At 39.5% G+C, this 144,179-nt stretch overlaps 4 protein-coding genes across 32 annotated transcripts; 3 read left to right on the top strand and 1 right to left on the bottom strand.

Annotated features, from left to right (window-relative positions):
• The first annotated feature begins 33,316 nt into the window (after positions 1-33,316).
• On the top strand, positions 33,317-37,295 carry PRXL2C (peroxiredoxin like 2C). Of its 4 annotated transcripts, XM_010725832.4 has the most exons (6): positions 33,321-33,733; positions 34,155-34,223; positions 35,358-35,411; positions 35,891-35,996; positions 36,223-36,354; positions 36,947-37,295. In XM_010725832.4, exons 1-6 carry the CDS (start codon positions 33,554-33,556, stop codon positions 37,072-37,074), a joined length of 669 nt encoding a protein of 222 aa, XP_010724134.2. In that variant the 5' UTR covers positions 33,321-33,553; the 3' UTR covers positions 37,075-37,295. The 4 variants fall into 4 exon arrangements, with proteins under 4 accessions (XP_085069978.1, XP_085069977.1, XP_085069979.1 ...); XM_085213852.1 differs by lacking the exon at positions 34,155-34,223 and having other exon boundaries at positions 33,317-33,733; XM_085213851.1 differs by lacking the exon at positions 35,358-35,411 and having other exon boundaries at positions 33,317-33,733.
• Positions 37,296-40,351: 3,056 nt separating this feature from the next.
• Positions 40,352-93,619, top strand: CDC14B (cell division cycle 14B). 12 transcript variants are annotated; one of them, XR_014880581.1, is made up of 14 exons: positions 40,353-40,695; positions 47,342-47,435; positions 48,585-48,660; positions 50,955-51,047; positions 63,273-63,349; positions 65,624-65,690; positions 67,121-67,183; positions 68,094-68,181; positions 68,523-68,753; positions 70,412-70,550; positions 70,676-70,829; positions 71,560-71,660; positions 91,814-92,321; positions 93,044-93,619. XR_014880581.1 is itself a non-coding variant. In XM_085213845.1 (14 exons), exons 1-13 carry the CDS (start codon positions 40,530-40,532, stop codon positions 91,845-91,847), a joined length of 1,383 nt encoding a protein of 460 aa, XP_085069971.1. In that variant the 5' UTR covers positions 40,353-40,529; the 3' UTR covers positions 91,848-91,896; positions 93,044-93,619. The 12 variants fall into 12 exon arrangements, 11 of the variants coding, with proteins under 11 accessions (XP_085069965.1, XP_085069971.1, XP_085069970.1 ...); XM_085213845.1 differs by having other exon boundaries at positions 91,814-91,896; XM_085213844.1 differs by having other exon boundaries at positions 91,814-91,896; positions 92,224-93,619.
• HABP4 (hyaluronan binding protein 4) lies at positions 63,688-121,930 on the bottom strand. Of its 14 annotated transcripts, XR_014880587.1 has the most exons (11): positions 121,451-121,929; positions 114,269-114,413; positions 113,299-113,466; positions 110,367-110,450; positions 104,504-104,672; positions 102,646-102,825; positions 83,166-83,262; positions 81,066-81,203; positions 64,685-80,820; positions 64,484-64,587; positions 63,688-64,394 (listed from the first exon to the last, which is right to left on the bottom strand). XR_014880587.1 is itself a non-coding variant. In XM_085213847.1 (7 exons), the coding sequence occupies exons 1-7, from the start codon at positions 121,719-121,721 to the stop codon at positions 88,033-88,035; spliced, it is 1,110 nt and encodes a 369-aa protein (XP_085069973.1). In that variant the 5' UTR covers positions 121,722-121,930; the 3' UTR covers positions 87,948-88,032. The 14 variants fall into 14 exon arrangements, 4 of the variants coding, with proteins under 4 accessions (XP_085069973.1, XP_085069974.1, XP_085069975.1 ...); XR_014880584.1 differs by having other exon boundaries at positions 64,484-80,820; XR_014880586.1 differs by having other exon boundaries at positions 63,688-64,391; positions 64,484-80,820.
• Positions 121,931-130,511: 8,581 nt separating this feature from the next.
• ZNF367 (zinc finger protein 367) lies at positions 130,512-137,004 on the top strand. 2 transcript variants are annotated; one of them, XR_014880426.1, is made up of 6 exons: positions 130,512-131,016; positions 131,584-131,734; positions 133,174-133,293; positions 133,710-133,848; positions 134,439-135,270; positions 136,004-137,004. XR_014880426.1 is itself a non-coding variant. In XM_010726635.4 (5 exons), exons 1-5 carry the CDS (start codon positions 130,666-130,668, stop codon positions 134,674-134,676), a joined length of 999 nt encoding a protein of 332 aa, XP_010724937.1. In that variant the 5' UTR covers positions 130,512-130,665; the 3' UTR covers positions 134,677-137,004. The 2 variants fall into 2 exon arrangements, 1 of the variants encoding a protein (XP_010724937.1); XM_010726635.4 differs by having other exon boundaries at positions 134,439-137,004.
• Positions 137,005-144,179: the final 7,175 nt, after the last annotated feature.

Raw genomic sequence — 144,179 nt, 5'->3', positions numbered from 1 at the left:
CCTCCAAGATCATTCTGTCCAACTACCCACCTATCACCAACAGTTCTCATTAAGCCATGTCCCTCAAAACAGCAGCTATATGGTCCTTGAACGCCTCCAGGGGTGGTGACTCCACCACCACCCGGGACAGCCCATTCCAGTGCCAGATAACTCTTTTGGAAAAGTAGTATCTCCTAATATCCAGCCTAAATCTGCCCTGGTGTAACTTGAAGCCATTGCCTCTAGTCCTATCACCAGTTACACGAGAGATGAGGCTGACTCCCAGCTCACTACAGCCTCCTTTCAGGTATTCACAGAGAGCGATCAGATCTCCTCCTGAGCCCAGCTCCCTCAGCCATTCCTCATAAGGCCTGCACTCCAGATCTCTCACCAGCTTAGTTGTCCTTCTCTGGACATGCTCCAGGGTCTTGGTGTCTCTCTTGCAGTGAGGGGCCCAAAACTTAACACAGTTCTCAAGGTGTGGCCTCACCAGAGCTGAGTACAGAAGGACAGTTACTTTCCTGCTCCTGTTGGCAACACTATTTCTGATACAAGTCAGGATGCCATTGGCCTTCTTGACCTGGACACACTTCTGGACCATGTTCAGCTGAGCATAGACCAATACCCCCATGTCCGTTTCCACTACACAGCCTTCTAGCCACTCTGCCTCAAGTCTGTAGTGTTGCCTGGGGTTGTCGCGGCCCAAGTGTAGGACCTGGCATTTGCCCTTGTTAAAGCCATCTTACTGGCTTCAGACCAGCAATCCAGCCTGTCCAGATCCCTGTGTAGAGCCTTCCTACCCTCAGGCAGAACAACACTTCCTGCCAATTAGGTATCACCTGTAAACTTACTGAGGGTGCACTCAGTGCCCTCATCCAGGTCATCAATAAAGATACAGAAGAGGACAAGCCCCAGCACCAACCCCTGAGGAATCCCACACGTGACCAATTGCCAGCTGGATTTAGCTCCTTTAACCACCACTGCCTGACCCAGCCCTCCAGCCACCTCCTTACCCAGGCAATAGTGTACCTTTCCAAGCCACAGGCTGCCAGCTTCTGCAGGAGAATACTGTGGGAGACACTGTCAAAGGCTTTGCTGAAGTATAGGTAGACTACATCGACAGCCTTTCCCTCATCTACCAGGCGTGTCACTAGATCATAGAAGGAGATCAAGGTTGGTGAAGCAGGACCTGCCCTTCATGAACTCATGCTGTCTAGGCCTGATCCCCTGGTTGTCCCACACATGCCATGTGATCTCTATCAAGACAATCTGCTCCATAGCCTCCTCTGGCACAAAGGCTGACACGCCTTATGACCCTTCTTGTAGATGGGAGTCATGCTGGCAAGTCTCCAGTCTTCTGGGACCTCTCCAGTTGACCAGGAATGCCAACAGAAGATGGAAAGTGACTTGGCTATCACCTCTGCCAGTTCCCTCAGCACTCTTGGATGGATCTCATCTGGTCCCGTGGACTTGTGGCAGTCGAGGTGGAATAGTAGGTCTCTGACTGTTTCCTCCTGACCTGTGAAGGGTTTATTCTGCACCTGATCTGAGATTTCCAGGTCAGAGAGTAGAATATCCTGAGGATAACTGGTCTGACTTTTAAAGACAAACTTAAAGAAGGCATTGGAATCCTCAGCCTTTTCCTTATCTTCAGTGGTCACATTCACAATGACGTCCAGTAAATAATGGAGATTCTCCTTTTTCCTCCTCTTACTGTTAATATATTTGTAAAAGAGTTTCTTGTTCCCTTTTATCCCAGTGGCCAAGGAGTTCAAGCAGGGTTTTTGCCTTTCTAATTTTCTCCCTGCAAATCCTAACAACTTCTTTATACTCTCTCCAAGTTGCCCATCCCTTCTTCCACAGGAAGTAGATTCTCTTTTTCTCCTGGAGTCTTATGAAGAGCTCCCTGTTCATTCACACTGGTCTCTTCCTGCTGGCTCACTTTGTGGCTTAGGAAGACAGCCTATTCCTGCACCTTTAAGACTTCCTTCTTGAGAAGCAATCAGCCTTCCTGGACTCCTTTATCCTCCAAGACTGAATCCCAAGGGACCTTACCTACTAGTCTCATGAACAATTCAAAGTCCACCCCCCACAGTCCAAGGTAGCAGTTTTGATGTCCCCTCTTCTGGCTCCACCAAGAATAGAGTACTTTACCATTTCATTGTCACTCTGTCCAAGATAGCCCCTCACCTCCACATCTCCCACCAGACTTTCTCTGTTTGTAAACAGCAGATCTAGAAGTGCACCTCTCCTGGTAGGGCCTCTCACCAGCTGCAGAAAAAAATTATCTTCCATACACTCTAGAAACCTCCCACATTGCTTCTTCTGTGTTGTATTCCCAGCATACATCAGGAAAGTTGAAGTCCCCCGTGAGGACAAAGGCTGGCTATCACACAACTTCTGCCAGCTGCTCACAGAACATCTGTCTCTTTATCCCAGTTAAGCCTCTTTAACAGACTCCCCACAAGGATGTCTGCCTGTCTGCCTTGTCAGCTCTTCCACTGACCCTTACCCATAGAGATTCAACCTTATCATCCCTGCCCGCAAATTCAATAACATCATACTCTCTAACACAGAGAGCTACACGACTATCCCACCTTCTTTACCCATCCTTTCTGATGAGCTTGTAGCCATCCACTGCAGCACTCCAGTCATGGAAGCAATCCCACTATGTTTCTGTAATGGCAACTAAGTCACAGTTTGCCTGCTGTAGAATGTCTTCCAGCTCCTCCTGTCTGTTCCTCATGCTGCCTGCACTTCAGCTGAGCTCCTTGCCTCACTTCTAATCCCATTATTGCTCCCCTAAGCTCATCTCTAGCAGGCCTGAGTTTTATTCCCTTCATATATAGTTTAAAGCCCTCTCTACAAGCCCTGCCAGCTCCTGGGCAAGGATCTGTTTCCCTCTTCGAGACAGGTGATACCCATCAGACCAGGTGCTGAGTAAACAATCCCATGATCAAGGAATGCAAAATTCTTGAATTTGCACCAGCCTCTCAGCCATGTGTTTATAAGTTTTTATGCTTCTCTCAATGTTCTTCCCTGACACTGAAGGAATAGAGGAAAACATGACCTGTACACCTACTCCATCAACTAATTGCCCCAGTCCCCTGAAATCATTTTCAATAATCCTCAGGCTTCTTTCAGTGACTTCATCACTGCCTCCTGAACTATCAATAAAGGATAATAATCAGAAGGGCAGATCAGACTGGGGAGTTTCATAGAAACATCCCTGACCCAGGCCCCAGGGAGGCAGCACACCTCCTTACAGGTAGGGTCAGGCCAACATATAGAACCCTCCATTCCTCTCAGTAGGGAGTCAACTGCAACAATCACCCATCTTTCCTTCCTGGCAGAGGTAGTCTTGAGGTGTGGAATTGACCCTAGACAGCTTTGCAGGTAGACCTCCCACCTCTTCCTTGCCTCTCACTCCTTCAGGTTCCAGGGCCTCCAAGTTATTGCACAGAGGCACCTGGGGACCTGAGGTAGGCCGGAATGGGGGTTGCCTGTGTTGCTGAGCTAGGATCTGTTTCCACTCTTCTCTCAAATTGGCTCCCTCTCTCGGCTGTAGCAGGGAGAGGGCCCACCGGTATTTAGAGGGGTGTCATCCCAGTGTCTTTCTGACAGAGAGTTACTCCACCAATCTATCTCCTACTCACACTCCTTAATGGTCCTTAGACTCTCCACCTCCTCCTTGAGCTCCACCACCATACTGAGCAGCTCATCCACCTGCTCGCAGCTCATGCAGGTGGAATCCCTGCTGCCCTCCCCCATCAACAGCAGGCTCAGGCACTCCCTGCAGCCAGACACCTGAACAGCCACATTTCTGGGCAGGCTCTCTGTCTGGGTTGCCACAGCCTTCTTGCAGCAAGCCTGCTGTCAAGTGGAGACCACGTTTATACCTGTGCTCTCAGAGACTGTCAGTAGGAGAACTGGTCTCCTGAGCAAAGAGGAGCAGCACTTACATGCCCAGCTGCTCAACCACCTTCCACACCTGCTGCTGCAGTGCAGGCCATGCTCACGCATTGATTTCACCTCTCTGTTCTCAGTGGCAGGCCAGCCTAGCAGCCTGGTCAAGGTCAAGAGTGGGCAGTGTTGACTCCACCCTTGCTAGCTCAGTAGCCTACCCACAAACTGCCAGCCCCCCGTACAGACACAGCAATTTTGCTGCCTTCAAAAAACCCTAAAAAGAGCTTTTCTCTCACCCTTTTTGCTTCAGATCCCTTGCCCAGTGCAGTCTTATCTGCCCTGAAGCCAGTCTCCGCAGCAATGCAAATAATTGATACTGCAGTTTTTTATGCACTCTGTGGGAGCTGTGTCACATAGGAGGCTAATAGGAGGTGTTTACAAAAAGAGAAACAGAGAGATGATTTCAAAAACAGGACTATTTTTCCTGATTAGACAACATTCCACATATTGCCACATAACCAAAGAACCTACATGCAAGAATTAGCGTGAGTCACTTATTCACTGATATAAAAAACAATCTAAACCTGTGGGTAGGGCTTTTATGTTATTAGGCTTGAGGTATATATATATATATTATATATATATATATTTGCAGTGTTTTTTTCTTATCTTTGCTTTGCAAGCTGAAAGTATGCATATACAGAAAGCAGTACATACAGTTTACAGATTTGCCTTTTATTTTTTTGCTGTTGTAAATCATATTGTTATTTTAGAAAGGATATGTATTATGTCAAGTGCTGAAAAGGATACTGTCAGATTCAATATATACTCCCCTTCATCACTATAGTAACTAGACTGTAATCTATATCTCAGCTCTTACTCCTGTGTCAGACTTGTCTCACAAGGCTCCACACTCCCGTCTCCCAGAATCTCATTTACTATGTCTTCTGCATTGTTAAGCCTCATAAGCAGAGCTGTTGCCAGGAAACCAAGAAGGGCTACCACCACCAGTGTTAACTTTGTGTGGACAGATTTCAAATGAGGGTACATATACCTGTGTCCTCACTAACTGCTGCAGCCTAAGAGATAAGTTGAGCAAGTCCTGCAAAAAATGAAGAAACAACTGGTGAGAGCTGTGTGCCATGCAGGATGCATGCTGACCCACCTCCATAGCTGCAAGTAGTGGAAAAGTGAAGTGCTATGGAAGGATGACATCATACGTTGACAGCACACAAATCGCTCTGAAAAAATGATCAGCTGTTGCCCACTGCTTGTTTCCTGAGATACTCAAAGACTTCTTACTGAAAGTTATCTTGACTTCTATCTTAAAATTTTTTCTAGTTATGTCAGTTTTACACCCAAATGTATAAAAGAGGTTGATCTGATAAACCTCAGCCTCTCTTAAAATTTTAAGCCATCTCTTCTACTTTTTATTTCAGATAATTTAAATTATTATAATATGTTTGTGCATATTGTATTATTATAATATGTTTGTGTATCGTATGTAAATTTTCCTGTTCAAATTATAACTTCTACCTTGTATTTTTATTAGAATGAAGTTCAGACTTGCAAGGTATTTGGAAAACTGGTGGATGACACAAAACTGGAGGGAGTTACTGATTCACCAGAAGGCAGTGCAGCCATCCACAGGAACTTGGACAGGCCAGAGAAGTGGTTTGGCAAGACCTTTCTGAGGCTCAACTGGGAGCCACCTAGCTGGAAAGCAGCTCTGCAGAAAAGAACCTAGGACTTCGGGAGGATGCTAAGTTGTATATGAGCAAACAATGTGCCCTTGTCACTGAGAAGACCAGTGATATTCTTGGCTGCACAGTGCAAAGTACTACCAGCAGGTCCTGAGAGGTGATCCTTCCCCTCTTCTCAGCACTGGTAAGACTGCACCTGGAGATTTGTGTTCAGTTCAGGGTCACCCAGTTCAAGAGAGCTGGAGATACTGGAGTCAGTTCAGTGAAGGGCCACCAAGATGATGAAGGGACTAGAGCACATCTCCTATAAGAAAAGACTTAGAGAGCTGGGACTGCTCAGCTGGAGAACAGGAAGCTCAGCAGGGATCTCATTAATGTATGTAAATAAATGAAGGGAGGATGCAAAGAGAGTGGGACCAGGCCCATTCTATAACTCTGCTTGAGGAGGTTTTGGATAACTTAATCCAGGTCACTATGTGCAAGAAATTGATTGGAACAGATAATCTGCAGCAATAAACTTTTGGTAAAGAAAAAAAATTACTTTCACCTCAAGGTGTTTAACATGTGGAAGCATCTTTTTCTGGTACCAATTCCCACATATTCCATTACCACAGATACAATCCTGGTACTTGTTTGTCCTCTTTGATTACTGGTGTTTTATTTCTTTCCTAGCTGAAGACTTTCCTTCATGTAATGACTGTCTCTACATGTCATTCATCTTCTATTGCTCAACTGCAGTCTGAGGAATACTCACAAGAAATCACCATTCTCACACAGTGTTGCACAAGGAATTTGAAAACAGTTTTGTTGCTGCCCATTCAGCTTACTTTCTGTCATTTCTGCAATCACATCCAGATAAAATCTCTCACATATTTGTTTCCATAATTTTGCTATTTATCACATTTCCTGTTAAGTTTTGATAAACCCATATTAAACATTATTTGCTAAGAATAACAACAACTTCAAATATGCCACTGATGCACACAGTTTGTTCCATCATTCTAACTATGCCATAGATCAAGCAATCTACCTGCTATGGTGAGCATATTAAATCACTTGCAGTTCCATTTGCATGATCATCTTTCCAAACACTCCTGTGCTGCTGACTCAAGCACTTTGAAGGACTGATTTGAAATTACTTTTTTAAAATGTGAATACTGACTCACTGAGTATGCAGGAAATTAAAGATGTTAGCTCTAATCCATTTTAAATTAGATCCAGCATACCACTATCTAATGTGAGTGCACCAAGCAATAGTTTACATTTGTCTCTCCAATAAGCTTTTTAAACAAAAATAATTTAGTGTTAAGAGTATCAAAAAGCTTTTCATTAGCAGTGGATGGGGTTTGATTTATTCATATGCCATGCAACATTTGTTGCTGATGTTGTAGTCTACCACATCCCAATTTTAAGTAAGTGTTTCAGTTCTGGGTTGATATCTTGCAAAGAACCCATTTGCAGATTTCCATTTTGCATGGCAGGAACATTCAGTGTGCTCAAGGTGGCTGGTTTGTGTTGGTGAATAAATCACAGAACAAGTCAAGGGGCACCAGGTGGCAGATTAGAGGGATCATGCTGTTTCCTGGGATCATGCTGGGTTCTGTTTTTCCCAAAGTCTTTTCAGGGTATGATTTTAATTTACATATTCTTCTTTGCAGCAATTGCAGTTATCTTCTTGTAGGGCCTCTGCAGAAAGGATATGTCATTCATATCTTTTCAAATAACCAGGATCACAAGGTCATATTTTGCATAAAGTATCTATCCTGAGTAAGATATTTCATTGTACAATTGCAATGCATGGGAAAATGAAGGTACTGTCGCTGGTACTGTCAAGACCCATATATGGAAAGCAGTTCAACATCTGCATCATACAAGGTGCCATGAAACAATTCAAATAGGACTCGAGTTATTGAAGGTACATATGTAGGAAGTATAGGCAGGCTTTCGAGAATCCTGTTTAGTCTAACACGATAATCAGACATTTTTTTTTATAACTGCAAGTTACCTCTCCATATCAGCCACTGCTTTTTGAAAAGCTTTGCTTACCTATTTTGCATTGCAGATACACACCTCTAGACTCATAAATAATTAAACATAGCTTTATAATATGTCTACTTCTGTTTGAACAGTTTTCAGTCAATTTTGCCACAGGTCAAACAGAAGCATGCATAAAGAGGTATTTTTCTCTGGTTCCTCATATATATTAAGGCCACATGCCAGTTTTCACATTTATGTTACCAAAAAGCAGACAATTGAAACGCTGTTGTAAAAGTGCTTAGTGTTTTTAAGAAACTGAAAACTGAGATGTTCTAACTTATTGCAAAATTCCTAGATAATCTCAACAGACAACTACTGGGTAGACAAACAACACTGCTCGAAAAGTTTCTTGCCCTGATAGAGATATTAAAACAAACCCTAAGACATGACAGAATGAAATATTTCAAGATGCTTGCTCACAGTTTACAGATTCAGTTCTTCCAAATTCCCTCAGCAATGTGCATTTCTACACAGTTGCCTTTGCTACTGGAAAGCTGCTGAATGTGTTTGGTAAGAAGAATTAAAATGCTCCAGTGGTGAAAACGAGCAGAATCTTGTCAGTTCAGGAGTCCTGAAGAAGGGTAAAAGGAGAGACAAGCAGCCCATCAGCGCATTAAATAAAATTCTTTTCCATTTATCCCAAGTAATCCAGTTCAGATGATTATCTATCACCCAAGATATTTGCATCTTTGTTAAAATACATTCATATCGTGTGTGGAAGGAGATACATTTCAGACTCCGTTCCTCAGTGCTGACCCCATGTCTCCTGGAGCGTTAAAGATGTGGAGCAGAAACTGGAAGTTTATTATGTTCTTTCCCACTCAACAATGAGGGATAAAAACTTGCTTTTACATACTTATGCTATGTACTCATACCTGAAGCTGTTCTTTCCAGTCTCTTTCTCTTTGAAAATATTTGAACCTGACATTCAATTTCAGAACAAAAAAAAAAAGAAAAAAAAAAGAAAAAGAAAAAATAGACAAAGGGATCTCAAAGAAAGTAGCTTGAGAGTAGGCAAGTAATGAAATGAGAGATTACATAAGTGCAGCAGAGATGAAGGGACAAAGCATGCATTCAGACATTATCAGACACTTGAGGTACTCTGTGAAATGGAAACTTGATGTTTCTCAACAATCTCTGAATATTCTAGAAAAATTAGTTGGGAGCTCATACTTACTATGGGCTATAATGTACAGACTTCCACTAGGAATCAGGTCTTAATGCTTCTGATTCATAGAGCAAGTTTTTTCTTTCTCCCACAGCACTGCTTCATTTTCTGTGCATGATGATCAGCTAAAATAGCCTCCATTAGTAACACCCTGGTTCTGTTTTGCTTATGTGATGAAATGCAGCATCGTGAGCACCTTTGTTCCCCATGTATTAATTCATCCAGGCCCTAAGGCCTCTAGTTTCCAACACCGTCATTCAAAATCCGGGAAGAAAACTGTCAGCACCAGAGCCTAACGATAAAAAAAGTGTAAGGTGTATCTTCTACAGGCTCAAGAGGAGACTTATTCCAATCTTTCATCACTGGAAAAATAATTCCTATCTATCTCTTTTGACAAGAGAACTTTCAGCCTGCTCATCTTGCTGTCCCACAAAGACCTCCATCATCTGTGGAATCCGACTGGTGGTTTACAGGCTATGTGTATGAGCCAGGATGTTCTCAAAACCAATCTTCAGCCAAGCTAGAACAGAGCTGAGAAGCAATACAAAAACAGACAATTAACTTGCAATATTTTCTTTGCTAAAACATGAATCATGTGAATGATACATTATCACTTGTATTTGCAATGCAGAGTAATGAGTCTCAATAACAAAATACTGTATGAACAAAGATGTATTTTATGCTATGGAACAGAGGAGGAAAAGAAAATAACTTGTACGATAAAATATTATGCATTGATCTGGCCACATTAAAGCAAAGTGTGATTGTTTTAACTTAAACAACAGAAAAATATCAACACTATTTAATTAAATAAGGCTGTTGAGATTTTTGTGGCTTTTGTTTTGTTTTGTTTTTGTGTCACACGGTACTTCTAAAACTTTTATTCCACTGGCAAAATCTAATGCATTTTAAAGATATTCCATCACTGACAGAAATAGAATCTGGATAAACACTGCCATCTAGTGGAGCCCTGTGATTTCACAATTTTTGCTAGCTGGGTCTTGGTTGGAATATCTTAATTGGAGGCCTTTTAACCTTGAAGAAGTGCTTTGAATCAGAAGTAAAACGAATAAAATTCTTTATTCTCTTTTTATGAGACTTGTATGACTACTAAAGTATTTGTTTCGCATTATAGAACCCACTCCACAAGCAGACAGACTCCTCATGCCCAGAGAGAATGTACGCTTTAGAGCAGATTTGAAGAATAGTGGGCAGTGTTGGAAAATCTGAGACATTCCCATAGATCCAGCAGTTCACAGACATAGATCTTGTATAATTTAGTTAGGCTGGCAACTCCCCAGACATGAAAATGACTTGAAACATTTAGCCTCAAGCTCAGATGAGTCAGGAAGTTATTTGAGGATTCATTAATGAATGACAGATAAAGAAAGGCCACAGAGAGATGAGTCATATCACCACAATACCAAAGAAATAACAGAGATAGACCTTCCAGTTCTTATTTCTTATGGCTTTTTGTTTACTTGCTCTGTTTTTCCTTATTTGTTTGTTTCTTCATCATTCAGAGTAATTTCCAGCTATTACACTTCAATTTTAGTTTCTTTAATGTCAATTTTCTATAGAGCTGACTCATAGATGAAGGATTTGTCCTCCTGATATGGTAATAAACAACCTCTAAATTCCAATTTCCTAATGTTTTTTTCTCCTGAGTCATCTAGTGTTAGTTCTAAAGCCTTTTCACTATGAAGTAACAGAATTTTAGACCACTCTAGCATTATAACTCCTCAAGTGTGTCAGCCAGGATAGCAGGTATAGCAGAGCTGTGTCAGTGATAGCAGTAGCATCAGAGATTACATCTTCTGCAATTTTTTTACAAGAAAAAGGCTGCTCTCACACAAGCTTCATAGTACTTGACTTAAATCTACACTTAGATGAAGAGCTGGCAGAAGTAGAACCCCAGCAAGAATAAATCTGTTGAGCAGTTGGGGTGTGGTCAAGAAGACTAATGAGAAAGGATGAAAGTCACTGCATGGAAATGAGGCAAATGGCTTCTCAGCAGACAATGTAGTCATGTGGCTGAGCAAACATGGCTGCAGAAAGGAACAAAGATAAATCTATCGCACTTGAAGTTGGCTTCAAGGTCACTCAGTGACACCTTAATGTTTCAGTAAAGATAAAGATCCACCCAAAATCAGTGCAAAGAAAAATTTATGTGCTACTCAGCCTACAGTATTAAACAGATTCACTGGTGGAACTGATCTCCTTTATAGATTACCAACAGAGCAGAGGATGACAGTCACTCTGCGCTGCAAGGGCTTGTCAGAGGCATCAGGAAGGAACATCACAGATATGTACAACAGTATGATGGCAGAAATAACATTACTATTGCTGTTCATCTAGCAGAAGCAGGACCACAGATTTGCAGTCACATGGAGTTTTATTTGAGCAATGGCTGGAAGGGGAGATTGCAGATTGCATTCCATGCCAGAAATAGCCAAATAAATTTTTGCTGAGTACTTACTTATTCAGCTGCTTTCATGTAAATAAAAGGAATAAGATCAAAAATTGAAACAACAGAAATACATGCTAACGGTGACATTTCTAGTGAAAAACATGAAAAACGTATCTAAATTTCATCAAACTCAGACTAAACTACGCCCACTGATTGCAATTCTGCACAAATCAATAACATCTTTCCTTACACATCTTCATAAGTCTAATGTTTTGCATTCAAACTTGTACTACAGTCCTTTCCCTAAACCTCTGATCCAAGGAGAGAGCTGTATAAAATTTTTGTCTCAAGCACTTTCACTAAAATTATCATTCCTACCAAACAGAAATACAATGAATGAATGAAGTTAGGAAAGAATGCTCAGGATTCAGATCTCAAGTAGGGCTGGCAGCCAGAGGAAAAAGAAAAAAGAAAGGGAGGGGGAAGGGGAGAGAGGGGAAGGGAAAGAAATAACATAATTATGGAGCAAATTTTTAACCAGCAGTGCTGAAAGAATAAATATCCTATCACTTAAAGTCAGTGACTCAGAATGAAGTGCTATAAATGCCAATTCTTATAAACTGTGATGGCAGAGGATAAAAAAAATATCTTAGATAATTTTCTCAGTCACTGTGTAAAGGTGATTCAATATATTCCTCTAATTCCAAAAGTGGCATCTAAAAATAATGCATCTGACCCATACTCGCAGAGCATCTTTTACAGCCATCATACATTACACTAAGACAGTGAAATAGTTATTGATGACAGTTGGCATAAAAGATTTTTCTTATTTACAGCCAGATCAGAAATGTTCTGTCTCTAAATAACAAAGACCATGAAGTCAAGAATCTTATCTCATATGTGCTTTACTGCATCTTTTCTATTGGCAGGACATACAATAACAAACAGAAATCACTTATCCTAGTAATACGCTCACATGTCTGTTTCCCTTAAGTGCAGCTCTGTTCAGTGTTAACCCTACTTCTGTGGGTGCAGCAAGAATTGTGTGAAGGGCTGGTGCCATATACTGAGCAAACTAGAGGAGAGTGAATAGAATCACGTAACTCAGAACAAATTAAGAGCATAATCAGTGTACTGGACTGCTTGGCACATGTCTTTCTGCTGGCAGTGGCGTGTCCTGATGCATGAGACTAGTGCTCAGCTCTCGCACCCAGCACAGCACCAAACACTTGGTAACAGGAGATAAAAGATGAATTTATCTAAGGATAGTGAGGCACTTCCATGCATTTGGCTAGAAAGACAGCACTACAGCCCAGAAAATCCACAAAGTCATAATCCTATGACTCCAAGGAGGAGAAGCTCTCTGGGGAGCAGCTGCCTGAAGAGGAGTAGGGAAGGTTCAAGAACATCAGGCAACACCAAAATACCTTTCTGAAATCTGAGGATGCTGGCATGCCTCCTTTTTCCTATTTTATTTCTTTCTAACAAGGGTTGCAGTGCAGTGTGTTTATTTAAAACCCGCAAACTGAATTGTGTCTGCAATACAAACACCCCTGTAGGATATCAGGCAACCACGGCAGCCAGGGGCAAGCAGCAGGCTTAATCTGCCTTCTCCACAGTGGAGTAAATAGGGTGTCTCCATTTTTAAAAGAATCGCATTCATCCACATTTTTATCCACACAGCTGAAGGCAGATTTGGCCCAGCTTGTTCAATGGCCACGAGGGCCTACAATACACATGCAAGGATGCACAGATGTGCAACAAAGTCTGAAAAACATGCTCTGCCTTTTTCTAAATTGTGCACAATGAATATTAAACAACCCCCTGAAGTTCCTGTTGCCACTTGCCTGGAATCAGCAGTGCTATCTCTATTATATGAGCTCTCTTTGGAATGCTAATGACTATTTAAACTAATTCAGAGCAGATGTGTAAAGAGACAGGGCAGTGACAGGGATATGGCACAAAATAAATACAAGATTTTTCTGCGCTTTTTCTTTCTTCTTTGTTTCAAGCAGGCCAGACATTTTTTTTCCAAATTGGATGATTTCTGAAACATTCAGAAGACATAAAAAGTTATTTCCACATCTGAGTGGCTAATGCACCCACAGGCATTGTTAGAAAGATTTAAAAAAATGAATAAGCTGCCACATACCAGAACATCATGTCAGAGGCTGAACTGGCCAGATGACTCACAGAGGAAATGGATGCAGATCCTTTTGAAAAGTGGAATCTCCCTTTAAGCCACAGTGCTTCTGTATTTGGCTAAATATATTTGCACTAGATTTCAAAGAATTACAGTGCTAAAGAAGCAGGAAGATTAAATGCATGTGTTTAATCGGAAGATAGCAAGCAGGTGATGTGACAGCCAATTATTTACATAACCAGAAAGCATTTATGCACAACATACAATCCTGTGTTACTTAGAAGTTACCGTATCTTACTTTCTTCCATTTTCTGAAACGTAACACTGCTAATGCCTCAGCCAGCAATATGATAGGAGGACTTTGCTTTCTGGAGTTCACTGCAGCTTCCGTTTATTAACTTGAAAGTAGCTGTCTTTTTTCTTTTTTTTTTTTTTTTTTTTTTTTTTTTTTTTTTTTTTTTTTTTGGTGTGTGTGTGTGTGTGTGTGCGGCATGGAGGAAACAGCATCCAAATAGTATATGCCTTAGGCTATGGCAAAGCTAATAGGATCTGCTGTGTTCTGCTTTTGTGCATGTGTGCTCTCACAGGGTACCCTCCCTCCCCATCCCAGATCAACACTTCAGTAAGTCCTCATCTAAATTTAGCATGTTACCAGATGAATGTATCTTCTGAGGAGTGCTTCTTTGGAAAGACAATCGCAACTGGAATTTCATTTCTGATGCTAAGAGAACTTGCACATACTGAAGTGAACTGGAACATTAATAGTGGATTCTCTGATGAACATCCTGGCAGAAAAGCATGAGCACCTGAATTGCAATTAGACAGGGGAGCAGGCAGCAACTGGTTATCAGATTGAGTTCTGTGCTATCTGAACGAGAAGACAGGAGTTCTAAGAAACTGTAACAGTTCAAAGAGAACACAAATTGTAAAGCCTAGGGGTGAGCCTAGATTTTGAGCACTCTAAAATACTTTGACACCATGCCTTTAGATACGAGACTTGTGAGAAGTAGATTGTGTTTTTCAGTGGAAGTTTCCAGTAGTTTCTGTGTATAGCACAGAATAAGTAACCTTAGTTACAGAATAAGTAACCTTTTACAAAGAAAACTCCTGAACAGAGTGAAGTTGAGACTGAGGCATTCCAACCTAGGTAGAATTGGCACAGGCACTAGGGCAAAGGAGAGACAGATTGAGTGAAAATATTGTCCTCCTATCGCTATAAAAAGTCCAGAGTATACCCAAAGACAATGGGTTGGTAATAGACATTGTATGAAAGTGTAAACATAGCTGTGGAAGTGTAACGTAGCAATAGTTTCAGAAGATTGTAAGCCTGAGATGCTCAACCAATGAGTGCCAGGAGAGGCTTTACCTGTGTCAGACCAGGGTTTATAGTGGGATGGATTTTACTGACTATTTGCACAATTTCTCCCTTGTCAGTAGGGGGTATGTGCCCCTTATTGCAATAATGAATAAACTACTCTTTACAGAGATCTTTGCCTGATTGGAAATTTTTGATTTTGAGCGTGTTTCTCACACGCGTACTTCTCAAGGTATATGAAATACAGCACCCTATATTTGTCCTCAGAGGAAGATCTTTGATGGAATTATGTCTACTGCTCCATACTCCTATATTACACTCCCTGCTTAGCAGATCAGGGTTGTTCCTTAATCTTTTTTTCATTCTTCTGTGTTCAGCATGTCCCAGAGAAGTACAGTGACAGGGAAGCTGTGGCTGCACCATGAACATCTTTTTCCACTACAGAACCAGCAAAGCTGCTGCTACTGCTGCTTTGCAAAATGTTCATAAAGCATGAAGGATGGAAATACACAGTTTGCTATCCTGCTGCATGCTCATGAAAAGGTTAGGAAGAATCTAGTATAGAATAAAAAAAAAAAAAATCATTAAAATCTTTATTGGGAGCATCAGACTGTCCTTGTTCTCTCTGCTCACGTTGTTGCATCCTTTCACCTAATTAGAACAGTGGGGAGTTTTGTCAATTTTTTAGTAGATGACAAGCTATTTCTAAACTTCTCTGTAAAAACAATTTTAAAGTCAAAAATCTTCTTCTAAAGGCACATTATTTCAAGATGCAATACTGGAATCAAATTCTGAGCAGAGAAAACAACCCCAGGAAAGGCTGACATCTCTAGTATACAACTTCTGCCAGTTTTCCAGGAGGATTTGTTCTTACTAGCATCTTAGCAAACAAAAATTTGTGGCTAAAGAGTAAGATTGAGGGGGAAAAAAAGCTTTTTTTAAAAAAAGGACAAAATAAAAGCACTAATGATCTGTATGTAACAAGTGAAATCGATGAAATAAAATTAATAATAATACATAATAATAACAAAAAGAAGAGACAGCATTTTGCTGAAGCCACATCTTAAAAACAAACCGTATTTGCATCACAAAGTCTGAGCAATGCTAGGCTGTGCTTTCCTGACACCAAGTGGTTAAACCGCAAAGGTGCACTCTGTTGCTCCCAAATGCTCCACATCCAAAAGGCTGTTAGAAGGGGGGTTATAATTAAAGGTTCTTATAAAGATAATTCTCCTTACCCCACTCTTGATTAAGTTACAGGTCCTAAGATGGTATTTCATAAGAATGTCACATGTTAACTAATTTTTTTTGTTTCACTCTGTCATCTTCATTTTTCTAAGAAATTTCCATTTATTCATACTAAAAATATTGCTGAATCTAGAAGCCGGATAAAGTATTTTAAAATAACCCAGCTTCTGTTATTCTGTAGTAGAAACCAAATCCATATTCTGTGGAAGTCGATAAATACCTATACAGTATATTTTAAAAGGAACTCACAGACAACAGAAGCTGAAACTGAGCCTGAAACTGTACAGACATCCCCTCCCATACTGCTATTACAGAAGTCAGAAAATAAAACGTGTTAGCAAAGAAAAATAATTTTAATAAGTGTACCAACAAAATTTTCATTTGGTTCAGAACAATTGCCATTCAAAGTTAATGATTATTGACACTCAAATGTCTTCGGACTCTCTCAAAATCTGTAAAAAATCTGGTCCTGTTCACTAAGCGTAACCAGCATTCAGAATGGGGAAAATCCCATTCTCTGCTTTTAAGCTGTTTTTGTGTACAATGAGGAATCTTGGAAGAAGAACCATTTTTGAAAGAGATTTGACATTTTTTGCTGATTCACGTTTCAATGTTAAGCTTTTCATGGACACAAAGTTACAACACACGACCACATAATAAACAAATCAAAAGGCAATGTAACAGAAGTTGCTATTTAGGAAGGCTCTGAACTACCTTGAGATGTTTTGGGAGACCATTTAATTACAGTTTGGTTTGCAGGGATCCAGTATGTTATGTCAAGAGGTTGCATTCTGCTAAACTGGGCACAGATGGCATCTTTACTGGGCCCACAAGAATGCCCTGCATAGGAGAAATTAACTTGCTGCCTTGTGATAGCCACAGGAGAGGAGGAACAGAGGGGACATATGGAAGGGGACATGGCTGAAGACACAGCTGGAGATGACAGCACTCATATCTCCCAGAACACATTCAGAAAGACAAGACTTTAGGGAGGAGACTGATTTATTCTGCACAGTGTGGAGAGTGGAATATTCCTACAACTCAAGTGTGCCAAGTCCTTACACCTGCTTCTATTTATAGTCAAATTTTTCACTATTTATCTACCTAAGTTACACCTACCTCTTACATGTGCATAGGATTATGTAAGTACAAGGTTACATAACATGTTCGGAACTTCTGTGCTTGCATGGGTACCTTTTATGATCTTTGCTCGTTGTTTGGAGAGATATCCTACTCCTCACTTTATCCACACTCGGGCACAAGGACACTTAATCTATTCTGATTGGCCACTGCTTTGGACTTTGTCCCTCATCTCAAGGCTGTCTGTCCTTGTTTCTTAGTTATAGCAGCCTTGGATCTTTAAAGAGAAACATCCCATCCTGGGAGGGTTGTTTATCCTACATAAGCAGGACACCTGGAACTTAAAGCAGAGCTTCAGCCTTGAGCAAATACTTCAGCCAGACATGTCTCAGTCATGGCTCTAGTGTTTTACTAATTGTTTTCTCTGCAGTTCTAATCCTTCAAAAAACAATTAACTCTGAAAGACTACTAACTTATGTAGAATATATGCTGAATAGTTTACTCTTTTTAAGGCAGCACATAGCTGCCAAATAGCACCCTCTTCAAGGTAGATAGCACTTATTATTACTAGTGACTCTATAGCTAGTGTCCATAGCCCCATGTTTGCATTACATTAATGTGACAGCACAGGGTCTTGAGTGAGCTGAACTACTGGCAGCACAATTTTTAATATGCGGCATGAAGCCTGTATCTGAAGTATTTGCAGACCTCACAGCCTCCACTGCAGTGTGAGCAGTTATCCATGAGCTTTCAACTGAATTACATTTCGTATTTGCATTATCTCCAAATTGTCACTGCACTTCTGATTAAGTACTATGTACTCCTTTTCCTCTTGTCTTGAATTGCCATGTACTATTTGTGCATACTGCAAGAAGCCCACAGGTTGATCAGTGTTTGGAGTATAAAATGTAAGGTCGTGTACTATCTTAAAAATCAAAGGTGCTTTTGTTCCTTTTATTTCACCTCAGAGTGGAAAAGAATGTGTAGACCACATTTCCCCATTCAAGTCCTTAGTTAATCTGAAGGGAAGCATGCCAAGCATCGCAGTATTTGCAAAAATCATTAGAAAGAGGTGATCAGCAGTAACTTCAACACTGCCAGCTCCAAATAAAGATGGCTCTTGACCCAGAATCTTTTCAAGGATGGCATATCTGGGGTTCTTTTTTTTAAGCCAACCTTGAATTTGTATGTACCTGGGTTCAATATTCAAGCTTTCTTTGATTAAAAACAAAAGCTAACAATTCTCTAGTAAAAGCTTAGGAGTTAAAGCTGACACTTGTCACCCATTATATGCTACCTTCCCATTCCCTTCATCCTTCAGAAATATCTCAGAGCAATTTTAGCATATGCTGTGAAAATCATAGAATCATAGAATTGCTCAGGTTGGAAAAGACCTTAAAGATCATAAAGTACAACCTCGACTAAACCATACTACTCTAACTTTAACAACCCACAACTAATTCATGTCCCTGAGCACCACATCCAGATGTTTTTTAAACACATTCAGGTATGGTGACTCAACCACCTCCCTGGGCAGCCTATTCCAGTGCTTAACGGCCCTTCCTATGAAGAAGTTTTTCCTGATATCCAACCTAAGACCTCACCAGGTGCAACTTGAGGACGCTTCCCCTCGTCTGGTCACTTGTAACCAGTGAGAAGAGACCAGCCCTGCTCTCACTGCAATCACCTTTCAGGTATTTGAAGAGAGCAATAAGGTCTCCCCTCAGCTTTCTCTTCCCCAGACTAAACAGCCCCACTTCCTTCGGTCTCTTCTCATAGGGCACATTCTCCAAGCCTTTCACCAGCCTTGTTGTCCTTCTTTGGACCTGCTCCAGCACCTCAATGTCCCTTCTATATTGAGGTGCCCGAAACTGAACACAGTACTCGAGGTGGGGCCTCACCTGTGCCGAGTACAGGGGCAGGATAACTTCCCTAATTCTGCTCACCACACCATTTCTGATACAAGCAAGGAGGTCACTGGCCTTCGTGGCCTCCTGGGCACACTGCTGGCTCATATTCAGCTGACTGTCCATCAGAACACCAAGGTCCCTTTCCGTCAGGCAGCTTTCCAGCCACTCCTCCCCAAGCCTGCAGGGTTGCCTGGAGTTGTTGTGACCAAAATGCAGGACCTGACACTTTGCTCTATTGAAACTCATGCAGTTTGCCTTGGCCCATTGATCCAGTCTATCCAGGTCCCTCTGTAATGCCGTTCTCCCCTCAGGCAGATCAACACTCCCTCCCAGCTTGATGTAATCTGCAAACTTACTGAGGATGCAAGACTAAATTTTTTGGCATAAGAAACCAACTGCTGACATTTTGTTCTTCATGGAGGTCTTCATGCACTTTCTTTCCAGAGCTGGACTCCAGTAAATAACTTACTCCAGAAGATTACCATCAATTTTATTTAAATTGAGTAGTCCATTTAGTTCAATTATAAATTTATGAGAGAACAATTAAAATATATTTTTATTATCTGAAATTCCTGTATTAAGCCAAAATAGTGCAACACTAGAACTCCCACAGCTTGTCCTACAGTACCAGGTCTAAGTACTCTGAACAACTTCACATTTTACATGCCTGAGTGATTATCCCTTATTCTTATTCAGCCTCATTATTTGGAAGTTATTTCAGATAAGCAGAATTCAAATAAGCACATCCATAAGTGGAGTTATTCGACAATAGCCACAGAAATTGAATTTATGTCTACTTCAATGATAATTAATTTTCAAGTGTGAATAATCCTATTTGGTCTGCTAGCCAGATTTCATCTCTGATCTGAATACCAGCAGGAAATGACTGTTGTTTTTTTAAAGAATTTTCCTTTGTAAAGTTAGGAGTAACAACATAAAAATAAATAAGTTTTACTGATTTATCAGTAAAACAGCTAATTTATCTGTATGATCAAAATGATACTGAAGTCATTAGAGTTATGTGTCAGAACATAGGAGATCATGGCAGAGCCACATGATGAATGTCTGAGTACCTAATGAGACTTTTTAAGCAATGACTGTTGATCACTCTTTCTTAAATCAAGAGAATAGGTCATTTCAATCTGAGAAATTAATCTGAGAATAATGCACTGTCATGCAGAAATGTCAAAAGCAGCTTTTTACAAATTGATGATGCATGAGAATATACTAAGAGCAGATTATTTTAGACATTTTATAGAAGAACAATGTGGAAATTGAAAAAAAGTTAATCAGGTATTAAGGACAGGAACTGATGGAAAATATAATGTAATCCCTTAGCATTTTCTTTTCTTTTTTATTATTCGTATTTTATTCTTCAGCTCTTCTACGTGAAATCTTTGGTTGCAGACAGAAGTGTTGCATATGCTAACTCAGAACATGAAGGACAATGGTGTAATAGAACAATACCACATTAATTGGAACTAATTTAAGTGACCTTTCAGCAATTTGCAAAAAAACAAGATAGCAGTATAAGATTTGCGGATGTTTTTGTTAGAACTGATATCTTAATATGTTTTTATTCACAGTCCTCCATAACTAAAGCAAATTGAACGTACTTGTATTCCTTTCATTCTGCTCTTCATTTCTACTTTGGTGTTATTTTCTACTTTTCATTTCTATTTTTGTCCATAAACAAATAACCACAATAGAAATGCAAGTATATAGAGAAGAAAGTTACACATGCAAATGAAAAATAAGGAAAGACAATAGATAGCATCATGAAGAAGTAAAATTATTCTGAAGCAAATTAAGCAGTTTCTTTGTTGAAGCAAGTAATTGTGATGAAAACAGCAGAAAGAAAAACAGTTTTCTTGTTTAAACACAGTTCCATATGTTGGAAATATCCAAATAATTTTGTCAGGACGGTATCTCTGATAAAAGCAGATTTTATTCGCGATTGCAATGGCGGGCGTCCCGCAAGCAGGAGCGCCCCTATGGACACAACATGACAGCCTTTATACCCTGTTTTCTCCCCCTTGCCTCCCCCTCTCCCCTGTTTCCCCACTGGCTGGGTACTCCAGGTTCACAATCTTATCAGAGGATTTACATTTGTTATTTAGTTGTTAATTTGTTTGTTATCTGGTGTCGCCATCCTGTCGTTTCCAAGATGTCTCAGTGCTCTTCTTGTCGTATTGATATGGTGATTTGCTTCCAAGTCTTCGTTAAACAAGGATCACCGTGGTGAGGGATGATGTCGGGCCTTCCGATGTCTCTTCAGGCGCTTCCTCGGGCATGCCATGACTTGTTCTCTGTTTTGATCTGGTGCTGGATATTCTTGCAGTGTGTATGACATAATATACATATATACACCTATATACAGAGCATGCGTCCCTGGGACGGGTTATCTAGACGATAAGTGATGTAAACTATCAGAGATCTTCCCCAAGTTAAGCAGAAAGACTCCCAGAAAGAACTATGACAGCAGAGATCATGAAATAAAAAAAACATATATTATCCAATTCTAATGCGGAAACAACATTTGATTCCCACAATTCCCCCCTTTTCTTTTTTTTCATAGATTGTTGATTTCTGCAATTCCTTTTGTTGTCTTTTTTTCTTTTTTTTTTTTTTTTAAGGTTCACTTTTATAGACATCTCCTCCTTCATTTTCTTTATCTCCCATCTCCTCTAATACAATCATTTTTTCCAAATGTGGTGGCTGCATTGGTGTTCACTTCAATAATGCTGTCTCGATCAATCACTCTACCAGTCCCCTCATACAGGGGATAACTCAGCAACCAGTGACCATCAGGGCTCCTTTTACTGCTATCAAAGAAGTACATGTGGATACAATCACTCCTTTCCATTCACCAAACCAGGACTCCAACCATCCAGTGATGCAAGTATCTATTCCTGATTTTTCTGACAATTTATTAGCAAGGGTGGTAGCCCTTGCAATGCCTTAGTTATTTTGTCATCCGGAGCTGTGTTATTGGGATGAAGGTGCAACAAAAAGTACCCAGCATTACACATACACCCCTTTCTTCAGCTTGCATCATATCTTTGGAGATCCTATTTTCCCAGGCCATCCTACTTGTGGCATCTAACTTTCTGCAATCCCCTTTATTGCACTCATTGTATAATTTGTAAATTTCCATTGATTATAACAGATGTAGTTAATCCAATCTACATTCTTATTGATCATCACCCACGAGGACGGTCACTCAAATCCTGCAACAGTTTGATTTCTCACCTTAAAATTATCAGGGACAACAAGAAGTGAAAAGTTTAAATCCTTAGCTTGCTCACATACCAAACAATTACTGATATAAGTATACTTTGCAATGATGATTTTTTTTTTTTTTTCAAGAGATGCATAAGCATTTACATCAAATGTTGCACTTAACTAAATGAACATTTCTAACAATTATAAGAGCCCGTATTACTGTCCTTGGATTTACAATTTTAAGGATCCAGCTGACTTCAGTTCCCATTGTGTTCGAGGGACCTTCTTAACTCTAGTATGATGTATCCACAAAGTTTGTTCTTTAATTTTTACTGTTGTGTGGGGCATTAGCAGCACCTGGAACAGACCTACCCACCTTGGTTCCAGGGGCAAATCTGAAAGAGATCTGCAATATACATATAATCTCCTTGTAAAATATTATGTGTCAGGCCGCCAAGGCCTTGGGTTCTAGTTCCTAGAACCAGTTTCTCTATTTCCCAAAGTTATTCCTGTAGACTTATCACATGCTCAGTTAGTGTTTCACTCCCTAGTTGGGTAGAGATCCCCTTTTGTACAACATAAGGCCCTTTGTACAGTATTTTGAAAGGACTTAACCCTTCTTTGGCTCTAAGTTTCATTCTGGTCCTAAGGAGAGCCAAAGGCAACAACTGTGGCCAGGATAGTCCAGATTCCTGGCCCAGTTTTACAATCTGTGATTTAATTAGATGGTTCATCTTTTTCACCTGACCACTCGCCTGTGTTCTGTGTGGTAAGCGCAATTGCCAATTTATTCCCAATGCTTGCTAACCTGTTGGACAATCTCTGCAATAAACTGAGTTCCCTGGTTGAAGGGTATTGTTGCAGGACACCCAAACCTTGAAATAATCTCCTGCAACAATACCTTGGTTATTTCTTTGGCTTTATTGATCCTGCAAGGGAATGCTTCTGGTCACCCTCAAAGGGTATTGGTTAAAACTAGCATATACTGAAACCCTTCTTTTCCTGGCAGTTCTGAAAAAAAATCAATTTGCAATTGTTGCCCTGAAAGGTTTCCCTTTCCCAACAAGCCCCACTTGTACCCTGTTCCTGGTACTAGGATTGTACAGTTACTTTCTGGTGTCTGTACCCCCCCCAAATGTTTTATTATGTTCTCTTAGAACTAAATTCTATAAAATACTACCGGGCACAACAATGTGTCCATCTGGGCATGCACCCATCTGTCAGTTTGCTCTCTCCCCTTCTAAATTATTAATTAGATTCCTATCCTCTCTAGGATACCTTATAGGTTCTGACTAAGGTTCAGATATTTTAAGTTTACCGTCTGGAATTAAAGCTAGTTCACCAATTTCTTTTCCTTCAGCTGCCTGTTTTGCCACCTGATCCTGATCCGCCATCAATTCCCAGTTTCCTGTACAGTGTCACTCTTCTGATGTCCTTTACAGTGCATAACAGTCACGCTGGTCTTTGGTAGATTTACATCATGCTGAATGTTTCCTTTTGTGTAAGCAACTCTCGCTCTTTCCAGATGGTACCATGAGCAGGTACCACCCCAAAAGCTTATTTAGCATCTGTCCATATATTTAAGCTTCTTGTCAAGGCAGTTATTTCAGCCTCCTGAGTGGAGGTCCCCACAAGAAAAGGTCTTGTTTCAGTTACCTTGTCAGTAGGAGTTACTGCATATCCTGCCTTACAGTTTCCTTGTCTACACAAAACTCCTTCCATCGATGAATGCAGGAATCCTCAGCATCGTCCAGCAGTTCCTTCTGTAGGTCTGACCAGCTGGCACAGACAGTCTCCGTGCAAGTCACACTGCTGGCTTGGAGGTAGCTCTTCGTTGTTGTTCTGGGTGTTCAGCAAATTGCTTCCTTCTCTTTGATCAGTTGTGCTTTCTGTTGAGAAACTTGATAGCCATTTAAATCAAGAAATTCAGCAAACTCACAGTCCATTCTACACAGTCCTCCTTTGTTACTGTGGCATCCACATACTGCAGTAAAGTTCCACCGTGGAATAGAGGAACCCAAATCTCAGGCTCACAAGCTGACCAGTTTTCAAAAATCATTGGGCTGTTCTCACAACCCTGGGTAACACTGTCCAGGTTAACTGAATTTTCATTACTATTATTTTTTTCCTACACCCCATATTGGAGTTTTCTTATTCAGAGGCATTTTAGACTTTCTTTGGCAAAACCAGGCAGAAAAAGGTGTACTTCAAATCCAGAACGGTAAACCTCACCTACTTATTCCTTAACTTGATTAATAAAGATATACACCATGGGTTGTATATATTCAACATTTTTATTATTTGCCCTCAAATCTTCTACCTAACTATAGCTCTTGCCATCCAATTTCTCATATGCAAGATTAGGGTGCTGTATTTGAATTCCTATCCAATTAATAATCCAAAATTCAAAAAGTTATTTCTTTTATTCTCCTACAATCTTGTATCCTCAAAGGGCATTGCTTTACCCTGGTTGGGCTGGCTCCCATCTTTAACTTAACTTTTATTGGGCTGCATTTTTGGCTCTGCCAGGCATTCCTGATGCCTGCAATCCTGTGTATACCTGACTTAGGATTTACGTAACTTCTGGGGGTACCAACATTGCTTTTCCCAGTTTATGTTAAAGCCAAACTTTTTCAAAAATTTTCAGTCAATTGGTCTTGCTTGACACTTAGCTCCAATTTTCTCTACTGAATTTAATCTCTACATTCAACTGTTCTAATATGTCATGCCCAAGTAATGGTTTTGGAGAACTTGGCATGTACAAGAATTTATATATTCCTACTTCTTCTCCTAGATTGTATTTAATTGATCCCCTAAAAAAAAGTAAACTTCTCTTGCCAATAACTCCTACAACTACAGAAAAAATCATCTAAAGGTAATAATTCTTGATGTAGCACAGAGTAAGAGGCATCCATATCAGAAAATAAACCTCTTTACCCTGCTTCCCCAAGCTGCTTTTGGTCCAGTGGCGGGGGGGAACTCTCCCTGAGCCCTTCCAGGCTCCCCCTTACCTCTTCTTCTTGGTAAGGACATCCCTGTTACGCCTTGCTCAACTTTGCCTTCCTCAGCCTGTGGGTTTTTTTGTTTTTGTTTTTGTTTTTTTTCCAAACCCTTTTCACTTTCTAGACTTTCATCATCACATACATTACTAACATTATATTTCAGTTTCACCCCCTCCCCTCCCCAGGCTTCCAGTGCTCACACTGGGATATCGGGTTTCCGAGATCTCTGCAGATGACGGCTATTCTCACTTTCAATGTCCCGTCCCATCCCCATTCACAAGCAATGCACCCTTTACAGTCACAGCGGGAGGCTCCGGCCCACACCTCTTTCTCCTACTCCGAGTTGTTCTTACAAGCCGCGGTGTGGGGGGGTAGTATGGGGGATGTGTTCTCGTGCCGGCCCAAACTCTAATATCCCAAACTCACTGTTTCCTTAACCTTTTTGCCATTTTTGTTTTTTGTTTGTTTGTTTTTCCACAATTCCACTCTTTATACCTCAACTACATTTCCACATACCGTTAACAACTCCTTTTCCACATACCATTAAAAATTGCATTTCCACATACCATTAAGACAGTTTGTCCCAGTGCCTTCAAAATCCACAAATCAAACAATACAGTTCCTCAACTTCCACAAATACCCAGCACTTGGTCTCATGATTAGAGTAGTTAACTATAAAACTGACCCCGTTACTCCATTTATGTTCCCGGTTTCTTATTCAATATTCTCCCTGGCTCACCAGCAATGTTTTCTCCACTGAGCCAAAATACAACCCAGGGGGTCTTCTCAGTATCACTTTAGACCTCCTTGTATCACAACAGCCTCGTACATGACATATCATAACACAACATAACACTTTCACAACATAAACATTTAACAATCACAAAGACAGTGACAATAATCAATACAATTTATCCTCAGGATCCTTTCTCTCTCTGCCTCCCTCCAGAGCCCAATCTTCCCTCTGTATTCCTTTCCCATACTTGCATAGGTGCCCACCTCCTTCTCCAATAAACAACATATCAGTGATAACATCATTTCCATCCATGAGTAGAAATTAGGCCCTAGAAATTGATCTAATTGTTCTGCTACACTTACAGAATCTTCAATTAAGGAATTCTTCTTGAAACTCCTAACTTTTCTTCTCATAAAAACAACAGACATTACCATACCCTATTTCCCTTTGACCTAAGGAGACTGCCCTAAGAGGATAAAGTGAAGTATTAGTAAGGTTAGTGTTAGAGAAAGGAAAATTCTCCAGGTCCCATTCACATTGCTCCAACTCCCTCAGTAACAGAATGTGCATCTTCTCTCCAGGACCCTGCACAGATCAGCAGCACGGCCGCTCTCTTAGTCTGTAGAGATCACTGCCACTTGCAGTGCTTTTGAAATTGAAGGGGGGAAGAAGTTGTCTAAGGGGTCCCATTTATGATCTTTCTGGTTCTCTTTCCTATTTCCTCCCCTTCTGGTCCGGACCTTTTCTTACTAATAACAGACTGGCTTCTTGAATCCAGCAAGCAGCGTAGTCTGATTCCTCCTTTGAAAAGAGGGTTTTATTCTTTACATACGAATTCAGAATCTGACACACCCAATCTTTGTCAGATCCATATTCTGGCCAGAATATTTATTTTCCCTGTATTGGCTCTCTAGGCCATGTCTGTATACAATATTTAAGCATCTTTTTCTTATCCTTGTCCCTGGTCTTGGGACCGTCTTTCCAATTCTGAAACATTTTCGTAAGGGGCTTCTTTAGGCACAAACCAGGGGACCTTTTTTCCCCTGCTCTCGGGAGCTCCTATTCCCCATCCCTCCGGAGTGCTACTGTGAACTACCCAGCCCACAGGTCATCACACTCCGACTCTCGGATTTAGGGCCAATCCCTCCGGAGTACCTTACTCCGATTCTCGGATTCAAATAGGGGTGTACTGCTGCCACTTCGTCAAGTGCACAGGGTACCGTACACCAACAGCTCCCTCCCGAGACTCTTCCTTCCACCAACACAGCCGCTTCGTCCGTCCCTGGCCGTGCCCCTCGCGGGACAACGGAACCGCAGGTCGGGACTCCGCAGTCGCTTCGCACTGAAGTGCGTCTCACACATACACACACTCAAGAGTCTCAACCGACCCCCAAGGCAAGAATTAAACTCTCTTGCCTTGGTCCGTGCACGAAGTTACCGGGTCACAATGGCCAACACCCGTGCCTACCTGCCCCTTGGCTTTTACAGAATCCGTCCTTTATCTAACAGTCTCGGTTTCTTATCGGCGTCCCAAGGAGTCACCTCACCACCCAGACAGGACAGCTGAAATCAGCGGGGTGCACCTATCCTGTCCAGGGCAGTAGGGAGACACCCAAAGAGGCAATAATAATCCCGGACGAGCCCCCAAATTGTTGGAAATATCCAAATAATTTTGTCAGGACGGTATCTCTGATAAAAGCAGATTTTATTCGCGATTGCAATGGCGGGCGTCCCGCAAGCAGGAGCGCCCCTATGGACACAACATGACAGCCTTTATACCCTGTTTTCTCCCCCTTGCCTCCCCCCTCTCCCCTGTTTCCCCACTGGCTGGGTACTCCAGGTTCACAATCTTATCAGAGGATTTACATTTGTTATTTAGTTGTTAATTTGTTTGTTATCTGGTGTCGCCATCCTGTCGTTTCCAAGATGTCTCAGTGCTCTTCTTGTCGTATTGATATGGTGATTTGCTTCCAAGTCTTCGTTAAACAAGGATCACCGTGGTGAGGGATGATGTCAGGCCTTCCGATGTCTCTTCAGGCGCTTCCTCGGGCATGCCATGACTTGTTCTCTGTTTTGATCTGGTGCTGGATATTCTTGCAGTGTGTATGACATAATATACATATATACACCTATATACACCTATTTACAGAGCATGCGTCCCTGGGACGGGTTATCTAGACGATAAGTGATGTAAACTATCAGAGATCTTCCCCAAGTTAAGCAGAAAGACTCCCAGAAAGAACTATGACAGTGGAGATTATGAAATAAAAATATATATATTATCCAATTCTAATGCAGAAACAACATTTGATTCCCACACATACAAGAGGAACATATTTCTCAGCCAAGAATCAGTCTCCAGGGCACCAAGCACAGGACTCTCACTGATGTCAGCTTGAAAGCTAGGCCCCAGATGTTCAAGGCTGGACCTCAGTCCCAGCTTTGGCATGCACTGATCTGCCTATGGTGGGTGTTTCACCAAACACAAGATTTCCACTAGAGACATTTTTAAAGGCCCTCTGAAGAGATCCAGCTGAAAAGCTGTGATCTTTTGAATTCCTTACAGAGGATGCATATGATTTGACATTTTGACCCTGAACTGCTTTTCCTTGTTTAAACCATTTCTCTAGGGGGCCTTTCTAAGCAAAACTTGCTTACTTTCTCCAGGTCTGGTGCACGAATCATCCCAGTCAGGCACACAACAACCAGAGACAGGCAACAAATCTTAGTCATTTTGAAAGGAAGGAGGGTAAGCGCAGGCCATGGATTTGTAGTCTGCAGGATGCAGGCAGACAATCAAGCTCAAATGTTAGCAAAATAAAAGTAAGTAGATAAAAATCTGGTGCTATAGGAGAATAGGCTTGAGTTTCTAACTAATCCTTAAAGCACAGATGAGATATCGGAAGTTGTTACTTATGATTATGTATGAAAAATGACAGAGATCTGTTTCAAGTCTGTTAAAATTAGACTAAGCTGTTAGCCTTCAACAAATACATTATACTATTAAGTTTCCTCAAGAAGAAAATTCCTCACTTTAGCAAAATATCAAACTTATCATATGTAAGAGTCTTGTGAACTGAATATATGCTGAGGTAGACACCCAGCTCTCCATGAACACAGAAAACAGAAACAGGACCTGAGAAATACAGCCTTCTTGTGGTACACTTACTCTGCATAAGCAAAAAAAGACTGTGGGCAAAAGAGAAAAAGAAAAGGGAGAGGAGGAGAAGCAAGGATAAAAGTAACAATTTTAGACTTCTCTGCTGAAAACAAATGTTTTCTGGATTAAAAAACAAAAACTATATAGGGTTTTCAGGAAAATTTTTGTTTACCTTGTAAGACATGTGTAAGTCTCAAATAACAAGGTTTAATCTGGCATAAATACCGCATGTGATCCACTTTTGATTCTTTGCCCCACAATCCTCTCATCTAACTTACACCGTAATTTAAACACTAAAAATAATTAGCTTACTTTCTAAGAACCTTATTGCTAACAAGATATAAGGTAAGCGTATTTGGCTAGCTTTGATTGTAACATATCTTTTACTTGTTTTTTTTTTTTTTTTTTTTTGCCTGTAATTAACCTATTTAAGTAATGACTTCTTCAGGTGAGAGACTTGCTCCCTCTCAATTCTTTAAAGAAGAGTTTAAACTCATAGCACTGAGCCACAAAACAACTTCTCTATAATATAATTTACATTCTTGACATGCAGTTGGTCATCTCTGGTTTTCATCTACAGCACACTAAGTAGATAGATGCAAAACTGGAAAAGATCAAATATGAAAAGCTCTGAATAAATGCATCAAAGGCTTTTTATGCCTTGAAGCTGTATTAATCAAAGTATCATGCATTTCACTTAAAATTTTTACACTTTGTTTTGTAGTAAAGTTACCTGTTGCAGCACTCCTTTTAGGATTAGTGCTACCAAACTAAATCTGCCCAACTTAACAGCAAAAAATTTTTCTCTCCATAGGTACATATTATTGCTAAGATACTACAGTAGATTTTTTAGAGTGTTTAAGCTATTTGTTTTATGAGGCAGCAGTTAATCAGTACACACTGACACTTAAAGCAGACTTAAGATATGCTTAGTCTTGTAAATAATTTTGAACAGCTTCAAAAAGGAGTCAAAAATCAATGTGAAAAACTTTATCAAGTTCTGAAACGATAATATGTCCTCCCATAGGGGGAAGATAGGGGAAAGAAAACCATGCACACACACACACACCCAAAAAAAAAAAAAAAAAAAAAAAAAAAAAAAAAAAAGGGGGGAAGGAAAAAAATATGAGGGAAGGAAAGAAAAATAAAGAGAAATGGAGAAATGACATCATGAGATAGTGAATACACTCCAAGTAGGGGAAAAAAAAAAAAAAAAAAAAAAGAGATGATAGAGATGAAGCTAATATTTGAAATACAACTTCAAAATTGCAAGTGATTTTCCTGGCTGATTTAAATAAACATTTCCACAACTCTATGACATGAAGTCTAGTATAACCTAGTCAAAATTACACTATCAGAACAGTGAAAAACAGCCATAAGGGAAAAATCCTCTTATCTACAGGACAGTATACATTTTATTGCTTTTAAATTACAACAGTATAAAAACAACTCAGTTAACACTTAACAAAATACTTTTACTCTAGAATTATAAACATTTATTTCAGTTGATAATTAATAACCACAATACCTTTAGCTAAATAATACTTAGATAAATGAACAAAACAAAAAAAAAGTACATCTTGCAGTAAATAGATAATAATATGGTGTTTTACAAGCACACACTACATACTCCAAACATTGTGGCATACTACTTATATAAGCCATATCACTCTTGTCAGATATTTTATTCATTTCTTCTAAATATAAGGCTTCAGGTTGCATAATTACAACTGGCATTTTGTTTCACTGGCCAATACAGAGGAAATAAATTATTTCACATCTGTGTTTGTTTTCTTTCCCTTGAAATGGTAGGAATCCAAATTTCCTACCCACAACAAAAAGTAAACTAACTTTTAGTTGTTTAAATATTTGGCTAAGTTTCCCTTTGCAACTGTAAACTGCACTGCTGTGAAGAAAGTAACTTGCATCCTGAATGCTACATCGTGATTAATATGACAATATATTAATTCTCCTTAAGTCACTGAAACAAAGGCAATGCTCTGATGACTACATTGTTCATGTTATCAATATCTCTCAGCAGGGGAAAAAAAAAACAACAAAAACAACACCAAAAAAAAAACAGACAAGGGATGATCTCCCCTCATGAACTCACATGAATGGACCTTATGGTTTTGATGCTTGTAGAAAGTTTGTATTAACTAGAATATCTGAAGTCAGCAGGTGTGGAGTCTTTCTTTCCATCTAAATATGTGGAATTTGCAAATGCATTTCTGTTAAGTGTACCTAAGTGAATTAATTTAAATTTCCACTTTCAAAAGTGTCTCCTAATTTTGAGTGCCTCCTATTTCAGGGAACATGGCAGTGCTTCACTGTAAGTAGCATCTGTGTGCTACTTACAATTCCACAGACCATTACCAAAAATGGGGACCATACTGTTTGAGGAGCTTCTGAGAATGTTTTGGAAAATACACTTGGGAAAAGATGCTACTTACTAGGATACATTGTTGACACCAGCTAAGGCATTCTGAACAGCATAGAAGAGCTAAGTCTGTAGGCAGACTTTTAGGCAGGAATATCTATCAGTTCTAACAGATGTGGTGGGCTTCTCAGAAACTTCACTTCCAATCAAGAGATACTGACTTCTCTGTAGTCTAGGCACAAGAGGCTATACTGAGCTGGGACACTGTCCTGCAAATTTATGACAACCCCCTGTCCAATACCTCATCAGCAGGCCCAACCATACCTGCATCCCAAAGAGGACCTGGCTGCACATCCACTGCAGGAACACCACAGTTCAGCTGTAGGCTCTGATTTCCAGCTGCAGAGATGATGGCCTTCTCCCAGTTCTGCTATGCCCTTGTGCCCTGCATACTGAGGCCTGTGCTACCCAGAGGCTTTGCTACAGCCGTAGCATGGATAGGTTATGTTACCAGTCTGCCAACTTCGACCTCATAAAGAGTAAAGCATATCAAAGGTCACCAGTTCTCCCTGCTTTTCTGCATCTTGTGGTAGCTCAGGGTAGGCAGGCCATTTCCTCTCTGTTGCACAAACCAAATTTTGCTCCTGGGCTGCTAGTTGAAGGGATCCAGCTGACCACAGAAACTATGTGTAACTGTTACCTGTACAAAGAAGTCTGACAATTGCAACAGGGAATTTATACTGCCCAAACTCTTATCTAACAGAGAGCAAGTCTCACAATTTTCAGAAATCCTGTATAAATTTGAGGTCACTGGGGGGGCATACTGGACTACAGGATAAGTCTTTCAAGCAAACAGCTATAAGCAAATATACAACTTCTTTACTAACGTTTGAAGACTGATTTGCTCTCTTAGCAAACTATTATGATGATGACCACATTTAATCTGACAAAGCCAAAAGATGGATTCATATAATGAAATAAAATTTTATTGCTGAAACAAGAGGGTTACACCAGTTCCACCTCCAAGTATGTCCTGGAAATCTGATTCCCCATAAGCACTTTATCAGCCAGGGTTCACCTTCCCTCATGTTGTTGTTTACTATGTAGAGCTGACTTGCCTTTATTGTTAACCTCGCATACAGCACTTGATGTGCCCTGAAAACTATTTAACAAGTTTTTAGGAAATTAGTTAGGGAATATCTCAGCAGGGGTGTAAACTATGTTGAGGGGGGAAAGGAATGGTTAAAAAAAAAAAAAGAGAGAGATTGCTTAAATGAGAAAACAATATTGAGCACACATAGTCCATATCTAGTCAAAAAGACAAAATAGTGGATGAGGGGTTTAACCTGTTCTATGCAGTCTTTCACAGAAGTATGAAACCAATGGGTTTAACCTAAATTTCAGGAGCTGATGTGACATTAACACTGTAGAAACTAAGTTTACCAAGAGTATCTAGAATTAACTTCATGAGAGGTCTTCATGAAGGAGAATAACTCCAGTCCTGTTCCCAGATGTATTCCTTCTGGTACCTCTTCTTCACAGCCCCCTGTGAGAAGGAAGGTGCTATTCTCGTAAACTATCAGCTAACAACAGACTAAAATTCTGCTCGTGTCTGGTGCTCCTATTTTCAGGGGATCTATTGAGCTCCTCTACTGCTGTGTGCACTCCCTACAATCACACACTTCTGCACTGCTCAGCATCCACTGCTTGTCACCTGTCCAAGTCCTGTGTAGTTCTTTTACTCCTTTGAGGGGATGGGTTATGCTTTTTCTGGTGCAGCAACTCAGCACTTCCTAGCAAACAGCACTTTCTGGCTCAGTCACCGCACACTGCAAAGGCAGCCCTGACCGGGGGCTGGGTGATGGTACCGCTGCTTCTGCTCACACATCATTTCTGGCTACAAGTAAATGCACTCTGGTTCCGGATGATAGACAGTGCTTTTGGCAGGACATCTTCCTCCCTGCTTTTTCAGAGGCCTTCACAGGCCTATACCCTGTACAGCGCCACTGGCTGCGAACTAACTCCAGGAGCCGCCACAGGACGCTGCCCTCCCACCCTGCCTCGGCGCTTCCTCGCAGGCCTCGCGCTTCACTGACCGGCTCCGCCTTACTCTCTCTCGGGAAGGTCGGGCGGAACGGCAGAGCCGCAGCCATGTCCGGAGCGCCTCTGTGCCCCGTCGTGCAGCAGGTCCGTCCCGTGTCCGCTGCGCCGCGCCCTGAGCCCGCGGAGATACGGGAGGCCGCCCACTGCTTCGTAGTGGACGCTGACGGGAGGAGGATCCCCTTTGGGGCCTTGTACAGGCGGCAGAAGGCCGTCGTTGTATTCGTACGGGTGAGGAGGGCGGCAAGGGGCTGGGCGGGCTGCCACGGGCTGAGCAGAGTCATGCTCGTACTTGAGCTGTAAAGGTGGGAGCGGGGGGATCTTCGGCTGGGTGAGCAAAGACAAATGCATAGCAGATAAAACAAGTCTTCAGCTATGTGTTTAGGGAATCAAGTGTACTGCTGCCCTGTGTCCCAGCTGACAAGCCAGCTCTTGTAGATAGATGACTAGCATGGCCCCCGACCCGGTGTCTGTGCTCAGGATCGGAGTAATTAAACCAGGTTCCTAACCCAAATTTTGTGACTGCAGTGAACTTCAGTCTTTCCTATGCCCATTTCCCAGACACCTCCAAGCTAGTTCGTGCCTGAAGTCAAAATCTGCTTCTTCACTGCTGTGCAATAATGTCTGTTTCTTACACGTCCATCTGTCGCAGAATTTCTTGTGTTACACCTGTAAGGAGTATGTAGAAGACCTGGCAAAAGTCCCCAGGAGTTACTTACAAGTAGGTGCCACACCCCTGCATGTGTTTTACAGTCAGCTCAATTATCTCCTGCTGCAGGCTTAAACCTTCCGGGAATCAAAGGAAGGCTCACAGTAAAGTTAATGCTTGCTTGGTTGCTACAGTTGCCATAATGAATCTGCCGAGGAGACACACAAAGGGAGTTATTGGATGGCATACCTTGTAGCAGCAGCACTATTTCTCCTAGCACTTTTAGCTTGATGCCATTCTTTCTACGTATTCCAACTGTTAAGACAACATTTGACATGAATTTCTCTTGGGTTTAGTGATGCCCTGGGCAGCTGTCTGCTCAGACTACTGCTGCCCTTCCGCCATGCCAGTGCAGCTAGCTGCTGGGCATGCATGGGACTAAATCAGAATAGTGCTCTGAATTAAAAATAGTCTCTGTTCACCGGGTTGTTTTTGGCTGCTTAAATTAATAGATACAGAGAGTCAAATCCTTCCTTTTTTATTTTTTTATTTTTTTAATGACTTTTATTTTTAGGATGGCTTATTTTCCTAACAAGACAAATGATTCTGTTTGGGATAGGCAAGTGTTATATGCTAACATAAAAAAAAAAAACCCACACCCTGATACTTCACTAACTGTGCTACTGACATTTAAACAAACAAGGCCTGTGTTTTATTCTCAGGCCTAATGGTGCAACTGCAAAAGACAGCACAACACATTGATTGAAGGCATATGTACTAAGGGCCATCAGTATATGGAAATCACAGATAAACCTGCTTGTGTGCCAATATTTGCATGCTCCCTCCATAGATGCAGGTGCAACTGTGGTGAAATTTTGCCTTTCCAAAATCATAAACAGGTTGCATTCAGTAGGAAAGATGATGTTATTAATGCTATCAGAGGTGTATAGTTCATATACTTGTAACTTAAGTTACTTAAGTTACCTTTTAAAAGTAATTTACTGCTTAATAAGTTAATGTAGCTACTAACTGTGGGTGACAGATAAAAGCATTTTGCTCCAAGTATGTCAGTGACATTAATTTTGAATAATTTTAATGCTGTACACCGTGATTGTTATCTCAGAACATCAAAATTCTAATGCTTCGCAGCTATGCAGAAGCACAGAGTTCCTCTTTTTCAGTTTCAATACCTGTGATTTGTTCTAGGAAGCAAATGTGAGACTTATAGTTATTGGACAGTCGTCTTATCATCACATAAAGGTAAATAAGGTAGTCATTAAATAAATTGTATGCTTTATAGTGTCTTAGGGGGTTGGTCACGATGATCTCTAGAGGTCCCTTCCAACCCCTACAATTCTGTGATTCTGTGATTAATGATCTGCATTGAGAGATTTTCCTCAGAGTGAAAAGAAAGTCGTTAGCAGCCATAGAAAACCAGGCCAGTATTCTTTCTGATGAAGCAAATCTAATAGTAATGCTTGAATAAGGCAAATAAAAATTAAATCTTTCAGATTAAAATCCATTGAGACTTGTTAAGGGAAGATCTTTTCCTGATTTCAATGGAAGCTTTGTTTTAGTAAAAGCTGTAGGGATAAAATTTTTTTGCCTTTACTTTCATTTAGCATTACAAAGTCACAGTTTTAAAATTGGGGTGCATTTCCTTTTTTTTTTTTTTTTTCATTAACTAAATTACTTTCTTAACCTTAATATCACCTTTCTTTTATGTACATATTTTGCAGCCCTTTTGCAGTTTAACTGGGTATACACATGAAATGTATGTAGATCCACAAAGGGAAATTTATAAAATACTTGGCATGAAAAGAGGTGAAGGTAATGACATATCAGGTAAGAATAATTTTCTCACTGATATGACCTTAAAGAACAAGAATGCTTAGAAAATAATAGCATGACCACAATGGGCATAGGGAGCTTAACCATCAGACTATCTCTGATAGGCTGCACCTTGTCAAAGCACTGGTTTCTTCAATAATCATAGCAACCATTTGATTTTGTTGTTCTTGTTATGTACTTTTGTATGTCTACATGACAAGTTCTTTGCTGTTTTGTTCAGTGCAGAGCCCTCATGTAAAATCAAGCATGGTCTTGGGCAGTATTAAAAGTATGTGGAGAGCAATGACTAGCCCAGCTTTTGACTTCCAAGGAGACCCTGCTCAACAGGGAGGAACTCTGATTTTAGGCCCAGGTAATCTCACTCTTTTTGTCTGAAAGTGACAGGCTACTCCTTATGTTGTTTGCTTTAGTGCTGCCATCTCTACTGCTGTCCTTGTGGATGTTTAAGGAGAATAATCCTGTGCTGTCTCTGCAGTTCTGCTAGCAGAGTGAACCCACGGACTTGTCATTGTGCAGCCTTACCTTTGGCAGGGTCAGCACAAAGCTGATCTCTGTCCTATAGAAATCAATAGTGCTGCTGATGGCTTGAAGTTCAGAAGGTATTTTTGAGTGATATTAACTCATATATTCTGCTTTCAATTTGCTTTGAGGCACTTAGTGTGTTTGTAATAGAGGGGGACTACCACATGACAAAGCCATCTCATGTCATTAGGACTTGCTATTCTTCAACAGATTTAATTTATTTAGATGCTTCAATGCCCCTTGTTTCTATAGCTTAATTAAAAAAAAAAAAAAATCATGTCATAATTTAAAATAGGATTTACTGTGCAGTCTACAAGATACGTAAGAGCTTGTAGGAAATCACAGTGCTTCTTTGATTCCCTTATACTTTTTAATAAGTACTGTATTCAACTAATTGCCTGCTTATTCTCATTCCCTTTCAGGTAATGAAGTTCATTTTTTGCATCACGATAGAAACAGATTGGATCATGTTCCCATTAATTCAGCTTTGCAGCTGGCAGGAATTAAAACGGTAAATTTCACAAACAAACCCCAGATTACTGACATATGACACTGAGGCAGTGTGTCATTTTTTTTGATGCTCCACAAGAATGACACTCCAGTGAATTCCCAACAGCTTCAGTACTCTTCATCTTTATAGCATAGCTGAAATCACATCTGGAAAACCAGAGCCCAGAATAAACTACCTGGCACTGAAGATGGACTAAAATGCTGTTTCCGTTGTGTATAAGATAATAAAAACTAAAATACAACTGAGACCTACTGCAAAAATTTCTGTATTTTACTGCTTTCTCATATAACAATCTTGCTAACACATTTTAAATCTTTGTTCAGAATGCACTGAACTAAACTGTCTTTGCTCAGGAAGAACTTGTGTTTCTTGCCTTTCAGTAAACCAAATTGCATTTAAATCCAAAACTTTTCAGAGGCTTTAAAACCTCCAACATTATGTGGCAATGTTGTATAAAAAAATAAACTTCAAAAAATCACAGTTCTAAACAATGGAACTTAAGCTGTCATGTACTTTTGCATCTGGCAAGAGTAGATGTTTATTTTCTATTTTTGAATAAGATATTTTAAAATTGCCAGCTGCTGTTTGAAATTATGTCATACAGAAGTCATTAGAAAAAGGTGGATCTGTTAAAACACGGAGGGGTGTGTCTGAAATGTATTTGTGATCAGATAGTTGGTTTTGGAATAGGCCACAACTGCTTACCTGTTTTCCTATTAATTTTTGCAGCAGAAAATACTTTATGTATATCTGAAAAAACATCCTTAGTTGTTTCTGTCATAGACAGCTGAGGTGAAGACATTGCAGATTGTGGTTCAGCTAGATTTTGTAGTAACTATAAGAGTTTATGTTCAGAGTCTATTGCTTTCAATAAAGCAGAATTTGCCCTCTTTTGAGGCATGAGCCATATTCTAGCACTTTCAAAATTAGATTTTCCAAGATTTATTGAGGAACGTAGCCTCTAAAGCTGCTGATCTTTGACCATTCCTGTAAGTTGTCGTTATTAATGCACAACTCTTCTGCAGAATCTGACCAGTCTTCAGCCTGAGGAGTACCACGAGGATAAAACCTATGTAAAATTAAAAGGCTTGTCTCTGTGCTCATTAGGGCCATTGGCATGTCCAGCACAAATTTCTGGGAGCTCTACACCATTAAGCTCAAGTGAAATTGACACAGTGCTCTGTCTCGCTCCAATGTTTAAGAGAGAGATGAGGTTCTTTTAACATCTGTATACCCGGCGTGAGATTAAGAAACAACAGCTCATATGTCAGTCCAACCAGTTCGTTATAAATCCTAATCAGGGAGACGGGGAAGGGAAGGAGGGCGATAGAAAAGATAGGAAAGAAGCAAGAATTGCATAAAGCGGGGATAGTCACCACCAGGATCCAGCAGCGGTCCCATTGCACGACGTTTCGAAGGTCCGAGGCAGAAGCAGCGGGGAGAGTAGCAGCAGCGTGGCGGGCCTTGGGCAGCAAGCAGGTGGCAGGAGGAAGTCGCGGAGCCAATCCGGGAGGAAATAGCAGGATGCAGGTAGCAGGACCAGGAGAGTCTGTCAGCACGCAGGAATTCCGTAGTGAGTAATCTGATGGCAGACACCTCCGTTCTTCTTCATTGTGGCATCGTGGTAGAGCGCAGAGCAAGTCCAGGAGGAAGAGAGGCAGGTCGTGAGGCTTCTCATGGTAGAAACTCTGTTCTTCATAAGGAATCTGTTGCCAGAAAACCTAAACCTCATGATTGTAGGTCCCCATTTTATCCTTCTTCTTTTCCCACCTACGTGACATCCCTGGGCGCTTGAGCAAAGTCATGTGAGTACTCCCTGAGATGGCCATCATCCTGAGATAAGTCCACACAAAAGACCGCTTCACAGCTATTAACGTGCAGCTTATCTCTCTCCCCTTGCCCAGTACTTGTCCATCAAAGTTCTCCAGAGAAAGAATTTCACCTTTGCCCAGGACTTGCCTGGACTTGTTCATCGATGTCCCCAGCAAACTTTGAGAAAATGAAAATTAAATAATCTCTTACATGCTCCTTAATGAAAAATAAAAGTTTTAAGAAAAATAATGACATTGAGTAACGTAATTACATGAGGATGTACTATCCAATAGCACCTTGTTAATTACCCACACATTTTGGTAGCACGTGTTTAAGAGAAGGATGCTATTCATGTAAAAGTACCATGTGACCCTCAGCCCAAGCCAGCAGCACCCAACCTGAGCTCAAGCAGCTTCCCACAGACCCAGCACTGCCACAGTGAGGGGGCAGTGGGACAGAGTGGAAACTTGGAAGTGAAGGAATGCAGGGTACCCAAGAGCACTGTAGCACTTCCATGCTGATACATGCAGAGTCATGATGCTACTTCCAGTTCCACTTTGGTTTTCCAGTCATTTCACATTCATGTGTCCAGTGCTTTCTGTTCTAAAGGAAGTGTTTGTCTTGAACTGTTTTGCTTTCAGCAGAACTTAAAAAGTACATGGTGAAACAGTTCTGTTGTGGTGTTTTAACTCAATAGAGGAACTGGACACAGCTGTGCACTCCTAAGGGGCTCAGAACAATTGAAGCTGCCGTTTGTCAGTGCTCATGAAGCCACTCATCCCTGGCACTTCAGTGCTAATAGACCATGTGATTTTGGATTAACCCAGCAAAATCTTCAGATAGAATCACTGAATGAGGGCCAAGGAGAGGAAGAACGTCACAGGAGGCTCAGCAGAAACACGGCTTTAAGGAAAACATCAGCCCTGCATATATCAAGCACCCACTGCATGCCAGAGCCCATGTGAGTCTAACCCCAAGTGCACAGTGAATGACCACGGGCAGCTACAGGCCCTTAGTGTTATTTAAAAACTATGTTTTTAAAAAGTTATGCAGCAAAACATGGGCGACATCCGCTGATTGCTCACCCTGCACAAGGCAAGATCTGGGCTGCAGATCGTAGTGGAGGACTGGCAGTGCTCCACTTATTTCGGTGTATTGAAACGTGCTGTACTGGAACAGACTGCTGTGCGTTAGATACAAACGCAACTCTTCAAACTTTCCAAATCCTGAGCAGACCGGTGCAAACAGCGAGATTCCGCCGAGGACACCTCTCCCATTCGGAGCTCTGGGGTCGGGCAGCGGAACGTCACCAGACTCGCCGCATATGAACCAATGGTGGCGGTTGTCGGCGGCCCCGCGTAGCGCCCCGCGGCAAGCCCGGCCCAGCCCACCTGTTACCGCGGCTGCTATGACATCACTGTCTCCACAGCTCCGCGCCGGTGACGCCACACTGCCCCAACCCAATCAGAGGCGGCAGAGGGGGGGGCGGGGGTGCCGGGAGCCGCCGGGTCTGGACGGGGGGGCAAAGGTGCATGGGGTGGCGGGAGTGGGCGGTGTCCACGGAGACGCGTCAGCCGCCTCTGCCGGTCCCTCCCCTGGCAGCCCGAGGTCCGCGGGGAGCGACGCGGCGGGGATGAAGCGGGTCGTTTTGCACCCACGGTAGCGGCGCAGCCGCCTCCGCCATGAAGCGGAAGAGCTGGGCCGAAGCCCGGCGCCGCGCCAGCCCGCCACCGGCTCTGAAGAGAACTCGGAGCGCAGCGTCGAGGGCGGCGCGGCTTGAGGAGCAGGACGAGGAGCGGCGGAAGACGCCCTCCGCCGTCGCGCCGGGGACCTGCGTGCAGATCACCGGTGAGGGGGGCGTGCCGGGGCTGGGCGGGCTGCCCTGCGGGGCGCCGTAAGTCGGGGCCGGGACAGTGAGGCGGGGCGACGCCCCCCTTCCCGCCGCCTCCTGCAGCGCCGCGCCGGGGTTCCCGCCAGGCGATCTCGGCCGGGAGAAAGTTGGTGGCGGCGGGGAATGGGGCGCGACGTCCGCGGGTGGATGGCGATGGAGCGGGGTGTGCCGCGTTCGGCGGTGCTGGGCGCGTTTCGGAACAATTAACGTAATGTGCGCTGAGTAACTTTGTTTGGCAGCGCCGAGCAGTGCCTCACGCTGGGTTTTGGCTTGGAACAGAGCAGAGAGAAAAGAGTATTTAAACTGAAAAAATGCGTATCTGCGAAACAGCCCAGCAGTCTAGTTTGTGCGTGCGTGAGGGCTGGTGTCCCTCCGTGCTGGTTGGTGGAAGTAATACTCGTACCGGCCGTCTTGATCTGTCCTGTCTTGGCCCCGCGTGGTGCCCCTGCGTTGCCCGTGGTGGCACTGTGACAGCAGCCGATGTTCCCTGTGGCAGCCGCGGAGGTGCGACTGAAGCAATTCCCTCAGTTCCACGTCTAAGAGACGTGCCTGGGTTTAGTTTGTGTAGGGACTTTTTGTGTGCTGTATCACATTTGGGAATGGCATTATTTACAACTTCTCTTAAAACAAAACAAAAAACAAAACACATACACACACAAAAACAAAAACAAAAACAAGAAATGAGCCTCACCTCTTTTCTACAAAAGACAAATGGGAAACTGCGTGTAAAGAGAGCAGCAAGAATACTGAAAGCAATCATGGACAAAAGCACAGATCTCATCCTTGCTGAAAAGCAAGAGTATTTAGATAAACTGCCATGTCTCCTAAATAGCAGTATATTTAGAAAATCCTAAGATTCTGTCAGTGTTTTGGAAACCTGGCATAGTGATGTAGGAAGAATGTAAATTCCCAAAGTGTAACAGAGTCCTCTTTTTAAAAAGCTCTAATAGAGCCATGGAATAAAACTGAAATACTCCAGCCTAAAATTTATTTTTTGGGGGTCTAGTCTACACAGGGACATAATGTTATGCTTATACGCAGAGCTGTAATTCTGTAAGTATTTTTCTATAGTTTCTTAGCTGTAACTATTTGTACAGGTACATCACAATTTTAGGGTTCAGTGTAGAAACCTCTGATTAGGCAGGTGTTGCTCTTTGATATCAAAGTACATCCCTACACTGGAATGCTGTGTAGACCCGCCCAGCCCCACAGACAGCATTATGACCAGCCATGGGCAGCATCTATCTGGGGCCAGGGCACTCGTCCAGCACTGAACAGGCCCCTCACATTACTGTGTTTTCCCTTCCAAGAAAATGCTCGCTTGTTCAAATAGTGCAGCACATCACCTAGAATTTGACTTGTGTTTTTCAGTGGGAGTTCAGCATGCACATCAGTACACAGCATAACAAACTCAATTAAAATGCACTAAGTTCTTGTATTTAACAATAATTCATGCTCCCTTAATATTTTCATACTGCTCATCATGGCTGCTGTTTACGAGCTTCTAATAATGGAAATGTTACAGCCTAATCTTCATTGCACTGGTATGACACGTTTATTTATTTTTTTTCCAATAGAGAAACCCTGTGAGAGTCTGAGCCCACAGGCTTACCTTTTCCTTTGGCTGCTTTAGAAGTTATTTCAGGTTTTGGACTATCAGTTCTGCCTTCTCATAATGCAGTTCTGAGAAGTGAATTAATAGTTCTGGACTGGAAGCAGATTAAAGCATCAGGCCTCACTCTTGCACTTGGACATACTGGAAAATATTCTAGCGACCATGGAGACTGAATACTAGCATTACCTTCCCTGCTTACAAAACAGCCCCAAACTCATTAAGAACATTGCAGGCTACTCTCATTTTCATTTTTGTGGAAGACAACAGCACAAACCATCCCAAATAGCTATAAAGATGTATAGATTTTGTCTTGCCTGACATTACACTGATACGTGACAGAGATGGTAATGCTTTATTATGCATAGATATTACGATCAACACAATTATTGTGTTTCTTTATTTCCTATTGAATTGCACTTATCAATCTAAATATTTTTGTTTGCTATTAAGTGTAGTTCAGGGAATCAGTGCTTCTGGAAAAGGTTTATTTTGGTCTATTAAGCTGCACGGTAAATCTTACCATTTTGTCTTTGTCAACTAATGTATGAGTCTGGCTGGTATGAATTCAATTTGCTGGTATTGAATACATTTCTTCTGTTTACTGGAAGCATATTCCCATATTCTTCTGATCTCTGAAAGAAATAATTTATATGTCTAAAGGAAATGTAACCATTTTGTGTGAGAAGCTTAAAAACTCATTACTTCCCTTCATTTCCAGGTTGTCATTGTTCTGATTTTATAAATAACATTTTAAAGAAAGTGTACAATAATAAGGTGTAAACTTTGCACTAAAAGATGCATGTTTTTCTCTCACCTCCCTCCAGCAGTTAATTCCAAAATGAAGTAACTACAGTAAAGAAACAAGGTATTAAATCTTAAGTGATAGAACACCATGGGGAATCTTCACAGATGTTTGTTTGTCTTCCTGTTCAGTGGGTATCCAGTTGATTGCAGTGTGGAACTAACTCCAGAAAGAATGTCCTAAGTCACTTGGAGATTTTAAAAAAGAGCATCTGGTTCAATATGCTAACTGATAAATAGGTTGAGGGCTTTTTTGTTCTCTTGTTTGTGTGTTTTTGTTGGAGACTATGGAGACTAAGTGTTTTGCTTTGTTTTTCCTGTATAGTTGGTTAGACATTACACATTTTGTATGTTATGAAGAAACCAAATTTGTACTTTTTTTTTTATTATGGAAACAAATTTTGGGGAAATTTTGACTGACTCTCAATTAGTTCTATTATACAGCTACATCTCAGTACAAAAGTTGTATTTAATGTTTTATCAATTGACTTCACCAGTGAGCGTGTCTCAAAATAAAGATTTTTAAAGCCAAGTTTAATGCTTTTAATATCTAAACCAGTGCTGACAGCATGTGAGCACTTGTAATGTAGTCTTATAAACTGGACAAGAGCAGCTGAGATAAAGGACTATGTTTAAGTAAAGTAACACATTAATCATCAATTATCAATCATGATGTGTCCTGAAAATATTTTTTTCATGGTAAATAAAAATTTCCTTTAGCTTTTTAGTGTGTCTTCATTTTTTCTTTCAGAAGGCCAAGCTATTGTTGTTATTGCTGACTGTGTAATCACTTAAATAGGAATTGTATTGTAAAGATGAGTGAATGAATGTCTTCAAGGATAAGATGACTAACAGGAAAATACCATAGAATTTTACTTCTTATCTTAATATTGCAACAGAATTTGTCTTTTTGTTTTCTCTTGTGTCTTCCTCTTATTTTGGAGTTCCTAATGTAACAAAATACTGTGCACTAACTCTGATTTTTAGAAATGCAGTTCTGTTGGAATAGAAAATAACTCTCTACTTTCATTCCTTATAATTCAAAACAGACTGACATTGTATTTTGTAATACTGTCATCTCCTCTGAATTTCTCATCTGAGGCATCTGTTTAACAATAGCACTGCTGAGTTTTTCTTTTGGTGAAATAATCTTTGCTGCTTGTATGCAGACTTGTCCTACCTGTAGTGAGTGCCTGTTTGGTATTTAGATGCTTTCTGAGTTACTGAAATTGCTTTCTTCAAGGCCTTCACAGTGGACCCATGGAAGCATCAGGCTCACTGAAGGTAAAGCAAGAAGATTTTGCTGTCTCTGTTTTCCAGTGAACACAGTTGTGGAATGATAGCTCTTAGTGTTGTATACCTGTGCTTCCATGGAACACTGTAGAGCAGAAAAATAAGCAAAATATTTTTCTTTCTGTATGGACATCAAAATCAGATGTGTGATTATTATGGCTTGTGTACACAAACATGCTGCTTGTAGCTTTAATCTCACTAGTTCAGTACTTGTAGTAGCAAAGCTGTGAGATCACAGCTCTTAGGTAGGGGTCTGCTGATTTATTTTGTTGAACATCGGTAGCTTACTAAAATTAATTGCCAGCAATTGTCCATGTTTCTGTATTTTAACTGTTTTGTTATTTGAGGCAAACAAAATTAAGCATAACTGAAGTACATCTAATGTACTGCAGTCATATCTTCTAATTGCAGTGCAGATGCAGCCTGCAAGGCAGTAAGCTCTGCTCTTATTCTTCTGAGAGACGAGTAGAAGGATTTGCTCTAGTTTGTAATTTTATTATTACCTTTTATCAGAAATTTGTGAGAATCTGGAAGTACTAAATTAGATTATATGTAAATGAGGTACTAAAAAGCTAAAATTAACAAAGAGTGCATAAAAAATATTAAAGTGGAAGTTTTGCTTCTGTAGCCCAAGCTGTTGTGGAGTCCTACTGAAATGCATTTATCAGTGTTCCAGTGTATTTCATGTGTAGACCCCAGTCCTGCAGCTGGATCTGTAGCAGAGGAATCTTGTTTCACAGCGTTGGTTACTCATATTCGAAAATTAACACTAATCTTTGGTAACACTCTAGCTGTAAGCAGAACTGGAAATACGTTTGCAAAATATATATAAAAATAGATGTAGTGAGCAGTTTACCATTCGTATCCTATCAGGCTGGTTAGCTAGAAAGGCAGATAGGCTTTTGGGAAAAGACTATTCTGCACAGCTTATTACTAAAATCTCCTCGTAGGAAACATTTACAAAAAGATGGAGCCTGCTGTTCGCATAATGGAGAGCAATTGTTAGTAGGGTGCTGGAAAGGACAGCTTGTCAGGATGTTGGCATTTGACATATGCAGCTCTTATTGTGAGGTGGTTCTACAGTCATTAAGCCTTGAGCTCCTTGCTACATTCTTTCAGGTGTTTTAGAATGCCATCAATTAATGCAATCCAAAGATACCAATGTGGAATTGAATGCCAACAGCTATTCAAAAGGCCATGTGCTCTCTATTCACTCAGGAGATGAATTCTTATTTTTGTTGGACTTTTTTGCAAAGCTGCAGAAAATTTTCAGTTAAAGCTGGAACACTGAGGAAGCAAGTGATTAATATACTCCCAAGTTGTTTTTTTTGTTTTTTTTTTTTTTAATTTATAAAATGCTACTTATTTTAGTCTTTGGACCTATGTAAATAGATCTTTGCTTTTTTTTGTGTGTGTGTGTTCCTTCTCTAGTATTCAAGGATTTGGGATTACTTCTTCTGTAGAGCTTTTATATTTTCAAAAGTGATGTACAGCTTATGTGAACAAGTTGGCATGCAAGAAGGTGGCACTGCAGACATTCTGACCAGATCTCGGTGTGCGTGTTGTTTGAGTGTACCGACGGCTCAGTCCTAGTCAAAAACGAGTGAGTGTAAAGAGTAGGTGCCACTGGGGTGTGAATACTGGCTGTGTTTTGACTGCTAGCCCACTGTGGGCGTGTCCAGCCATCTAACCCAACAATAAACTTCGTGGTAGCTAGCTGTTACATCAGTTTAAAAGCAGTGTGAAATCACAGCTCAGGGCTGTAATTTGAAATGGATTTCATCTAGCAACACCAGTTTAAACACAATCCCTAGATATTATATCTTATCCATTCTCAGTTTTGCTTTCTTGTGTGTGCTCAGTCCTTTTCTGTATGGACATTTGTGCTCATTTTCAGGGAAGAGGGGAGTAAACTAGCAAAGCAGCCTTTCCCCTCCCCCTCCTTTTTTTCCCTTTTTTCTTCCTTCTTCTCCTTTAAATGAGCCATGGCTCGCTCCTCCGTAATGTTTTGTCCCGAATGCTTTTCTGGGGCTCCCTGTCTTTTCCTCTGTGCCGTATAAGTAATGACTTCTAAGTGCTAATCATTTTGGTTTGAAACAAAAGTGATTTTTTTCTGCTCTCAGGAAGAGGAGATATTGCTCTTTGCATATGCTTCAGTGCTTATGTATAGGTGATGTTCAGATATTTAAGTAAACGTATTAATTCTAGGCAACTAGTGGAAAACAATCTTTTAGGCTTTGAATTTTGCTTCCTGTGTGTGTGTGTGTATGTATGTATGTATGTATATATGTATGTGTATATATATATATATAATTATTATTCCTCCCCTTCCTCCTCCCCCCAGCAGCAAAAACAGAATATGGCTGTGCTGCTGCAAGGCCTCTCTTTTTATTGATCAGTAACTAGAGGTGCAGCAATTTACTGCCACAGCACATTCCGTGTTTAAAGTTCTGCAGCTGCAGCTGCCCTTCGAGAGAGTTTTGTTTTGTTTTAATGTGAATACCGAGGGTGGCCTTAACTCTTTAAGCAAGGGGCGCCAAAACAGCGTAGGCACCGGGTGTCCCCACCAGGATGGATGGCGGGGGCCGGCTGGGCTCTGGCGCTCTGCTGGGGAACGCCGCGCCCCAGCTCAGTTCGAGACATTTTGCGGCTCTGTTTAACGTCGATGCCATGCGCTTAAGCTGTAGCTGGGGGATACCATGTTCGGAGGGCCGCGGTGCGGTCTGGCCTGCATTACCTGGAGGAGTACTGGCAGCCTGTGGAGGGTTGTGAGCTCGGAGCCGTGTCGCTGCCACCTGAAGAGGCAGGAGGAAGCTGTTTGGAGTTGTGCTGCCGGCGGGCCTGCTGCGGAAAAAATAGGGTGTTTGTGAAAGCTGTGTTTCCCTGCCTTTCAGATCGCCTTTATTTCGCAATTCTCTGCCAAAAACCAAAGAGTGGAGGTGCAGATACCCATTATTTCTGCATAGACAATGAACTTGTGTATGCAAAGTAAGTATAGACTCTCTTTCCCTTTTCCCTTTCCTTTTCCCCTTCCTTTTCCCCTTCCTTTTCCCCTTCCTTTTCCCCTTCCTTTTCCCCTTCCTTTTCCCCTTCCTTTTCCCCTTCCTTTTCCCCTTCCTTTTCCCTTTCCTTTTCCCTTTCCTTTTCCTTTTCCTATTCCTTTTTCCTATTCCTTTTTCCTATTCCTTTTTCCTATTCCTTTTCCTTTTCTTTTTACAATTATTGGAATAAATCAGTAAGAATGACAGTAATGAGAAACCAATCTAATTGATGGTCTGTGTTCGAATGTAGCTGAGAGAAACATACTATTCCCATTATAGAGTTAATAATATGTGTCTGTCCTCTCAAACTTACTTGCTATAATGATTTATAAGGCTTAGAATGGTTTGTTTGATTCCCATCAGGATTTCTTAAAAATTTTTTCAGAGCTTTCATTATACCCCAACTTGTTAGGAGACACTGGAGCATGTCACAGCAACGTGTACTCCGAAATCTACATTCAACCATTGAGCAGAAAGGGATGTTTTTAGTCACCAAAGTATTAAGTGGAGTGTCTGAACTTCCTGGAATTAGTGAAAAAGCTGACAAAACTAACTCAAACTTTTATGAGCCGGGTAGTGAACAGCATATGTCTTTGTATGCAGTCTGGAATGCTACTAATTCTTGAAATGTTTTTAACCAAAAATATACTGGTTTTAGAAGGACTGATGAATATTTATTCTCTGCCTTTGTTTTTCTTTAGCAGTAATGCATATTGTATCTCCAATTAATTGAGGTAATTTACCATAGAATGTACAAGAACAGTAGGTATATGTAGACAAACATGTTCCCAAAATATTTGAATTACTTTCCATTGCCTTCTTTTAAAGCCAGGCATTTTGGTTGCTTTTGAAACATGGTTTCTAAACCGGTGTCACAGAGTGATGGAATTTTTCAGATCTTTAGTATTCTACTTTGTGTGATGGTTGTGGAAAACAGGAAACAGCTGTTGTTCCAGTTAAAATAGTACATATGTAAGAAGACATTTATGTGCTCAGAATAAATCATATGTATATTACTACTTCTTTCTTGTGCATCTAGCTTAAACTATCTAAATTAAAAAAAATAAATAAATGTTTTTACTCTTTCTCTTACTAGCTTCTATGGAGATTTTGGACCGCTAAATCTGGCAATGGTCTACAAATACTGCTGCAAACTAAATAAAAAATTAAAGGTAATGCTTGTTTTAGTATTCAATACTTATGTCTTTGTAAAGAACAAAAGCAAATGGGCCTGAAGTTTCTTTTGTTAAGGTGCTTTCATGTATTCCTAATAAAGCCACGTTTTGAAAATGTATGCAAAGTTCCATTACTTGCATTTTAGGGAGGAGAAAAGCTGCTTGCTTTTAAAGTCCACTCTCTTGTGGTAGTGATTAATATTGAGCTCCTAGAAGATGAGTTGCTAAATGGGTACAGACTCAGTTAGATTTGTAATGGCGGATTTTTTTTTTAAACTTATATTTCTCTTCTGGTACTTACACCTATTCTGTAAGAAGCAATATTTGATTTTTGATATTTGATTTTTGGCATGGTCCTAAAGAAGACTTGTCATGCATCCTCTTTTCTCATGGGGTGCTTAGTAATTGAAGTTTTTATAGAACATAGTGTCTTTAAAATAGAGAGTTCTTGTATTGATGAAATCAATGTCTTCAAGTTAGTTGACCTCTAACTCCAGAAGTTGGACTGTAAAACCTGTTAGGCGGATAAAAAGCTCATTAGCATTAATGTGAACACAGTTTGCCTCTTCAAAACTGCTTAGATCTTAAAAGCTATGACTAGTGAGCTATGAAAATTGGAAAGCATGTGGAACATAGTAGTTTAGCAAAGTTGAAGTGTTTTTTTTTTTTTTTTTTTTTTTTCCAGAGGGTATTAATGTCTGTCACTGGCATCAATTTTCATAAATCCATTTCTCATTGTCACTATAGAGCTAAGAACAGGTTTACCTGAGACAAGATTCTCTTCTGTTTACAGCATGGTTGTCATACCTTTTGGCTTGCCTGGGCTGCATTAAGTACAGAGAAATTGACTTGGGCTGCATATAAATAAGTTGCTATGAAAGTAATGCCTACAATATTGTTAGTTTATAAGTAACAAAAATTTTAATTTTTTTTTTCTTAAAACATTAAAAAAGCAGTGGAACAAAATCATAAAACCGATGAGATATGTGACCCTTGTCGTGAAACTAATGCATCAGTCTGTTTTGATGACAGTGGTTGCAATTCTTAGTGAGCTCACAAGGTATTCATCAGAGATTTTTGATAAAATTTTGCTGTTTTGGTACATAATCCTTGACAGTTGTTCATAAATATGTGCACTGCCAAAAAGTGATTATATGAAGAAGGTAGGGTTGTGAAGCAAAGGATATTCCTCTTCTAAGAGAGGGCGTATAAAAGTCTGGCAAAGAGATGTGATCAGGTTTTTTAGTTGAATATCTGATTGCAACTCTATGCATTCAATTTGAAAATTTGCAGGCAATGTGATTATATCAGCTGAAAATGATGTTGCAAACATAAATCAATTTTTTTTTCTTTTTTCTTTTTTTTCCAATCTTGAAACGTATTTCAAATTCCTGTATCAAACCGGAAAGCACAACTGCGTGTTACTCGCTGTTCGGAGCACCGTGTTCAGCCAGTGTGTCAAAATACATACAGTCATTTGCTATCACTTAAGTCAACACTGTGCTCCTTATGCTTTGCTTTCAGCCGACACAATGTTAACAGCGCTCTGATAGTTTGGTTGTTGCTGAGGACTGGGTGTTGCCTGGGGCCGCTGCTGTGAAGAGCTGCTGCCTTTATAGTGCAGGGGGTAGTTTTTGGTGCCATTATAGAGATAAGTGTCCTTCCTATTGGCAGTGCTATTCCACCTTCTTCCTAAGATAATGAGATAAACAATATGCCAAGCACTTAGATGAAACTTTAAGACATTATTACTAATAAGATTTAAAAATGTTTTCAAAATATTTTTATTTAAACCTGCGTTTTCCAGATCCAGAGATATTTTAGAAGCAACTGTTAGTAGAAACCTTAGTATCAAGATTTTTTTTCAAAAAACATCTAAACTATGTTTTTAGTGCTGTTGAGACTTTAACTTATCTATGATGGTTTTGAGAATGTAATGTATTTACTACCATGTTATGTATTTACTTCACATAGATGGATATCTATTGCATGGGACTTGATGTCAAAAATATTAAGCACATTCAAGGAGAAAAAGAAAAATTTGTGTAATCTGTGTAAGTTAGTGTAATTTTGTAAAATTATTTAGGCTGAATACTGTGAAAAATCCTGGAATAATCTAGATGGGGATACAGTATTCTGAAGCTTTTGAGGGATTTGTCTAATATATTCTGTCTTCTCGATACAAATAGTTGAAAGTAAATGAACTGAGACTTGCATTCTTCTAATTTTAGAAGAGGAAACATGAAACATTTAAATGGCAGAATTATAATCTTGTTCATTTTTTGATACAGTCGTTTTCATTGATAAAGAAGAAAATAGTTCATTATACTGGCTTTGATCGAAAAAAGCAAGCAAATGCTGCATTTCTCATAGGCTCCTACGCAGTAAGTATTAAAATTTTTACTATTGCATCAGAAGGTTAAACGTGTTCATTCTTTCATACTCGCTTTTTAAAACAGCAAGATAAAAACACTTGTTTTCTCTTGGCTAATATTGTTACTAATGTATCTTACAGTAAAGTGCTGCCTTCTATTAGAATTTTTAAAGTCCAGGAGGCGTATGGATGGATTTGTTTTTTTTTTTTTTCTTTTTTTCTTTTTTTCTTGCAATTCAATCTGTGCTCCTATAAGGAAAAGAGAACAAAAAGTCACCTCTGAAAAAAAATTTTGAGTTTGTCATAACTTTCTGAGTTTCAAAAAATGTATGCATCTTTTCATTTAGAAAAAAAAAGACTGCTTCATTTTTTTTTTCTTTTTTCCTTTTTTCCACAAATATTGTCTTGGACAAAGTACAGTATATATTTCCTTTTGCAGACACATTTAATTATGTCTTTTCTTCCCACTATCTTCTTTGTTACCATCAGATGATCTCTTCAGTTAACCTATGAGAAAGCATAAGATTGTGTACTAGAGCCAGTATAAAGATTGGGAATGTAAGAGGTGGCTGCAGATGTGCTGAGTCACGTCCTTGGCTGCAAAAATGGGAGAATATTGCTGGCTTTCCATTGCAGCTACATCTATCAAAAGAATCAGTATTTGCTGCACAAAACTGTTGCTGAGGAATAAAGCACAAACAGCTTAATTATGAAATGTGTGATGAACTGTGTTCAGTTCTGTTTTGACTTGTAACGTGGTTTGATTGTAACGCTCTCTCTGTCTTGTTCATTTGCTTTTGAGACGAATAGGTGAATGTGTTTTTGATGTTGAAAATTTGAAGAATCAGAGTTCATCTAGCCTTAGGTCATTCTGGTTTACCAGCTGTGCAGCTATACAGTATTAACCGTGCTGACAATCTTCTTGCTGCTTCCCTACTTTATTGCTAAGTCCTTTTTGTTGCTTCCCAGGTTTTCTTTGTTATCTGTTTTCTACAGTAATCATTATGAATAAAGAACTTAACTTGAAAGTCTGCCACTTCTGCTATCTGAAAAACAGGAGCCTTACGAGTGTTACTGCCGATCTTTGTATTCTTAAGAAACTGGCAACGTGAGTTACTGAACTTGTTTGCTGTTAAGATGTTACACTAGGTAAAGAGCTGCAGCTTTTAGGAAAACTTCTTCCAATTGTATTACAGGTCTACAAAGCATGAGTGGAGTGATTTCATCCATCAGCTGTTATTTGGAAGGTTTTTGTTTTTCCCTAAAATTTCATTGTGAATATGTGTGATATTACTGTGCAGCCCAGCATCTTACATTTTGAGCAGAATCTGCTATATAGAAAATTCATTGACTATTTAGAAGTTTACCAAAAAAATCAAAACAGTCCTAACAAATATCTTGTGTGGGATCATCATCCATTAGCCTTGCCATGTCACATTAACAATGTGCAGTAAGAAGGAATCCTCTCCTTGGGGGTAGGAAGGGTTGTTTTTCGGATAATTATGAATCATAGATGGTGAGGTAGCTCTAGCTGGATCCTGTTTTTCTTTCCACTGCAGTAGTTTTTGGCTTCTGTACCACCTTTTCTATAAAGTGAGATATAATCTCTACCCAGATTGATGTGGGAGGGATTCCCATGAAGGAAAATCACAGACTGTGCCCCTGAGGGCACGTTTTTTCCCTGATGCACTTTGATGATCTTTCATGAAGAGGCAGGTTTAATTACAACAAACAGTGTTGAAGTGTTCAGATATACATATCCCATGTTCCTGCTTTCTGTGAAGCATGCAGTGGCTTAGGATCTGCACAGAATGTCTGATAAATGTATGTGTATAATCATAATTCCTGACTGGAAGGAAGTATATTAAGGTCATATTTATTTTAAACATATATAGGCTTAAGCACCCAGCTACTTCTTCCATTCAGAGTGCATAGCTTTTTGATGAAGAAGGATCTACCACTGTGGCAATGCTGAATTGGATCATTTTATTTCTTATACCATACTGTAGAAGTGATAGATTGATAGATAGATTGTCATTCTAGATTTTGTCTTCTATGGGTTGAATATTTTTTCAAGTTCAATCTCTTTTTTTTTTTTTTTTTTTTTTTTTTTTTTTTTTTTTTTTTTAAGCTTCATGGTGGGTTCTGCTTCAGCTGCTCTCCTTAGATCAAGGAGTTGTGTGGCCTTGCATCATACTGGGGGAGTCTGGGTGGGAAGAGCAAGGAAATAGAATGGGGAAATAGTGTCCACAGAGCGAGTCATGAAAACAGTGCTTATATGTGTGTGTTATTAGGCCTTTGATAGCCTTTGCATAGTTTTGGATACAAGTTCTTCAGGAATTCCTACTTGTTTGGAATAACAGTATGCCAGCACTTAAGAATAGCACAGATACAGTAAGTTTGTTTGCCTTTTATACTTCTTTTTTTTTTTTTTAAACACATAAATGCATTAAAACTGTAATTAACTGTATGTAACTGTGTCTACTTGCATGTCTTCATAAGCTTTCAGTATTTTTATACTAGCAACTTAAAAGTCTATCTTTTAAAGGCTCATCAACCTGAAGTTAGAATTCTTAAACAGAGTTATTTAACTCCTACAAACTCGGTTTATAGGCATTGCAGTATGTTGGCATGATTTACCATTCAGCATCTTTTGTTTAAATACATATGTATGTGTATATTAACTGTGCGGAGATGTGCTCATTTTTACAAATATTGCAATTACAAACATCTTCATTAACTGTGGTGAAGTGAAAGGGCAGTTGTTAGTGTTCTAGTTTACAAGCAAAGTCTGTTCCCAGTCTCTTCCTCACAGTTGGTGTTTTATAATGTTCCCACATCTTCCATCTTCATCTAACTTGTCTTTCTTTTCTCTTTAGTGGAGATAGTTTCTGAAGGGGTCATCCAGCCTACACGCTTATTTCTTTCCCCTCCTGTATCTGCTGCTTCTTTCCAGGTGTACTTTGATGTGATAGTCCAGCCTAACTCAAGCTACAGGGCTCTTCAATGTTACAAGGACTTGCAGATGAAGAACAGAGTTTCCAATACACTGTTATATATGTAGCTTTTAGGATATTTTAGTGTAAATATTAATAGTTTAGATCCTAGTTCATCTTAGTTCAAATTGTTCATCTTTCATCTGTGTAGGTCACTCTAAAAGTAATGCCTCCTATTTCTTTCCGTGGAAACTACAACAGATTCAAAGAGCACAACACTGATAGTGCAAATTCTCAGCTACAAAACATATTTTTTCAATATAGTTGCCTATACAGTCCAACTTTCATCGTCCCAGACAGATGGAAATCAGAAGGTACCAAATCAGGACCATCCAGGGAGTATATGGTAGCGCAGTCCAGTCAAGACTAGCAGTGTGCTCCATGGTCATCATATCAGTATGGGCCTAGCATGACCAAATCTTCTCTGGAATTTTGAGCCTTCAGCTTAGTCAGTATCTCAGAGTTGCTGGTTTGTCCTGGTTCCAGGAAATCCAGAAGGATGGCCCCTTCCTATCTCAAAGAACAGTGCACATCATTTTGTCTGCTGCGGATTTCATCTTGAACCTTTTCTTGAGTGGTAAATTCACTCCGTGGAAAGCCACTGCGTTACTGCATGGACTGCTGTTTTCACTGTAGCTTGTAGTGGGGATATTACTTCTTGTCACCAGTAATGATGCCAATCCTAGAAACTGTCACTTTCAGCCTCGTTTTGGTTAAATAGGTCCTGACAGACTTGCATACAGTGTTATTTCTGTTCCTGTGTGAGCATTCATGGGAACCACCTGGTCCAAACTTGGCAGTATTTCAACTCTGCCACCATTATTTCCAATGCATTGAAGTTAATATTCAGCTCCTTACATAGTTCCTAAGTTGTAACCTGCTGATTTGCATAGATGAGCCAAGCAAGATGCTCTTCATTTCATGGTTTCACAGCTGTGCATGGCTGTCTAGAATGTGGCTGTTGCCACTGCTGGTACATACCACCTACCACCTCTCAGTGCTCACATCTGCTGTTTGGTCTCCTTAAGCATTCAGCAAGTGTCAGTGAATGTCAGTGGGTATTATTTTTTTCAGCCTGGAGGAATTCAGTGACACTCCTTTGCTTCATATACATTTCTGTGTCAGATGCCATTTTGTCAGACTTGCCTCTACTGCCTGGCAACAAAATGTAATGGAAAATTGGTGAAAAGGTTCAGCCTCTACTGCCATACCACCATCTGCCTCCAACACTGTGGGCCAATGTAATCCAATTGGAGGCATTACTTTTGGAGCGCCCCTCATATTTTTGTATTTTGTTTAATTTTTATGTATGATATGTTGCATAATGGGAATAATATTCCATATACACATTCAGCCACACAAACCTTAGCCACATTTGGCTAGTTGGAGTTGAATGGCCATAAATTATTTGGGGTGGATAGGGTGAGGGGAAAGATGGGAGGGGGAAAAAAATGTTTGTTCTTCACCTTGTAAAGAAAAACTGCTTTTCCTTGTAAGCTGTCTGCGCTATTCAGGCCTTACCACTCTACCAAAGCAGCAGTGATCTTCTGAGTTGATATCTACAGTGGCTTCTCTTGATTTTCGCCAGGACTTGGCAGTGGGTGAGAAAAGTCTGCTTCTTCCACCATTGCCCCTTCTATATTAAGAAAGAAAATGTACTACTCTGTGCACTGACCACCCAATTCCCCCCTCTCCCCTTAACTGCATTAACTTAGTAACAGTCTTTCTTTTCTCAGGCCTGGCACTAATTATGTACTTGGAGGGCGACCCTCTGGGGGTACTGCCCCATGAACTGCTGTAATTCAGGTCACCTTCTCCAGGACTCATCTCTGTGCTTTGTCTATTTTCTGATCTTCTTTCTTCAGGGTAAGCAGTGTTTCCTTCATCCGTTCTGATCCATAGTACTGTTTTTGCCTTTCCAGTTTGATGGTGGCCTTCCTAACTGTGGGCCTAACATGGGGTAAGAGATGGAAGTTGTAGAAGCAGTTAACACCAGCCTACATAATGTTGAGCTGTTGTGCTTTTACTGTGAAACTTGCAAAATTATCTCTGGCTAAGACATAGAAGAGGAAGTAAATCTGTTTAGTGGTCCAAGCTGAGTGGTAGTAAATGGGTAACAGGTATAGTGTTCAAATTAGAGGTGAGTAAACTGTGTTCACTCTCAGCTACATTTTGGTGAAGAAAGTTTATGTTTGTCAATTGAATGGCAGAGAGAAGATGAGCAAAGAAGTACTGGTATTTCAGACAAGCAAAAGTTGCCTCGAGTCTTTTTCTGTGTTCAAGACCTCTAAAAACTTATCTCATTTGAATAGTATTTTGGAAATCATGATTAGTTTTCATAACAATTTTTCTTACTTTTTCTACTAGGTTCTTCCTTACTGTGTTCTTTCCAGGCTGCATTTCTGCATAGGGTTGTTCTCTGGGAATTCATCACTATAGTAGTACTAGCTTACTTTCTTAGCTGTTGTCAAGTACTGATGTTTCCAGCTAGAAGGGCTTTATGTGCCCCTCTCAGCCTGTTTTAAAAATGACTGGAGGTTTCTATCTCCTTGACAGTTGTGTTTATGCTAATAAAAGGATAGTTGGCTACATGTGCATTTCTTTAGTACAGTACACCTTCATATAGGAGTATTCTAATATATTTATGTTTTAATTTGTATGTAACCTTCTATGAAATGTTGCTAGAAAGTTTAATGTATTAACTGTCTAGTATGTTCAGTTTATGTTTTAATAACATAACATATTTGATACATTTATAGTAAAATTATGCATGTGTGCCAGCTTTTGGTTATGTTTGGTCGCACAGCAGTAACAGTTTTTGTTCTGAATTGGTGACCTGTATTTATTTGTAGTTTACAGTGGTTCAGATTATATTAAGTGAAAGACATTTTATGTGACATTGTATCACATAAAATATGCTTGTAAGCAGTTGAATTTGAATCTTATCATTGTTGTCTTCCTTTTTAAGACAGTGGGCTAAAATGTGTGGTGAGGGCAGCAAGTTTAAGTAGATATTTCACTTAAGAGCTGATTAGGAGAATAAAGTTGGTTATTAAGTGCATCATCAACATGAATTTAAAGGGCTGTTTGCAGACTTGACTTAATATGATTTCTAACAGTATAGCTTATTTAAATAGCTTTCTTTATTTTCCCTAAAAAGCAACAAAGTATATCAGGTATCTTTATTACCAGATGTATTCTGCCTTGGGTGCAGTATTACTCTTTTGCATGGTTACTCTTGTTTAGAACACCAAAACTTCGTGTTCTGGGGATTAAGAAGCCTCTTTTCTACCAGGAGTACTTTTCATCCTATTGTGAATAGTGTTTCTGTAGGAGCAACACTAATATAGAAGACCTGTTTAAAATAGGACTGGCTTGAAAATAGTAGTATAAATCAAACAAGAGTTCCTGTGATAATCAAATCTTGTGTGTTCAGTAGCCTAGTCCTCCAAGCTTTTCCATTTAATTGAACAAACATTCTAGTGGCTGTTGGACTACATGGCAATATTAGCAGGAGCAGTGCTTGAGAGTATACAATGCTTGGATGGCTCTTTACCATTCACAGAGCTACATCCAGTCTTTTAATTAGAAACAGATGTCTAAATGAAAAGGATGATTAGAGCAATGTTAATGGTTCAACCTTAATGGCAAATTTCTGGCTGTATTTTGAGGTTCAGTAGGATATATTTTTTTGTGTGCATAAAAAAAATGAATTTCTAAAGAAGTAGTACATAAATGATTATACAAGATGAAAAAACAATATGTTATTGTGAAAGATGTCAGTTCTTTATTATAATAATTTTCTTGAATATATTTCAGAAAAGAATTTGTAAAGACTTTAAGTCTTTTGTGTGTGCGCGTATGTAGGCATGTACGTACATGCGTCTGCACTTGTGTGAGATTGTAGGAAAACATTAAAACCAATGCAGCTGTACTTTTGCATGCTTTCTTTCAGATCTTCACCAAGCAGAATTTTCAAGTTTCTTTTAAAAAGCTGCTTGTTTTGAATGTTTGGCCTAAGGAAAAAGAGCTCCTTGAGATATGATTGTAAAATTTGAATAAACTCTTTTCTCTGTATTTTGTATGTACAATACATGAAAGTACTCAGAAAACATTAGTTTCTACTGTACGACAGGTAATTGCTTAAAATTTATACTCGCACATCTTTCTATTGAATATGGTGGTTGCTTTATAGGCATTAGCTTCAAAAAACAGCTTTATATGTGATAATTTCTATAATCCTATGGAAATGTAAGTAGCCAAGTTTAGATCCAGCATGTAGTCAAACTGGTTTTAAGTGTTGTATATTTCTAGAAGCATGTCTTTTCCCATTTCATGTCCTCCCCCTTGTACACTCTTCGTCAGTTTACAAACGTATCAATAAATATCTTTGTTTTCTTATTTGTCAGTTCAACACTCACATTTTCATCTTTTTCTGAAACTTCAGTTCTGCTGAGTGCCTTGTAAAACTCTTCTTACTTCAAACAATCCTGTCTGCTCAAGGTCACTCTAATTACTTTTACTTCTCTAATTTACTGCCTTTGACATAATTCCAGTGAAATAATTCGTCTTTAAAGTTTTAGTGACCTCCTCCCAGTCAGAAAAAGCAGCTGCCACTGACCTTGAACTATGAGGTATTTCTCAGCGTATCTAGTAATGTTTAGGTCTGTATAAGGAGTGTCTGTCTGAAGTGTTTCTCTCCTTAAACCCTTGGTCAGTGCATTTTGATTCACTTCATAGTCTGAGCAATCTCAACAGCTAATGAGTGTCCAGTCCATAGGATCAGAGTAGGACTAGCATGAAGTTAAAATAAAAAAATGAATAAAATTCTGGAAGTCTACAGTACAAATGTCAGCACTTTGTTGCCAGCATTCAGTGTACAGATGCATTTATGCTAGTTCATACACATCCTAACACAGATGTGGCCTCTATTGCTTTGATGTCTGCTGCTTCCCTGTGCTTGGCTGCTCCATTTGTCAGTTCTTTAGTCCTACCTATAGTCACTTTCTATGAAGTCTGCTCCAAAATAAATGCTTCCTGTTTGATTATGTTGGCTCACAATGTCGGAGGTGGATGTTAATATTATGGCAATATAAGTTGAATTTTTCCACCATTTCATTACATTTCATTGCCATGTGACAGATAGCAGCAGAGGGGGGGACTGAGAGAATGGCATCTGATGTGGAAGTGCATGTGAAGCAAAGGGGTGTCGTTGAATTTCTCCGTGCTATAAAAATAGCACCCATTGACATTCATTGATGCTTGTTGAACAAGAAGACCAAACAGTGGATATGAGCACAGTGAGGCAGTGGGTGATGTGTTTCAGTATTGACAATAAGTGACAGTACAGATGTAGATTTTTACAAGTGTGGCATGCAGTTCTTGTTCACTGCTGATGAAAATGCATCGCTAAAGGTAGTGACTGTTGAAAAAAGGAGTTCTGTAGATGAGAATTTGCTGTATCAAATAGTGTTACTGTGCTCTTTGGTTCTGTTATAGTTTCCATGGAAATAATAAAAGACATTGCTTTCAAAAGAACCTACATATGTTTGGAACCTTGTCCACTAGCAACCTGAATCCAGTTAGAGATTCATCTTTGATCCTGCCTTCCACATGTCCAAGATTTCCTGCTGGGATTTTCTTGTTATCTTAAACTGCCAGAAAAAGATCTTGTTTCCATTTCTGTTGTCATAGCTTCTTGTGTTGTGTTACTGCTGGGATACTTTCCTTATGAATGAAGTTTCAGTTTTTAGTCTTTCCCATTTACGTAAAGATTGAATGTCATTCTTCGTTTTGAAATATGCCATTTTATTGCACCTGCCCAGATATCCTCCTACTAACCTGAAGTTTTTGTAAACCGCTTTTCACCAAGAACTCCATCCAACAGTTTCATCCACTGTTGTCTCTGAAACTGTTCCACACATCACATCTTATGTGTGTGACCACAGCCAGAATGTACCACAGTCTGCTTTTGTTCCACAAAATTTTAAGAGATCTGACTCTATCAAAGGGCTTCCTTCAGTGAATGTACTATATATTGTTTCATATGCACACTAAAAAATGCCATCTCCTTGTTTTTTTTCTTTTTGCTTTTGTTATTTTTTTTGTATGTACTGAGCAATGGTAGATATTCCGGTACTCAGAATTTTTCATTAGAAAATCATGTTGGTTTTCTTAAATGTGCTTGTCTGTGGTGAATGTTCATGTAACTATGTCGAGGAATATCCATTCAGATGTGCTTCTTCACTAGCAATGTCATTTCAGAACTAAGAATTAACCTGTTTCAATACCATATGGTGTTATCTAGACTTAATTTATTGTAACAAGTCCATTAGGGCAACAGAAACTTCCTTTTGCTGCTGTTACATTTGTAAACATGCTTTTGTGCCGAAGCCAGTATTATTCAAGAAGATGGTAAAAGCTCGACTGAAATGTGAGAGGAATCCTTTTCCTTTGTGAGCTACAGGTGCTTAAAGGATTAGCTAAACTTAGCTGCCTTTCTATTTGCCTGTTGTACAAGTATTGCTCTGTATTATCCAGCCTGGCAGCACTGAATCACTGCTTTTTGCAGAGTGATGCATTTCTGGGTACAAACTCTGTCTCTGCTGTTTAATTGCAGTTCTTTCTGTTTGTTAGTGCCTTGTTATGTTTCTGGTTTATAAGTTTTTCTGGGGCAGCACTTTGATAAGCAAGTGGTGTTTTGTACGTATAGAAGCTGGAAGTCTGTATTCATTGTGCTCCAAGACTTTAAATATGACTTTATCAAAACATACAACTTGGAATTCTTTTTAACATGAGCATTGTGACTATTTCAGGCAATGAACCTGCAGAGTAGAAAGCAACTGAAGAGCAAGTCTTAAGTGATCTACCTACATATTTATCTAAATTTTTAAGTCTTTTTTAAATTCTAGGTATATGCTTGCAAATTGAAATATAAACTTCACTTACACTACTTCAATGAAAACACAGAAAACATGCAGTTTTCATTACTATAGTAGATTATTAAAAACAAAACATTTGTGGTTTTTTTTTTTTTCTCTTTGGTTTTGCTAATTGCAAAGGAAGAAGAATGCTCAGAAAATATTTAGCATTATCTAATCAGAGGAAAAACAGGAGAGGTCACCTGTTGCCATTTGTATTTTAGTTGTCTGTTGAAGATATATTTCTTCCTTTTTTTTTTTTTTTTTTTTTTCCTTTGGCAATATCTCTTCCACCTCCCATTCTGATTCTCAGGAATGCTTGTGTGTGTGCATGCATGCGTGTGTGTGGAGAAGATGTTGCCAACACAAATTAGACCGTTTGTTCAAACTGATTTTGCAGCAGCAAAAAGAAAGAAATCTTAAAAAAAAAAAAATAATAAATAAAAGCCAACTAAGATAAAAAAATTATGTTCGTTTTTGTGGGAGATTCAAATCATAGTCATACGATATCCTTCCTGAATTGGAAAGAACCCACAAGGACCAACCCCTGGCTCATCCCAGCAGCACCCAAAATCTAAATCCTATATGTGGGAACAATGTCCAAACACTCCTTGAACTCCAGCAGTCAGGGGCTGTGCCCACTGTTCTGGGCAGCCTGTTCCATGCAGGTGCAGAACTGTCCCAGACCCCCAGCTGCCCCTGCCCTCACACAGCTCCATGCCGTTCCCTCGGGCCCTGTTGCTGTCACACAGAGCAGAGCTCAGTGCTGCTCCTCCGCTCCCTGTGAGGAGCTGCAGCCACCATCAGGCCTCCTCTCAGCTCCTCTGCTCTGGGCTGAATGCACCCAGGGACCTCAGCTGGTTCCTTGTACCACTTGCCCTGAGACCTTTTGCCACCTTCATAGCCCTCCTTTGAACACTCAGTAATAGTTCTGTGTGCTTCTTGTGTTGTGGCACCCAAAGGTGCACCCAATGCTGGAGGTGAGGCTGCGCAGCACAGAGCAGACAACGCCTTCCCTTGCCGGCTGGCAGTATTGGGCCTGGTGCACCCCAGGTACGTTTGGACCTTTGGGCTGCCAGGGCACACGGCTGCCTCATGTACAACTTGCCATCAGTCATAGCCTTCAGATCCTTTCATGTGGGGCTGCTCTCCAACTTCTCATTCCAGTCTGAACATCTATCTAGGATTTCCCTATCCCAGCTGCAGAAGCCAGCACCTGTTCTTCTTAAACTTCTTACGGCTGGTGATTGTTCAGCCCTCAGATACAGCAAAATCTGCAAGGCGCCCCTCTACCCTCGAGGGATTCAACAGCTTCTCCCAGTTTAGTGTCATCTGCAAGCTTATTTAGAATACTTTCAAGTCCTGTATCCTAGTCATAGATAGGTATTTAATTAGTACTCATGAGGATTTCTACATAAAAGAAAAACTGTAACAAAAAAGGTTACTTATATAGGAGGTGTAAATAAATTTATGGAACTGTAATGAAACAGTAACTTCCTGAAGTGTTTTAATGCTTAGTTAATGCAGTTCTGAAGAAAAAGTATTAACATGAAATTATTGAACCTGATAATGACTGCTTTGTTATTAACAATTATTTTCTCCTGGCCACGTGGAGGATATTTCTTGATTACTGGAAGACATGACTTGCATAATAAAAGAGTTATGCAATATTTCCTAAGCAGACCTTATTGTTAGAGGATATACAAGAGTGATCAGGTATTTCATGAGGGAAGGCCATGAATATACATGTCATTAGGTGGTATTCATGATTTTTTTGAGAGGTTTTGACAGTTAAAAGTTTAATTTGTAGTGTTTCAAGTGTATTCATTCTATTGTTAGGATTTTGCTTCTGGAACTGTGGATTATTATTTTTCCTTTATGACATCTGGATTTAATTACTGAACACTGCTTCACCTGTATGAAGGAGGAAGTTCAGGATTTAGAATAATGCAAATGTACTGCTATAGGAAAATCAAAACATTTACAAGTTATTATTTTAATCTTATCTTCAGAGCACACGTACTGTTTTGTAGAACAGATAATTCATACGTTTGCCGGTATCTTCACATTAGTCTAAAATAAATTTTTGACAAATCTATACATTTTGCTTAAGAATATATGTTCATGGTTTACCAATATTTTTTATTGTTTTGCTTGATTTTATTGTAAACAGTATCGTTGTATTCTTTTGCTCTTCACGACAGTCTTTCACAGTGCTTTTGAACTCTGTGATACTTATGTCTTCTGTAGTAAAGAAGTAACTTTAAGTTATTTCTGTGAATCTTAAGATAGTTTTTCCCTTTTTCCCCATAAAAACAGATAATATATCTGAAAGAATCACCAGAAGATGTGTACAAGCTTGTTTTGGCTGGCAGTGTTTCATATCTTCCTTTCAGGTAAATAATAATGTTATAACTTCCTGTAGCTTGATATTTTGAAGAAGAATACAGCATTTAGCAATACTACTTCTTTTTTCCATTTCACTTTGTTGCTTTGTTGTTGTTGTTGTTGTTGCTATAGTTTAAAAGGGCATAGCTTGATTTTAAGTGCAAACTTAACAGGGGGCCTGGCATCTGGTTCTGAAGTGTACCAATGCGAAAGGTGAAGAAGCCACACTGTGTATTATATATTCTTTGTTGAACTTTTTGATCTACATTGCTTTCTACTTGACATTGCTTTTATGCTAGTAGCTGACAGTTAAAAGTCAAAATATCTTCCAATAATCACACAAGACTTACAATACTTCTCGCACTCATTTTTATTTCACTTAGCAAATGTATGAAGCAAACTACAAATACTGTTTTGTGCCTAAAGAATGCTACCTAGCCTGTTGTGATTTAGCGTAACTTTGAAGTATTTATTTTTACCAATGAGGAAATATATAAAACCACTGGTTTGTCATTGCTTGACCCTGAAGGAATGTAATCCTAGCCTTTTCTTTGTGGTATATGCTGTGCAGCTTAATTTACCAAATAAGGTTGATCCACCATGCATAGAAAAAAACTTCGTAAATTCTTCAAAGAAGTGTTCCTAAAAGTTGGATCAAATTAACATTCCACTGGCTGCCTCAGTATGCAGAAAAGGATGGCCAAAAAACTTTTTAGAATGCAAGTTTGCTGTCTGGTTGCTGGTGATTAATTCAGTCCTTGCTTGTTTGTATTTTCTAGCTGCTGTCCAAGAGCTGGGCTTTTGATGATTTGAATTTCCTTTACTTCTTCATAGTAAAAGTGTGTAGTAGTACCTGTCTTTACTTTCATAATTCCATCATCCCATTTCTCTTTTTAATTCCTTTTCTGTATATTCCCAGAAATAAAAAGGCCTCTTTAAAGACCTCCATGTTTCTAAAAATTCTAAAGATGTATGTGGATAGCTGAGATAGCAGCTGTTCACTCAGGTCATACACCATGCCCAAATCCTCAGATGATTTCTTTGACAGTTCTACTGAAAAAAAATGCAAATATATGTTATATAACAAGAATTACTGATAGCTGACTTCTGAAAACATGTCTAGTCTCCAGTATAATACATACAACATGCTGAAGTGTCTGGGAATTTTTCCATTTTCTTGAATGCAGCAGAACTTGCTATTGAATTCAGATTACTCTCTCATCTTCATCTCTGCAAAAAGCTTTGCCTTTCAACAGAATAACAGAAAGTTAGGTAATTGATACTTCTGGTCATTACCAACAGGAAAACTTGTTAACAGCATGCAGAGAATGCTTTCCACTTACTTGAACTATGTTCTGTTATCAGTGTTTCCTGCAGATTTTTTTTTTCACCTTCACACTCATTAGGGAGAAAAGAATAGAAATAAAGTGTAGAGGCAGATGTTCAGGTTCTTCAGAACTTCCTCCTCCTTTCAGTTTGAGTTTGAAGATGGTCTGTTTTTTCCTTTAATGTAGCAGTAATGATTCCCTGTATTCTGATAAGAGCTGCATGTTTTCAGAAGTAGCTGTTCTGACAAGATAAAATATCATCTGATATTGATTCTGTTTATTTTTTACCTGACTGAAGTATTCCTGTAGAATGCTTATTTGACTGTGCTTATGGAGTCTAGTAATGGTTATATACCAAGAACATGCTATTTTTGCATCAAGAAGATTTAAGAAAAAGGAGCTGAAAGAGTTTTGATGAAAACCAGTTTCTCAAGTTTAAGCATTGACTATTCTATGCATCTTATAAGTCTTTTAGCATATCCGTACAAATGTGTATCTTGACAGTTTTTTCAAGAAGATACTATTCACATATATTAAAAAATGCATTTGTGAAGTGTCTTCTTTCTTAAATTGGAATTTGAAGAAGAAAATTGCATTGTATTACAATTTGATGTTTTTGAAAGTGAACTTCAGATGGAAATGTTTTAAGATGGTATGTTACAGTGTGATTGTTCTTTATGCATTAGTTTTTGCCATAGGGAGTTTCTGTTATTTTTCATGTATTTCTGTTCTTTCTTGACACGTACATTGAACATGTTACATTTAACAAAAGGTATAACTAGAATATTTTCTGTGTTGTTATTATGAGATACAAGAGGGGAGATTAAGTAATTGTTCAACAATATTTTGCTATACTAGAAATTGTATTTATCTTTTAATGTTGCTTTAGAGAAATATAGAGAAATAGAGACTTAAATGGGAAAATTTTACTGTTTTGATCATCTTATATTACAGGGATGCTTCATTTGGTACTTGCAGTTTTCATCTAACTTTGCTGGATTGTTTTCATGCAATAAGCAAGGTAAGTTAAACAGTATTTTTTTTAGTGTGAAACATCAAGTAATTGCTGCCCAGCAGAAAAAGAAGCCTTTGAAAGCTAGGAGCTAATTAGTCTGTTACAGCTACAATTACAGCAAATGTTCTGATTGTTACCTTCTTATTATGTATTATGCATTGTAACAAAACTTCTGGGTGGAACATCCCTAGAAGTGAACTTATGCCACGTGTAGTCAACTAGAAAAGTTTCTAAAGGGGAAATGTTGACTTCTGTTTAGTTAATCTTTTCAGGACAGTCGTTTGTACCTCTGTCCCCTAAGAGCTGCCTAACAGTTTTATCAGATGACCCACTGTTGCCTTTGAATTTTGGTTTTGAATTGTTTATTGATGCTTTTTAGGCATTTTCAGTATGTAATTGTAATTTGAAGTTTTGCTTCGGTATTATAAATGCAACAACGTTACAAGCTGATTTTTTTTAAATCACAAATTATTATAACATAGTGTCTTACAGTAGTACAGTGGTGACTAATGTGTCATTTTAGAACACGGGGAACTTTAATGCATTCTTTTTCATCTATATGAATATTGAAGAGGGGAATTCTGTGGCTCTCCATTCCATTACTTTTTTTTTTTTTTTTTTTCATTCTGAGTGTCTGTGCCAAATACTTTTGTTTCTATTGCATAAGCCAACTTCTTGTAGTTTTGAGATTTTGCAGGTGTTTTTCTGTGTTCTGACATTGGCTGCTCCTTTGCCAAGAGCACTGAATTGCTATTCTTTTCAATACTGGTGAACAGCAAGGAAAACCACTACGGGCTATGCAATACAAGAAGAGATTTGAATTTAATATTCAAAATATGTGATGTTATGAGATTGTCTACATTTGCTCTTTCTGACTTAATAAGTGATAAACTGCCAGTTACCGGAAAGTTTACATTTTTTATACTGTATTAAATGTAATGGCTGTAGATAATATGGAGCATCAAGGACCACACTGATTTCTCTTTAGAACTGTAGGCTTAGTCTATCTGCATCCAGTTCTTAATTAGTGAAGGTATTAGAATCTTAATAGAATAGGATCCATACACAAAAATATTTATCCTTGACTACAGACTTCAGAATATACCCATAATTTAAATAGGTAATGTTTGCCAGTTATTTTTCTCTTTAACATATCTTACTACTAGCAGTAATAAAAAGACAGGACACTTATAAAGTATGAATTCGGTGGAAACAGAAAGACTTACTCATCTAACCTCGCTTCTATTATAATTTACAAATCAGTTTTTCCTGTTTAGTACCAAGACTCAGCTGTTGTTTTTTTTTCCAACTGAATTAAGAAATTCCTCTGAAAGGATAGAGCAAGTAATAAGAGGCATTTGGTAACCTGAAAGAGAAATTAACTGTCCTCACTGAGAAGATGCTATTTTTGTTAAAAGTTGTATTCTGGATTTTAGGCTTTGCAGTATGGTTTTCTGGATTTTGATGAATTTGATGTAAATGAATATGAGCATTATGAGGTACGTGTATCAGTCTTCTGATTAGTTTGCTATTATTAATGCCAGTGTGATTGTTTATAATATGTGCTATTTGTCTGTAGTATTATGTTCCATTTCTTTTTTACCTCTTTCAACTATAATTACTAAATATAGGTGAGTGATCAGAGAGAGAGTATTAAGAGTCAGATTTAAGCGTAGTCAGCCTCATACATAATGGGGAAAAGCAGAAAACAGCACAGAAATAAATACTTTTTTCCCCATATTTTTATTAAAGCCTCAGAAGATGATGAGGGAGCAGGAATTTGTTCCTTGGCCATCTTTAAAATGTCTTGCATATTCTTGAGAAGTTATGATGGGCAACTTGAGGGCAGACAGGTCCAAGTCTTAACTGATTTCTGAAAAGCAATTGAAGTGTGCATTTATGAACACAAAGCAAAATTATAATACCAATCTTTAAAGTAAAGAAGAAGACAGGACTGGGAAACTTGAAGCCTCTAACAAGTTTGAGGTGTAAGAAATTAATATAAAGAACTACAGTGTCTGAATATATAAAGTCTCAGAAATGCAACGCTGCTAGTTATCAGTAAAGAGAAAATTGGGTATTAGAATCTAAAAAAATCATTATTTAAATAATGAAAAAGAGGAAAATCATAGTTTAGAAACCTATAAAAATTTTAGAATTGGAAATTGCTCTTCATCTGAAGAATATAAACAGCACTGTTCTAAAACTGTAATTTAGAAAAGGGAAAATACAAGCAAGAAGAGTGAGATTAAAAACAAGTGACAGCCTTCTGATGAAGCAAAAAGCAGGTCACTAACACTTTCTTTTACAAAAATTTTACATCACGTCTATCTAGTATGTATTTTGAAACAATACGGAAAAGCCTGAAAATACAGGGATAATGATAAACCAAGCATTTTCTCTTGACAGAGAGCAGAAAATGGAGATTTTAACTGGATAATACCAAACAAATTCATTGCCTTCAGTGGACCTCATTCAAGAAGTAAAATTGAAAATGGTATGCTTAAAAAAGGAGGTGGGGGACACAAGCCCACTGCTTTCTTAGTTGGTTGCTACTAGTAAGAAAAAGCTTTAAGAATTGTTCCTGAAATAGTGTGTTTTTTCCTTGGCTCTGTTTCTTTTATAAGAACCCTGGCAGTAAAATTTTAATGCTTGGTTTAATTGTATCTGATCTAGGTGATTATTTTAAAATTACATTTTCAGTTACACTATTTCTTTATGTTTATCATAAGTTTTATTTTGAAAGTGTTTTCATCTGTTGGTTTTCAGTCTTCATTTATTTTGCAGTTTGTGCCTCATTCTTCTTCCTCTCCCCCACTTTCTTTTTTTTTCAAATAGGCTATCCCCATCATGCTCCAGAAGCTTATTTCCCATACTTCAGGAAACATAAGGTCACCACTATAATACGCCTCAACAAAAAAATGTATGATGCCAGACGTTTTACAGATGCTGGATTTGAGCATTTTGACCTCTTCTTTGCTGATGGAAGCATACCTAACGATACCATCGTTAAAGCATTTCTAAGTATTTGTGAAAATGCTGAAGGTGTTATAGCCGTTCATTGCAAAGGTACAGTGTACAAACAATTTATATTACAAGTTACAGTTTGTACGATATTTCTCACCCTAAGGTCCCTTTCATAGCCCCATTATGATTCTGTAATTCCATTACATCTAGTTACTGACAACTTTGCCAAGCAGAAGCTTTCCTGCGCGCATTCTTTATGTACTTTTGTTTTGCTCTTTGTCTTCTAGTTTTTTTTAAGTTCCACAGTAGTCCTTCCAAATATTTCAAGAATGAGGTTGCTGGATGCAAGCTTGCCAATATTAACTTCTCTTTCTGCTAGAAAGTTTAGCACTTTCAAAAGATTCTTTTGATCTGGAATTTGCAATACTGGCAAGGTTTATAGATATTTCTGAAAACACGTGATTAAATACACCCAAGCTATAAATTTTTAAAAGTATCAGTAGAGTTTTTTGAGAAAAGTCATCATGAAGTATTGGAGTGTTCCTACAGAACCATAAAGATTTTTATCCCTCAGAAACCCTCAATACTAGCTGTGCTGGGTATCTCTGAATGTCTGTTCCTTGGCAGTCTAACTCAGAAGGAATGGCTATTGAGAGCATGTCCAGCATAGCATGAATGTAGCTTTCTGAGGCATAAAGATTTCTGTGGTTCTGGAGCAACTGTTTTCCCTTCCACACCAGATAATGATTGAAGGAGAAAGGTATTTTCTTAAACATTTGCTTGGGACCTTCAGAGGCTCAATTTTTTTTTTTTTTTTTCCTGAATCTTTACTTGCTGTATGTTTAATAGGATTATACTGTAGACATGATCAGAACAGCTTCTTGACTGTTGCATACGTGTACACTTACTTTCCCTACCAGGATGTGAAATCCAGGCATATCGTTGAACTGATTATATTTAAAGTGGTACAAATTTTTTGTGTTCCTTCAAAATAAGATGTTCTCTGATATTTGTCATGCTGTTGATGTCAAGACTACCCTACAGTCCTCAGCCTCCTGAGAAACAGTAGAATGCTCTAGCTTGTTCTTAAAGCTGGGCAAGGCACAGAAAGTGCTGTGTGGTTGTCTTGTCTGTTGGACTATACTGAAGATTTTACACAGATGTTCAGTTGATTATTAAATGAAAGAATGTGATTTGACGTTTATAGAAAGTGATCAAGCAGGCCACAAAGCTGTCTATCTTCCTTTTCTTTTCACATTTATCAAGGTAAATGGTTCAATTTCTAGGGCCTTTAGGAAAGTTTTCTAGAGTAGTACTCATAGTGGCAAGTATCCAAATTTCTTTATTGCAAAATTTAGTTTTTCATTGGGAACAAAAAAAAGAACAACTGATGTCACTGCAATTTGTGATCAATTTGCACTTAAAGTGCTTTGCGAATTGTCTGAAAAGGCAGCTGTTCTATACCTGCGTTAAAAACTTGTGATGCCTGTTTGTGTATGCATCGTATATGCTTTTATGTGTGTGTGTGTAAATATAGATATACTTGCAGATACTAAAAACACTTAAACGATCTGTTATTAACTATATATATGAGGGAAAAAAATGAAAAGATAGGTTGCACTTAGAGTATTTTACCAGCAACAAGTTTATCTTATAAAACAGACACTTAATTTTTTGTCTGAGTCACAGTGTCTGTAGCTGCAGCAGCTTCCAGATGAAAACAAGCATATAAAAAAAAGCCATCTTTTTATCTTACACAGCGGGACTTGGACGAACTGGCACACTTATTGCCTGTTATATTATGAAGCATTATCGAATGACAGCTGCTGAAACTATTGCCTGGATTAGGATAAACAGACCAGGTTCAGTGATCGGACCACAACAACATTTCCTGATGGAGTAAGTAGATTGACTACAAGTAATTTTGAAAATAGATTTGTAACTTTTTGTTTTTTTTAATTGTATCCTTTAATTCTGTGTTGTTAATTTGTTGGTTTTTGGGTTATTTTTCTATACTATGATAGGAAACAGCAAGAACTTTGGAGAGAAGGAGATCTTTTCCATGCAAAGTTGAGACGAAACTGTAAAATGGGTGTAACAAGAATCCTATCAGGAGTAGGTTATATTTCAATTAATGGTGTTAGAAACAGAAGAACCAACCAAAACGACACTGAACTGGTAACCATCTGAATATCTTGCTTTTGTGAAAATTGCAAATGCTATTGAGGATTTCTTAGATTCTAAACAAGCGTGTGGGTACTAATAAAACTGTGTTTGTTATTAGATCCCTTTTTCTGTTTTCCTTTTTCCTATCAAGAGGTTTGGGGATAAAAATGCTATGGACAGGAATTATGATTTGAAAAACGAAGTGGAGTACATAGGTGAGGTAGGAGCATTATCATCCTAGTTGAATCTTGCAGGTAGATAAATATTAGAAAAAACAATATTAGAACTTAAAATTTGCAGTCAAAAATTCTGTAAGTGTATTTTGGATTGTCAATTAAATTATTGTATTACTTTCTGTGTTTTGAGGGGAGGAATGAAAAGTTTTTCACTATTTTTAACTTTGAAATAATTACAGCTTCTGTACAACTTTTTGAAGCTGTCTACTTTTAAAGAAAAAAAGTGCTACTTTTTTTAAGAGGTGGATAATTGCGGGAAATGGCAAGTGAGTATTGTATTGTGCCTAAACAGTGATTTGAGATGTGTTTCCAATGTTTGAACATTTTGATGCATGCAATTCACATGACATTACAGGAAATAGAGCTGTGTTTATTTAAGTGAATTTCTTTTAGTTTTATGCTGGCAGCCTTTCTTTTGGGGATAATTCTAACTTTATGATTTAAAGTAAAGTTAATTCTTTCTAAGTGTGTACATTTAAATCTTGGGTTTTTTCCCTCTTATCCAGTACAGTGATGAAGATGAAACAGACTGCATAACGCAAGGTGATAAGCTTCGTGCTCTGAAAAGTAAAAGGCAAGCAAAATCTCCAACTGCATCTCCACTAAAGTAAGTCAGTTTATGAATGCATAAATACCAGGAATGCTTTTATTCTCCGTGCATTTTTACCTTAACACTTACAAATTTTTTGGCAGGACTGATTTTGCTCATTTAAGCCTGAGATTCACCTTTTTCCTAAAAGTTCTGCTGAAGGCATTAAGGAAGCAGGAGAACTTGATTGAAGAGCTGCATTATTCACTTTCTTCCTGTTTATGTTGATCTTTGGTTCCAGTGCTCTGTGCTCTGCAAATTCCTGTAGTACTTACGAATGCCGTATGCTAGTAATTTCTTCTTCCTTTCTGTGGTAGCATAGCAGTGGAAGAATATGACTGATTGGTGGTGTTTGACTGCCTGAAATATGGAGTGTTCATAGTTTTCAGTAAGGCCAGCTGCTTAAGAATAGTTGAAAGAAAAATCTTCAGCTTTGTTTCATTTCCTTCTCCTTGGAGGACTTTCCCTAAATCCTATGGGCTTTGGGATAATGGCTGACATTCAGGAAGGCAGGTAGTAGCAGTATTTTAATAAATAAATTCTAAGGAGACTTGTTCTGTCTTGGAACCTGGTATGTTAGTATCCTTATTTAAAACAAGCGTGAAACACCACCTGTAAAATAAAGTTTGTAGGCAGCTGTTGTTTGCATCTCTTGTAGACTGCAGCAACTGTAGATGGAAAAACTTTTGGCTCCCCATACATAAACTGCAAGGGAATGCAAGATGTGAAAGACATATCCAAGATCTCATTTCTTTCCTAGGAAAGAAAGGGTAACGTCTGGCTGGTAGATTTTTGCAAATATTACACTACTGGAATTATAGACCAAAGGCAACTTGGCTTTTTTTACGCTGTATTTCTGTAGGGATCATAAGGCAAAATTCAGAGCTAATTATGGGCCAAAAAGTGTCATCAAACTTTTAGGAAAGTGAGAAGTACATAGTAAGAATATGCTAAAGTTACGAGAGTGTCTTTGGATAGCCTCACACATTGCTGTGTAAGAATTTGACTTTTGTTTTAATTAAACGAATCTCTGTTGTTGACAGTTATCATTTACACAGACAACCATATAAGCAACAATATATGAAGAGCAAAGCCTGTACCAACTGAAATTTTTTTAAAAAGTAGAAAAATCAGACAATACAAAAAAACAAAACAAAACAAAAAAAAAAGCCCACCTCAGTGTACTGGAACAGTAAAGTAAAAAACAGTTACCTTGCACATTATTTTCTGAGGCATGTGTTGCCTTCATTTGTACTTCCAAGTATTTTTTTTTCACATGTAGTACTTTAAGTATATAATAAAGTTTGTGAAAAGTTTCAGTTACAGCATGTTCTTTAGAATGAATGTTGACTGGGTAATTTAGGTTATGATAGTTTTGCATGTGTATTGGCACGGGGAGGTGGTATACTAACAAGGAATTGGAATTTCCTTTTTACTGTTTTTTGCAGGAGATGATTTTATGGTATCTCAGCTTGTACTGAGATAATGTGATGACAGAGTGTTACTGTTATTAAACCAAAATAGGGATGGTTAGCTGCCTTACCAGAATTAGTTACCATACTTAAGTAGCTCTCAGCCTTTTTTCGTTTTAGTTCAGAATCTTAAAAAGTAGCTAATGCTGCTGAGAAACTGATTTTGTCTGAGCAAACAAAAAGAAATTTCTAAATTCTCTATGTAGTTTTATTTCAGAAAACAAAACAACTACTACAACAAAAAGCACAAGCAAAATAAGAGCACCAGAAGTCAAGAGGATTATAGTTTTTTGAGGGCTAGAAGCATTACTTTGAGTCACAAGGGGTTTCTGTATAGCATTTTAAAGATGATTGTATGACCTTTATGTGGTTGTAAATGGATGCTTTGTGTATGTTCCAATGAGCAATATGGTATACCTTTGGCAAAGAGAATATCAGTTACCTTTGGCATTTTTGAACGTAGGAAGTAATGCACCCCTGCTGTCTTGAGTGTTCACATAAATAGTTGCTAGAAAGTGATCTGGCTCTGGTCTAGTATTTTTGTATCAAAACATATGGTTGTGAAGTAAGATTGTTAGTACAGACTGTTCAAACTGCGTAAGAGATGGCTACAAATGGTCTAGAATGCATTTATTTTTGAAATATTGACAACTTTCTTTGGAAGCGATTACTTCAGTGAGGATTTCAAGAAATTTTTTTCTGCTTCCTGTAACACATAGATACATTTGACAAGTTACAGTTACATGGATTCATATGGAAAGTAAGAAAATGCTTGACTAAGATTATGGAGCAGTATGCTTAATGAAGAACTTGAAACAAGCTAAAATACAGCAATAGCTTTTGCTTTTGAATTTTTGTTCATCTTTTCCTCCCCCTCCAACCCCTTTTTTAGATGGCTCCTAGCTATGCTGGTGTCTACACTGTGTAGCATTGTCATCTGGTGGATTGTATGTGGCTCCCTTCTTCCCAGCCTGCTATTCTGTCTAGATGGTTTAAGAAAATAGTAACCATCAGGACCCTCTGAGAGAGAGCCACTGTGTAAGTGTCCCATTCCATTTCTCTTTAATAACTCATGCTTTCTGTCTAGTGTGTCTCATAAATGCATGTTTTCACATCATGTTCCTACTGGCTTTGTTGCAAGAGTAAATTTCACTGCTCTCGCTTGTTGTATTTTTGTATATATTATTTGAAATAACTGAGTGATTTTTATGGCTGGCTTGCAATACAAAAGGTACAGAGCTTTTATAATCAGAGTTATTTATAATTTTGAAGCCTTTCTTCTCTGCGTGCTCCTGCAAATAAATAAAATTATATTTGTAAAAAGGAAAAAAAAACAAAATGGTTTATAATATAATCCTCTCCTTTGCATATTGCAAGTGAAGACATTAGCTCCAGTTTTACTTCAAAATTCATAAACTTGCAAAGGTGCTTAATTTCCTAAATTATGGTACTATTATTCATGTGAAATGCCAGGAATTAGAATTAGTTAGAAGTGGCAATAGGGTTTTTTTTGTTTTTTTTTTTGTTTTTTTTTTAAAGAGATTATAGCATTATGCCATAAGAGACAGTAAAATTTTACTTTTTTTGACCTTATAACAGAAGATGAGACAGGTTGCAGTATTAGGTCAAAGCGCACTCGTTTACCCAAACAAGCTGTTCTCATCTTTTGTTCTTAGGTATTTTTATAGAGTATTATAGGAATATTTTAATACTTTCTTTGTTACTTAAATTCAGAAGTTAAATCATTAAAAACACATTCATTACTTGTGTACAATTTTTATTCTTTCCTCTACTTAGCTTTTGTCAGTGGTGCAATATCTTCATCAAGGGGGGAAGGGGACAAAATGACGACCGCTGGGACTGAGGGGCCAGTCCGAGGCTCCAAACAGGACTTGATGGGTGGAGACAGTGGAGTTCAAAGGCTTGGAGAGAGGTGGAGGGATGCTGCTTCTCTTAAGTGCCTGTATACTAATGCGCGTAGCATGGGGAATAAACAGGAAGAGCTGGAGTTCTGCGTGCGGTCGCAAGGTCATGATCTCATCGCGATCACGGAGACGTGGTGGGACAGCTCGCATGACTGGAATGTTGTCATGGAGGGCTATGTGCTTTTTAGGAAAGATCGGCTGGCTAGGCGGGGTGGTGGAGTTGCTCTTTATGTGAGAGAGCAGCTAGAATGTATTGAAATTCACTTGGGGGAGAGTGATGTAGCAGTGGAGAGCTTATGGGTGAGAATCAAGGGGCAGGCTGGTAAGGGTGACACTGTTGTGGGGGTGTACTACAGGCCCCCTGATCAGGATGAGGAGGCTGATGAGGCCTTCCAAAAGCAACTGGATGTAGCGTCACGTTCCCAGGCACTGGTGCTTATGGGGGACTTCAATTATCCAGATATTTGCTGGATGACCAACATGGCCAGGCACGCACGGTCCAGACGGTTCTTGCAGTGTGTTGAAGACAACTTTCTGATGCAGGTGGTGGAGGAACCGACGCGGGGAGGGGTGTTACTGGACCTTATTTTCACCAACAGGGATGGACTTGTTAAGGAAGTAAAGGTAGGGGGCAGTTTGGGTTGTAGTGATCATGAGATGGTGGAGTTCAAGATCCTGAGCGGAAGAAGCAAAGCAATAAGTAGGATTGCTACCCTGGACTTTAGGAGAGCCAACTTCGATCTCTTCCGGGACCTACTTGGAGCTATCCCGTGGGCTCGGGTGTTAGAAGGTAAGGGGGCCTCTGAGAGCTGGTCAGCATTTAAACAGCTCTTCTTCCAAGCTCAGGATCGGTGCGTCCCTGTGAGCAAGAAATCGGGAAAAGGTGGCAGGAGACCTTTGTGGATGAGCAAGGAGCTCATGCGCAAGCTCAAAGGAAAGAAGAAGGTCCATGAAATGTGGAAAAAGGGTCTGATCACTTGGGAAGAATATAGGAATGTAGTCAGGGCCTGCAGGGATGCAACGAGGAAGGCTAAAGCCCGTCTGGAATTGAATCTAGCTAAAGTGATAAAGGATAATAAAAAAGGCTTCTTCAAGTATGTTAATAGCAAAAGGAAAACTAGGGAGAATGTGGGCCCCTTACTAAGTGAGGGGGGGGTCCTCGTAACGGGGGATGCTGAGAAGGCAGAGATACTGAATGCCTTCTTTACTTCTGTCTTCAGTGAAAAGGCTCCCCTGCAGGAATCCCACACCCTGGAGGTTAGTGAGAGGGTCTGGGGAATGGGAGACTTCCCTTTAGTCAGGAAAGAGGACGTGCGTGAGCGCCTAGGCAGTACTAAGGTCCACAAGTCCATGGGACCTGATGGGGTGCATCCACGTGTGCTGAGGGAGCTGGCGGAGGTCATTGCCGAACCGCTCTCCATCATTTTTGAGAGGTCTTGGATAACAGGGGAGGTCCCTGAAGACTGGAGGATAGCCAATGTCACTCCGGTCTTCAAAAAGGGCAAGAAGGAAGATCCGGGTAATTATAGGCCTGTCAGCCTCACCTCCGTCCCTGGAAAGGTGATGGAACAGCTTGTGCTGGATACCATCTCCAGACAACTGGGAGAAAAGGAGGTTATCAGGAGTAGTCAGCATGGGTTCACCAAGGGGAGGTCGTGCTCGACCAACTTGGTGGCCTTCTATGATGCTGTCACATGCTGGGTGGATGGGGGAAGAGCGGTAGATGTAATCTACCTTGATTTTAGAAAGGCGTTTGATATAAGGATGTCTCCCACGACATCCTTATAACAAAGCTGAGGAAGTGTGGGATAGACGAGTGGACAGTGAGGTGGGTTGAGAACTGGCTGACTGGCAGAGCGCAGAGGGTCGTCGTTGGTGGTGCAGAGTCTGGCTGGAGACCTGTAACCAGTGGTGTCCCCCAGGGGTCTGTGCTGGGTCCAATCTTGTTCAACATCTTCATCAATGACCTTGATGAGGGGATAGTGGCCACCCTCAGCAAGTTTGCTGATGATACGAAGTTGGGAGGATTGGCTGACACGCCTGAAGGCTGTGCTGCCATTCAGCGAGACCTGGACAGGCTGGAGAGCTGGGCAGTAAGAAACCGGATGAGGTTCAACACAAGCAAGTGTAGGGTCTTACACCTAGGGAGGAATAATTGCATGCACCAATACAGGCTGGGGGATGAGCTGCTGGAGAGGAGCTCTGCAGAGAGGGACCTGGGCGTCCTGGTGGACGACAGGTTGGCCATGAGCCAGCAGTGTGCCCTCGTGGCCAAAAAGGCCAATGGCATTCTGGGGTGCATTAAGAAGAGCGTGTCCAGCAGGTCGAGGGAGGTGATCCTCCCCCTCTACTCTGCCCTGGTAAGGCCTCATCTGGAGTACTGTGTCCAGTTCTGGGCTCCCCAGTACAAAAAAGACAGGGATCTCTTGGAAAGAGTCCAGCGGAGGGCCACAAAGTTGGTGAAGGGCCTGGAGCATCTCCCCTATGAAGAAAGGCTAAGTAAACTGGGTCTGTTTAGCCTTGAGAAAAGAAGACTGAGAGGGGACCTGATCCAGGTTTATAAATATCTGAGGTGTGGTGGCCATAGCGGTGAGGCCAGTCTCTTTTCAGTGGTACGTGGAGACAGGACGAGGGGAAACGGACATAAGCTGCAGCACAGGAAGTTTCGCACGAATGTGCGTAAGAACTTCTTCACGGTGAGGGTGACGGAGCACTGGAACAGGCTGCCCAGGGAGGTTGTGGAGTCTCCTTCTCTGGAGATATTCAAGTCTCGCCTGGACGCCTACCTGTGCGACCTGGTGTAGGGAACCTGCTTTGGCAGGGGGGTTGGTCTCGATGATCTCTAGAGGTCCCTTCCAACCCCTACAATTCTGTGATTCTGTGATTCTGTGATCAATGGCAACTTTCATCTTTTGGCCAAATAAAACTTCAGCAGCACACAGAACTTTCAGGAAAGCCATAACAGCTTCTTTCTGTTTGCTTCTCTGTCTCCATGAGGCTGCCCTACCACTACTGCTACTCCCACTACTACTAAAGCAAAATGTTTACTTCATGTGAATGCTTGAAAATTCAGTGCTTATAGTGAAAGATCAGGAGCCTTGCAGCCACACTTACAAAAAGCACAGAAATAATTTTGCTAAAGTAAAGGAGTCGGTCACTGAAAACAAAAACTGGGAAAATTGTCAACTATTTTGTTATTCCACTAGCCTTAGCTGAGGTCATTTTAATCTAGTCTTCTGCAGAAATTAAAAAACAAAACAAAACAAAACAAGCCCCTTCAGATCAAATTACCTTTTTTTTTTTCTTCTTCCCATTGGTACCTAACTTTGCCAAAGAACACACTAAAATGAGACTTGTTTTGAAAATTTTACTCTCAGTGTAGCATTAGCTCTTGTCTCAGCATTTTACAGAAGTTTTACAGAAGCTCAGATTTCTAAAGGCAAACTGAAAGAATAAATTTTAAAGAGAATAAGCAATCCATTCTTTGTTTTCTTGTACTGTAAGATCAGTTTTGCTCAACTGTCTTTCTTTCTTTTGACAATTGAGTTACTGCTGCCACTGCCTCATACTCAGAATTGACAATCATAGAGTGTTGTTTTATGTCCAAGAATAGAAAACACTTAAATTTTCATTAAAAGCTGAGCTAATGTTCTCTCCATTTTGCAGCTAGTGTCTCTTGTGTTTTAAGAGACCAAATTATCAGTCAGATGATTCAGTCATTACTCTTAGCTAGTCTGGCAGTTCTGTTGGCTGTATACCTGTAGACTGAAGAGCTAATTATCTATGACTTACAGGAGTGTTATATTATCTCAGGCCAGCCTTCCCAAAAATCAGAAGGTGGAGAGAAAGCAGTGTTTTATTTGACGGTGTAATGGTTTAACCTGGCAACCAGCTCAGCACTATCCAGCTGCCCACTCACTCATCCCTAGCAGCACTAGGTTAAGAGAATGGAAAGGGCAAAAAAAGTGCAAGAACTTGTGGGTTGAAATAAGGACAGTTTTGTAGGTAAAGCAAAAGCTTTGTGTGAAGGCAGGACAAAACAAGAAATTCATGCACTATGTCCTGTCAGCAGACAAAGTGTTCAGCCACTTCCAGAACAGCAGAGCTCATTGCACATAGGTGTTAGTTGGGAAGGCAAACATTGCCACACCATGTGTCCTAGTTACTCCTTCTTTGAACAAGTTTTACAATTGAGCATGATGTGATAGGCTACAGGAAACTTCTTTTGCCTGTTTGGGTCAGGTGCCCCGGTTCCGTCCCCTCCCAGCTCCTTATGCGCCTCCAGCTCCTTGCTGGCAGAGCAGTGTGAAGAGGTGAAATGTTCTTTGCTCTGTGCAACACTGCTCAGCAACAACTAAAGTATCAGTGTGTTATCAGCATTATTTTCTTCCTAAATCCATAACACAGCACATTACTAGCTACTGTGAACAAAATTAACTCTTATCCCAGACGCAGTCAAGACCTCATAAAGTAGATAACCTTGGTAAAACTCCCATCAGGAGATCAGAGAAGATATGCTCCTGTGTCGCCTTTCTTCACTTTATCCCTCCTTAGGATACTTTAGGATTATAGGATACTTAGGTATCCTATTTTTCTGGTGATTGGCCTGGGTTTGAGAGTTGGGCTTTTATGCCATGTTGTTATGGCATGGTCCCCGCCTTCAATTTAAATGATAAATTATAAACTATTTAGAAGTTGGTGCTACTGACCAGACACTATTACACTAAAGCAGGTTTTGATTTGTTTGAAGGCCAGTATATTAGCTTAAAGAGAAGTGGTGTGCAAACTAGTGTCATATTGGAGGATGTATTAGGTTCAGAAGTAGCAAGTGATGCTAATGGGAATGAAAAATTCATAGCATACATATTTTAATAGCATGGCTATTAAAGCATCTTGTAGCATATATTCAAGAATTTTCTTTTTTTTTAAATCGTATTTCACTGAGATGATGAACATTCTGTACATCAGATGCATTTTCTTTTGGTATTTCTGTAAGTTAGTTGTTCAGCTGTACATCATGACATGCTGTTTTCCAGGAATAGTTACCAAGCAGTAAATACGTGCCCTGAGAATCATTTCATGTTCTTTATGAGACATATCTATGAAACCAGTTCTCAAGTGAGGCTGACAGTCTAATCACCTATTAAATCAAAATTCTGTACATTAAAGGTAATGCAGCTCCTAAGGTGAAAGCTGGGTCTCAAGACAGCTGTGAGTGCTTAGCAACGCCGTGTCAGACAGTGGTGCAAATGGGAATTTGTCTGTTTTCCTTGAGGTGCTCTAAGCCTTCAAAGGCTTTTAGTCCAATTCAAACCTATTTGTCTGATCATTTAGCAAATGCTTTCTTAAGAGGGATTTCAACTGGGCTTTACTCTCTTGGGCTAGCTGTGTGATGTTTTATATCACTTGGATGTATAAGTGACGTAACTTTTTTGCTTAAAACTGGCTCTGAGCTGATCCCACAGGATCACTCCTCTCCCTACCCTTTGTTAAATATAGTAATTTTAAGAGGAGGATGCCATAGTTGGCTTGGTCTTTAAGTTGAGTCATATATCGTGCATATTTTTGTAATTCACAGTCCCATTTTTTCTTTTCTTTCTTTTTTGCAAACACATAATATTACATGGAATGTAAGGACTTACTTATGATATGTCAAAAAGATAGCATTTAAGTGCTCATGAAATATTATTACCTTATTGCTTCACAGCATTTTAGTTCATATTTAGATGAGTATATAGGTTTAAGTCATATGCAGTGGCTTCTTTTCTGAGGTTTTGGTGTCTGGAAAAAAAAGAGACACTACGTGAAAGAGGTAATAATTAGATAATGTTCCAACATCTTTTGCTTTCTTTTAAATACATGTTACATGTATTCTATACAAAGAGACGTATGCATATATCTCTCTCTTACGGAGAAAACACTTTTTTACATATGTCTGTCTGCATAAGCAGTAATTAACCAGCATTTGCCATAATTCAGTTGTACTTGAAGTGATGAAGAGTCAGGAGTCTACGCAGCTTTTTTACCTGTAAATTCAATCCTGGAAATCACTGGTGGCACAGGTGAAGGATGTAATGCTGATTTCTTTTCACTGTAGGCATCATTTGCAAATTTTATTTCAAAGAGCAGTGTTCCAAATTGGTTCATGTTGTACAACAACTACACTGAAAAGAGAATGGTAACTTTTAATATTAGAACTTACTAGAGTTGCCTTAGCACAGCAATAGAAATTATAAAGTGAAATTCAAGGTTTTGAACCTTTTCACCTTAGACATGCAAGGAAGACAGATTTTTGGTAGAAGAATTTGTGTTGTCTGCTGCAACATGGTATAATTTTGAAGGTGCTTGTATTTTGTTTTCAGCCTCTCGTATAACTGCTTCCTCTGACTTGAAATGTGTAGTGTTTACAGTTGAATTTGCATTGCATTTTAGTAGTCCTTGCTGCTGCACTACTGCAGGTTTGGACTTCTGCAAATCAAGGTTCTTGATTTTGCAAGTCTGAAATATTAAGAGTCTTGTTCACATAGAAATTTAAAATACGTGGACGTTGTGTTAATATAACCACTTGTCAAACAATATAGAAGCAGTAACTTTGGGTAGTTGCTGGTAATTTTTACTGCTGTAAAATGGAGAAATATACTACAGAATTGATTTTAGATGAAATTATGTCCTTTCAAGTACATTTGTTTATTCCAGTTCTAGTATCAAGCCCCATCTAAAACAGTAAATATACGACTTTTTTTTTCTATTCGTATTTTCAGTAATTGCTCTTGACAGGTGAGTATGTTGTGTGAGTACAAAAATACTCATATATATTTTCTCCTATGTATACTTGTCCACTTTTGCTCCAGAACCTATGATTTATGTTTATATATAGGATTCTTAGAAAGCAGGGTTTTTTTTTTCAGAATATTAAGCAACCCAGGTAGCAGTTTATTTAATATAATGAAACTTTGATTGAGAATCTAATGCAGTCTACTAACAGAGATGAACTCAATGAAGCCACTGAGAACTGAAACGCTAATAAGCCACAGAGGGAAAAAAAATGTATCCTGAAGTTACATTAATCTCTACAATGATGCATATTTCTATAGTTAGAAACTTGCACAAATGAAAAGACTAGAAAAGAGACCAATTAAATGTTGCACTAAATATATATCTGTAGACTGCTGATATATGTGAATTGTCATAATTTTACTGCAAGTATTAAGGAAAACTGAAAATGTGATTTCCCTACAAGCAAGCTGCATGAAAGCTAAAAATAATTATTTGCATTTCACAGTTATTTTGTTACAAGTGTTGACACTATAAGCAACACTAGGATTTTTCATCCTGTTAAGGAAATAGTCAGAATATTGCTCTAGAGTCTTCAGGAGAAGCTGCTGAACACAACCATCATTTGAGAATGGCATGTTTTTTACCTGTAATAGCAAAATGCTGGCATATTCAGTGTTCTTTCCCAGGCAGCTGTATTTAAAGGGAATATTTCATGGTTGCTGCAGGACACTGAGACTCACTTCTTCACAAATTGAATGACTCGTTCTTTTTTGTTTGTTTGTTTTGTTTTGTTTTCCAGTTCCTTCTATGTCAAACTGGAAAATAATATTTGGTTTTGTTGCATATGTCAGTTTCGCTCTACATTTTTTCTGTTGTTACAGCAACATGTAATAGCTTTTTTTGTTGCTGTTCTCTAAAAACCTAAAAGAAAGCTCCAAATTATTATTTATTCTCTTCTTGGTTAAAAAAATGAGTAAATAATTAAAAAAAAAAAACACACAAAAATGTGCCTGCATTCCTAATAAAACAGGCCTGCATAACCATAATTATAACAAGAACATTATAAAGAGATGACTTATTTTTAGGTGGAACAGTTTGCTTTTCAAATTGAAAGGCCCACTACTACTTGTTAGATTTGCTGAAATTGTAATATCCTCTTTTCAGTGTTTTCCTAGAAACTTTCAGGTTATATAATCTCTTTTTTTTTCCTACTCTTTTCAGAGTAATTCTGCAGTCCAGTGTTCAGAAAAATAAAACCTCTGAACCTAGCATTTCTGACAGTACAATCATTACTAAAAGAACTACCAGGTCTGCAGCAAGAAACAAAAGTATAAAAAGGTGAGAGTTACCCTCTTTAAAGATCCAGTAACTGTTCTGTAGACAAATACTTTTGAGCTGGTGTATCCGCTGCTGTTAGAGGCTTTTGCCACAATTTAATTCCTCCTCCTGAAAATGAGAAATGAGAAGCAGTTTTTTGTCTTATGTTGTAAAGTTCTGGATATTCTCAATATATATCTTACAAGATCAGTTTATACTGCTGAGTCCTTCGAGTTTCAGAATTTTATATTCTTATTCCTAAAGTGAGTAAGAACTGCTGGAGTTAAGGGATTCTGGTATCCAAAAAAATCTTTTAATTACTAAACCTAATCTGGAGTAAGAGAGGAAAAGTTGTTCACAGCATTAAGAGTTAGATTTAGCATGCAAAGTAAACTTGTGGACAACTGAAATGCAGTTGTGAGCAAATCCAACAGTGGGTAGATGAAGTGTATAAAATATATATGTGGTGTGAGATTTCATAATGAGAGTATCACTGCTTGTCTAGTCTGAACTTGTTCCACAAAGCTTAAGGAAATTTTAAATTTGGATGAATGTATGCGAAGGTGAAAGTGTTTTTTGATGCAGAAGAATATGGCCACAGTACTAATATGTTTCTTCTGCACATGCATGTATGTGTTCATGCCTCTCTGCAGTAGCTCTCCAAGACATTATCAAAGATGAGCTTAGAATGTAACTTGATAGAATTTTCAAGTAATATTCAGTGGCTACAAATAACAGAATCTGTCTTGGGCTTATAAGGAACGACTTTTGAATGGATCTACCAGGTGGTGAAGATATATTCTTTTCTTAGGAAGTGAAAAAGGTGACAAATAACAGCAGCAACAACAACAAAAAACCCACAACCCACAGACTCTAGTTTGTATGGCTTGCTTAATAAGTTTTGCTAAAAATTCCAGGTTTTTGTGCAGTTTTTCTTCCCTACATAGTTTCTGTTTCCACAACCTCACCCATTTTTGAAGGTAACAGACATTATGAAAAATCCACTCTACTGGGCTAAGTAGTCTAAGTAATAGCAATCTGCAGGAATGTGCTGGTCAGAATTTTCATCAGCAGCTACATGAATTTTATGAATTATATTTTGATTCATATAACATGTAGAAAAATACTTCATTTTTCCTGAAATATCTGTTTTCCTAAAAACCTCAAGTCTTTCTCAGAGTTTTACTGAGAAACTCCATTCTACATTGTTTTCACCATGTCAGTTTTTAGACTGATGGGATTCCTACAGCTGTTTTTATTCTTCATGAGTTTTAATCTACTCGCAGCTCTTCATAGTAGTATACTTGATTGAACACACATATTCAGTTCCTGGAAAACACCTTTAAGTAGATGTTTGTGTTGTGGGGGATCAGACTACATATCCATAGGAGGAAACAACATCCCTAAACTGAAGAGCAAGGAAGATTTCAGTTGTTTTGAAATAAATGCTATGTATGTGTTGGCAGATTTATGACTCAGAGGACCAAGAATCAGGTTTCAAATTACCTCAGATTTCATAAAGCATTTCCTGTTTTAATGCCTTTTCTAAAACTTCTACCCCAAATATTTCATCCCATATGCTGTTTCTTCTAACATTTGAGATAGAAGAGTGTCAGTGAGTTTATGTTTGGATCATATAGTCAAAGTGGCCCAAATATTTGTTGTCACAGTTCTGGAGTTCTTAATTATCTTTTTATCTTAGAGAATTAATTGGGTACTCATCCCTCTAAAGACTATTTCAGTAAGACTGTACATATCCCAGATTTCCACTTAGTACCTTGTTATTAATCCTGTAGGTGCCCTTTTATTAGAGTGTTTGGCAAAACCTTACTCAATTTTTTAAGCCTTGCTTTCTTTTTTCATGCTTTTTCAGGGACATCTGCAGCTAGGCCATTCAGAGTCTGTTGCTCAGAGCCTGTTCCAGCCTGGCCTTGAATATCTCCAAGGATGGAGCATGCAAAACCTCTCTGGGCAACCTGTTCCAGTGCCTCACCACCCTTATTGTCAAAAACTTATTCCTTATATCCAATTTAAATTTTCTCTCCTTTACTTTACAGCCATTTCCCCTTGTCCTGTCAGAGTAGGCACAGCTAAAAAGTCCCTTCTTTCTTCTAGTTTCACTTTAGATATTATAAAGCTGCTGTCAAGCCCCCTTGAAACCTTTTCTTCTCCGGGTTGAATCACAGAGTAATAGAATTATAAAGTGATTTGGGTTGGAAGAGACCTTTAAGATCATTGAGTTCCAACCCCAACTGCTATAGGCAGGTATATCTCCCTCTAGACCAGGTTTTTCAAAGTCCTGTTCTGCCTTGTCTTGAATGCTTCAAGGGAGGGTGCACCCACAACCTCTATGGGCAACCTGTTCCAGTGTCTCACCACCCTCACAGTAAAGAATTTCTTCCTTGTATCTAGTCTAAGTCTACCCTTTTCCAGTTTAAAGCCATTTCCCCTTTTCCTCTTGCTACCTGCCTTTACAAAAAGTCCCTCCCCAGCTTTCCTGTAGGCCCCCTTCAGATACTGGAAGGCTGCAATAAGGTCTCCTCGGAGACTCATCTTCTCCAGGCTGAAGAACCCTAACTTTCCCAGCCCGTCTACATAGGGGAGTTGCTCCAGCCTTCCGATCATCTCTGTGGCCCTCCTCTGCACCTGCTCCATGTCAAACAGCCCCAGCTCTTTCCACTTGTCCTCGTAGGGAAGGTGTTCCATCCCTTAGATAGTTTTTGTGGGCCTTCCTCTGTATGCTCTGCAATGAGGCCATGTCTGTTCTGTGCTGAGGACTGCACATCTGGACACAATACTCCAAGTGAGGCCTCACAAGCACAAAGTAGAGGGGCAGGATCACTCCCCTCAACATGCTGGCCACGTTTCTTTTGATGCAGCCCAGGATATTTTTGGCTTTCTGGGCTGCAGGAGCACATTGCTGGCTTGTGTCCAGCTTACCATCCACCAGTATCACCAAGTCCTTTTCAGCAGGACTGTGTTCTATCCTTAAATACCGCAGCTTGTACTGATAAGTATTGCCACAACCTAGCTGAAGTCCGTGAAGTTTGTATTACCTCACAGTATGTAAATAATTTGACCTTTTCCAGATAAATTGAATGCAATGTAGAGGGAAATAATTACTGTTAAAAAATTGAGATTGTATTCTACCCAACATCCATCTTTGTCAAGGTTCTGTTGCTTTCTCTGAACGTCTGATATTAATGTGGACGTTTATTCTTTTCTTGACTTGCCAGTCTGTTGTATTACAGTGGAAACATCTTGCACAATTTTTATACAAACCTTTTTTGTTGATGCTCCAGGCCATTTCAGTCAGTTTTTACTCCAGATTAATCACTTTTTTGACCCATCATAATGCAGCATAAATCAGCAAATCTGAGTTTACCATTTCATCCTTCAAACTGTTGGATGCTATCATATAAAATGTCCCTAGAATGGTACTTCAGCCAAAATAGCTATTTGCAGTTAGAATATGTTATTCTGGTTTTGCATAGTGGTCTTAGCGAATTTCAGTATATTGCTCATAATGTTCATTATTGTATTTCCATTGTGGAATGTCTCGAGATGTCAGCTGCCATCTACAAAAGACCAGTACTGGTGGGCATAACACATTATCTCTTGTGACTGAAATAACACCGTTTTGTAACTGCAAGACATTGCATGACTAAGGCATTCTCCACAGTTTTTTTTCTGTGGGTGTCCTTGTTCTAATCTTTTTTTCTTCACTGAGGATGTATCCCATGTTAATTTTCAAGTTACTGGGAATGAAGCCTGTTTGTGTTTGTATCTTAACAGGATGCATATACCAGATCATCTTTAGGACAGACGGGTCATTTTCCTCTCCTTTTTTCTTTCTCACTTTCTTGCTATTAAATCACTTTTAGTAGAACAGTGTGCTATACCAGCTGAAAGGTGAGGTGGAAGAGGATTCTCAAAATCTTAACTCTTAACGTAAATAATCATTGTCTAGACTTGATCCCACAGTACGTGAAGGACTGGAATAGCATTCTTCTTGGACAGGTAGCTGGACTAGCAGAAATGCATAGCAAACCTGTGTTCTCTGCAGGATAAGAATCCTGTGCATTCTGGCCAACATATTGATACTTCAGAAATTCCCAGACCAAATGAAACATAGTAAGGCCCAAATGAAGCAGTTTTGTCTGTTTTATCATCTTACAGATTTAGAATTATGTACATAACAAGTAATTGGTTAGAACTGGAATCTTGAACGATCAAAGAATTTTGGTAGATTGAGCTGCTAAAGAGAATATAGAGGTCAAGTTATTACAGAAAAAAATAAAATTGAGAGGACAGGAGAAAATGTATGAAAACTGTGGCATAGATTATTTTACTTCTTTTAACAAGAGAGGATTATGCTTTTACAATCTCACGTGCTTTTACTTTATTGAAAATTGTAAAAGGAGCCATCTGCACCCTTGCTCATACACTGAAAACTGCCTGCAGCATTTCAGAGCTTATCTATGTAATCTAAGTCTGGCTTGAAAAATATTAATGTTTCTCTGCTGTTCTTTCTACTTTTCCTGCAGTCTGATACTTCAGAGGGAGAGAAAGAAAATGAACACTTTACAGCAATTGTACTTAATGAAATTATGGTACTTTTTATCTTCTGTTGCTTTTTTGTATGAAACTGAGCCTTTTTTCATATTCTCTGCGAACACACTGATCTGTGCTTTCTTTACAACTGATATTGCTGTGTTTTTAAATACCATGACTTTTACAATGTTTATTTTCTGAAATATAGTTTGTTTTATCTTGCCAACAATGTTAGCTTCAAATAATTTTTTGAGCACGCATTTACATTTTTTTTCCTCAAATATGTTTTATTTCAGCAGCCAGTCCATCACAAGAACTAGAACAGTATTGCGTTAAAATTTCAAATCAGCAAGCAGTGTTGAAAGGGGATATCCAGGCATGAAGGGGATACAACTTGAAGACATTTGATTGCAGTTCTAGGAAGATATCTTTGGCTCCCTTTAAACAGAAGAAACTTACTCATACTTGTAAAATAAAACTGGCAACATGCTTGGTATACAATTTCTTAATTATTAATGCTTCCTCAAGCAAACCCAACAAAATTGTGTAAATTCAGACTCAGGTGTAAATACTTGAGCTCTCTATTTTAAAGAGGGCTCCCTACCATATATGATGCATGTGCATAAAATGTGATGGCAATCACAGCTGCTGACCACCAGAAGTGAGAAAATGGTGGGAGTTTTTAACATGTAAATCTGTGTTGTTCATTCAGACGGGGCTCAGGTCTCCACTTGAGGCTGAAACTCTACCACAGAGGCTTTTTACACAAGGATTGGTACTCTCTTGTGTTAACTGGCTATTCTTTCTTATTTTATATGACTTTTTTTTTATGAAGTCCTGGTGTTGAGAACACAAAGTAACTATTGTCCACCAAAGAGTGCTTTATTTTCAAAGACTGTGATTTTTTTTTATTTTAATTTTGGGGAAAAAAAAAAAAAAAAAGCCAACTGAAAGCAATTTTCTTGTTTTTAATAGAGATAGATTTTCAGTTGTTCCCAACCACTGACTCTTTTACCTGTTTGTAATTGCTTTAAATCCAGTATGATTGTAAGAAGGAGGGAAAACATTTAAAGCAGTGAAATGTCATTACTCTTTCTTTTCATATCTTCACATCTTTTAGATGAATCTTTAAATAACCATATCTGAAAGATAAGACTTTTTTGCCAGGGTTTATTGGTAGATTTAATAAGTTATGAATGCTATTGGGGTTTTTTTTTGCTTGAAAGTACTTAATGAGTGCAGCACGTTAAAAAAAAAAAAAAAAAAAAGTAAATATACACTTCCTGTACAACTGAAATTGATAATGGAACTCAGGAGCAGATACAGTTGGGAACATCTAATTAAAATGATTAAAAAACTACTGCTTACTTATCAGTTAAAAGCAATGAAATTTTTTGAGAAATCTGAGATTGAAATTTTCATCCACTACAAGATTTTCAAACACTCACAGTGTTTTTTCCCTTCTGCATTCACACTACGAAATATGTCTCAAAAGCTTGCTTTGAAGTGGGGCATCCTTGCTTTCTGGAAGTTTATAGCTGCATTTCCCTCAAATGAGAACTGCTGCCACATAGACTTAGATGGAATACAGTTCTCTCTTCATTTTGTAACTTTTACAGAAGAGAGGAGTAGAAAAAGAGACGTGGAATCATAGAATCCTTAGAGGTGGAAAGGACCTTTAAGGGTAATGTAGTCCAACTCCCCAGCAGTGAACAAGGACATGCACAGCTAAACCTGGTTGCTCAGAACCTGGTCCAGCCTGGCTTTGAGCATCTCCAGAGATGGGGCATGCACCACATTTCGTGGCAACCTGTTCAGTGTCTCACCACCCTTACTGTAAAAGACTTTTTCCTTATATCCAACCTAAATCTACCCTCTTTAAGTTTGAAACCATTTCCTCTTGTCCTGTCATGACAGAGCCTGCTAAAAAGTCAGTCCCCTTCTTTCTTGTAGCTTCCACTGAAAGGAAGGTGTGCAGACCATTGGATCATTTTTATGGCCCTCCTCTGGACGCGCTCCAACAAGTCTGTGTCTTTTCTATACTGAGGACTTTGCATCTGGATGAGGTGAGGTCTCTCCAGCAGAGTACAGTGGCTGGATCACCTCCTTCACCCTGCCAGCCATGCCTCTTTCAATGCAGTTCGGTATGGTTGGCCTTCTGGGCTTCAAGGGCACAGTGCTGGCTCGTGTTCAGCTTGTCACCCACAAGCACCTCCAAGTCATTTTTGGCTGGGAATTTTAGCAACAGCATAACTTAAGTTTTTAAAAGATCCAGATTATATTTGCAAAGGGGAGGATTTTCTCTCTATGAAGAAAGGATTCTTTTCAAATGAAAGGAAATGTTCTGTTACACCAGTGGTTTCTCAGTGCCACTATGAATAACCACACATGGGTTTGAATATGTTTTTTTGCCCAGAAAAGAGCATTGTGAGTTGGAGTCAGAATGTAAAATGTATGGTGACAACACCTTTGAGTGTATATTTATATATATATGTATGTATGTATACACCAGATTTGCAAATATGAGCACAAAATAGGTTGTATGGTGCAAGATAAGGAGCACTGAGGCATATATCCTGTTTTTTTTTGTTTTTGTTTTCCACTTAATCTTCACAATCTCTTCCACTCTCTTCTAGGTGAAAATCACCCAAAAAATCGGACAGAATTCACCCTAATAGTGATAAAAATTTTATTTCCTTTTTTTTTTTTAACCTCCTTCACCAAAATGGCAACAGATGGTGGGTGTGTTGCGCAAATATTAATCTCTTTATTTTTGAAGAAAATTTTCAAGATGAAAATGAGTGAACTTACTTGCAAATCTTAAAAGGCAGGAGGGAAAGGATAAAACTAATGAGATGTAAGGATGAGAGTTAAAAACAAGTAAGATTTATTGATAATGTTTTTGGCCTTACCATTCTCTTAGCTCAACTTCTTAATCTAAAATTTATCAGCATATTCCACAGCCCTTCAAAATTCTGAGTTGGAATTTTTTTAAAGTAATCTGCAAAGCAGTTAGTACTTAGAAGTTAATCAGAAGCAAATTTGCATAAATTGCACACTGTGTGGCAACTCAAGTTAAACCAAAACTGTTAGGCGTGAATATGTTTGAGGCAACCCCATCCAACAATGAGTATCATGCTGAGAAACACCGAAGTGTCAGAGCATCAGACATTAACATGGAAATTCTCCAAGCAATCTTACATGGTGAATTAACCTGTTAGCTCATTGTGTCTAATCTAATTATATTGCTTTGTCTGTCCAAGTTTTTAGTATTTTGTCTTCTATGTTTATTATGCCATACCAAAGCTGTCTTAAGTACATATATGAAGAGTAGTAGCCATGGGTGGGGGAGTCTGTGGTTTCCAAGTCTGTTTTGAAATGTGCAGTATTGTGTGCCAAAAAGGAGAACATGTATGACAGCAGTGCAACAGAGCGGCTGAAGGAACTTATTTCTGCTATTACCAACTAGCAGTTTTGGTTAAACTTAAAAATTCTTTCTACTCTTTCATCATGCAAGATGGATTCTTCTGTGATCTCTGCAACATATGCAATAGCTATCTATCTTAGGTCAAATTGCTAGCTTCCATTACAGCATCAGTATAGTAATTGAAGCTAAATCAGACGATGTCCTTTTGCCCCAGGACAATAGAAGAAGTGCTGCTTTAAAAAAACAAACAAACAAACAATATTTGTAGAGACTCATGCATTAAAATGTGGGGAAGAAGAAGTTACGTTCACCGATTTGTTGCACTGCAGTTTTTATATTAGTAGTTTGCAGACTGTGTCTTGTGTAAACTCGTGTACAGACTATCAAGATCTAGAAGTCTTCGACTAATGAGTACTATTCATCTTGATTATTTTTAAATTGTATATTTCTAATCATATTTTTTTAACTTGGATTGACAGAAAGGGAGTTTATTTTGCTGGAGGTATTTTTAAGATAAAGCTTCATATTATCTTGTAATATCAAATAGCTCAATATGCATTTGTGTCTCATTTGAAAATAGTGCATATTGTATTTGGTTTTATACAAAATATTGAATAGTGAGAATTGTAAACATGAATTACATAAAATTAAAAATAATAATCAGAAGTTTGTGTGTTCACTTTTGTTTCCAACATTCAGAACTCAGAACAAGACTGTATTTGTACAGGTCTGACCACTTTGTGCTCTCAGAAATAATGAAAAAATCTCACTTGCCTAAAAAGGTAAGTTTTTTAATTAAAAAGCACAAATCTCAAAATATTGCATTTTAAAAACAATTTCTGGCTCTGCCAGAGGGAATGACTTCAGAATATAACAGTAATTGTACTCAAATGGTTGGGACACTCTTAACCAGTAAAAAACAACATGGTTAAACTAGAACAACTGGCTTCTAAGTTAATTTGTCTTCTTTATGTATGATAGTGTAGCACTCACTTTTTTGGAAATCAGTAGAATTTGAAATACCATTTACCACCTGAAAGTGAAGATTTCTCAAAACAGAAATGTTTACAATCATTTATTTTTACCTAAGTTATGAGGGTTTATTTTAGTCCATGAAAAGTGAAGGGAAGAGAAGGAGAAGGAGAAGGAGAAGGAGAAGGAGAAGGAGAAGGAGAAGGAGAAGGAGAAAGAAGGAGAAGGAAGAGAGGTACATATTTATTCCAATATTTATTTCTTATTTAAGAAAAAGCAAAGCATGTGCACCTTGGGCAGAACCTATTTGACATATGAGTAAACTCTCACTTGCTCCAGAAAGGGATGTTCATATTTGCTTGGAAAATCTTTGTGTTCATCAATTGTAAGGCGACCCTTTCTATGCTTGTGTAAATTTTTAAACCACTTCTTCCTTTGCTAGTTGCCAGCTGAAAAGTGAACAAATGGCTCCGCCTGGGATACATCTGCATTTGCATGTGATCACCACAGCAGAACACCACTAATCCCTATGTAGACATGCAAGCACAGCACAGGCACTGGACAGGGAAAGGCAAAGGACCAAAGCACAATACAGAGAACAGCTGAACAGTGACCCAGGCTAACATTTTGGCAACGTTGTACACTGCAAGAATAATCTGTGTACAGTATTTCTGAAGCTTACTTTGATTTGGCACTCTTCAGCCTCCTTTACAGGTTCTACACAGCCCATGTAGGAGCAGATAACACTGCAGCAAAAGTGGTGTTCTGTCTTCAGAAATATTCAAGGCTTACTGAAAACAGAAACACTGCTAGTTTTAAAACTAAATAGCTAAGAGGAAGGTGCTTGGTCTTTGTTTTTCTATTTATTTTTGCATGAGGGATGGGGCGAAGGAAATCCAGAAATTCCATCTCTTAAATAACTGTTTTCCCTCTTCAAATTCCTTCCCAATACACAAGGCTGCTACAAATCTGGCGAAGACTGATTTGCTGTTGTCACCCAGCTGCAGGTGCGTGCAGTGGCTGCATGCCAGCAGGCACACACCACTTCTATCTCAAAGCCATCGCTGACTCCCAGCTCCTCCAACTCCCTCATCTGCTGCACACCAGTTATGCCGTCAACACAATAAAAAGCTCATTCTTATGCCAACAGGACAGAGGGAGCAGACATAAAAGTCTCCTTTTATGTCAGCAGATACTGTTAATGCAGGAAAACCCAAAATGACTGCTGCTAATAGTGGGAAGATTGCTGTTAAAGACGATGGTTGTTTTCAAGGTGTTCTTCACAGTGGAAGGGCTCAGCTTCCTCACTGCCCCTTCTTCAAGTTTCCTACTAGGCCCACCTGGCTTTCCTCCCACATTTGATTTCTGTCAACACAATTCCTTGTTCTTCCCAAAACATCATGATTCTAGGACTGTGTCTTTACAACATGCAATACTTCTGCTGTCATTCTTGTAGGTGCTTTTTTGTCCACTTCTGCCTCTCTACTTTGTTTCTGAAATAAAATGTTTAATGTTGCTCCCATACTTAAAGAACTCCCTCATTTCACTGAAAGCTTCATAGAAAATGCCCACCAGAAAGTTACCTTTCCTCCTTCTCAAGGCACACAACCTTTGTTAAGAGTCAGGAAAAACATCAGAAAACAGGATTTGATCTATAAAAAAAAAAAACAAAAAATACAACCAAGCAACTTCCCACCACCAAGCTCAGAATTCCTGGATTATATGAGTAGGGTGTCTACTTTTTCTTGTCAGAAGAGAGTAATCCAAGACCTTGTGTCTGCTTCCTTTACCCTACAGAAAAGCCGTCTGGACATTTTACTGTGTTATGCAAAACTTATTATCTCTTAGTCAGGTACTAGTGTACCAATCTAGACAGAGAAACCTTTGTTTAGAGCTGACAGCAGCTCACAGTCAGCTACAGATAAAACAGACAGCTGAACACAGAACATTTTTTTGACACTGGCTACTCAGGAAAGCAAAAACCTTATTTAAGTCATTAAGCTGGTGTCAATCACAATGCTGCCATTAAATGTGATGCAGTACCTAAAACTGCTCTGTACATTCAGCCATCTGAAACACTCGTTGCATCACATCCTCAAAAAGGTGTCTGTGGACAAGTAACACCTGAAAGTTTTATGTACTTCACATTAATTCTGAGTAGCAGAGTTGAAGTGTGACAGTTGTTACTTATTTGAGTCAAAATACTGAAGATCCCACCCCACAAATTGTTCCATGCTTGCCCAGCAGGTTACTGAAAGAGAAGACCTCTAATTCTCTGCCTGTTCACTCAGCAATATTTATGAATGTACACTTTCTGCAGATAACCTTGGAGCACGTTCAGTGGTTGGTCCAGTAATAATGTCAACATTACATTATTATCAACACTGCATTTATGCGTGTGAGTACATTACTCCTTGTATGAATGTGTTCTATATATACACATATGACAGCTATGCAAAATGAAAAAGGAATGGCTTAAGCATGTCGTAAGAATCCAATTGATTATGTCTATGTCTAGATACAGACTGGCTATGAGTGGTGTCCCCCAGGGATCTGTCTTGGGTCTGATGCTCTTCAGCATCTTTATCAACATCAAAGACAGTACAACTGAGTGCACCCTCCGTTAGTTTGCTGATGACACCAAGCTGAGTGTTGAGGTTGACAGAAGGGAGGGATGCCATCTGAAAGGACCTGGATAAGCTTGAGAAGTGAGCGCATGTAAACCTAATGAGGCTCAACAAGGCCAAGTGCAAGATGTTGTACACAGGTTGCAGCAATCTCAGATATGAGTGCATACTGGGAGAAGAACCCATTGAGAGCAGCCCTGCAGAAAAGAACTCAGGGATCCTGACAGACAAAAGCGGGACGTGAGCCAGCAGCGTGTGCTTGCAGCCTGCAGACAGTTTATACTCCACTCCCCCATCCCTTCACATTACAACAACCAAAATTCTTCACAATTATCACAATTTTCAGACCATGTTTTGCCTGATACTTTTCCAAATCATCAACCTTAAGTCCACACAGGGCACCACACTGATGGATAGCTCAGCTCCACAGCACTGCTCTCGTTCCTCCTTCTCAAAGGCAGAGGGGGTGAAAGTGTGATGGAAAAGGACTCGGGTTGAAATAAGGGCAGTGAAATCACTCACCAATTACTGTCATGGGCAAAACAGACATGACATAGGGGTATTCATATAAATTACTCCCTATTGCTAACAGAATGTAGTAATGATAAACTAAACATAGACTAAAAGCATTTACCCTCCCACCCTCTTCCATCTCTCCCAAAAGTGGCTTAGGGGAATGGGAGTGGGGATGGCAATCAGTTTGTAACACTTTGCCTTTGCCACATTTCTGCCCATACTCCACATTGGGTATCCCCCACGGAATGCCCACCTTCCTAAATTGATCCTTCATGGGTTTCCCTCAGGCTGCAGCCCTCCTAGCACAGCTCAAACATGGCTCCGTACACGGGGCCCACCCTTCAGGCCCTGCTGCACGGGCAGCAGCTCCCCCAGCCCTCCTGCCCTATAGTGAGCCACTCTTCAGGGCTGTAGCTCCGCTCAGGGCTGCTCTCAGGGGAGTGTCAGTAGGATGTACTTCCATCAAGCCTCATCCACTGTTGCCTTGTGGGGTCCCCCATCGTTGTGTGTGCAGATCTGCTCCGTGTGATACCCACGAGCTGCAGGAGGACAGTCTGCTCCTCCGTGGGCCCTTCTGCGCTGCAGGGAGCTGCTGCTCTGCACCTGGAGCTCTTCCTGCCCTCCCTCTGCGCACTGACTGCGGTGCTTGTAGGGATGCTTCTTATACATCTCTCACTCCTTTCTCCCAGCTGCAGTTTTTCCTCTTAGATCTGCTATTCCTGCAAGGCTCAGCTCTTGCAGCAATGGAACCCTTTGGAGCTCTGCTCTCACACAGGCACTGTTGTCCCCTGCTCTTCCGTCCCCCCTGCTAACAAAATCTTACCATGCAAGCTCAATATATTTGCATATCTAGAATGCAAAGCTGAGATGCTGTAGTTTTTCCAAGGCCACTACAGTAATTCTAACACTAGAGTGCCTTTTTTTAACATGAATTAAGGAGTAGTGTGAGATCTGCAACACAATTCTTTCCAGAATTCAAACGGATCAACTGCATTGCACAGGAAAAAGTGAGTAAAAAAATTCTTTTCAGGAAATATGGGATTGAGATAAATCTTGGCTATCGCTCCTTGCTCTGCATAAGAACTGGAGTAAGCTTGAAGGGGACTCTATGACTAAAGGCAAAATGAAAAAATGTTGTAATTAACGATGGCAGCAGTAAAAATTGAATGATAGTGATTTTTTTCAAGAAAATGGATCATTGAATTATGATATTGCAATTACTGCTGTTTTGTAGATGTCTTTATGGTCCTATATTGTGATGCAGAAGCAATGCAAGTCAAAGAGGTGTGATGCCTGTTGCAGGAATTATGATGCTTGCAAAAGATGGGAAGGGATGTTGCAGTGGGTGCATTAAGGGGAAAAATGGGATTATGCTGAGGATGTGCAGATGTTAGTAGCATGAACAGCCCCTCCTCCTTACAGCAATCCGGGATTGTCTCAGAATGAGAATGTCAGAGCAGTGTCCAGCTGAAGAAGGTGACATGGCCTACTATTCAGGCTCCCCTGAGGAAAGCTGCAGGTCCCGAGGGAACACCCATCATTGTGCGTGTACCCTTCACAACACCCTACTTGCTGAACAAACTAAATCCCAGCCTGCGGGATCACATGGAGGGAGTTCCAACAGGATGTATCGGTTATCAGAAGTGATAATGCTGATACTTACCCAAATTAGGGGGACATGCAAGGGTTATATTAAGTGCACTTTTGACCACAGAAGAAAAGGGAATGACTGCAGAGGCAAAGAGGAGGAAGGCAGAAGATGGGAAGACTCAAAGGATTATTTGTCCATTAAGGAAGATCCAGAGTGGAATCCAAATACAGGGGAGGAAGGGTGATGCTGAAACACTATCAATTAGTTTTATATGATGTGCCAAAGAACAGAACAAAACTTACTAGGTTGACAGGGTCCAGAAAAAAATCGTTCTGCATTTCAAGAAAGGCTGTGTGAAGTGGTTACAAAATGTATGTATTTAAATCTGGATGATGAGGCAAATCAGAGAAAGTTTAATATACTGTTTATTGGCCAATCAGCATGAGATACAAGGAGGAAACTGCAGAAGACTGAGGGGGCTGTCAGTTCTGCAGTTGATAGAGATTGCATATGAGGTTTATAATAACAAGGTGTAAGTTCTTTCGAGATCTTGTACTGGAAACCCTACCACACTAACAAGATGCAGCACAAAAGTAAACATGTGCAGTACAAAAGTAATATGTTAATAAGGGAGTACTTGTTGTCCCTTTCATGATATTGTCTTCTCTACACAGGTATCTCACCTGCATGCACTAGCACAGACCTTGACTCCCATCAGAGAACTTAACATAGATCTCTAGAAGAAATTTAGACTGATGAACTGCATCTGGAGTTCAGAAAGTGCCTATACTGAGTCTGACCTCAAGGATTGTTTTTATTTCATGTTAGGTAGCGTTAACTCTAATAACTTCAAATTTGCTTTGCAGAAATTCAGATTTGTTTGGAAACAATGGTCAATTGGGTAAGGGGAGGAAGTTGTGATTTTGTTAAATTTCACAATGTCAATTATTGATATGAGACTGCTAGTGTTTTGGTTTTCTTCTTGGGAAGAAAATAAACACATCACATTGGCTTAATGGATAGCTAAAAGAGCCAATAAGAGCAGTTGTGTGGTTTGTCCTCACTTTCCAGAACACTCAGAGAAAGCAGTGCCTTTAACTAGCACCCCTATTCCTTCTCATGTCTTTTGGATACACTTCCTGGTAAAAAAAAACATTTAACACAGATGAAAAACCAGAAATCCTCAAGTGGGAAATAAGTATCCCAGTATTAAATGAGAAATATTACACATGCATACAAAAGGTGCAACTCCCAAACATTCAAAATTAACTAGGTTGCTTAAACTATACATTTTTTGTAGGAAATTATTCAAGGCGTGTCTTAGCTATAGGAAGGAAGTACAGCAGTTGGATGATCCCCAAAGAAAAAGGCTAGTATTGGATATGTAGACATAGAAAAATACTACTGCCAAATTTGCACCCCAGCAACTATAGTCCCTAAAATAACTATTAATCTGCAAAGTGAGAAACAAAATACAGCCTTCCTGAAAAGATGCAAAAGATATAGTTCCCCAATAAAAGCAGCACTACATTTCACTGTTTTGCCAGATGGTTTGTCCTGGGGCTAGGAGTCAGTAAACTGGAAAAAAACAATAGTAAATATCTCCGTAATGATTGAAACAATTGCAAGCAAAAACACAGATGCAGTCAGAGCCCTCCAAAAGGAAGTTTCACAATTACAAAAAAATTAATATTAAAAGGAGGATTGTGCGTGTGGATCACAGTGGAATACCATCTTCATATTTGTATGAAATCTAGAAATTTGAATGAAATCTTGAATGAAATTCTAAGTTTAATAGTTATTGGAGTAGCAACATCCAAGTGTTCTTATGTTGCAGTTCAACATGGCATGGAGTACTGCAATACAATGTTCCAGTCCAATAGGGAATGACTGTCAAAGATTTTTAACAACAGGGAAAGAGAAGCCATCTGTGTCAGGATACAAGAGCAGAAAAGGTATAATGAGAAACACGAAGTCTCTCATCAAGAATAATTTATGTTTCACAAGCATCAAATAGCCATTTTTGGCAGAAGCACTCAAAAACATACTGGAAGAATAGCCAGAGTTAAGGAGTACGTTTCAAGCTGCAGTTCAGGTTATTTGGCTCAGGTTCAGAAACAGGAAGATTGCAAGGAAAGGACAAGGCCATCTCATCCTCAATGCCACAAAAACTGCAGCAGCAGCTGCAGGTATCTCCATATTACTTAAGTTAGAGAAGAATTGACTCAAGTAGGCATCCTTTGAGAAGCTTTCTAACCAAAGATAAAAGACATTTGACTGGATTAATACTGAACTGAATGCATCTGAACAGAAGGAAATGTTTTAAGATTGCTCTCCTGGCAGAAGTTGGACAAAAACGGGACACTGAGGGTTCTAATTACTCTTCTGGGAAGACTGTAGCTGTGTATTACTTTTGGGTTTACTGGCCCATGAAAAAACAATGTAATAATAAAACTAACAGTACATTTATGTATTTGTTAAGGCAAGAAACATAGCTGTGTCAGGGAAGGATTAGAGTGGGTATTAGGAAAAGGTTCTTCACGAGAGGGTGATCGGGCACTGGAACAGGTTCCCCAACTGATGGATTTCAAAAGGTGCTCGGACACTGCTCTCAGACACAGACACAATTCTAAGTGGTCCTCAGTAGAGGCAGGAGCTGAACCCAATGATCACTGTGGACTCCTTCCAACTTGAGATATTTACTATTTTAGTTTGTAGTTTCTCTTGCAGTAAACAAATTTCTTCTTTAACGACTTAGTTCAGTCTTTACTTCAAAATTATTTTATTTCACTGACAGCATCTTGAAAAGTAGTTGCAAATAGTATTTTCTTACTAACAAACACTTGTTAAAGTCACCTGTTAAAAGCAGCTATGCTGCTGTCTTAAAATCATTTCTGTTTAGGGATATTTTTCAGGCAAGTAAGATCAGCTCTTTGTTGCCAAATAGCAGAGGCTTCAGTCTCTGACTCATGAAAATAATACCTCAAACTCAAACCAGTAAGCACTGTGTTTTATTTGCCAAACTCTCAAGAACTGCAACTTGTAAATGTGCAAAATACACTTCAACCAAAGAAACAGAAAGTAGCTTTCATACCTCAAAGTGAAACAGACTCCTGATGGCAAACCATACAGTTTCACCAACCTGGTGAACCAAGAAGAACTTGACATAGTTCTCTACATATACATTTTTAAGCACTGTACTCTTGATCTTCATTCAAAGCCTTATAGTTGAGTTCTGCAAGCCTTCATACAGCTTTCACAAATGGAGGTAGGCACTAGGCCCTATAACAGAACTCCAGACCTCCGTTATCTCTAGAACTCACTTCCATTAATGGGTTCAAACATTTCATACACAAGAAAAAAAAAAAAAAAAAGCCATCAACCAGAACAGCTTTTCCAGTAGACTTGGACTCTTTCCCCCCCCGCACCAGTACAGAACTGGTTTCTTTAGAGCTGCACCAAAGCTACGTTGATAACACCATTCATGATATTTCTTTTAAGTTAAAGCAGGAAAATCCTCAGGATCATCTGGATTTGGAGCAACAATTTGCACCTATAGAGTGAGAAAGGAAGCTTTATAGAAGTGAATAGATTTTAAAGCATCTGAAAGCTACACATAGATATGTATTTACCCTGAAAAAATCCATTGTTTTATTTAAAGTAAATGCTTCATAACCATCTCTATCACAGAAATACTAATTTTATCTCAGAAATTATGACTACTATAATTGATACAACATGAACATATTTGTAACACTGAGAAGAACGTATTTTGTAGTATTAAGGTGGGATAGGGAAAGAAAGTGCAACAATCTCATCTGCAACTTTTTTTGGAAGAAACATTATTAAGTTGGGGGGTTTTTTTGTGTTTTGTTTTTTTTTTTTTTTTTAACCTTTCTAAGGCTACTGAATATGTCTGTAGTTTGTGATACAAAGAGTCTTTTTCATTCAGATGAAGCAAACACATCAAATCTTTTCCATACCATTCTGTAAGTTCCCTAATGTAACTGTTTTACTGCTTTAAGTACAACTAACTGCAACTTCAGTGATTATGAAAAATAAAGGTGTAATTTTTAGGTATGCAGATTTTTCTTTTTTTCTTCTTAAAAAACAGCAGAAGTTCTTTAGATCAACACTTTAGAAAGTAATTAAATTTGGGCTGAAATAAAAATGCTGATATAATTAGAGTTTATTTGCACATGTGAAATGGTCCCATTCACATACTGGGATGCTCACTGTTTACAGAGAGACTAAAGTTCTGGCAGTTTAAAAAAAGTCTGCAATGTCAGTATCAACTCCTCTGACAGAGTAGGTGTACTGATGTACAGTTTAACTTAATACTTAGTGCTGGCAAAAAAATAAATGGAAGCATGAAAACTGTCTTTTAAGTTATTGTCTGAGCCACTTACACACTATTTAAGTCACAAAGAACCTAACCTTGATGAAACTTTTCTATAGTCACAGCTCTATCTCTTTTCTAAGGACAATGACTCATCAATCTAACAAAGTACAAAGATATTAAGCCCATTTCTAACAAAGGATAGTGAATATATTCAGTTTAATTATGTTATCGCATTCACTCTGTGATTTTATGACCACTACTTGTGGTAGTAGAGCATTTTAAACTCTTTACTTTGCAAAGACTATCTGAAACTCCTTTTTTAGTGTTTAAGTTAAAAAAAGTATTTTTATGACAAATAAAATATGTAATGCCAAGCTGTGCAGAAGTTTAGTTCAGCTTCAGTTAAAATCAATATTTTAACACACAGAACTTTCATTCCAGGTGTAACATTTCAATCATTCTAACAGGCTGCCCAGGGAAATGGTGGGGTCCCCACCTCTGGAGGTATTTAGGAAACATGTGGACATGGCACTATAGGAAATAGTCTAGTGAAGGAACTCCATAGATCAGATTGATGATTGGACTTTATGATATTGAAGGTCTTTTTCAACTTAGATGGATTCTGTCTTCCTCCGTATGCTAGATTTACTCATCTCATGTTCAAGTAATTAAAATACTCTAAGAGTACTGATCCGCAGAATGAAACACCTCTCCTATGAGGACAGGCTGAGAGCGCTGGGGATCTACAGCCTGGAGAAGAGAAGGCTGCAAGGTGACCTGATAGTGGCCTTTCAGTATCTAAAGAGCAGCTACAAGAAAGAAGGAGACAGGCTCTTTAGCAGGGTCTGTGGTGACAGAAGGAGGGGAGACAGCTTCAAGCTCAGGGAGGGTAGATTTAGGTTAGAGATAAGGAATAAAATCTTTTATGGTGAGGATGGTGAGGCACTGGAACAAGTTGCCCAGTGATATTGTTGATGCCCTGTGCCTGGAGAATCTAAAGGTGAAGGTGAATAAGCCCCTGGGCAACCTGATCTAGGTGTGTTGTCCCTGTTCACTGCAAGGGAGTTAGCTACATGGCCTTCAGAGGTCCATTCCAACTCTGAGGACTCTGTGATTCTATACAGAACTGAAATTTCTTGCTATATAGTAAGTCTTCAGTCATGTTAATAGCTTTCTAATTTATATCAAACATTCAATGAGGAAAGAAATGTTTGTTGCATCCTTTCCTCTAGTTAACATTACAGCAGCTGGTAATCCAGCCTTTGGAAATTTGTGTTGGAGTTCCTCAGCCAGAATCAGTATTACATTTTAAGCAACTTGGTATGGGTAGGAACTGAAAATAACCAGGCCAACATACCGTGAGGTGGGCAACAGAAACAAGTCTGTTACTGTAGAAATCCCTCGAGAATAGAGAGGGAAGAGGGAAAGGATAACCACCATCAAAAAATGTTGCCAAGCAAACAAAACCTACAGAAAACTTTACCATTACTTCTGGTTGGGGTCCTTTCTCCTCAACTTGTCTGCCACGGCCACGACCTCGTGCTCCTCTTGATCCACGGCCAGGGCGAGAAAGACTCCCAAAATTGATATCCAGCTGAGATGTTATGTCATTCACTGCCCTTCGAAAAATAGGATAACCATCTTCAAGCTCTCCCTTTTGTATCTAGAAAAAACATATGATTAAGGCTCGTAATTTCCATATACAGCCTTCTACCCTCCTGACACATTTACATACACACATGTATTACAAAATAAGCAGCAAAAAAAAATTAAGATGATATCTGGAATAGGAGACAGGCCTCAACTTGCACAGCATTTGAACAGAAGTGAGACAGCTGCATCCTCCCAGATGCCTGGGCTAGTTTTGTTTGCTCAGAGAGTCCTTGAAGCAAGATCTGCCGTACCAGCTCCACAATATTGAAGTTTGCAGCAGTATAATCTATAAGGCTTTCCTAAGGAACCAGATAATCAGGCCTAGTCTACTTACTCTACAATTACCTTCAGCTAATGGTTAAAAGGACAGAAACCACAGCATTTGGTTACTAGCCAATATATATATTTAATATATTTATCTGTAGCTATGAGATTACTCTTTTACTCTCCATATTTCTAGTTCCTAGTGTATTTATGATTGCTTCCCACCATAATTTTAACGTGTTGAAGTTAACATACCTTTAAACTCATCCCATACTGTAAAGAATCCCTCATTCTAAAATGGATTTGACTTGTCTTTGTTATGCAGTTTCTGTACCTCTTTTGCATTCATGTTGACAAGGTCACTTGGTATTGCCAGTCAAGAAAGTTTAGAAGCAATAAGAACAGCATGCACTCCTCATACTTTCAGAACTTGTGAAAGTTATTGTCTCCAGTGCATCCCCTCATCCCAAAGGAAAGGACAGTGTTATCCATGAGCACCAAAAGCCGTGCTAAAAAGGATGGAGGCAGCTTCTGTATTTATCTGTACCCAGAGAGCTCAGTGACCTGCAGTGATTATGACTTACAAAAAAAAAGATCTGCATGTTTCAGTGTTATGAATAGACAAAGAATACAATGTGTATTGCATACGTGCAAACAGACCTTAATCAAGGATCACAGTTTTATCATACTAGGTTACAAGTACATACATATACTTTTGCGACCCTCAAAATCTAAAAATCTAAGCTAGCAGGAATATAAGCAAATTCTCCTGCTTCTCCTCAGCACTTCCCAATCATACCAACAGAAGTCTTTCCTGAAATGTAGCCCGAGAGACACAGTGGAAAAAAAATGGGAGAAGTGGGGAGAAAGTATATCACTATAGAAGAAGGACTCCAGAGTTCTTCTAAGAAATAGGACCATAAAACTGGAAAAAAGTATGTAACCCAAATGCACAATGGAATCTGGGGTCCAGCACAGATGAGAAAATTGACACTTAGCATGCAGACTAACATGCCAAAATAGATGCCAGTTTAACAGATCTGTGCAAATATATACTGATAATTTAGCTAAATATAATTGAAAGGTAGAATAAGAAGTGTTTATAACACAAATTTCTCTTGTGGCACTACTGGAGATCTACATGTGTGGCAGCAATAAGGAAACAAGTTTTATATTGCTGAGTATACATTTTAAAACAGAACAACTTAACATATTACATGCCTGCATGTAAAATACACCCCTATTTTGACCTGAGAGAAAAATGAACAGACAATAAATGTAAGGCAAACTTTAAAGCACATACATGATTACAGTAACAAAGTTCAGATACTATTTTGGGTCCAGATTATACTAAAACTAGTGGAAAACAGAGAGTTTCCTAACCCTCAGCATAAAGTTTACAGAATTCAGCAGATAATGCTTACATCATTGCTATATTTTGACTTGTGAATCACCACTGCTTTGGAAGGAACAGTGGATTCTGGCCTCCGGATGTTGAATTCATGCTTCGGTCGATTCTGTTGCTGAAGATTTTTCCACTCATCTAACGTCATTTCTTGAACTACTTCTTCCATTGGCTTTCCTTCAGCAACTCTAAAGGTTTGTAGTTGTAAAGTAAAACCCATTAGCTTGTGACATGCCAGGATGAAAGGAAACATTAATCTCTAAAGAAAGGATAGTAAACAGAACACTTGGAATGTTTCTCACCAAACTATAGTCCTCAATTTTACTTTCAAGCCATAATAACTTGGTGTATGACTTTTACATTAACCTAACTTGTAAAATATACCTATGGCCTGCTTGAAATTAGTCTTACAAGCAAGAATTTTCTCCCGACTATTGAACTAAGTTCTGGTATTTATCCAGCCTTCTTGTAAGTTGAAGCACTGCAGATTCTACAACAAATCACTCTGCCTTTTGGTCTAGAATATTCTCAACTCTGTTTCAATAGTGAATCTACTTTTAGCAAACACAGCCACAGTTGTGAGATCTAATATTCACACACTGCTTCTTTGATTTCTTTTGTCAGGTGTCTATCACCTGCATAAAACAGATAGACTAAACCTAGTACAGTTTCAATTTGTCACAAAGCACAATAATGCTGATATGCTAAAGGAAAATGTAAGCACATCAATCAGCTTCGCTTATTTTTGAGCTGTGAAGACAGAAGACGATATCTAAGACAAAAAAACCTTCTCAACATATCGTTTGACTATTCTTTATGCCAGCACCAGGAAAGTGCTATAACTGTTTTAAACAGAACCACTTGCTACTACAGTACACTCACAGCAGGTACCATTTAAGTTATCAGCAGAAAACTATTCCCTCCTAAACAGAGACAGATGCAGGAAGCACAACTCCTTTAATCATAACTGTTAAAATAACCAATCGCTATAAACTACAGGAAAACCTACACTGTACCTGTTGATTCCTGGATACTCAAAAACTGGTTCATCCTTCTCCCACCCAAAGCTATTACACATAGAAACAGAAGTTGATGTTCGTTAAGTATTTTCCTAACACTGATTATTCCAGAAAAACTTTTCATTAGGTTACTTTTCATAGGAGAAATACAGCTTTCCTTCCTTTCATTGGATCCCAGATTTCCTTTTTTTTTTTTTTTTTTTTTTTTACACCAAATGCTGATTACCAAGAGCAGATTCTTCTAACATAAAAATGCAGTTGTTTAGGTGCAATTTGGAAATTCTTTTCTTAGAATGGGTTGGATTGGAAGAGACCTTGGAGATCACTGAGATCCAAACTCCCTGCAATGGGCATGGCTGCCACCACCAGATCAGGCTTCAAAGGGCCCCACCCAATCTAGCCCTGAACTCAGACACAGAGCATCCACAGCTTCTCTGGGCAGCCTGTTCCAGTGCCTCACTGCCCTCTGAATGAAATTATTTTTCCTAACATCTAACCTAAACCTTCCCTCTTTTAGTTTAAATCCATTTCCCCTTGTTTCATCACTATTGGATTGTGTAAAAAAAAAAAATAAAAATAAAAAAATAAATCACTCTTTTACGCTTTATCACAGACAGAAGCACAAATTGACAACGAACTGCACGTTTCATCTCTGAAGTTGTACAAGCATGCTGGAAGAATATATTTGTTATGAGTGTTCTGACACTCACAACATGCAAGCACCCAGAGACAAAGAAAAAAAGAGAAAGAAAGCTTATAAGAATGTCTTTTATTAAATCATTCCTAAGTCAGTATGTCAAGATAGAATCAGTGAACTGTTTTTGGATACTAGGAAGTATTTTGTCCTTCTCTCCCTTTTTCCATTGTGTCAGTCCTCAATGAGAACTGTAGACAGATGAAAAACAGCTGCAACAAATACTTAAGTATTAGTTATCAGTCTTTCAATCTGAAAAAGAAACACGTGCATTCAAGCAGAGCTTTAAGGCCAACTCTGTGCTATTTGCACTGTGAGAAGTAATGCATTTACCACATTTCCTAAAGATCCTAAAGAGACACTTAATAAAGAGAGAGAGAGTAAGTTATATGAAAACAAACAAAAAAAACAAAATCCACAACAAAACACTAGAAATTCCAAAGAAGCAAAAATACTCTCAGGCAAAAGTATCAGCTCTCCAAACACAGAAACACTGGCAAGAAAAAAGCTCAGAAATATGGACCCTCTCCTACCCAACCTGTGCAAGATTACTGCAAGTAACCAAGACAAACAACCTTCAGTCAACAGCACCTGCCCCTTTCCTACCAGCAAAATGTTAGAAGGACATGCTTGAACACTTGTTTGGAAAAGATGTCACTGCTGGTGATAGACCAAACTCTGAAGTGAGTGTCTTCCATGTGGGAATTTCTAAAGAATTCAGAAGAGAACATAGACATACTAAGTCTAAAATACATGATCTACAGGAAAATCTTTAAAGATGGCTGAGGAAGAAACTTATATAATGCTAAAAATGAATAGATTTTTGTGTGGCCATGATGATCAGGGCAAGATACTTGGGAGATAAAAGAAAAACAGCACTTAATTTCAGAGCATTAGAAAGACCATCAAGAGTTAACGTAAGATCAACTTGCATTATACAAGTCAACTAGAGAAGTATTATATCAAATACTTATAAAGATTTGGACTGGCTTTATGTCACAATTAAGAAACAAGAGAACTCAATAAGACTGTAAACTTGAGGACAAATTTGGAATTTTTCATTAAAAGATCAGATGGATACACATATCCAACAAAAAGGGATGTCAAGAAATGGAAGAAAACATCACAGAATAAATACTAACTCCACAAATACCTTTCACAGGAATTGGTTAGACAATTATGTGCTGCACTGAGCAAAAATAAGCCATTTATCTGAGTTACCAACCAACACACATTCGTTCAATTGTTCAGACTGTGAAGACAAGTGCAACAGAAAGTATCTGTGAGGACAGCTTATACAGCTGTAGTGCTTAAATGTTATACTTGTTAGCTGTAGCAAAAAAAAAAATTACTAGTATGTAATTTGTGATACTATATATATGTGCCATATATTGATGTTCAGACTTAAAGGAAATTTGAAGACATAGCAAGAAACAATTTACATTATACAAGTATTAAATACATTCTTGTCCTGCAATACTTTGCAAATGGAATTAAGAATAGCAACACAGACACAGTCCTGAAGGCAGAGATCCTTTAGATTATACAAGCTCATAGAAGTCTTTCCAGAGATGCACTGAAGTTAGCCAGTACCAAACCATAAAGCTATACAGTATCTCCATTTGAACAAATTTTTCACAATTGCCAGGATTATAACTACTTTTTAAAATGGTAAATCACACCAGTGAAGAGAATGAGAGAAGAAACAAAATCAAGTTTTGGGGTTTTTATTTGTTTTGTTTTTAATCTGTCTCAATACAAGAAGGTGATCCTCTCCCTCTAGGTCTGTAAGTATCTTAAGTGTGGGAGACAGGAGACATGGCCAGCCTCTTTTCAGTGGTCTGTGGGGACAAGATAAGGGGAAATGGCCATAAACTGGAGCATAGAAAGTTCCGCACCAATATGCAAAAGTGGGAGTGACAGAGCACTGGAACAGGCTGCCCAGGGAGGTTGTGGAGTCTCCTTCTCTGAAGATATTTAAGACCTGCTTGTGCAGCCTGGTCTGGGAAGCCTGCTTTGGCAGGGGAGTTGGACTCGATCTCTAGAAGTCCCTTCCAACCACTACAATTCTGTGATTCTATGACTCCTGTATTTATAAGTCAAAATGAGAAAAACCCTAGCAGTAGCTTGGACACACACCCCTACTCCCACAAGGCTGAGGCTCTAGGGAGAGCAGAATGTAAACTGGTTAAGATCTTCTACTGGTGTAAAGCAGAGGCAACCTAAGCAGATAAATCCTTTAGGTAAATTTTGAAGCATATCACACCTAAAAACCATATTCCAACAGCTTTTGCTTTTAAATATTTGAAAAATAACAAATTTTCCACATTAAGAAATCCGTTCTTCAGTAATACAACCTTCCCTAATTACATACGGACTATTCACACCTTATCTTAAAAGATGTGGAGTCACCAAAATGACATTACTCTCAAAGATACTCGCAATGAGGTATAGGTTTAGGTTGGATATCAGGAAAAAATTCTTTACAGAAAGGGTTGTTAGGCACTGGAATAGCTCCCTAAGGAAGTGGTTGAGTTGCCATCCCTGGATGTGTTTAAAATCCTTTTGGATGTGGAGCTCAGGGACATGATTTAGAGCAGGGTTGCTAGAGTTAGGATAGTATGGTTAGGTTGTGGTTGGATTTGATGATCTTTAAGGTTTTTCCCAACCTGAGAAATTTTATGATTCTATGAGATGTAACTTGCATTTTGCATACAGATTTGTGAGTTTCCAGAATAGTATTTACTGCATTGAAAAGATTACATTAAGCAGTTTTGTTCTTGCACTTTACTTGCTTTTCTGCACTTTACTGAATTCAGCACTTTTCCAAATTAAACATTTAAAAATATGATAAACAGTAAAAGCACTCAATCTTTTTGACTCCCTACTGGTTTCTGAAATTTCTGTAAAATGAAAAAGACAAATGGTACATTCTGCCAGATGCCTTTGCCAAGACGTAAACTTCAAGTCTTATGTTCTACATGGAACTGATGTCAGGACGTTGAAGATCTTGAATTGCTGGGAATGTTTACTGCTACAATGATGGATAAACTGGTACAAGCCTGAGAAAACTAAAGGCATCAGTAACTGACAAAAACTGCGTAAGAACTGTTCTCTTATTTAACTAAATAAATCTGTCAAAATTGCACTGTACTTATCTACATTACCCATCTGACTTAAGGCCACTTAGAAAATCCTTTCTGGAAATCCTGTCATCGCTCAGCTTCTTAGATTTTCTCATGTATAAGACGACTTATCTGTATATTTGAGTTTTAAATTAAAAAGAAAGTTGTGCCAACTTAGCTTCTAATAAGTTTATATAAACTGAATATATAAAATAGTATTTGCAGCCTACTCAGTACTATAACTCAAGTTAAAAAGGAACGAACATAATTAAAAACAAGTTTCATCATTGGACAAAAAAGGCTTCATAGCAATAGAAGAGGACACTGACATTCTGTCACTTTCCACAGTTTAAGAGATATTCACAACATGCTATTTGCTCATTCTTTCAATTCTCTTTCTTGGACAAGATTGTCTGGTTACTTTAAGCTAAAGCATTTATTTCATCTAAAACAGATTTTCCATGACTTAAAGCCAGATTTTCTGGCTTTAAGTCTTGAAGTCAGAAAGCAAAAGGCAAAGTCCTCTCCCAGTTCCCCTACTTTTAAGGCTCACTGCAAGACCATTTTCTGCAAGTTTTTCAGGTTCTATAAAGGTCCTCTGTACATTATTAGTGACTGATGAATAACTAACTTAGACAATTTTATCTTAGTGTTCTTTAATTGTTTGTGTGATTGCACAGATATCCTGAATACCTTTTTTTTTTTTTTTAATTACTTCTGAAGTACTCTAGTACTTCAATAAAGTGGGGTAATTTTTATCCATTTCCCAAGTCAAAAGTGCAACACAATGCACAGCCCGTCATTAAATCATCGCCAAGTATTAGGAATGTAAGCATCAGTGGGTCATTCAAAACTGCAGCTGCATAATCAAGCTTTTCTAATACTTAAGAACTCATTTGCTTGAGACAAACCTACAGAGAAAGTTTCTTTTTTAAAATATCTGCAGTTCAAATTTCAAGTATGTTTCCCAGTACAAGTCAAGAATGTCAGTAACAGTAAACTCTTTCCTCTGCATTTAGAAAAAATTATTTTAGTCAGCTATACTTGTTTAGAGGTTCTCCTTCAGACATCTCTGGAGCCTTAGCTGTTTTTGCAGTCGCTTCCATTGGAGCATTCAGTTTCATCTCACTAGAACAGTAAACAGAAAACATACAGTCTTTGTAAGTCATATTAGGATAAACCTTGCAGGTCAAAACATGATATATTTGGCAAAATTCCTTGGAAAGGGTGAAAAAAACAAAAGAAACGAAACTCTAGAATCATAAGAAAAAAGTTCATCTAAGTGACTGTATGGACTAACAAAATGAAAAGAACTGGAAAAACCCAATTTTCATGTACTTTTATTCAAAGATGCATGAACACAATAACCCAATTATAAATACCAGTACTTGACAACAGTATATCTCTGATGCTTTACTTGCATTTTTTATTTTCCACTCTTAAAACTGTAAAGTTCAGATTTCATCTTAGAAGTTTACATTTTCTGTAACACTTCACTGGCCAAATAAGATCAGTAGCATACTTATTTTCATTCCACTGGTAAGAATGCATTATTTAAAAAAACAGAAACAAAAAAACCAACCTTGTAGCTTCAATGAATCATTAATAATTAAGGTACAGATACATTTCTAGAATTGCTTAGACAATCCCAATTTAATCACACTTCCACCATACATGACACATTGCAAGAAAGCATTGATATCTGTACTTGTACCTTAAGTAGTGATACTACTGAACAAAAAAAAAAAATAGCTAGGGGAAATGAGCAGGATCTCAGAATCCTCCGAGTTGGAAGGGACATGTAGTCCAACTCCCCTGCAATGAACAAAGACAACACAGCTAGATAAGGTTGCCCAGGGCCTTATCCAGCTTTGCCATTAGAGTCTCCAGGAACAGGACAACCACCACATCAATGGGCAATCTGTTTCAGTACCTAACCACCCTCACTGTAAAAGATTTTTTCCTTATCCCTAACTTAAATCTGCCTTCTCTGCACTTGAAACCATTTCCCGTGTTCTGTCTCCATTCCTGTAGCTGCCCTTTAAATACTGAAAGGCCACTATCAGGTCACGTCTGCTTTCTGGGCTGTAAGGGCACATTGCTGGCTCATGTTCAGCTTCCCATCCGCCAGTACCCCCAGGTCTATTTCAGCAGGGCTGCACTCAATCATTTCATCCCGACTTGTATTGGTAATGGAGGTTGCTTCAACCCAGGTGCAAGATCTTGAATTTGGATTTATTGAACCTCATGATGTTCTCCTGTGCTCACTGCTCAAGCCTGTTTAGGTCCTTCTAGGTGGTATCCCATCCCTCTGGTCAGTCAACAGCAACCCACAGCTTGGTGTCATCAGCAAACTTGCTGAGGGTGCACTCAACCCCACTGTCAATATCACTGATGAAGATTCTAAAGAGTATTGGTCCCAGCACCAACCCCAGGGGGACATCACTCATTACAAGTCTCCATCCAGACACTGAGCCACTGACCACCACTTTCCGGACTCAATCCTGCAGCCAGTTCTTTGTCCATTGAACATTGCAGTGACACAATCAGAGAAGGCCACTAGGTTGGTCAAGTAGGATTTGCCATGCTGGTTCTCCCAGATCACCTCCCTGCCTTCCACATACTTTAGCATAGCTTCAAGGAGGCAAGCAGTTATCAGGGAGGATTCAAGGCAAAAATAAAACTGAACTTCACTTTCTTGAGCCTTACACTGTTCATACCATCTTCAGCTGTATAATATACAAGCTAGTTTTGCGCAATTAGATAAAACCATATTTACATAGCTGATCACTTGTTTTGAAAAGCTGGAATACTTAACCAAGCTTTTAGTATACAGTATTAGAAGAGAAGTGAGTATAATCTGGAAAAAGAAGAACTTGGAATATCAAGCCCTAAAACTGCTACCTATCAAAGGTTTTTTTTTTCCCCTCATCCACAACCCTTTAGCCAGATACACTGAGGAAACCTACTATACATTCACAAACATAATAATGTAAGTGATAAATATTAAACTGTTTTTTAAAACAAAAGAATTGTATGTGACCAAAGCTCAAAGTTTTGCCTTTTCTGTCTAACCTCAGCCTTCAATTAAAAACTTCTAGAAGAATGATAATAAAAACTACTAAAAAGAATAACATATTAGTAAGTGCAAAGAATAGACAAAAGCAGACTTTCCCAACAAAGTTTTGGTAATCCAAACACATATCAATGAATGAAGTAGACAACTGAAGTTCCTAACTTCTTCCATCTCTTTGACCACTAAATAAACAGCCACATTCTGTGACTGATCCTGGTGTGCTTTGAAATGTTCTTAAGTGGCGCAGACAGCTAAGCACCTCTGGAGCCACACAGAACTGTACTACAGCTTTGCAACATAGAATCTTATGACCAATAACAAAGCTTCACTTGGTAGTTGGCATTTTGTAGCAACATCAAATACAAGAATCCCACTTGCTTGAATATTAGAAAAACTTTAACTCATTTCAGTTAAAAGACAACTTTGGCCCCACTCAACTGAATTTTGGCTGGCTTTTATTCAAGAACTTTCACCATACTTTTGCTACAAGTTCAGCTGTTCAGTATAAACAATAGAGATAAGTTCAGGAAGCTATAGAACAGCATTAATCACAACAATGAATAGAAAGCACAACTTTAACCTAAAAACATCCAGACTTTGATGAACAGAACGCTGCCTACAATGAGAACCAGACAATGATGGTGGACACAATTATATATTGTACATCATATATTTAACTGCTCCCCAGTTCCACCTTTTATGTTATCTGTTCTCATGCCGCTAGAGAGAGGAAAGAGCATTCTTTAAGAGCTTTTTTTTTTTCCCCCCCAGCAGATTCCCAAATTAAAACTCCCTTTTTGGTAGCCAGTTTGTCTACAGAAAAAGGAATAGAATACACAAGAAATTCTACCATAATGTCAACTCTATTGTTCAATGAGAGTAAGCACGCTCAACACTTACATTTCAACATTGTCACTTTGTCTTTCAAATTCCCGTTTTCTTCTGTGGTCGAAGCCATCAAAACTTTTGTTTATTCCACCACCTCTTCCTCTACCTTGCATTTCACTTCTTCCTCTTCCATAACCTCTTGGTCTTTCATAGGCTAATTTTTCAATAGGTCTAAAAAGACTTTTAGTCAGAATACAAGGAGAAAAAAATACTATGTTTACATTTGTGTAGCTGTGATATCAGTATAGGGGAGCTACTAAATTTTTTAAATCTACATCTTTACATAATACAGTACGATTGCATTAGTTTTGGCATTAAAGTGAGAATTATTATACACAATAGGAATAGAAACTTTAGCCATTGATGAACAGAAATATTAGAGAAGTTTAATAAAACACTATAAAGCTGTCATGTCTTCAGTGACTTAATTGAGTAATAACTCCACTCTCAAATTCAGATTTATATGCAATTGCAAATAAGTTTTAGAATATCAACTACATTCACAGACAGTAAGAAGAGCTTAACTGTTAAAAGTTTGTGGAATTACTCTAGTACCTAGAACAAAAACAAAATCTGTGTGTTCATTGTCCAAGTAGCAAGCAGTATAACAAAGGTATAGTTTCAGTTTGAACTGTAAGATTTATTCTACTTTCAATCTGCACCAGATGTCCTACAAAATTTGGTAACCAAGTTCAGAAACACAGTATTCACATTACAGACTAAGGGCTAAGTTTCCAGATCTTAGCAATTCCTAGTTTTGCCTTCACAAAACAGTTCCAAATCAACCTGCAAGGAAGCCAAAATTGCAGCTCTGCCAGACATAACTAATTTGTATTGCACCAAATCTACAAACTAACAACACTTTAAGTCACTTTTGGCTATGATATCTGCTTAAGAAGTTTAACTCTTTCTCTCTCTTTCCCATCCCATATACACTTTTCCTTTTTATGAGGCACCTTATGATCCTCTACATGATACATACCTCCTAGCTGTGAGTTCTGCTTGACTTTCTGTTTCATAAGATGAGTATTCCATGAATGACGGCCTCCATTCAGTTTTGTCTTGTTTCTCTGCTCTGCTATTGTCTTTTCCTCCACATTCTTCTTGTTTAGGTGCTTGCTTCTGACCTACATACACATATACATATTACTAAGTGTTTAACAATAACTGAATCATAGTTACTGTTGACTTAAGTGAGCTAACTACACCTTAGACTTCAGCTTTCACTCTCCAGTCCCAAATCCATCCCAACTATTAAATGCCCCGACAGTTAATCTTACCAGACACTGTCTTTAAATATACATACTTTCCCTTCCAGATTAGTGAGTCTAGCTCTCTTGTTGACACAGCTCAGTCATTTAAAAAACAACAAAAAACAAAACCACAACAAGCTAGAGAAATTGCATTTTTTTTTCCCCCTCACATGAAGTTACAGAAATGGAGAACAAAAATCATTTCTTATGATCAAAGATCTTGATGGTGTCCTACACAAAAGGACAGAGAAGCTTCTTTGGAAGACATGAATTCCAAGATTGTTGCAGAATAAATGAGGGAAAGATCATTTGAGATGTGTTAGCTGTTGATCAACGCACTTCTTGATAGATGAGCTAAATTTTCAAATCTGAGCCTGTACTTCTCCTTTAAGCTCACAAATATGGTATACAACAAAATAAGGATCACCTCCTGTTGCAGTTCTAAGGAGAGGATAACTATTTAACACTGCCAGACACCAAGCAGTAAATACAGAGGCTACACCTAATTCTAAAATGTCAATATATTCCAAGACAAAATATATTTAAGCCTGCCGGGATTTTTTTGGACACTGCTGAGGTTGAAAACACTGAGTGCAAAGGTACTGTGTATTGTAGAAGACAAGTTGAGGTTATCCATTTAACCCAAATGCATCCTGTGTAACAAGAGTTCATTATGTGCATCCATCCCTGTTTTCCCCAAATTGTCCTCTATTTAAGACAAAGTTCTCCAGAGGCAAGCAGGCCCTCTCCTAGGCATCTATACTTACACTAATAGCTGCAGAAGTAGTTGGTTTAAGACTACTAAAGAAACACAAGCCTCAGACCAGTGAAACTGTGCTCTTTTTTCCACAAGCACCTGTGCTGTGCTGAGGAAGTTACTGAACTCAACAAGTTAATGTACAAATTACAGTCCTGGTTAATGTGCCTCAGCTGCAAGAATATATGAAAACCTACTCCATTACACAATATTAATATACAAATGAATTCCTAGTTCTACAGAAAATGTCTACATGTAAAGATTTGATTTAAAGCTTGGCTGGCAAGCATGAAGTCTGCAACATAATCCTTAAAAGTAAACTAAAGAACAGTCCACTCAGAGAATAAGATAAAACTGTGATAGGTGAAGCCTCTTGCTATGCAATAAAGATAGTCATATCTGTACACAGAAGAAAGTTTAACTGGTTTTCTTTAAGCTACAGACCACTTGAAATAATACATTCTCCCTCCTCAACGTTTGGATTAGCTCAATTCTTACAGAAGAAGGCGTATTTTCATTCCCTTCAAAACGAAGATGAATATCTGGATAAAGGGCAATTTCTGAAATTAGTTTGAGAACTTTTTATTAAAGCATACTAATTTGGAAAGCTTGAAGTTATAAAGAATACAGAATGGTATACACTGTCTGCTATATGTATATCCCAACTATACCACCAATTATGCAAGCATTGGTTCTAAGCTGAAATCCTAGTGTAGGAGAACAAAAATACTACTAATTTTTGACCACTTATTTTGATTGGATCTGAATGAACAATTGCAATATAAGAGCACATTTTTATTTTTGAGCCGTTCATTAGCTATCAAAAGCATTTAGAATAACTTTGCAGGAACACAAAGACCAATTTCCCTACATGTTTAGTATTAACATCTATTTCACACACATTCAGAGAACTCCTTGAAACGACAAAGAGGTAACAGCCATTTAAAAGAGGCTAGTGGTTCTGTTATACTCCCAGTACCTCTTAAAAGTACTGGCATTTACTGCTGTAGATAAAGCAGACAGATTGTTACCTCAGCCTAGTTAATTCACTTGGATTCTAATAAATGGCCATACATATTGCAGAAGATTACTTGTGATACAAATCGTATAAAAATACTTCAACTGGTTTGACAGACACACAGCAGTAGATTAAAACTAAACGGCTGCAGCAACCACACCTCTAATAAACAGTGTAATCCCTGAATCAATTACTGGCACAATTTTCAGTTCAGCTTACAACAGCAAACCAAATTAGAATTTGACAGCTGTGATAGCATAAGCTATCTGATTTAAATTTACTGCTACATATATGTCCCAATTCAAATTTCCATTTAAGATGAAGACCAACAAACCTTATTGGAACTGGGGTTGACAGACAGGGAAGAGTAAAACATAAGTAATCTTGTGTAGTGTTGCCACTTACAAGGAACTAGGCTATGCTTTGAATGCTTATCAAAAACTTTGTTAGTACACTCCAATTTTATATATTTGCTAGAGTATATACGTATTGGTATGCGACTTTCCTTCAAATTCACAGTAGGGTTTTGAGGATCTTTTACTTGAAATCTCACAAACTTTGCAATGAAAAACTGAATACTGATCTTTTCTAGGTTAAATCTAGCCTCTCTTTAAAGTGATTCTCTTGTTTCTTACAGCTAGATTTACATCAAGCTGAAGAAGACATTCACTATTACTCACTTCATCTTTAGCTCCATGTGAGGCTATTGCACCTGTCCAGTCTACCAGCTCAGCTGCCTATCACTTTATCTTCTAAGTCAATATATTCAAATTTCAAAATGTAATGAACTGAATGAACTATTTCAAACCCAGCTTCCCCCTCCCCCCCCCCGGAAAAGACAGCTAAGATATTACTTGAGAAAGACACCTGTAAACAGTATAATCAGCAGACACTAGACCCAGACATCACTAAGGCAAAAAAAGCTTGGTTTTTATGAGTTGTTGATTAAATAGTATAGTCAACATACTGAAGTGTATTTTCACTTTGCCACCACAGTGCATTACTATCAGTATTAGTATTGCTTATAAAACAGCATTTAGGCAAGGCAACTCTCTAAAAAGTGTTTTTAATAAACATTCCACAGAAATCTGAGTTGGGAAAGCACATGCTTTTTTAAGAGTACCTTTTCAGCTCCCTGCCAATGTATATCAACAGAAGGATTTTAAAACAACTCAGCCAAACAAGCTGTCTTTGCAGTTGTGTCTAGCTCCCATTCAAATTTCCTCTTCTTGTGTTATTTGTCCTCAAACAAAAGTTTTGCTTTAGAAGATGTTGTTATGAAGGCTCTTCACAGGCACCTGATAACACAGTGTTCTCACCACCTTATTTTTAATGGAAAAAAGGGGTTTTCTTGTTTTTTTTTTGTTTGTTTTGTATTGTTTTGTTTGTTCGATTTTTCGATTAGCAGACCTTGTTTTTTATTCAGACAAACACTGTGAAATGTTCCATCTTGCAACTGGGTTCAGTCACTACAAGCTACAACAGAAACAGCTCTAGTCCCTGTTCAAGAAGCAAAGCAAGTGAGGGCAGCAGTCAGCACGCTGAGAGTATGAAAACAGAGAGTGTGACAAAACACTTTCCACCTGACAGGCTACGCTCAGAAGTTGTTTGAATCAAAGACAGCAAAACATTTTTGCTTTCTCCATCTCTCATTTGTAGTTCTGTATACATTGTACCCTTAGATACCTTCTCTCAGAACCTCAATTTTGGTCTTCTCAGTACATAAATTATTCTATAAGTTTGGTCATACATGTTACTCCTATGTGCTTTTTCCAGTTTTATTGACTCTGAGGTGACCAAAAGCATAGACTCACTGTGTAGGAAAGCAAGATGCCTTTCAAAGGCATGGTAATTTTTCTATATTCCCTGACATGGGTATCTCAGTAATACCCATAAGTTTCTTTCAGGCTGCAGCAAGAATCAGACCTGCTATTTTAATAGGATCAGATTTAGTGCCTCAGTACTCTTTCCTAAACTACAACAGTTTGAATTAAATAAATGTTGCAGCAGAGTAGTAAATCTAACATCCACCTCTAAGCCATGTTCTCCCATACATACTGCTTTACACTTAATGACAGTGACTTTTGTCTGTCACTTTAGTTTACTGGGCTAACTAACCCTGTAGCAAACCTGAATTAGTTACCACAATCACAGTTCTTTTAGCAGAGCCTTCCCACCTACCTAGTTTAGAACTGCATGAACAACCGTAATTCCTCCCCTTTGCACATATGCATGTCTACACGACTAATTCCAATCCTGAAAGCATTACATTTTGTGAACTAACGCATGGCTAACTACATGATTCACAGAATAGTATCCAAAAAAAAAAAAATAAATCTAGCTCCAGCTACTGCATACAACACTCCAAAGAAAAATAAATGGAACTAAGACTCTGTTCTATTTCTTTACCTGGGTGTTAGCAATCAGTTACAGAGCTGCCTACCACAGCTACCCCTGTGGACTATTCTTCTGCCTACCTATCTGAAAGAATGATACTGGAATTATTTTTAAAAAGATAAGAGAACTGCAGACAGCTTAGGAAAAATATCCCCAGAAACACATCATGCCATATTAACTTAAAGTAGCAGCTAAAAATTCAGACAGTTTAGGAACTGTATCAAAACATCACACAAGCCATCAAATAAAAAGGAGAGAAGAAAACCTTCTAGAGGCATTAGCAACAAAGGTTTAGAGCTTTCAACTGAATTGAATTTATTACTGCATGAACAACAGGTTTAATTTGCCTGTCCTGCTAAAGAATGCAAGCTCTGCAACAAGGATTTTTGAATTAAAGAGCTGGCAAATGCAGTTTGGCTACCATGCTAAGAATCAACTGAGCTAACATCAAGTGCTGCAGCACCTACAAAAAGCCTTTATACAAGTTCTCTACACACATTTTAAGATTAACATTTTTAAAAAAACACAGTAACTTAAATTAAAAAGCCACAATCACATCATTATATGGTGAAAAAAAAAAAAAACAACCATGTTTGATTTGGCAGATTATGAAGTAGCAGTGCCTTTTCTTCTTAAAGGGAGATAAAAAGAAAAGTAGCCTCCTTGTCAACTCCTAGCAGTTTAGATTCTGAAGCTCGAAGTACTGAAATATCTTGCAAAGTCCTCTTAGGTTTGTTTCAATTTGAAACAAATTGAAAACATTTCCAGATCCTCTGGAAATGATGAGCAAGAACTAAATAGAATTAAAAGTGTTAATTTACAATACTGTAATTAAACCTTCCACTCTAACCTCAAAACAACACCTAGAACAGTCTCCCAGATGACTGTAAATCTTTCTACAGGTTACGAGTGGAAGTCACACAAAAGGTGCAGGCTTAACAGTAAAGACTACTTTTTCAGGCGTAATGTATTTAAGAAATACAGCAATAAAAAATTGTGAAGCTTAACAACACTTTTTGAAACCTAAACAAGCAACACAACCAAGTAATTAGATAAACCTGTACAAAGTACAATGAATCATAATACCAGAACCTGATCCAGCTGTTCAGACAGAAAGATGCTCCTTTGTAGTATTTAATTACAAAACAGTGAAATGAAATTAGAGAGTCAGGTCCTAGATCTGATAATTACTAAAGACATTACATTTTAGAGGAAAAAACAAAATTAGTCATTAATATCAGAATATAGTAATTTGTTATTACTTACTTGACAGCAGCACATCCTAGAAATGCAGCCATCACTAGAAGCTTTGTGCCAAATTCAGCTGGTAAGAGAAACCTCCCCAGAGTTAATCATTCTCACCCATTAAGTCAGCAGTCCCCCTGTAACTTTTCTGGCATCCAGAAATTTTCTAACTGAATTATGCACAACAAATTATCTTCGTGTCATTCAAGCAAGAAGACAATGACTGTAACAGAGGTAAACAGGCAGGCCCAGGTCTCATCTCTCTCCACCGCACAATCGTATTTCTCAAGGAACCCCAGACAAAAACACAAAAGCATTCAAAATCCAGGATAACTACTTTTAAAGGAGAAAGCATTTTTTATTTCCCTAATAAGAAATAACTGCTCAGCTAGGTGCTTATTCACTTTCCTAAAGTCTACTACCAAAGCCAGCAGTCTTTTTCCCAGTTTAAATTATCAGTAAAGTAAAACAAGGCATACATCTGATGCCTTTACCTCCAGAAAGGTTTCCTTAGTATCAAGGTAGCAGAAAATACTCAGTCCATCAGGTCATGGGGTAATATAAAGGATTACATTCAGAACCTGTATGCTCAAGATATCAGTGGAGAAGTAGGAGATGAAGATGGCTTTCACATACTTCACAGTCCTGGTGGACACCTAACAGTACTTGTGCAACAATTTTTCATCAAAGCTTTGCCCTGCTGTTCACTAACAGATTCCTCTGCTTTCTGCTGGTAATCACAGCAAAGCACTCTGAAAATGAAGGAGGCCTGGTGCTAAAATGAATGTCCATCTTCCACAGAGTGATTTCTGACAGTCATGTTTCTACCTCAGAAGTACCTCAAATGACAACAGTCCAAAACAACTGCCTAAAGCAACAACCTACACAATTGTCTTCTACAAAGATGCATATCAGCTAGCATGTATTTGGCCCCACAATGTCAAGTGATTGTTGCTGGAGTAGCATAAAACTAAACTTAAGGAATAGAGGTGGTAGCACTGACAACAACTTGATGGAACAATAATAGTTCCATTGCAATTAATATGTATTTCCCCAAGGTATTAAAACTCACAGAATGGCTTGGGTTGGAAGGGATTTCAGAGATCAATAAGCTCCAACTCCCCACAGTGGGTAGGGCTGCCACACACCATCAGCCTGGCCTTGAATGCCTCCAGGAATGGGACATCCACAGCAGTGTTAGAGCGGAGAAACCAAAACCGAGGCAGGCAGCTGCCTCCCGCTCCTCCCTCGCGTTCTTTCTTAAGTTACTGTTTCGGCACTTACTGTCCACAGCACAGAGGCCCGGACTCACATCGGAGCAGTCTAATCGCCTCTCGCTCCGCGGGCGCTCCCTCGGACCCCGCTACACTCCCGCTGCCCGCAGCACCCGTCTGGATCGCATCGTTCCCGCCGCCACCCCCGAGGCAGCGCCGCCCGAACCCGTACCCACGCCGCTGAGACGCGGCTACTTTCCCGCGGCACGGCGCCCCGTACCGGACTGCGGCTGCGGCGCGGGTGTCCCGAGCTGCTTGCGCTGCTTCTCGGGCTCCCTGCTGGCGGTACCCTCTCTGTCACCGGGGCCGCCCCGCCGGACCACCACTTTGTTGAGGTTCTTGCGTTGCTGCTGGCGGCGTTCGGCCTCGCGGAGGTTGTCGAAGGGGTCCGACTCGTCGTCCAGCAGCTGGTAGAAGCGGTTGGCGATAGTGCAGCTGAAGCTCTCCTCCATAATGTTAGCCACCGGGCAGCCCATCGCCCTCTTCATCATAGTCACTGCCACCACCACGGCCCCTGCCCGCTGCCGCCAGGCAGAGCCGGACCGGGCCGAACCGCCGGCGGGTCTTAGCAGAAGGCGGCGGGGAACAGGCACCGCAACGACTCAGCGCCACACTCAGAGCCACAGCATTACTGCATGCCCCTGTTTCAAGCCCTGCCAGCCAATCACGCCCCAAACTGCCGGCTGTCCGCAGACACCTCCTACCAGCACTGCCAACTCCGCCCACGGCCAATCCTAGACAATGATAAGGGTGATCAACCAATCCCTGCGCAGCCTTGTCCCTCCCTGTTTGCGGCTGCAGCCAATTAGAATACAGAGCCCTGCAGAGCCAATAATTGCTCACTGACCAGATGGCGCGAGGGGTGAATCGTGGAACGATTAAAGTAGGAAAAGACGTTTAAGATCGTCTAGTCCAACCGTCCTCCTGTCATTAATGTTTCCCCACTAAACCATGTCCCTTGTGTACACGTTTATGTGCCATAAGTACACGTTTCTTGAACACCTCCAGGGACAATAACTCCACCTCCTCCCTGGCTAGCCTTTTCCAATACCTCACCACTCTTTCAGAGAAGAAACATTTTCTAACATCCAACTTGAACCTCCCCTGGAGAATCTTGAGGCCATTCCTCCTTGTCCTATCGCTGTTAACTGGGAGAAGAAGCCAACTCTGCACTATAACCACCATTCGGTGGTAAGCAGTAATAAGGTCTTCCCTGAGCCTCCTATTCTCCAGACTCAGCAATCCCAGTTCCCTCAGCTGTTCCCCATAAGACTTGTGCTTCAGATCCTTCACTGCTTTGCTGTCCTTCTCTGGACAAGCTCCAGCTCTTCAATGTCTTTCTTTTTGTGAGTGGCCAAAAACACAGCACACAAAGTGTGGCCTCACCAGAGCTGAGTATAGGGAGACAAGCACCTCCCTGCTCCTGCTGGCAACACTATTTCTGAAACAAGCCAGGATGCCTGGCTACCTGGACACACTGCTGGCTGTTGAGCCAGCTATCAGCTGATACTCCCAAACTCTTTTCTTCCACACAGCTTTTCAGCTACCCTGCCCCAAGCCTGTAGCATTGCATGAGGTTGTTGTCACACAAGTGCAGGATCCAGCACTGGGTCTTGTTGAACCTCATACAATTGGCCTCAACACACTGATCCAACTTGCCCAGTCCCCTCTGTAGGGCCTTCCTATCCCCAGGCAGATGAACATTTCCACTCAACTTGGTGTCATCTGAAAACTTACTGAGAGCATATTCAATCCCCTCATCCAGGTCATCAGTAAAGATATTAAACAGGATGGGCACCAGTATCGACCCCTCGGAAGTACCACTCATGACCAGCAACCAGCTGGACATAACTCCATTTGCCATCACTCTCTGGGCCTGGCCCTCCTCCCAGAAAAGAGTGTACCTGTTCAAGCCATGAGCTGCCAGCTTTCCTAGGAGAATACTGTAGAAGACAGTGTTAAAGACTTTACTGAAGTCTAGGTCATCAGCAACAGCCCTTATCTCATCCACGAGGTGACAGATCACACAGTCATAGAAAGAGATCATGTTGGTTGAGCAGGACCTGCCTTTCATGAAGCCATGCTGTCTGTGCCTGATCCCCAGGTTGTCCCACACATTCCACACTTGCACACACACTCATAATGATCTGTTCCACAACCTTCCCTGGCACCAGGGTCAGACTGACAAGCCTGTAAGTCCCTAGATCCTCCTTATGACCCTTCTTGTCAATGGGAGTCAAACTGGCAAGCCTGCAGTCGTCTGGGACCTCTCCAGTTGACCATAATCACCATAATCACTGATAGGTGGCAATCACTTCCACCAGTTCCCTCAGCATCTTTGAATGGAACTTATCTAGCCCAAGGACTTGTGGCAGTCTGGATGGAATAGAAGACTTAACTGTTTCTTAACTGTTTTAACTGTCTCCACCTGGAATCTCAGGCGGTTTATTCTGCAACCCATCCCAGAGTCAGGAGTCTGAAAAGCAGGCATGAACCACGCAGAGCAGCTTGAGAGGGTGAAAGACTATTTATTGCTTTATAACAGTGTTTTGTGCTTTGAAGATGTTGAAGAGTGGGAGGAAACAGACAGAGAAAGGATACATGGGCTGCTCCCTAGCAGCAGGTATAGCAGTGACTTGGAGTGCTATAGAGGCTCTAACTTGCTTCTTTCTCCTTGGAACTGCAGTGGCAATAAAGTTCCTGCACCTCAACAAATATGTGCAGTAACACCAGGGAGCTTGCAGATGCAGCACTGCAGGGAGACGTACAGCTTTGACAGTGGTAAGGCACTGGCACAGGCTTCCCAAAGAGACTGTCATGGATGCCCCATCCCTGGAAGCGTTCAATGCTTGGTTGAATGGGGCCTGAGCATCCTGATCTAGTGAACAGTGAAACTGTCTGCAATAAGGGGTTGGAAATGGGTGATCTTTAAGTTGGTCTCCTCCAACTGAGAGATCTGCTCCATTCAGCAGAAATACTGAGTGGAGATCACCAGCTTCTACATACAATCCTGACACATAAGACTACATCATGGTTTTCTGATCTTTGATTATCGGTATTCCACATCCTAACATCATGTAGTGCATTGGAAGTTAAAGAGTTAATGCTCCAGGTCCAGGTACCTATCCCAGAAGAGAAGAACAACTACATCCCCCAGAAGACTGCTGTTCTGCTATCATTTCTGCTCAGGGGTAACAGATAAAGTCCAGGGAGGTCACCTGACATCCCTTTCATTTTGCTTGTCTCTGTTGCAGGTGCCATCTCATCACAGCATTAGAGTAGGGCCTTTGGCTTTCAGACACTCTCTTTATATTTGATTTATTAGCTTCAATTCTAATTATATTGCATTATATTGTGTTACAGTATATTATCTTGCATTCCAATATCTTATTTAGTAAATTAATTTGTTTCTCCTCAGATCATTGCCTGATAGATTTTAGTCCTATCTCTCTATCCTTTTCCATTATCCCTTCCCAGGGAGCAGATCTGCAGGTCCCTCTGCCCCACTTGTCATGGAACAGGGCCAAATCAGTCCGTAAACAGCTGACAGACTGCATGCAAATAGTCCCATTAACCACAGCAGAAATATCGGTCAGTGCCAGAGCTGTCTGGGAGCTACAAGTGTCCTTATCACCTCTGATGCCCATGACTAATACCAGCAGCTCCTGGAGGCCCCAATGCCTGTCCACACCAAGTGCAGACCCAACATCCCTGCACTGCCTTGTCAGCTACAGCAATCCAATGAGTGCTATCAGCATGGCCTTCAGGGCTCCATGGTCAGCAAAAGGACAGTCAGTGATTTCTGTGAGGATGTTCCGTTCCAGTATATGGATCGCTTCCTCTGTTTTTAGAAAGCATGTTGATAACTTTGTTGTACTCAACTTCATCTTGTCCTTAGCACAAGGCCTCAAAACCAAGAAAGCTCCTGTTGATGCTTCAGAGTTGTCTGCCACCTCCCTCTCTCGAGAGGCCTAGGTATACCTCATGAAACAAAACAGTTCCTGCCTTAGCCCAGGGCCTGAAGACTTAGTGCCTCACTCACAGCTTTCATCTGGATCCATTTATGCAAGGCATGTCACCTTACCCGTACTACTGGCTGCAGAAGAAAACTTAGATTATTAGATTGTACTTACTATATCTTCTTCCTCATTCAAAACATCAAGATAGGTTTGCATCAATAGGAATAACAGCAACTAAGGAAGGACTGCTCACAAAGAGCTGTATAAAATTCTGGTAGTTGGATCTGATCTCCTGGGCTCCAACATACTGTAAAGGAAAGCAGGAAATTTTTTGCAAATGAGCAAAAAGAATATACGTTATCATCACTTCTGCAGAGCTCTTAAACTGAGAATAGCAGCCAGACACAACAGCAACAAAATTCTAAAGTATTTTCATGAAGGTAATAGAATATAGAATACCATGTAAGAAATGTTTATCTAGACAAACTGTTCCTGTTTTGAAGGTCACCATATTTTACAGAGAGATGAATATGAGATTAGATGTTTTATGAAACCTAGTTTTGTTTCCACAAAGTTTCATAAGAGACAGCAAAAAGTACAATTCCTCATAGAAATACTACAGGGACAGCTAAAAATTAGTAGTTAAAAATCTACAAATACAAGATACATTTATATTTTCTAAAATAAACGTAAACCTCTAAAAAAATTCTTATTTCTCTGATTCTTTGAATAGTGAATCAAAATAAAATTTATGTACTGCAGATTTCCAACATTGATTGAAATTGATTAAAAGTTTGGCATGGGATATTAAAGAGAACCTGTTATATCTATTTGCAAATTTACACTACACAGTCAGTATTAGAATCTGAGGTTACACATACAAACAGCAAAAAAAAGGACAAAGAATATTTAAACGTAACATCCGATATGAAACCAAGCCTTCTGCCTGAATATACACCTGAACATACATTGAATACATAATGGCAAGAGAAGTGGTATGATGAGAGTTGCACTTGAGGTCTTCATCTCATGTTTGAAGCGCTGTGCATGAGTGCCTTACCTTCTGACAGCAGATCACTCAGTCATGAAGACCGCTGTGTCCCAAAGTTGCTTCTCTATCCTGATTCTCACTGTAAGTCGCTTTTTCATGTATGCAGAACAGCAGGTTTGTAAGAACGTACAGACACTGAATACATAACTTTGTTACTGAAAATCACAACAAAGAAAACTCTTCAAACCAAATGATGATTTAGAAAGCTGACATTAGTTTATTGCAACACTGAGCACATGGAGATCTCTCCACCTAGTGTGCACACCCAAAAGCTAAATCACCCTCATGTATTTAACATACAAATTTTCACACAGTTTCAGTGAAGTTCTTGCCTATTCTTAGAATTGTCATACATACTAAATCTAACACTGCACTTGCTTCTGCCATTCAAGGGATTGTTGCAAGGGATCTTTGTTGATCTTTTGGTTTGCCCACATATGATTCTGTTGCTGGGGAATGCAAATTGCTCTGTGGCTTCTCTTTGTGTACATGGTTCTTTGGCACTTTCCCTCAATGTTTACACAAAGGGGTTTGTGTTTGGAACCAGACTTGATTTGTCTTTGAATATTAACTAAATTTTATAAGTCTTTGGCTTCTATTTTCACCGAATGACTCTTTGATTAATTTTTTTTAAAGGGCACAAGGTGCCTAATTACAGAAGACATGTATGAAGAACAGAGTTTCTCTGACCTCTACAGCTAAGCCAGTGAGAGACTCCTTGTCCTTTACCTTTTCTACAGTCACTTTCTCCTCCACCGACATGACTCTGGTTTTCCAGTGTGTAAGTGCACCCTGCCTTAAACATAAACATTCCAAAGGGATCACACACCTCAAGGTCCTGTTTGGGGGCTGAGGGCCTCATAGAGACTGTGATGCTGTGTCAGTTTTTGGATCTAGCTATTACATACATTTTCCAGTAATGAGATTCTATGGAACTCCATTAATTACATAAAGTTTTAAACTGAGTTATACAAAGCTACATCAGTGAAGGGGGAGCTGCTTATTGTAACTACCGTTCTTCTACCACCTCCAGAAGATGAGACAATAGTCTTGTTTCATTTCCCTCCCTCTAGAACATTTGGTAACTGGCCTCAAATAAGCTATTAGCACACACACACAAATAATGTCTTAAAAGGAGAATTGACTTGATATAAAGCAGTACTTGGAAAATGTAATAATGAACAGGTAAAAAAGAGATACTATGACTATGGCTAAGTTATGTGAGTCTATTTTACAACGTTCAACAAGGTTGCTTGAAGGATGTAACCATCTTTTGGTATACTGGCATCGTTTTTCTACCCAAAGACCAGCACCGTCTCCAAATTTTTCTGTTTAGAACTTTAGAGCATCACTAGAAACGTTTGAAGCCTTCTTCAGAGAGGCAATATGAGAGCATTTACCAGGCCAGGAGAATTAGATGTAGTTTTAACTTCTGAGAGAGTTCAGGATCTTCAGATTCGTGAATCACGATGCTTTTCTTGAGTCTAACTAGATGGATAGATGCAAAGCAGTTCTATGTGAGCGCCTGGAGCGGGTGAGCTTAGCCCCACCCTTCCTCTCACTCCGTCTCAGCGGTGCTGCCGGGAGCGCTTATGCAGTCTGAGTCTGCCTGGGTTTCCCCCGCCCCTTCTCCTCCTTCCGGTGCCAGAGCTGGAACCGGGGACGGCTGCGTTTGTCAGCTCACCCTTTCTTCCGAACTGTTGCTGGGAGGGATGAATTAATTCCTCTTTCTTTGGTATCTTGTCCTATGGTGCCTGTATCTCAAATAAAGGTTCTGTCATCACCTTTGTTTGCTTTACAATAGAACACAGATCTTTTTTGTTGTTCTGAATGCTTACTGCCTATCCTTTCACTGTTTTTGTTCACTGTTGTATTAAAAGGTGTATTTCATATCAGTGTTCAATAAGATTTTTGGTCTGAAGGTAAGCACGTATAACGTTTTGAGAAAACATTTTCTTGTTTCTACATTAAAGCAATTGGGCAGATCAATACAGTGGGAAAGGCATTACAACAAAGGTGCAGTGACGGAAGGACTAGCACAATAGAGAGGTGCTATAAAGGAAAGGAAGAAGATTGTTCACCCGTAACTGAAGATCCTAGCTTTGTAGGGGTAAGCTTCACCAACAGGAGATCTCCAGGAAGAGATCCTTCTCCAGTGGCAGTCAGCCCTTAAATGAGGTCAAAAAGATGTGCAGCCAGGCCCCAACCCTTCTGGTTGCACAGCTGAATTGCCTTCACCTGTGCTCTGAGGGCTGACCTGGTTCTTTCCCCAGGTGCTCAATCAGTGATTCAGGCCATGACTCAACAGTTACCATACATACATTAACTATAGTATCAGCGCTTTTACAAATTAAGTTAATAGCTTATAATCAAAGTAGAAAATGCATTTAATTTGTTAAGATGCTATAGCTCAAATGACTATTTCAAAATTGCTTTTATATAATGTGACCGGAACCATTAGCTTTACATGATGATTGTATGTACTGAAAAGCAGGATGTTTAAATCCCTTTAGGCCATGCACTTTCTATGCATGTTTCTTCCTCTAGAAGTTGGGAGATATTTAGTTACATACTTCTATATTTACCACACAATATATAGTTCTGTATATTGTACTACAGTTCATTCTGTCAGTCACAGGAGTTTTTCATAAGGTACATGTACTACTTGAAGCATTACTTACAGGGGTTTGGAAAATTATGAAAAGTATTCAGTTTGCATTTGGGATGCAATTACTTTCATTATTTCCCCTATGTATACATTGTTCTCTTACAAGAACCTTATTTAGGTTGTTTTCAAGGCTTTAAATTTTAAATGGATCCAAACACATGGAAACCTGTTCAGTCATTTTGGAAATGGAAGTTACATGCTGCTGTGTTTTCTTTCCGATCCAGCTTCATGGCTTCTCTGTGTAACCTCACTAACCTCGAAATTTATCCAATAATGTAAGTAATACAAGTTACTGATTTCATAATCTGCAATCTGTACAACTGAGTGTGATAGAACAAAAGGCAGCACGTTAGGCATCTTAGTGGTTAGCTTCATACTAAAAGTCCTCCACCAAATCCTGTACCCTGCATTTTAGCACTACTTAAGAACACAGAAAATCATCATAAAATAAATGGTACCACTGTATTTGATGAAGCCAAGACCTTTTTTTTCATTCCAAATAATCAGATTTGTAAAGGATTTAGTATGTGAAGTACACTGGCAACATCCACCCTGTATGTATGCTTTTACCAGATCAGGCAAAATCCACGTATGACACTACTTTCCAGGTTATTCCTCCTCATCATCACAGCTTTCAATGTTCAGACACACTCCCACTACTCAAATGGATGCAAATCCCAGCTCACTGTGCCAGGAGCACCCCTGCAGCTGCAATCTGGGCACTGCTGTCTATGTACGGTTGCAAAACTGTTGTGGGTCTTGGGATATAGGGTATAAATGTACCTAAAGAGCTGTATTAAACTAGAAACAACAGGACAAACCCACAAATATTAACATGCAAACATGAGTAACCTGCTGAAGCACAATATATAAAAAAAAAAAAAAACAAAACACCCTTGGGGACCTCCTGGCACTCCTCAAAGGCCAGCGTGCGCCCCAACCGCCATAACGGTCGCTTTCCACAGAGCACTCGCCTGCTTGCCCGGCCCCACGGGCACCACCCTTCCCGCGCGAGGCGGTCCCTTTAAACGGCGCGCACGCTGCGGCGCTACCATTGGCCCGAGTAGCTCAACAACAACAGCGCGCGCCAAACTGAAGAGGGCGATTGGCCACACCTTCTCCTCGTCCCACCCACTCTCTCGCGGCGGGCCAATCAGCGAGGGAGTTAAGTGCGGCGCGGCGCGGCGGGGCGGACCCGCAGCCTCAGAGCCCACTCAGTTTCGAATTCTGCCGGTGGGCCGGGCGCCGGCCCAATGGGGCTACAGAGGAGAGGCAGAGTCCCGCCTGGGCCCCGCCTTCAAGAGGCGGGTCGTCCAGCTTCTCGTAGTGCAATTGGCTGGTGCGAGCTGCCGCTCCGTGACGCCAGAGCAGGGCTCGGTGATTGGCTACGCCCAGGCGCGAAACGTAACGCGGGAAAATCCCGGGCTCAGTGCGGGCGTGGAGGGATCGCGGCGTTGGAGACAGCGGTACCTCTTTGCGCGTCGCTGAGACCGAGCTGACGTTGGGGTCGGCGCCGCTTCGGAAAGGTGCGGGGGTTCCGTGGCTTTCGCGATGGCTGGGGGCCGCCGCTGACTGCGCGGGTCTGCTCGGGGGTGGCCGCGGAAAGGGAGAAGGTGCCGAGAGCTGGCGATGAGCTACTGAGGCGCTGCCGGGCGGTACCAAGCAGAGAACTCCGTGTCTGTCCACCCGTCCCTCCGGCGCGGGTGAGCAGTGCTCCCCGCACCCTTGGTCCCTTTCCCGCAGCAGCCAGTGCGGCCATGTCGGAGCGGCCGCTGGGCCCTCCAGTGGTCTTTTGCCAGGACTCGCCTAAGCGTGTCCTGGTGTCAGTGATCAAGACCACTCCAATCAAGCCGTCCCCGCGGCGGGACGGTGAAGAGCCAGCGTCCGCTCCGCCCGTTCCCACTAGCCCCGGCTTCAGCGACTTCATGGTATACCCGTGGCGCTGGGGCGAGAATGCGCACAACGTCACTCTTAGCCCCGGCGGGCCCGCCGCCGCCCCCGTCCCTTCGTCCGTCCAGCAGCCCCGCGGTGCGGTGGCAGGGGATCCCACCCGGGACGATGAAGAGTCTAGCAGCCCGAGCGACGGTGGACGGCACCAGCACCTGAAGGTAAGGACCGCGACAACGGAGAGGACGCGGGCGGCGGGAGGGTGCCAGCGGAATTAAAGGGTGTCCCGAGCCGCCACCCCTCCCCCGCCTCGCCTCCTACCGGAGATTTAAAATGAGATCACTTCCTCCAGTATCGCGCGCGCTGCGGGGCCACCACCCGTGGAGGCGGGGCCATCGGGCCGTCTCCCAGCAGGGCTGTCCCAAACAGTCGTGCCGACAGGAGTAACGGCCGCGGTGTCGCGCGCTGCGGGAGCTGCCGCCACAGTGACTCTGTCTTCCCTGCCCGCTGCCGTGGGTGGTGGAGCCTTGCTTTTCCGTGCTCGTCTCCTGTGGATCACTCTGCTGAGGACAGAGGAGTTCTTAGGGATGGGGGCACCTCATGGGATTTTTTATAGAGCTTGACTAAGAGCTAAACTGTTGGAACTCCAACATCCCTAAGTTACCCAATGTCACTGACTTAAGATAGTTGTAGGAAAGGTGCTGTTTGTGAAGGTGGCTTCTCGTTTAGCTTTGTTTCTGGCTTTTGGTGAAGCGCAGTCCTTCAACATCCTGCTTCTCTCCTCACAGGATGGCTTACGGCGTGGCCGGCCAAGAGCAGACACAGTACGTGAGCTGATAAATGAAGGAGAGCACTCCTCTAGCAGGATCCGTTGTAACATCTGCAACAGGGTGTTTCCAAGAGAAAAGTCGCTGCAGGCACACAAACGCACACACACCGGTAAGTGAGGAGGTGAACAGGTGATATGGGCATGTGATCAAGAAGCTGAGGAGGAAAAAATAAACATCTCAGTCATCAGCTTGCGAGTGTAACGGTTAAACCAGTCATGCTTCTCTCCCATGCTTGTTCGTGCAAGCAAGGGAAAGGTCTTTACAGCCTTCCTTTGTGATAGGTGATATTACGGCAGTTTGGCTATAGCACTGGAAGCACGTATTGTGAGTTCTTTATCTCCTCCTTTCACAGATTCTCTTAGAGGGAGAACGCTTCTTAAGCTTGGCGTGCTGTTCTTGGTAGGATTTATTTTAGTCTTATTCCCTCCGCTGAGACTTTTGTTTTCTTCTTGTTTGTGCGCTTTTCAAATAGTGATCATCTGAAGTGGAAGAGGAGGAATTATTTAAAAATGGCTAGTAACTTTTACACTGTAGTACTGCGTAGCTTAAGACTGAGGAAAAATGAGCTCTACAGTTGTCTCTCCTAGCATCTACTTATTTCAAATTCACTTTCTGGAGCACAGATAATCACTGTTAATTTACAGATCTGTGCATACAGAGAGGTTCTAGAGGTAACATGATTAAATCAAGATCCAGTATCAACTCATTCATTACCCAGACAAACTAGAAGCAAAAGAGAAATGTTTTTACATCTAGTAAGTACTTACCCTGGTGTTACTCTTTTGACTTAGTAAGTCATTGTTACCTTTGTTTTGTCATCCTTTCTGAGCAGTGCCGGCATGGGGCTTCTTTGCATAGTAGAATGCAGTTGGATTCTTTTCAGGCAGAAAGAAGATGCCTGTTATTTATCTCAGTTCTTTTCATTGCAGTTTGCATGGAGAAGTCATTTTTAATAGATGGTTGAAAACTTCCATAGCTGGATTAAGTTTTTCATGTTACCTTTGCTTTGCCATTAAAACTTTTTTCAAGCAGTCTACTTAAACTCAATTGTAAGATACTTCTGCAACTTCTTACATTGCTATATTCTTAACCTCCATTACTTTACTCTAGTTAAGTCCATATTAATGATAATACATCTGTGGTTACAACTTGAGTTGCATTTCTTATCTATTTACCGGTTTTACTTTTTATGTTTCTCGCTCTGTAGGCACATATTTTCACAGGACAAAGCTTATGTAATGTTGCTAAGAAGCTTAAGTTAAAAACAAACGAATGAAAAAACCAACACAAGAAGTCATTTCAGGGTTTCCCTTGGGGTTGGGGGAAAAGGTATTATCCAGCAACACTGAATATCTGGAGGAAAAGCTGAGCTCTGCTGTCTGGTACACTGAGGCTTTTTGAGTACACGCTAGTGTCTGAGTGTGTTAATGGAGAGTTTGCATGTATAAACCTCAAGCTGAAGGTGATCATTGTACTCTGCTTTTCTATTCAGCTTGTCTCCACTTTTTTATTCAGCTTTCACAAATCTGCTCTGTTGTTATTTTTAAGGTGAAAGACCTTATTTGTGTGACTATCCAGATTGCGGGAAAGCTTTTGTTCAGAGTGGGCAGCTCAAAACTCACCAGCGTCTCCACACAGGGGAGAAACCTTTTGTCTGCTCAGAGAATGGTGAGCCATCAAATAATAACTTGTGGCTTTCAGAATCGAGGGCCATCTAACACTAAGAATGTATGTGTATTCATATTGCAGCAATCTGTCAAAGCCTTGGATCTTAACTTTGGAGGAGATTCTAGGGAAGAGAGGAGCTAGAATAATCTGCATAATGATGCAAACTTGTATCTAAAAATTGCCTGTATTGTTATATAAGTTGCCAGTACTGTTGTCAGTTGGTAAGATAATAAAATATGAAATGATTGGGCGTGTTATGACTCTTGCATATAAAAGTTGCTGTTTTCTAAACCTCGCTTTTAGTATAGTGAAGAAGGCTGGATTGAGCAGCATCTGTATTGTATAGATACTATGCTTATATGGTGGTTGACTGCTTTCTGTAAAGTGTTTTTCATTGTCATTCTGTGTTTTTTAAGGCTGTTTGAGCCGATTCACACATGCAAACCGCCACTGCCCCAAACATCCGTATGCCCGGCTGAAGAGGGAAGAGCTCACTGACAGACTGAATAAAAAACAGACGGCTGACAATAAAGCTGTGGCTGAATGGCTAGCAAAGTAAGTTTCTTTAGACAGCCATAAAAGTGGCTTGAGAAAGCACTCTGTTCTTAGGGGCAAAAAAAAAAACCAACCCAAACACACATGCATAAAAAAACCCTCCCGAAAAACCAACTAGCAAAGAACAAACCAGAAGTGGTATGCCTCTAGTGTTATTCAGTCCAGCCTTGCCTCTAAGACTCACGAAATCTAGTTTAAGGCAAGATTCCTCATGAGACTTTTGTTTTTTCTCTGCTTCATTGTTTCTTTGCTTGAACACATGCTAATATCTTGCTAGTTAGTGGCTATAGTTTTCCTACTGAATTTGCATTTATATGAGAATCAAGAATAGGGTATGCATGAATAGTCTGCTGAGGATACCAGGTGACAGCATGATATATCGCAGATGTTGCTTGGGTACTTCACATTTAAAATGTCTAATAAAGGTTTCTGACAGCTTGAATACTACCATTATAAGAGCTGAAAGATAAAACTAAATGTAATGCTTGGTCATATACAAGGTAAAAAAAATAAAGTGTTTTGCCTGTTTTGAATAGTTGTTGCATGTGCTAAACATATTTTAAAAAGCATTCCTCATGTTTCACTTTTAGGTACTGGGAGACTAGAGAACAGCGTGCTCCTGCTTTGAAAAGTAAAACAATCCAGAAGACTGATCAGGAACAGCAGGACCCAGTGGAATATCTTCAGTCTGATGAAGAAGATGATGAAGACAAAAACAGTGCTCACTCAGCTGCTCGCCGCCGCCTCCAGGAACAGCATGAACGAATGCATGGCGCTTTGGCTCTAATTGAGCTTGCAAACCTAGCTGTGGCACCGCTGCGACAATAGATACGTATGGAATTTGCCTATACAAAATGTATTTCCTGGTGGCACTTAACCAGTTAGATCCTGGACGTAAGCTAAGCACCTTATTTGCTTGATATAGGCTGCTATTATGTAGAATTTATGAAGAATGTTGTTGCTCCATGACATGGGGTAGGAGAATTGCACTTTTTGAAAGGTTAAAGATAGCTGTAAAGTTTAAGTATTTTGTGTAAATAGGGGACTGCATAAGGCAGGGTTAAAGTTCATATGGGAAGCTAGATTTTTGCAAGGTTAACTCATTTGAAGCAGTTTTCACAGGAAGCACTTTCTGAACAGCGTTTATGATCAGCAGGACGTTATGGTACATGTGGCCAAAGAAGGCTGACAAAAAGAAAAGTATTTATCTGAACTATTTAAGCAAATTTATATTAAATGATAGGTCTGAAGATACTGTAAGCACCAATGAAAAATATTTTTCTAATGTCAGTGCATTTTTGTTTTTTTTTACCTTGTGTCACTGAGGTAGAAGGCAAAGCTTACTTATTGCAACTTGTGGAGGGGAAGAAACTGCTTCATGCAGATAAACTGTAGTCACAGTCTTCACTGTGACTGCTCAAGGTATGAGGCTTGACTTTGTTATTTTACATTTTCTGATTTGATCTCAGCAGAATCTCTTGGTAGCACTTGTTATTCCTAACCCACGATATTAGGAACTTTTGCACATTGTTGATTTTATCTGAAAATGATTAGTCTTGCAAATTCTAGATAAAGGTAAAGAATTGGTGATATTTTTTCAGATGTCTTTGGACCCTGTAATGATTTGGCACTTGTTTTTGTTAATAAGGGGGTATTTACAGGGTGTTGTGGTTGTAGTAAACTATTTTAGATCTCTGATTAGCAAACACTAAGTTTTAAAGTCTTGCTTTTAAATGTTTATTAGCACATAGAAGCCCCTGTACTTTTGTGCATAAAGCCACCTTATTGCTTTACTTAAGGATAACATGCCAATTTTGTGTTCACTAACTTTAGCACAGCTATCAGTTTCTGCAACACTGCAGAAAAATACTCACTATACAACTAGAAAATAGGCTTCCAAAGATAGTTACAAGTGTGTTAACAGTGTGATTTAATGTATTTCCCAAATAAATGAAGTTACGGAACGCTGCTTAGTAAACTCAAACGCTGATATAAAATGTATAGTGAAATATTTTGTTACTTGTTGAATGTTGTATACTTGGGAATACCATTGTGTCATGGAAATCTTTTTCTGTATTTTGCTTGGAAGACAACCGGAGAATCATGATATGCTAACAGTTGTTTTGAAAGTGAACTTATTTTTTCTTTTTTGCAGTTGAGCGACTGCTTTAGGGGATATTAAACATTTACCGTCCTGCTTGATCTTAACTCTCCCCTCCCTCTGAAGGTCAGAAAATTCAGATGAGAAGGGAAGCCACTTTCCTTCTTGTTTAAAGAAGAGGAAAATTTTACCAAGCACTAGAAACAAATTGACTAGATGCCTACTGATTTTCCACAACAGGAGTTTCTTTTTACATCAGAAAACTGTGACTGTTTAATTATGGTCTTTGTTAATCTCTTGTGGTAGAAAATCCTATTAAACTAGTTTGTTTATCATTATGACTTGATTCACTTGACTTAAAGTCATTGGATATTTAAAGAAAAAAGAGCATATGGAATGTAATTTGTTTTGTACTAGTTATATGGTTTAACTTATGTTTTCAATTCCTAAACTCAGCTGTCATCAGGCTCATTTAAGTCTTTTGAGCTTAAAAATATGTAACTGTTCATACTCATTCCTGGTGCCTGAGCCTATGTAAATTGGGTAACTCAGGGTACAGATTTTTAATTCTTCAAATAATATGATATTAACTGTTCAGTTTGCAAAGAGCCTGATCCCAAATGAGACCTCAGCATGAATCTGTTTTTACTGATTTGTAACTCAGAATTGCTTCTGAGTAAGTATTTTGTAGGACATACAATTGTTGTGACTGCCAGCCAGTTGCAGAATGAAGTCAGAACTTCAAAAAATACTTTTTTTTTTTCCCTTGAGTCAGCTGTAGTGCTTTGGTCAACTTGAAGAATATTTCTTTCAGTATGATAAGTATACTGAATTCTACTTAGATGCTTAGACAAAATTCAGACATTTCAAGCTGTTTTGTGTTGTGAGAAGTTACTGGTAAAATATAAAAAAATTGAGATGTGGAAGATTGCTTTATGTATTAAGAAATTGAAGAAATCTTGAAGATTACTGTTTGGCATGAGTTAACAACAAAACAGTAACTGTGTTGTCACTTCAATACTTTGAATTAAAGTTTGGTTTAACTTTCAAGTTTAGTCAATGTGTGTGCTGTTTTAGTTTTTCCATTCTCCCTTCTCTACTACCAGCCTGACATATCAGAGCACAGAGGTGGTTATTTCTCTTGACTGTTGAAATTTTACACACGTTCACCACCTAGAGCACATCCTGAGTCCCTTCCATCCCTACTACTTGTCCTGTCCTCCACTCCCTCACACTTGACAAAATATTGAGAATTGTTGAAAATAAAGCCCAGGTCAATTGTATTGAAGGCAGCCCCCAGCGACTAAGCAGATGGGCTAGGGAGCAGCTGGATCTGGATCAGTGGTGACTCACAGCTGTGTTTTGTTGGCTGCTTTTAACATCTCAGTCTGAGCAGGTGTGGTTCCAGACTGGAATTCGCATGTGTTCGTACAGAACTCTTCCTTGAGGAGATTCAAGGAAGCGGGTATCACACTTTCACGAGCAGTACTTGTTGATGTGACGGTACGGGCGCACTATATCGCACCAGGGAGCGAGGAGATCCGTCGCTCCGCGAGCTGACCGGGCTGCGGGCAGGGCTCGGCGCCTCACCCGTCCCGGCCGCCCTACCCTCCTTGCGCCACCAGGGGGGGCCCTGCAGGTCTTCCTGCCGGGTTGGGCCGGGCCGTGGCGATTGCTCGCGAGCTGGCCGGGCGGGGCTCGAGATGAGCGGCCGCGGGGAGCCTCCTTGGCGTACCCAGGGTGCTTTCGGCCATTTTCTATGGAACGTGCTCCTTCTTCATAGTGTGGGTGAACAAGGGCCTGCTCAGCGCTTACAGTGAGGGGCGACTGTCGCGCAATCAGGGCTGTTGTCTCCCCTAGGCAGGGCCCTCCCCTCTGCGGGTCCCGGTGGCGCGAATCAAGAGGCGCAGTGCGCGCCCCCGACGGAAGCGGCAGTAGCGGGCAGCTGGAGCTCGGAGCGAGAGTGGAGGCGCGCTCTTGGCCGGAGCGCCGCCGTCACCAGCGCAGAGAGCCGTGTGGGGCGGAGCGGGGCGGGCTCTGCCAGTCGAAGGTAATTTCCTGTAAAATCCTGTAATTTCCATTGCTGAGCGTGGTGCTTCGCTGGCAAAGAACCCGATAGTGCAGTTTCGCCTCCCACTGCCGACAGAGCACAGAGGCAGAGATGTGCAGGGTGCATACTAGCTGCTGCTCTTCACCACCTCGCCTGAAAGTGCTCTTCAGCACCTGTGCCTTAAGGTGCTGATGGTCCCAGAGGACAAGATATCTGTAGAAGTAGGCGGAACCAGATTAGGTCTGGCTGGATGGGGTCTTGAGGACCACAAGCCCCAGAGATGGTCCTCGGGAAGTCCTCAGTTGCTGTGGCTATTGGCATGGTGATCTTCATGCTGACTGTAGTGCAGCAGGTTCATCACAGCGGTCATATTTTCCCTCCCATAGGAAGATGCAAATTAGTTCCTCCGTTCAGATAGCTGCTAGGTCCTATGGATAAAATCTTTGCTCATCCGAAGTGATTGTTTCCTAGTAGCCAGGTGTTTCTAAACAGCCAGCTAATATTTAGGAACTCATAGTCAAGAATTGGCAGTCACTTGTATAAAAGTTTTTTTCCCCAGCATGGATCACAGGCATGTGCCAAATTCTAGTGTGTACATTCGGATGTTAAGTATGCAGTGAAGGTGACCTTGGTCATAGGATGGGCTCTGTGGATCAGTCAGGACAGAGCTCTGTGCACTGCTGAGTATGTATGCATGCTGCAAGAACGGCAGTCTCAGCTGTGTCCTTGGTGTTAACAGCCATCTGACTCTCCTGGAAGCACTTTCTTTTCTCAGGTAGCCAGAAAAATGAACTTGAGAAGGTCTCTTAGTCATACAAACACTGAAGACCTGCACCTTTGACTTGGTGAGAAATTCTGTATAGAATCATGGTCCTGTACCTGCATTCCCATCAGTAATATTCTTTACTTAATATTTGCTTTGGTTTTGCTGTATTTTAGCCCATTGTGAGCTAAGAACAGAAATAGAAGAAAAAAAGCAGTAAAAAAGCAAATTTAAATGTTTTTTAGCACTCAGTACTATTTAAATATTACAGCTGTATATTACATCTCCCAAAAATGATACGTGATACAAGTCATGCTTTTATTTCATGGTGGTTTTCATTTTAACATCAGCAGCTTCTTGTAATGCACCCATGAAAAATATTCCAAGACCATCAGTGTGACCATCAGTAAACCTAAATTTTACATAAAGAGTGTAACACTGCTAGGAGTTCCTGGGGTTCCACTGCTTCAAAAATTCTGGAGAGATTTCTGGGGCATAAGTGAATGAAATATCCACATTTGTGTAGCTGCACATGCAAACAAAAACACAGTTTAGATGTCATATGATTATATAAATGGCAGTCTTTTGTCTGGTGCTCGTTTTACCCCCTAATACCTATGACTCCTATGGCCTTCCTGCTGCACTTCAGAGTGCACTTACAGAAGCACCTGAATAAGTTGCCTGGAGATGTGGTGGATGCCCCATCCCTGGAGACATTCCAGGTTAGGCTGAACCAGTCTCTAAGCAAGATGTAGGTGTCTCTGTTCATTGCAGAGAACTTGGACTAGGTGACCTTTAAGGGTCTTTTCCAACTCAAACTGTTTTATGATTTCACATTTCTGTGATTCTTTTCTTAATACTGCATTCTTGTTGCATTGCTTGTTTGAAAAATACAGTTCTTAGCATCCGAAACAGCTCTTGGAGGCCTCATTTATAAATCACCACCATCAAGGAGTTTTGTGTTAGTGGAAAATTACGGAGCTTGAAGACAGGGTAGACTCTTGCTAGGTAATGATTTGATTTCAGATTCCCTGGATTCAGATTTGTGTGTGACCATCCCTGCAGTCAGTCCTGCAAAATACTGGCATTGTGCTGGAATGACACAACTGTTATGTTTGGGGAGGAACGTGAGGTTTTTAGTCAGAGGGGCTCCAGACATTTCTGTGGCAGCATAAAGCAGTGAACCCTAGCACATGATGTATTTGCTTGTATTTAACTGTATACATAGAAAACTAGCAGCTGCTACCATGTCTTTATTAGTTTTTAAGGGAGAAAATGGAGATTCAGCTTCTTCATATGGACTGCTAAGGTTCCTACTTTCTTAACATTTAAGCACTTGTACTTTCAGCTAAAGCCGAGAGGATATGGCAGGAATTTAGCAGCATGAGCACATAGTAAATGTTTCTACAACGTTTACATAGTTACTTTATTCTTAGAAGTACACATTGTTAGTGCTTTTGGACTGTGGAGATAAGCTTTCACCTTAGGGCAAGTGCCCTGCACGGTCTCAAGATGTGCAGTGTGTAATGGGGCCACTCCAAAACTTGCACTTTGTTATGGTTTACCAAGTATGTAATCTTCACTTAAAATAGATCAAAACCAATTAGCTCTTTAATTGATCATCTAGGCTTATGCTGTGTTATTTGAATGTGACTTGCACAAATACCATACGAGGACTTCAGTGAGTATTGTGGTTTCTGAGCTTGTGGTCATCCACATGCACTAGATCTAAACTCTTCTTTTATTTAATTTCTTTCTCTCTCTCTTTTTTTTTTTTTTCCTTTCCCTGCTTTCTTTGATATTTAATGTCTGTTTATGTTTTTCAGATTCCCATCACCAATTTTTCTTGGAATTGGACAGGTGTGTTCACAAGTAAAACATACTGTATATTCTCATTATTTAATAAGTTAAACTAATGATAACATAAAGATATATTGAGGGGTGAAATCTCTGTTATACTGCACTACTTCTTTTAGATGCCTGGTAAGAGTGATTTGTTTTAGTGAAATGGCGGAAATTTCATGTCATGTCTGACATCACAGCTGTAGAGTGCTGAAAAGAGTAAAATGGCTTGTAAAGTTTTCTGTCCCATAGGGGGAGAGAAAGAGGGATTGATACATCTGTATTTCTCAAACAACTGCACCTCTCAGTTTCAGCCAAAACCAAGGAGTAGAAAATAGTCAATGCTTTGTATTAAGGGCAGTGTTATGGCCTTGTTTATTTGCAGAGCCTGAGACTCAGTGGCTTTTCTATATTTTGTTGACCAGTTCTTCCGAGAATTCCCTAACAGTTTGGAAGGAGCAGGTAGCATGATACAGTATGTAATTCAGTCTCTTAATCATGAAACTCCACTCCGTCCTTGTAGACAATTATTCTTTCCTGTACAAAGAAATTTCTTTTTTCCTCCCAGTGGCCTGCATTAAACTCTTACAATGCTGAAGATGCTCACTCTCCTTCATCCTTATCATACCTTTATTATTTATTGTTCGCTTTACAATAGACTGACCAGTATACATTCCCTCCTTCTCACATTAACAAAAAAACTGTAGGAATGATTTTGCGGACTAAACAACACTCTGTGTGCAAATAGCATGATTATTATAGGATCATGTCCTGTTTCACAACATATTAAGCACTAATTATTTCACAAAGTACAACTAATTACCTTAAGCCATAAAGCCTTGCTTATCTATGTTGTACTTTAAATAAATAACAGGCAGAATTTTAAGAATAAAAAGTTATTTCAGTCTATGCACTGTACACTGTACTGTTCATTCAATGAAATACATAATATCTAACATCTATCAAATGCACGTAAAGATTTTTTTGAAGCAGTTCTTCCATGATACATTATGATTTTGTTCATACATGACTTCTTCTTTTTCCTTTTTATTTAGATGACAGCCACTATACTTATCTTGTATGTGTAAAAATTCAATAAAATTATACATTTTCCTGATTTTGAGAAGAGTATTCCCACGAAGATAGGATTACCAAGGTTGTGATATTAATTAGAAAGATGACTTCTACAATGGATGTCTTTCTGCAGGGCTTGAAAACTTTTTTTTTTTTTTCCCCCAAGACAAGATATAAAAGAATAGAATAGTTTTGTGTTTATTTATCAAATGTCACTATCTGCATCTTTTTTTCATTCAGTATTCAATTAGATCATTTTAATTTCACTTTGATATTCTTGCCTTCTGTCTACAGAGAAATCCAGTGTCATTTGGTTATGCAATACATGAGAAAGGATGTTGTATCTTTATACAGCTGGATGAACTTTTTCATATTTCTGAACTACTTTTTTGAATGTTTACAGCTCACTGCATGGTCACTGGGAGATCTGTGGGAGATCTGTGCAGAAAATGAAGGAGGAAGTGCTTGGAAATATGAATAGGGCATGTGATAAATCAATAGAAAACAAATATGTCATTGACAAAAACCAAACAAATTACAATTGTATCCAGATATAACATTTCAACTGCAAACAAGGGGCTAAAATGCCCACTGAAAATCTTCCTGGATATGCTGGAAGCACCTAGTGTTTGCATATTGCTTGCAGTGCTGGATTTGACTAGCCACCATGAAGCAGCTGACTTGGTCTTTGTTGATATCTTTACTTTTTAAGATACACTTGATTTGCAGTCTTTTGATGCTTTTGCTTTCATTGACTAAGTAAATGACTAAGATTAGTGCTGTGTTTAACTCCTAAACTAGTTTTACAGCCTCAGTGCTTTCAGGTAAAATTCTGAAGTTTTTACCGAGAAAGTAATTTTACTGAGAAAGCCTTAGAGTTCTTCAGCTATTTAAAAAAAATATTCCACTGATCTGTGACAATATGAAATTGATTGCACTTCTGCTGTACTTTTCTCCTTTCTGCTGTAAAAGAAAGGCATAATTTTAACATAGGTAAAATGGGTTTCATTCCTTTTCCATGCTTTTTCAGCATGCAGAGCTTTGAGAAGACTTGGTCTTTGACAAACAAAATCTTCCAGTGCGAATGTAGGCACAGCTTCACCAACTATTAGACACAATAGAGTATGGGACGTGTTTTGTCTTTCTGATAGCAAATAGGACTAGATGTGCACACTGGCTTTGTTCCTATTTATTACATTGGCTTATTTTTATTTTATGCAACATTTATATGGTAGGAAAATAACAATTTTGAACTGCTGCTGTCTGTTGTGTAGGAAGGAGTACAAGACTTCTTGTACACTTTCTTAAGACTCCAAACTTCTGTTATTTTTTCTCTGTATTGAGTTATGCCCTTTATATTTTTGTGAGAGTCAGTATTGTTATTCTAGAAGAAATGGTAGAGTTTGGTTTGAAATGCTAACGTTTAATTTATTCCTAAATATTTATCTTTCAATTCTAGTGTCTCATCTAATATAACTCATTAGGTAGATCTAAAATGATCTATCTTCCAGACATACTAATATATATGAAGAATGTAGAGAAGCATACCTATAGCTAATTCTCTTTTTTATGTCATCTGTTCCTTTACTTATTTTGTTACTGCTATTATTACTGCTTTTATTCCTAAAATCTAAACATTAGGATACATATTAGTCTGAAGGTGATAGTAATTAAAATAAAATTGATTAAAATTTACTTTAAATCAAGTCACTCTCATTAGAGATAAATTGTTTCCTCAGGGAAGGATTTCTGTGAAATCTGTGAAGTCACAAAGGTAACTTGAACAAGAGATGTAGATCAGTTTGCAACAGTTAAATATTTTCACCTAAAAAAAAAAAAAAAAAAAAAGAAACCTCTTTCTTGCTCAAACCTGCTGAACCATAACCATATCTAATATTACAGTTCTCAAATTCTGTCAGTTAATGTTTCTCAACAGTCCTTCAAAATGTGATCATCTAAGTTGTGTTTTTAATTTTATCAGTTGTTTCCTCTGCTTCTGACTTACGTTGGAAACCACATGAGTGAATTATCAAGTACCAGCAAACTCAGGTATAGTAAGTTATAAATAAACTTCTTGGCTTTTACCTTATTCTTTTGTGAGGGTAAAAATTGGTGAAGAAAGACACTCCATAGAGACTTATTTGTTATTATTTGACTTGGACTTTTCCTTTACAGGTAAGAAACTGCAATTATTCACTCTAGGAGAAAAGTTGAAGCCCCTGTAAAAGCTCACAAATGGCAGGGACTCTAAGCTAAAAAAAGGGAATCTATCTGTAGCAAGAATTAACCATGTTCTCTAAAATTAGACTGCAAATATCAAAATCAGACAGTTTTCAATCTTTCTCTCATTCTGGTACTCAGGAGAGAATAGAAGGGAAGAATGCAGGGATGCTGTGTGGTCAAGGTACCTCTTTTGGTAAATGTTAACGGAGAACTGGCTTAAATGGATGAGGAGAAGGCTGAGGTACTGAATGACTTCTTTGCCTCAGTCTTCACTGGCA

This window comes from Meleagris gallopavo, chromosome Z (assembly GCF_905368555.1).
Source record: "Meleagris gallopavo chromosome Z, MGAL_WU_HG_1.1, whole genome shotgun sequence".
Taxonomy (NCBI): Eukaryota; Metazoa; Chordata; class Aves; order Galliformes; family Phasianidae; genus Meleagris; species Meleagris gallopavo.
The sequence above is the reverse complement of the archived record's forward strand: the minus strand, read 5'-3'. Positions and strand labels throughout refer to the sequence as shown.

Coding starts and splice junctions, on each gene's coding strand:
- ZNF367 (XM_010726635.4), top strand. CDS start 130,666: ATGTCGGAGCGGCCGCTGGGCCCTCCAGTGGTCTTTTGCCAGGACTCG. Junction 131,017..131,583: donor GACGGCACCAGCACCTGAAG/GTAAGGACCGCG, acceptor CTCTCCTCACAG/GATGGCTTACGGCGTGGCCG. Junction 133,849..134,438: donor GTGGCTGAATGGCTAGCAAA/GTAAGTTTCTTT, acceptor TTTCACTTTTAG/GTACTGGGAGACTAGAGAAC.
- HABP4 (XM_085213847.1), bottom strand. CDS start 121,721: ATGATGAAGAGGGCGATGGGCTGCCCGGTGGCTAACATTATGGAGGAG. Junction 110,451..113,298: donor CAAAGTGACAATGTTGAAAT/GTAAGTGTTGAG, acceptor TTACTGTTCTAG/TGAGATGAAACTGAATGCTC. Junction 88,126..102,645: donor GACCCCAACCAGAAGTAATG/GTAAAGTTTTCT, acceptor TTCTGTTTAAAG/GGAGCCAAAGATATCTTCCT.
- PRXL2C (XM_010725832.4), top strand. CDS start 33,554: ATGTCCGGAGCGCCTCTGTGCCCCGTCGTGCAGCAGGTCCGTCCCGTG. Junction 33,734..34,154: donor CCGTCGTTGTATTCGTACGG/GTGAGGAGGGCG, acceptor CATCTGTCGCAG/AATTTCTTGTGTTACACCTG. Junction 34,224..35,357: donor TCCCCAGGAGTTACTTACAA/GTAGGTGCCACA, acceptor GATTTGTTCTAG/GAAGCAAATGTGAGACTTAT.
- CDC14B (XM_085213836.1), top strand. CDS start 40,530: ATGAAGCGGAAGAGCTGGGCCGAAGCCCGGCGCCGCGCCAGCCCGCCA. Junction 47,436..48,584: donor AATGAACTTGTGTATGCAAA/GTAAGTATAGAC, acceptor TTCTCTTACTAG/CTTCTATGGAGATTTTGGAC. Junction 71,661..83,037: donor CCAACTGCATCTCCACTAAA/GTAAGTCAGTTT, acceptor TACTCTTTTCAG/AGTAATTCTGCAGTCCAGTG.